Below are 138,122 nucleotides of genomic sequence, written 5' to 3' on the forward strand. Positions count from 1 at the left end.
TTAGGCATACTATATACTAGCTCTATCTACAAATCCAACATTCTGCTTGTAACTCATTTTGTATGTATGTACTTTTACCTAAATAAAGAATTATTATTATTATCAATGTCGTACCAAATGCCACAAAACTCCTGAAACCAATTCTGTTTGTTGATAACCCATTTCCTCAAATGCTAATCCACTTATCCTAAAGGACACAGTGAATAGTGAACTAAAAGAAGTCCATGTGTGACTGGCTACTAGGAAACTTACCCTAAACATTGAGAAAACGATTTACATATTGTTTGGAAACAAGTTCACTAATCAATTTGAAATAAGAATTAACAATACCCAAATTAGGAGCAGAGTAGCTGATAAATTCCTTGGTGTTCACATTGACAAACTGAATCACCCATGACTGGGGATCTACAACCCAAAATAACCTTCGACCCTTAATTACTCAACATAAATCGCCAATTAGAACAATATCAAGCTCCAATTCCAGACAGTATTCGGTACCCTTACTAAAATCGTTTAGTATGCTAAATATCAAGGCATGCACATTTTCTCAAGTGAATTCTCTATATCAATAAACCTTTGAACTTCGAAAATAATGTCAACCTCAAACGCTTTTTAGAAGGCCGTAACAGAATCCATGGGCACCACACCAGAAACAATTATCGATTTGATATTCCTAGAGTGAGACTCTGCCAAAGAAAGCATGCAAGCGATGCCTTGTTCACCCATTGGGTTATAAACCCGCGGAACCGCCTACCCGCCTAAGCCGTAAACACCAAAATAGCAGAAGGAAGAGTAATAATTACTAATTAATTATATTGTTATTATAATAATAAACTTATAATAATAATTGCTGTAATTAATAATTATTACTCTTCCTTCTGCTGGGTCATGAAGGAAGCGGGCCTCGGGTGAAAGAGGGCTGTGACGATCTCTGTCAGGAACCCGTAGGTGCGGGACCGGGACGTCCACCTCCTGGGACTCGTGTGGCCCAAGTTCAACTTCAGGAGGCTGGGGTCGTTCTTGTCCTTGCTGGGTTGGTTCTTCTCCGGCCCCGACCACGGCGGTCTCCGGGTCTGGCGTCCCTGTGTGCCTTCTTTCAGCAACTTCGAGGTCAACTCCGGAGCTGGACCTCCCTAGGGCAGTTCGTTGTTGCCCTCAACCTCGTTCTGACAGTTCCTGCGACGGCACTGGAACCAGTCATATTGGCGTTTGCCTTTCCATTGGAGACTTTCGGCGCCGTAGAGAGGGGGGGGCCTTCTCCACGGCGCCAAAACTTGCTGCATGGGTAACAGCTTCTCCCCGTATCAACCTACCCTGACTTTGCGCCCTGGAGAGGCCACTCCAGACCAACAGCCAGAGAGCAAATCCATAGTCTCCTCAGACTGATGGATGCCTACTATTGCGCCCTCACTTGGATTACTGTATCCAAAGGTGTAGAAGGATATCTTCAAAAGGATATAGCTGTTCTGGAGAAAGTGCAACACCGGGCAACCAAAATCATTACAGAACTAAGTCAACTCTCGAACTAGGAACGATTGAGGGCCACAGGCCACCGCTAACAACACTGCAAACGACAGGGCGGATCTTGGAATTAGACTGACGATGAAGATGAAGATGATTCATGAAGATGAAGCCTTCATTACACACAGAGATTACACTAACGTGATACATCAAATGAACAAATCCACAAGGGCCGTGACGAGGATTCGAACCTGCGTCCGGGAACATCCCAGACACTGCCTTAATCGACTGAACTACGACAGGGTAAAAGAGTTGAAACTAAAGTTCTACTGAACTTACTGGATCCCGTAGCCTCTCCGAGACACAAACCGCTTTTACACAACCCCCCCCCCTGTACCCGAGCTATGTCAATAGGCCGTTCTCCCTCGTCACGGCCCTTATGGATTTGTTCATGAAGCTTTCATCTTCAGCGACAATGAAAGTGTCGGCACGGGCATGAATAGCCCGTAAATGATGATTTGTTGTTATTGTTTTAGATTCAGCTACTGGGAACAAAAAAAATCCAAGTAGCACGGGCTATGGTGAGCCCGTAGTGGACTTACTTGGCACAGGAGCGGGGCTGTAACTTGAAGGATGATTCTGTTGTTGTTTCAGATTTAGCTGCTCAGGACGAAGTGTCTATGTAGCACGGGCTATGGTGAGCCCGTAAAAATGATGATTCGCTGTAAACGGCTTATATTACAAGCTTCTCCTCACCTTGCCATACTGACCAAAATCTAGCAGGTCGGGAAGATATATTAATTGTAATTAGTTGTACATTTGGGAAGATATATTAATTGTAATTAGTGGACCTAGGATTACTGTAGAACTTCTTGGAATGTTGAATCCTTAGAGACAGGTTATGTAGAATTAACAGGAACATCTAATTATCTCCGTGGAAGCTAATGAGAATATGGAGCATTGTCTGGGTCAAGAAATTGTTTGGATCAACATCCTCCAAATTTGTCTATATTTTAAAAGTGTACCAATTATATTAAGAATGGAGCAATTCTTAATATAATTGGTACACTTATAAAATATAGAAAAAATTGGAGGATGTTGATCCAGACAATTTCTTGATCCAGACAACAAGGAACAACGGGTTCCAGCTACACAAGCCACACTGTATTCACCTATTGTATTGTATTGTATTGTATTGTATTGTATTGCATTGTATTGTATTGTATGTATTGAATCGACTTGAGAATGGTCCAGGACGGACCGAAACGTCATCGTCCCTTCACCTTCTAGTGTGTGTGGCTTGGTCAACACTGTATTCACCTAGTTGTGCTTGAGGGGGGGTTGAGCTCTGCTCTTTCGGCCCGCCTCTCAACTGTCAATCAATCAATCTAGGACTGAGAATAGGAGATGATTTTTCACCCACAGGATTTTAAACCCATGGAACCGCCTACCCGCCGAAGCTGTAAATGCCAAAACTCTGTTAAATTTTAAAATCCAACTGGAAAAAATCATCAGGTCAAATGGGAGGGCCTTTGACAAGCTGCCGGCTTCCTGTCCTCGTCGAGTGGTCCTCAGGTAAATACATAGCTGTACACACAGAAATCACAATAGCGTGATATATCAAATGAACAAATCCTGTGACTAAGGCGCAGCTGGGAATTCCCGTGCGTAGGTTCGAACCCTTATCACAGCCCTTGTGGATCTGTTTATATAGTTGTAATGTAATTTCTCATTATCATAACCTTATGTACCTTTCCATTATTAAAATAATAATGTAAATTCAATATTTATCTTGTACACCTGTCACTACACATTTTTTGTTCATGATTGTTTTATATATTGCCTCGTATGGGCCAATAGGCCTTCTGCAGTTACCTTTGTTCTTATGTTCTTATTGTAAAAATTCAAAATCAAAATCCAAAAAAACTTAACTTAAAACTCTCAACAAATTTTGTGTTAGCTTGAAGCCTTGCCCGAAATGTTATGTGTGTTAGTGGGTTTGCAAGAATGTACGACCTAATCATCCAAATTTGTACTTTCACAAGCATTTTTACCATCTTGTATATATGTAAATAATATTAAATAAATATAAAAATGTTTAGCCTAAACTTGTAGGTTGACATCGCTTGAGTCTCCATTTTCTATGTTTAATGTGAGCTTGTTGGTTGAGATCCACTTTTGAACTTCCGTTTTCTATGTTAAGCATAGTCTAATTTTTTTGTTTAATATTGTCAAGCCTCCGTATCTTATATATATTATGTATCTTATGTATCTTCAAGTATATAAAAATCCTGCTGCCTTGTGTCCGTATCATCACGGTAGAAAATACCCGCGGGGGAAGAACCCAATAAATAAGCAATTAAAATACTACATTATACGTGAGGTCCTTAACATAATCTTTATTTATTTATCTATTTATATATTTATATACAAGAAGGTACGTTTATGAGAGTACAGACACTTGAAGCTTTACATTCTTGTAAAGTCACTATCACGCATTGCGTTTCGGGCAGATCCTTAATCTAACATATCATTTTAAGAAGGCAATTTCTAGCAAAATTAAGCAAATATTTACAGGTACATTGTAAGAAAGTATACAAAATACATTGTATAATAAATTTGACAGAAAAAAAGTAGGTACATTAAAGTAAATTTAAGGGTTATCCACAGTCATATTTTAGCATAATTTAAGGATTATTGCAAGATATAATGTAGCAGACTTTGTGTGTATAACATGATATAAGATAACAGCAATGATTACAATGGTAAAGTGGTATGGCATAGGTACATATTTTAGGGAATTGGGGTAGCACTAGATACAGTACGAATTTCAAGCACTAGATAGGAAACTATGAAGGTGAAATTAGGTACTTTTTGGTTTTATTTTTTAATAAGGCAAAAGTTTGACAGCTTTTCAATTCATTAGGGAGTGAGTTCCATAGACCAGTAGGTCCCTTTCAGAGACAATGGAATAAAATCAAATAAAAAAATGTATTAATAAATTGTAATGCATTTATAAATGATAAAGATTATATAACAAAAATACAGTACGTTAATTACACAACAGTCAATAATAGCATAGCAAATTGCCAACTAATCCATCTATTTAACAAGCTGGACTTGTGTAGCCTACATTTAACATTTGCATTGCTAATGTTGTAAATTATTGTTTAGGGGAAATGGTGGAGGGGGGGGGGGACAAGACGCCGGCTTCCTGTCCTCGTCGAGGCCACTAGAGTGTTAGTGGCCCTGAGGTAAATTCAGGAAAGTGGGACAGGAGTAGAAGGAAGTGTGTTTACAACACACACACTTGAAGACAACAAGCCTATCCCTCCCCCCCCCCCTTTCCCCTCCTGGTATACCCCGACCCACAGACTATCGAGTTCAATCCCCTACCTACCCGCCGGAGCCTCCGTAAGGTCGAGATTCTCCGTACACACCACCAGAAATGCTGACCTATATCTAATAATAGGGGGTGTATGATGCTCAGATGTTTTGGCTTGGGGCTCCAGCCACGTCACGTACACGCACGCATGTATGCACGCAAGCACGCACGTACACACGCACACACACACAGTATAGTAAGTAAGTAAGCCACTAAAGAGATGGAGAACCAGTATAGGACAGGGAGGCATATAGAGGGACACATGCACCATATTATGATGATGTTCAGATCACAGTTGCCAGTGTGATACATATCCCAGCAGAGATGGAAAACCTCAGAGATGAACTCGTAGCAATTATATTAAGGCGTAATATATTTGTTCTAAAATCGTATTACTTGCAATGCAGATAATTAGATGCCCCTCTTAACTCCTCTTAAGTTATCCCTGAGAACTCCACTTTCTATGACGTTTATACATTAATCCTGGGTCCACTAATTACCTAAGAATTCCTCTTTCCAAGAAGTTCTACATTAATCTTATATGAGCTAATTATCATTATTATCTCTTCCCAAATGCACAGGCATCAATCAGGCTAGCCAACAGGGAGCCTGAAAAGATGTTAGTCGAATTGGCAAAGTGAAAACTTTGTAATATAAGCCGTTGACAGCAGATTGTCATATATGTACTTGCTGACGGGCTATTCATGCCCATGCCACCTCTTGGGTAGCTTAATCTTCATCAGTCAATCAGATGGTCATTACGGGAGACATCTCCCGTCACGCAGGGTGCAGTCGCACCTCCACAGATCTCCAGTATCATCTATTGATACTGGTAATGGCTCAAAAGGGCCACCACTTACGGGTTATTCATGCCCGTGCCACCATTTGGGTGGCTTAATCTTCATCAATCAATCAATCGTACTCCAGAGGAAAACTAGAAGGGAACAGCTTACCCTGGAAGTGAAGGTTACCATAGGTAGGGAAAGCTTCATGTGATCATGTACACAATGCTAACTAGTCCATATACATTATGTGTGTGTGTGTGTGTGTGTGTGTGTGTGTGTGTGTGTGTGTGTGTGTGTGTGTGTGTGTGTGTGTGTGTGTGTGTGTGTGTGTGTGTGTGTGTGTGTGTGTGTGTGTGGAGGGGCCGAACATGCCCTATCATAATGACTCTGTCAACAACCGCACCCGTACCTTTCTGAGGCTATTTTGTACCCAGTGTTGATCAAAATATGTGCAAGCCGTAAACATCTTTTATTTCAGAGTTTGTCGTCAAGAATACATTTTACCAACTAATGAGATTGTGTCCCCGACAATAAATAATAAAATTCCCTCGCTTGAATTTCGTTATGTTAGGCTTCCATACTCCATATGATATGAGGCTTCGTTAATAGGTTTGTTAATAAAATAGCAATAACGAAGAGGGGTACACATGCTTCTCAGGTCTTAGATTCTACTCCTCATCAATATTTTACAATGATCAGATCGTGTGGTCGCCTCAGGGAACAATTTAACAACAGGCCAGGTAGGAATTATCTCTCACAGTATGGGCTCACTATACTGTGAGCCCCAGCGTTAATTATATTATTATTATCTTACTACTTCCTCTCTACGTTTCAGGTAAGATGCTCAGGTCATTAGTCTGTAAGTGAATATAAATATGGGAAACACAGTCAAGACTGTTGAAGGTATTTAAGGTCACGACTAAGGTACGGTGGGTGGTGGAGGGAGGAACCAAGCAAAAGAGCTTCATTGTTTCGCAAGAAGCTGGCTCTACCACACCTCGTGAGGCCCTCAACACCACACCTCGTGAGGCCCTCAACACCACACCTCGTGAGGCCCTCAACACCACACCTCGTGAGGCCCTCAACACCACACCTCGTGAGGCCCTCAACACCACACCTCGTGAGGCCCTCACCACCACACCTCGTGAGGCCCTCACCACGACACCTCGTGAGGTCCTCAACACCACCATGGCCTCCAAGCTGACGGCCGTCTTACTCCTCGGGGTGACCTACATGATCTGCTTCACCTCCTTCACCACCGTCTGCATGATTGAGGTATGGCGGGGCTTCCCAGAAGTTATTTAATACATAATACCATAGCAATGGAATTTGTTTTTGCCCATAGACTAACTGAAGTGGACAGACATGCTCCTGGGTATATTCACAAGGATATGATGGTGTAGGAAGGAGCACCGCTCCTGTGCCAGGTAAGTCCACTAAGGGCTCACCATAGCCCGTGCTACTTACCCCGCTCCTGTGCCAGGTAAGTTACGGGCTCACCATAGCCCGTGCTACTTAGAACTTGTTCCGAGTAGCTGAATCTATAACAAAATGCACTCTCCCCCGAAGTTACAGCCCCGCTCCTGTGCCAGGTAAGTCCACTACGGGCTCACCATAGCCCGTGCTATTGGAACTTTTTGTTCCCAGTAGCTGAATCTTAAACATACACTCTCCACCAAGATAATGTTATTAAAACAAGACTAAAACCAGTGAACTAAAACAGAAGCGAAAAAGAAACGGGGAAAAAGGAGGAAACCCCACCTCCATTCAAAACTATGACACAAATATCACAGTAACAAGGTTATCGCGAATAACCGAACTCAATTACGGGCTCACTATAGCCCATGCTTCATATACATTTCATTCTGAGTAGCTAAATCTAAAACAACAACAAGAACAGCTGTAGTCTTTATGGGGTTGCACGACATACATCATGCAGCCCCATAATTTTAATATCAACGCCTGTTCTTTGAATCCATTTAGAATCACTATTTCCACCCCATGTGTGTTCTAATGATTACTTAAAATTATCTGTTAGATTAAGGACCTGCCCGAAACGCTGCGCGTACTAGTGGCTTTACATGATTGTAAATACTATACTATGGGGGCCTCGTAGCCTGGTGGATAGCGCGCAGGACTCGTAATTCTGTGGCGCGGGTTCGATTCCCGCACGAGGCAGAAACAAATGGGCAAAGTTCTTTCACCCTAAATGCCCCTGTTACCTAGCAGTAAATAGGTACCTGGGAGTTAGTCAGCTGTCACGGGCTGCTTCCTGGGGGTGGAGGCCTGGTCGAGGACCGGGCCGCGGGGACACTAAAGCCCCGAAATCATCTCAAGATAACCTCAAGATAAGATGTATTCTCTCAAACCCAATGTACTTTATTTATATTTATATAAATAAATAAACAAATAAATAAATGATCTAACTGATTCCTTACACCCATTTACTGCTGAGTGAACAGAGGCTACAGTTAAGGATTGGTCAATCCTCCCTGGGGATACGAACCCAGACCAAAACGATTGGACAAGTGCTTTACCACTGCGCCATGGGATACACTGTGGAACCAACTTAGTTTAGTTCATTTATTATGCACCCCATACTCATTTTGTGGAACCAGCGTATGGCCAATTACCCTGTTGGATGACCATAGTAGATGAGCTTATAGCTAGCTCCTATATAATTCGTATATATATATAGTTTATATACTCTTTAATCCGTCATACATAAATAGATAGCCACATACTGGAGTGTATGCTCGCATACCTATGCGAGTTTAAAAAACATATGAGGTGCTGTATATTCCAGGTAACAGAGTTATTGTTCCGTATATAAGTAGCATTGTTATTTAAATACTAATTGGGTAAAGAAAATAGTTTGTAACTTGAAAATTGCTTGAAGGTATTCAAATGGTAGGATTTATTTTCCAGAAAATAATTTTTGATGGAGAAACTCGTGACGATTTAATTGTTTGTTATGGTTTCTAGGCTATGGCGGTGTTCGGTGTTCGTTGTTCACTTTTGACCGTGTATCACTCATAGTGTAGAAGTCTTCAGAGGAATTTGTATTTTGCTCGTATGTAAATAACTTTTCGAGAATGGTACAATATGTGAAAGTGCAAAGTATTGTTTATTTAACTGGAGCAGTCATGAAATCAGTCACTTCCTCTCGCCTGAGGATCCGCCCCCCATGGATGGTAGTCTGAATTCACTTCCATCCCAATTCTTTAGATTATTATATATTCAATCACAGGGAATATTACACGTATTGAAAGATAATTATATGAATTTCAGTGGAAAACGTATGACAGTAAAGTTCCTGATGTGGAGTGAAGGTCTGTGTTTGAATTAATAGGAACCAAAACGAAATAGGAAATAGGAAAATTAATAGGAACCAAAACTATGAGACCAGAAAATGTCACGTATTGGTGGTCATTGTCGTTAACTTATCTGTGTGACTGACCTAAGTGGCAATTAATGGCTGTACATGTATAGTTAAAATATTAGATATTAGATTCTGTTAGATTAAGGTCCTGCCCGAAACGCTGCGCGTACTAGTGGCTTTACAAGATTGTAAATACTATGCTATGTATTCTCACAAACCCAATGTACCTTCTTGTATATAAATAAATAAATAAATAAATATTCTCATAATAGGATGAGCTAGATTCTCAATCATTGCCACTTAAGCTTAATCATTTGGAAAATAATTATGGTATTTCCAATGAAATGTAAAATTAAAGGTTTTGTATATAAATAATGTCACTAGTCTATAGACCTTACTTTGAGGTTAGCTTGAGTTGGTTCCAAAATTAATGTCCCATTGGTCCAGATTCTGACCAGACCTCCTGATTGACTTTGACTTTGTGGTCAACCAAGCTGTTAGATGCCACCACATGCAGTCTTGAACTTGAATCCCAGGCAATTTTATCAGGTACTTTTTCAAAGAGTTTTATAAAGTTCTCATTGAACGTCAAAAGTGATTAGCTAGTTATCCTTCCTTATACACTATTTAGAGGTTGGGGTGTTGAAGTCCTGTGCCCTTAAGTACCATTCTTAGAGCACCAATTGCTCTCATACTTTTCAGTGAGGCTATTGTGCACATTCTGTCATAACTGTGATAATGGATTTTTGTAATTCTTGATGAATATGGAATTCCTGGAGGGTGGTCCTGGGGTGGTGTGCATTACATGCATAGATACAATACCTATTCTGATATTAATTAAAATACTGTATGTCAGTGAGTGAGATTTTGGCATGGTACAGTACAGTACAAAGGTTGTCCATATTGACTCTGGAGGATGTTCAGTCCTTAACCCTCAACATGCGATCATCATCATTTGTTGATCATTTCGGCCATTACAATTATTGTCATTTGGTTATTATCATTATTATTACCTGGTTTGTATATCAGTGATGTTAAGATATAATAACTTATTATTCATTATTACATTTATAAAATATAATAATGGAGTTAACAAAGACCCATGGATAAAAATCTGCAATCATTTTGTAATTGCTTACTATGTAGTGAGGTTTTTGCATATTAGTGGCCTGCAGGTTACTATCAAATCATGATTTGATTTTCCTTGCCCCAAGCTTGAATCCATACCTGGATGATATTTACACAGATTTATAGCAAAGTAATGGATTGCAAGATGCTTCCTTCAAGCTGTGCCAGGAACAGATTTACTTGCAGTAGGTGTTTGCTTGCTTTTCATCATTATTTTTGTAAAATATTTGTACAAAAATTTAATTATTCAAAACAAACACTGCATTGTTTAAATTGATAAGTGAAACAAGGAACATTAAAACATCCAAGAAGAATATATGGGATCTCTCCTCCTGTGCCAATGTGTCATCAACCTAGAGAGATGTATTAAGAGCAATAAACACTGGTTGGAGACCTGCACCAAAATCAGCCTGTTTTATTCTCAGGATTTAAAAAATAAAGTACAGTACATGTACTGTACCATACTGTACAGTATGTCCAAATAAAATGGAAATGGCACCAGTGAATACCAAACATATTGTGCTATCTTGCTTTTTAGTATCAGACTTTTTGCTTTCAGTACTTGTCAAGGAATGAACCACTAAACAGATTCTCAGAAACGGGGTTACTCCCATTTGGACATATGATCTTCTTTACCGAGAACAAATTAATCAGTAAGGGCCAATAACCAGACAGTTAATCACTCCCTTCTATAAGCTATGACAGATTGAGAATCTACTAAACAATTCAAATCAAGGCCCAGTATTTATCTTGGAAAATTTAAAGGTGTTAATAAACATTGCTCATACTATTCTTTTGGCATTAGCCTAGGCCTTATATTCTTGTAACACTAATTACATATACAAAAAGCATAGGTTCCATAGTTGATTACATTTGAATAGATATTTCTAAAAAGATTGTTTGAGTAATAAACATTGGCAATGCTGTATATACTGTTCTGTATCTATAAATTAATTTTGTTAGTCCTATGCTTTATTTGTGCTGTTTTGTTATCTAAGATAGAAAAAATATGAAATCTGAACATAAGTGTATAATATATCTAATTGCAATGAATATCGTGATGATTAATATAAAATTAAAATTCTATGTGACCAAACTCCTATTTGCCTAATAATAATTGGTTGAATAATATATTGTATACATTATGTATTTACAATATTTTATGATTACTGAGAAATAAACATAAATAAAATTAAATTTTTTATTTATGTTAAAGTTACAATACAGTTGAAATACAGAAAAGAATGTGTTTAAATTAAAGAAATTATAAATTTTGACATACAGTACTAAGAAAATTTAAGTTTGAAACAAAGAATGAGCTTTCGCAAAAGAAAAAGTATCACTGGAAACATGGAGAACATAGAGGATGGAAGACCATTGCTTGCTGATGAGGCAGACGGTGCACACAGTGAACATGGGATAGAGCACGCTCCAGAACATGCAAGTGTGGATCAGGATGTGGAATCTGATAAACATCCTCTTGCTGGGCAGCAGACCGCTCAGCAAGAGAACAAAGCCTTTTTAAGCATATTAACGATGGGACTGTCCTTCACGTTGATATTTACGGCCTTCAATACCAATGGAAATATTATGGTAAGTGAATAATGCTAAATAATGTTTATCATAATAATGCATGTAATAACATTATTGAGTAATGCATGTGTGATTTCTTTCATTTTTTATTTTTTTTATTATTATTTCAATGGCAGCATGTATTTCCATAACTGGCAGGTAGTTCAGGTAAGGCGTGAAGGTTAAAATTAAACATTTTGATCATATATTAAAGTAATAACATGTTAGCCTATCAAAGTCCATAATTTGGGTGTAATATAGTGGAAATACAGTACTGTATCTCCTTTTATGTTCACTTATTATTATATAGTTTAAAGAGATGTGACTGAAACAATGCAAGCCAAATAATAATTCAGCATTACAAAATAAACATACAGTATAGTTGTTTAAATGATTTACACCCGAAGAGTACAAGAGAGATCATCTTTTGGGAAATAATTATTAGTCTTAATAGCTCTGGAATGATGCATGGGTAAGCTGCTGATCAGGAATGAAATTATCTGACACATTTATGTGTAATGGCTTACACTTTTGTAGTATGAACTCTTGAATTAGATATATTGACTGAAAATAGAAAAGGTAGTACAGTACAGGTAAGTGCCGAGGATCTACATCCCCATGACCCGGTCTCTGACTTGGCCTCCTGGTTGATGGTCTGGTTAATTGGGCTGTTAAATGCAGCTATTCGTGCAGCCTGATGTATGAATCACAGCCTGGTTGATCCATTGAAGGTTTATCAAGTTCTCTTTTGAACACTGTGAGGCGGTCGGCTGGTTATGCTCCTTAATTGTAGAGGGAATTGTAGAGTTGATCAGTCTCCGTGGTGTAGTGGTAAGACACTCGCCTGGCGTTCCGCGAGCGCTTTGTCATGGGTTCGTATCCTGGCCGGGGAGGATTTACTGGGTGCAAATCCTTAACTGTAGCTTCTGTTTAACTCAACAGTAAAATGTGTACATGGTTGTAACAACGATTTTTCGCGGTGGGGATCGTATTCCAGGGACCTGCCCGAAACGCTACGCATACTAGTGGCTGTACAAGAATGTAAAAACTCTTGTATATATCAAAAAAAAAAAAAAAAAGTTAAGTGTTGAAAAATCTTGGGTGTTTACTGTTAGTAGGTAATTACAGCAAGTTAATTATGAGGAGAGAGCTGTAAGCCATTATGACTATACAGTACTGTATAGCACTTGGAAAGGATGTGAGGATTAGGGTTTGGGATAGGTTTGAGAGAAGGAATGGTGCCCAACCCTTTGTAGTTGGATGTTCGGGGAGTGATCACCCTGTCGACCCTAAATTGTTGTGCCATTGAAGTAATGGAAGCCCCTGAATTATATTATGAACAAATTATAAAACTATATGGATTCGGCATTGAACATTTCACATCAACCCACTTCGTGGAGGGGGCATGGGTAGCCGACCCCAGCCCCCCCCCTCATTAACTGCCCCATTACACAAGACCATCCTCCTGTTTAGTTAGTGCTTATAGTGACAATGTCGACCATCGTACACATATTGATGTAATGGACAATTAGAAAGTAGAATTTGGTGCTATTGAATTTGGACAAATTGGAAAAGGTTTTGTATTCGTGTTGCTAATAAAACCTAACCCAACCTAATCATTCCTGGCCTAATACATGCTATCTGAGGCTAATATAGTACATATGTGTACTATAATAGGTCTAGGAATATTTAAGTTTGGGTTTTAGCTTTATTTTTTTACTAATTATTTATTATGCAGTAGGATGAACAATGGTCTGCATAGTTACAAAAAGTACTATGTAAATAAGAGGATGGGTTGCATTAGGCCCACCATCACCCTGCAAACATTGGGTGAGGCTAGCCCTAAACATCTGGCTTGGGACAACCATGGACAGACAAACACGTACTGTACATTTTATTTTATAGATATAGGTATGTCCCAGGCTTCAATTATGAAGTTGTTAAATATGTTGTAATATTCATCAACATTGTAATCCTTCATCAGGTGATATGTTATTGGATCAATGCTACCTTCTTGAGGTTATCTTGAGATAATTTCGGGGCTTTAGTGTCCCCGCGGCCCGGTCCTCGACCAGGCCTCCACCCCCAGGAAGCTGCCCGTGACAGCTGACTAACACCCAGGTACCTATTTTACTGCTAGGTAACAGGGAGGTGTATCCTTTGAAGATCCTCAAGTTTGAGCAGTCCCCTTTCGAATGTTTCCTCGATCCACCATAGTCTGCCTTACGGAAATCTGTAACTCTTAGCAACATTTTCTCTCACACAACATTATCATAACACAAATGCTTGAACGATGCCAGACAAAGAACAAATCCACAAGAGCCGTGATGAGGGCAACATATTGAGTTACTCTTGTGGATTTGTTTATTTGATATATTACGCTATTTGTGATTTCTGTGTGTCCAGACAAAGAAGTTTCGGATGAGATAGTGGAGCGATCTACCCATAAATATATTGGGTGAAACAGACGCTTGTGGTATCGTTCCTTAAGGACACGTGCACCAAGATATCTACGCCACAGTTGCCACTGATGAGTGACTTCAAGCCCGCTTGATTTGACCTTGTGACTCCGTTAGGGAACAGGAATTATATTTAATCTTACTGGTACGAGTTGAAGGAGAGGGTGACGTCCTTGGGCGTGGTGTGCGCTGGAGGTCGTCGGGCCGGCCAGTAGGCTAGGCTGGAGACATGTGTGGAGCCATTGGTGTTCCAGCCACGGCTTGTGCTCCAGGTTAGTCCCATGACCTGGCGGGCGACCTGACCTCCCTTGCCAGGCTCTTTGTCTTGAATTACTTGAATTATTTACTGCTGGTTACACAAATATTGCACAATTAATATACTCAATACTTAATTTCTTATCTAATGCATTGTGGATTTATTCCCTGTGTATTATATACATCTGCCATGAGTGTTAACGGAATGGTGTGATGGAATTGTAATGCCTGGCAGCTTCCCGCCATTGTTAATTAAATATTCTAGAGTGAATTATTAAACTCGTGCATTTGTGAAGGTTTTGCTAATACAGTAGGTGTCATATTTGATCGATTTCGTGTTAAGAAAGTGAAGCTTACGTCGTTGCCATGTAAGTTGGTGGCGCGTGGTGTTGCACGTGAGGAAAGTGAGGTGAGATGAGAGGTGTTGCACGTGAGGAAAGTGAGGTGAGAGGAGAGGTGTTGCACGTGAGGAAAGTGAGATGAGAGGTGTTGCACGTGAGGAAAGTGAGGTGAGAGGTGTTGCACGTGAGGAAAGTGAGGTGAGAGGAGAGGTGTTGCAAGTGAGGAAAGTGAGGTGAGAGGAGAGGTGTTGCAAGTGAGGAAAGTGAGGTGAGAGGAGAGGTGTTGCAAGTGAGGAAAGTGAGGTGAGAGGAGAGGTGTTGCAAGTGAGGAAAGTGAGGTGAGAGGAGAGGTGTTGCAAGTGTGGAAAGTGAGGTGATAGGAGAGGTGTTGCACATGAGGAAAGTGAGATGAGAGGAGAGGCGTTGCAAGTGAGGTGAGAGGAGAGGTGTTGCAAGTGAGGAAAGTGAGGTGAGAGGAGAGGTGTTGCAAGTGAGGAAAGTGAGGGGAAATGAGAGGTGTTGCGCATGAGGAAAGTGAGATGAGAGGAAAAGTGTTGTACGTAAGGAAAGTGAGGTGAGAGGAGAAGTCTTGCACGTAAGGAAAGTGAGGTGAGAGGAGAAGTGTTGCACGTAAGGAAAGTGAGGTGAGAGGAGAAGTGTTGCACGTAAGGAAAGTGAGGTGAGAGGAGAAGTGTTGCACGTAAGAAAAGTGAGGTGAGAGGAGAAGTGTTGCACGTAAGGAAAGTGAGGTGAGAGGAGAAGTGTTGCACGTAAGAAAAGTGAGGTGAGAGGAGAAGTGTTGCACGTAAGAAAAGTGAGATGAGAGGACAGGTGTTGCACACGAGGAAAGTGGGAAATTGAGGTGAGAAAAAGTGAGAAAAGTTGCCCTGGCACTTTGCCGCGCGGCCCAGCTGGCTCGCTGGCAAGAGCTGGGAGTGTCTCGCCGGACGCCAGGGTAGACGGACGGTGCTGGTGCTCCAGCTCTCTCCCTTCACTGACTGCCTGTCTGCCGCACGTGGTGGTGGCGCCACACGACCCCTACACGTATGTTTACTTCACGTGGTGTGGTGTCACATGCTCCTCAAGTCCACTCTCGCTGCTCTCATGTCTTGATGTCTTATTGTATCTACATGTTGAGGTAACGCAATCATGCGAGTTTGTGTTAATTGCCCGAGACGCAATATGCGCGTTATATATATATATATATATATATATATATATATATATATATATATATATATATATATATATATATATATATATATATATATATATATATATATGTCTACCCTTGTGAGGACATTGGTAAGAGAAAAATGTAGCGGTGGTGAGATACCATTTTTGGACAATTTAAACTTACTGGTGAAGAGCAGATAAAATAACATTGAATATAATTTGATTAATTTTCGTCACATTGAACAGCTGATAGTCTGAGCGGTGTACGATTACAATTATAGCATGTATGAGGCATTGGGCACAATATTAAGGAGTAACGTTGAATTAATGTGGATTTAACGTCGGATGAACGTTTGATAGTGTGCTCATTGGCTAGCTTGTTGGTCAAGTGAATTAACTTTTGGGAAGTTATGTATCTTTCGTTATAAGCCTTAATGCGTATAATGCCAAGTATAATTGAACGTCACGCACACAGAAATCACAATAGCGTGATATATCAAATGAACAATTCCACACGGGCCGTGATGAGGGTTCGAACCTACGCACGGGATTTGTGGATTTGTTCATTTGAACGTTATATATTGTGTTTGTAAAGTAAGATAAGTTTATTTATACCTAACCCACACATCTGAAAAGGCAGAATTGACGTTTCGGTCCATCCTGGACCATTTTCAAGTCGACCGTCATCAAAACATGATGTTTGGGGGGATAGAAAAAAGTGTGTGTGGAGGTTGATAGGAGAGGGGGGGGGAGCAATGACCTTACACAGGACGTAAATACATACCTGCATATATACCGACGCAGTAAACAGGTGTAGGCTACACCTGTTCTCTCTCTCTCACACACACACACACACACAGCCTGGTGGATAGCGCGCAGGGCTCGTAATTCTGTGGCGCGGGTTCGATTCCCGCACGAGGCAGAAACAAATGGGCAAAGTTTCTTTCACCCTGAATGCCCCTGTTACCTAGCAGTAAAATAGGTACCTGGGAGTTAGTCAGCTGTCACGGGCTGCTTCCTGGGGTGTGTGTGTGTGTGTGTGTGTGGGAAAAAAAGTAGTTAGTAAAACAGTTGATTGACAGTTGAGAGGTGGGCCGAAAGAGCAAAGCTCAACCCCCGCAAACACAGCTAGGCGAATACACACACACACACACACATACACACACACACACACACACACACACACACACACACACACACACACACACACACACACACACACACAGCTGCTGCCAACCAGGGAGCCTGTGTATAATTTCTATCCATTTTCGTGTAGATGTAAAGAAGGAACTTCGGAGGCAGGCGATGAGTCACAATAACGTGGCTAAAGTCTGTTGACCAGACCACACACTAGAAGGTGAAGGGACGACGACGTTTCGGTCCGTCCTGGACCATTCTCAAGTCGATTTCAAGTCGATTCATTCTCTTGGTCCAGGACGGACCGAAACGTCGTCGTCCCTTCACCTTCTAGTGTGTTTTGTGGTCAAAGAACTTCGGGAGGGTGTGACAGTTCCCTCGCCCCGTCCTCGTATCCCAGATCCTTATCCTCATCCTAGTCCAACCACTTGGGGATTGGACTAGGATTGGACAAGGCCGCAAAAATGATGTATTAAATTATCCGAGTGTATCCTAACCAAAAAACCCACGAGTAGAAAACGGAAATTTTGCGATGGAACTGCAGTTGTTGGATTTATTATTTATCTATTCGTATGCAAGATAGATGGAATGGGGGGTTGAAAATGGGTTGTGGTGCCAGTGATAGGGGACCACCACAGTGATGGGGACCACCACAGTGATGGGGACCACCACAGTGATGGGGACCACCACAGTGATGGGGACCACCACAGTTATGGGGACCACCACAGTGATGGTAATGGTAGGCAGACCACAAGTGAAAGTTGAGCTGCCTGCAACCCGATGCTCTCGGCACTGCTTGATGAAAGTCATGTCAGTATGTGTGTGTCTGTATGTCTGTCTGTCTCTCAGTGATATGTGTGTGTGGGTGTAGGGGAAGGGTGGACCTTGACACGTGTGGGTGTAGGGGAAGGGAGGACCTTGACACGTGTGGGTGTAGGGGAAGGGTGGACCTTCACACGTGTGGGTGTAGGGAAGGGAGGACCTTGACACGTGTGGGTGTAGGGAAGGGAGGACCTTGACCCGTGTGGGTGTAGGGGAAGGGAGGACCTTGACACGTGTGGGTGTAGGGCAAGGGAGGACCTTGACACGTGTGGGTGTAGGGCAAGGGAGGACCTTGACACGTGTGGGTGTAGGGCAAGGGAGGACCTTGACACGTGTAGGTGTAGGGAAGGGTGGACCTTCACACGTGTGGGTGTAGGGAAGGGAGGACCTTCACACGTGTGGGTGCAGGGAAGGGAGGACCTTCACACGTGTGGGTGCAGGGAAGGGAGGACCTTCACACGTGTGGGTGCAGGGAAGGGAGGACCTTCACACGTGTGGGTGTAGGGAAGGGAGGACCTTCACACGTGTAGGTGTAGGGAAGGGAGGACCTTCACACGTGTGGGTGCAGGGAAGGGAGGACCTTCACACGTGTGGGTGCAGGGAAGGGAGGACCTTCACACGTGTAGGTGTAGGGAAGGGAGGACCTTCACACGTGTGGGTGTAGGGAAGGGAGGACCTTCACACATGTAGGTGTAGGGAAGGGAGGACCTTCACACGTGTGGGTGCAGGGAAGGGAGGACCTTCACACGTGTGGGTGCAGGGAAGGGAGGACCTTCACACGTGTAGGTGTAGGGAAGGGAGGACCTTCACACGTGTGGGTGCAGGGAAGGGAGGACCTTCACACGTGTGGGTGTAGGGAAGGGAGGACCTTCACACGTGTGGGTGTAGGGAAGGGTGGACCTTCACACGTGTGGGTGTAGGGGAAGGGAGGACCTTCACACGTGTGGGTGTAGGGAAGGGTGGACCTTCACACGTGTGGGTGTAGGGAAGGGAGGACCTTCACACGTGTGGGTGTAGGGAAGGGAGGACCTTCACACGTGTGGGTGTAGGGAAGGGAGGACCTTCACACGTGTGGGTGTAGGGAAGGGAGGACCTTCACACGTGTGGGTGTAGGGAAGGGAGGACCTTCACACGTGTGGGTGTAGGGAAGGGAGGACCTTCACACGTGTGGGTGTAGGGAAGGGAGGACCTTGACCCGTGTGGGTGTAGGGAAGGGAGGACCTTCACACGTGTGGGTGTAGGGAAGGGAGGACCTTCACACGTGTGGGTGTAGGGAAGGGAGGACCTTCACACGTGTGGGTGTAGGGAAGGGAGGACCTTCACACGTGTGGGTGTAGGGAAGGGAGGACCTTCACACGTGTGGGTGTAGGGAAGGGAGGACCTTGACCCGTGTGGGTGTAGGGAAGAGAGGACCTTCACACGTGTGGGTGTAGGGAAGGGAGGACCTTCACACGTGTGGGTGTAGGGAAGAGAGGACCTTCACACGTGTGGGTGTAGGGAAGGGAGGACCTTGACACGTGTGGGTGTAGGGCAAGGGAGGACCTTGACACGTGTGGGTGTAGGGAAGGGAGGACCTTGACACGTGTGGGTGTAGGGAAGGGAGGACCTTCACACGTGTGGGTGTAGGGAAGGGAGGACCTTCACACGTGTGGGTGTAGGGGAAGGGAGGACCTTCACACGTGTGGGTGTAGGGAAGGGAGGACCTTCACACGTGTGGGTGTAGGGAAGGGAGGACCTTCACACGTGTGGGTGTAGGGGAAGGGAGGACCTTCACACGTGTGGGTGTAGGGAAGGGAGGACCTTCACACGTGTGGGTGTAGGGGAAGGGAGGACCTTCACACGTGTGGGTGTAGGGAAGGGAGGACCTTCACACGTGTGGGTGTAGGGAAGGGAGGACCTTCACACGTGTGGGTGTAGGGGAAGGGAGGACCTTCACACGTGTGGGTGTAGGGGGAAGAAGTTGTATTACGTATGTCATCGCGTTGATGGCTTAGCGACGAGGAAATAATTGAGATAAAATAATAAAAATAATAATAAAATAATTAGTCACATTTCTAGTTAGAACACCGTGGAGGGCCAAGATTGGCACAGTGCCACGTGACCTGCCACGAAGGGGGGGGGGGGGAGGCAGACATACTGATTTACAGATGTAAATGAGCATGTATAGAGCAGCAATAGTAAAGACATACATCATTTTCTTGTATTTTCTTCCAGGCTTTTCTGAGGCCATTCCCCATCATTAGAGCCAAAGGAATGTTTATTAAGTCAAAAGTTAGCTAAAAAGTATCGAAGATCAAAGATTCATATAAATCGGCATATATTGAATTTTTAATTTATTTGTTTTAATATAAGATGCCGAACTATGTGCATGCAGAAGACGACCCAATCGCTATTTAACTGTTGTGAAAATAATTGTTAGTTTAGTGCACGAATAATAGCTTTCTTCAAGGAATGTCGGACCAACCGGGCTGTGGTGGATATGTGGGGCTGCAGGCCTCTCCAAGCAACAGCCTGGTGGACCAAACTCTCACACAAGTCAAGCCTGGCCTCGGGCTGGGCTTGGCGAGTAGAAGAACTCCCAGAACCCCATCAACCAGGTACAATCCAGGTAGTGGGGGGTGTGATACAGTGGATAAGGTTGGGGTCATTGAGAGGTGGTAGTTAGTGTGTGGCAACGGATGTGTCCCTGTCTCTGGGGCCCGTGAATGGCCTTCAGCTCCTGGGTTCGTTTCGTCTCTCTCACCAAGTGGCGTAGTCGTGGATAGGCCTACTACTTTTGATATTACGTATGGAGATTTCCGTGATTGTCTGTGTTCCACTTCATCACAATTCTAACTGTCTTCCTACAGTTTCCCCAATGTCAAGAAAACGGTAAATTAAAAGGGGCTCTCCTAACCTTCCAGAGGACCCAAAACAGAAAACGGGACAGTACGTCACTTTCGCGAGCCGCTTCTATAGGAGGACAGGTTGTAGGAGGAGGACCTACAACTCTGTGTAGGACAGGTTGTAGGAGGACAGGTTGCAGGAGGACAGGTTGTAAGAGAACATGTTGTTGGAGGACAGGTTGCAGGAGGACAGGTTACAGGAGGACAGGTTGCAGGAGGATAGGTTGCAAGAGGACAGGTTGCAGGAGGACAGGTTGTTGGAGGACAGGTTGCAGGAGGACAGGTTACAGGAGGACAGGTTGTAAGAGAACAGGTTGCATGAGGACAGGTTGCATGAGGACAGGTTACAGGAGGACAGGTTGCAGGAGGACAGGTTGCAAGAGGACAGGTTGCAGGAGAACAGGTTGTTGGAGGACAGGTTGCAGGAGGACAGGTTGCAGGAGAACAGGTTGTAAGAGAACAGGTTGTTGGAGGACAGGTTGCAGGAGGACAGGTTGTAAGAGAACAGGTTGCAGGAGGACAGGTTACAGGACAGGTTGCAGGAGGACAGGCTGCAGGAGGACAGGTTGCAGGAGGGCAGGTTACAGGACAGGCTGCAGGAGGACAGGCTGCAGGAGGACAGGTTACAGGACAGGCTGCAGGAGGACAGGTTACAGGACAGGTTATAGGAGGACCTTGCTCTTGTAGTACAACCATTTCTCGTAGCTCCTGGGCCCCAGCTCCTCGTCTGATTGTTGATTGGTTCTCCCTAGCTGTGTTGACCAGCATTCCGCTGCGTCTTTGTTTTCACGAGACGGGGAAATGTTGTGATAACAACTGAGAATTCGAGTAAATATTAATTGGGGTGTTGATGGATGGATGTAAGGGCGATTATAATGTTGTAACGTTGATGTTGTTATTTAGTGATGGTGCGTAAGTCTTGCATTTTCCTGCTGCTGTTACCAAATTAAACTAGTTCTCGTTTTTGCTAATTGACCAGAAATAATGAATACTCCTTAAAAAATATCAGTATTTGGAATATGTGTATATAGGCCTGCTTGGTTATTTGTAATGCCTGTAAGGTGATTTCTGGGGATATGTGGTTAGGTGTGGTTCTGGGGATATGTGGTTAGGTTCTGGGGATATGTGGTTAGGTGATAGTGGCGTCAGTTGGTATTTGTTCATCCGTGGAACAATAATTATATGTGTATATAGGCCTGCTTGGTTATTTGTAATGCCTGTAAGGTGATTTCTGGGGATATGTGGTTGAGTGACAGTTGCATCAGTTGGTATTTGTTCATCCGTGGAACAATTTTCAGCCGTATAATTTCCATGTCATTGGTCCCGCGACCTTTATCTGTGTGAGCGTCTGGTCTTGTACTCCAAGGACTCGTGTGTCCTTGTGGCAGGCGCAACCAGTCACTCCTCCTCCTAAGGTCTCCCAACGTCCTTCCTAAGGTCTTCACCATAGATAGAGCCCCGTAGGCTCAGGAACCTGTACACCAGTTGATTGACGGTTGAGAGGCGGGACCAAAGAGCCAGAGCTCAACCCCCGCAAGTACAAATAGGCTAGTACCATAGGCTACGTTTTCGTGATCTTTGCTGGTCAAGTAAGCAGAGGGGCGCTCCTTTCTGACCCAAGGTCTCAAACCTTATGCAGGCGATGAGTCACAATAACGTGACTGAAGTATGTTGACCAGACCACACACTAGAAGGTGAAGGGACGACGACGTTTCGGTCCGTCCTGGACCATTCTCAAGTCATTCTCAAGTCGACAATCTACTTGAGAATGGTCTAGGACGGATCGAAACGTTGTCGTCCCTTCACCTTCTAGTGTGTGGTCTGGTCAACATACGTCTAAAACCTTCTTGTATATCTAAATAAATAAAAAAAACAAATACAAAAATGATGGGAAGGAGTTGTGTATGCCTCAGCTGGTGGTGGCTATACAGCATCCACCAGCTCCCAGGACATCTCCCGTCAAGGCCTCCAGTCAATCTTCACACATTCTTGAAGAATATAATAAAGAACAAATCCACAGGAGCCTTGGCGAGGGTTCGAACCTATGTGCTGAGTGCTTGCATTGTTTCCCCATACTTCTCCTTCCCCCCCTCCCCCCCCCCGGTCCCATCCCAAGTCCTCCTGATCTCCATCGAATGATATATAGTCGTAATGGCTTGGCGCTTTCTCCTCATAGGGATTCTGTAGAAGGCAAGGGAACTATCAGAGGGCTTTGGGCATTGTCCCTAGTGGAATCCCAGGTTGCATTGCTTTTGACCATGTCGTGGCGTAGTGGTCTAGAACGTGTGCTTGGATTCGAACCCTCCTAAAGGCTCCTACGGATTTTCTCATTGATACATCACGCCAACGTGATCCCATTGCGCATGATAGGATGGTAATTGCATCAAAATGGACGTAATTACTTACTTTAAGAGAACGAGTTGAATCATGGGACCAGGTGATCAACCAGGTATCAACCAGGTATCAACCAGGTATTAACCAGGTATTAACCAGGTGGGGTAGTGAATAACAGGAAGTCAGGTGAGGGGGGTATAGGATAGGTGACCCTAGTTGAACACCCTCTTCCCCATTCCTGTCTCATGGGCTCACCATAGCCCGTGCTACTGAAACTGTAGCGCAGTATGGAGGTTACTGAACTGTCCTGGTACACATGTTACAGCTGACGTATGTACCACCTACTTTAGATGCAAATAGACCTCCTGCGTCATCCACTTCTGACTGATACATTATTGCTCATACATTAAGGTATGAGTTAAATTAAACCTCGGGTTTATTTAACATTAATACAACCATTAACTTGTTGAGGAGAGATTGTACACGGTGATGATTGTGGGGAGGAACGTCGGGGTATTGTTTCAGATGACTGCTTATTCTTGCTGATTGTTAACACAATACACCTAATTCGTGGATGACTGTACTCCACCAGGGCCCATATGACTGTACTCCACCAAGGGCCCATATGACTGTACTCCACCAGGGCCCATATGACTGTACTCCACCAGGGCCCATATGACTGTACTCCACCAGGGCCCATATGACTGTACTCCACCAAGGGCCCATATGACTGTACTCCACCAGGGCCCATATGACTGTACTCCACCAGGGGCCCATATGACTGTACTCCACCAGGGCCCATACGACTGTACTCCACCAGGGCCATATGACTGTACGCCACCAGGGCCCATATGACTGTACTCCACCAGGGCCCATATGACTATACGCCACCAGGGCCCATATGACTGTACTCCACCAGGGCCCATATGACTGTACTCCACCAGGGCCCATATGACTGTACTCCACCAGGGCCCATATGACTGTACTCCACCAGGGCCCATATGACTGTACTCCACCAGGGCCCATATGACTGTACTCCACCAGAGGCCCATATGACTGTACTCCACCAGGGCCCATATGACTGTACTCTACCAGGGCCCATATGACTGTACTCCACCAGGGCCCATATGACTGTACTCCACCAGGGCCCATATGACTGTACTCCACCAGGGCCCATATGACTGTACTCCACCAGGGCCCATATGACTGTACTCCACCAGGGGCCCATATGACTGTACGCCACCAGGGCCCATATGACTGTACTCCACCAGGGGCCCATATGACTGTACGCCACCAGGGCCCATATGACTGTACTCCACCAGGGCCCATATGACTGTACTCCACCAGGGGCCCATATGACTGTACTCCACCAGGGCCCATATGACTGTACTCCACAAGGGCCCATATGACTGTACTCCACCAGGGGCCCATATGACTGTACTCCACCAGGGCCCATATGACTGTACTCCACCAGGGGCCCATATGACTGTACTCCACCAGGGGCCCATATGACTGTACTCCACCAGGGCCCATATGACTGTACTCCACCAGGGCCCATATGACTGTACTCCACCAGGGCCCATATGACTGTACTCCACCAGGGCCCATATGACTGTACTCCACCAGGGGCCCATATGACTGTACTCCACCAGGGCCCATATGACTGTACTCCACCAGGGCCCATATGACTGTACTCCACCAGGGGCCCATATGACTGTACTCCACCAGGGCCCATATGACTGTACGCCACCAAGACCCATATGACTGTACTCCACCAGGGCCCATATGACTGTACTCCACCAGGGCCCATATGACTGTACTCCACCAGGGCCCATATGACTGTACTCCACCAGGGCCCATATGACTGTACTCCACCAGGGCCCATATGACTGTACTCCACCAGGGGCCCATATGACTGTACTCCACCAGGGCCCATATGACTGTACTCCACCAGGGCCCATATGACTGTACTCCACCAGGGGGCCTCTGGGGCATTTAGTAGGAAGTTGACTACATTAATATTACACTAGTACAGGGACTGTACCTTCCATTCTGCTGAGAGAAGGACACTACCTGCCCAACCCCTTCCATAAAGATATGTTGCGTCTGGCAAGGAAGCGGATGGGTGACCGGTGAAGGCTGAAGAACTGGTGAGGGAGACGGGCCCATCAGGGAAGGGGGGGCAGTGAAACGTTATTGCCTGAGCAAATCCGCAAGGGCCGTGATGAGGGTTCGAACCTGCATCAGGGATGATCCCAGACGCGCCTTAGTCTGGGCCATGGCTGGGGTCAGTCAGTCACTTCTTGTGGCCAGTACGACAAGAGCTGCGTAACGTGAGAGTTATTCCACGGTTATTCAAACCACCGGGATTCGAACCCGCTCACTTGGTACTTGGTTTGACTGGGTCGTGGCGAGGTGGTCTAGGGCGCTAGCCTGGGAGTAAGTACCAAGGGTTCGAATTCTCCTCAGAGCTCCTAATGATATTCTCATTAATCCATCACGTTAATGTGACTTCATTGTACATTATCATCACTGAAATGTCTCTTTCGTACACACCTCTATTTTGTACCCCAGGACGCAGCAAAGAAATTTGCCATTAATTTATCCATTTTGTGTGAGCAATATGGAGGAGCAGTATAGATGTCGTCCTCAAGTGTGACATACGGCCCTCGAAGGGTACGCTCCAGCATGCTCTCCTTCCATTCTCGCCATTCATGCTCGATAAATGCGTTTCGTAATTGCCTAACATTGGAAAAGCTGCCAGACCTTGGTTTTACTTCTGGTTGAATATCTGCTAACAAAAGGAGGGGCGAGTCATGCCTTCCAGCAAGTATAAAATTGAGGTGAACGGGCGAGGCGGCGGCCGTCATGAAGATAGGTGGCCTGGCTCTGTGCTAAGGTTGACTGCGAGCCACTTGAAATATCATCATTTTATATGAGGGGTCACTAAGATGCTGCTTGCCTGACCTATCTCTTGAGCCGCAGAGAGCGCGCACATCCGTATCTCACAATATTTACATTATTTTTATTGATCATATATACATTTTTAGATATAAACTTGTTATAAGAACAGTTGCAGACCTGTGACGCAAGATGGACCGTGCAACATCGCTCTAGCAAGCCGCATGAATACGTGATGTGTTTCTTCGTCAAACTCAGAAGCTCCGAGGCTCCCAGCTACCACCGACTGACCTGTAGTATGATAGCCACATGCTTTTCACTTTTGTTTGCCTTTAAACAGTGTTGGGTAGAGGACGGAGATGGTACTCGTGTGCTGCCACCAGCTACCATCTTTATTTGTCGTTACCCTTGTTCTTGGTCGGCATACGTGTGGCGTGTTCCGAGGACGGGGTCGAGGCAATGTTGTGATTGTGGCTCCCTGGCCTCCACTTTCTCCCTGGACGGTGTCCCCTGGAGGCCAGTCCCTCCCCGGACGGTGATCCCTGGAGGCCAGTCCCTCCCCGGACAGTGACCCCTAGAGGCCAGGCCCTCCCTGGACGGTGTCCCCTGGAGGCCAGTCCCTCCCCGGACGGTGATCCCTGGAGGCCAGGCCCTCCCTGGACGGTGACCCCTGGAGGCTAGTCCCTCCCCGGACAGTGACCCCTAGAGGCCAGGCCCTCCCTGGACGGTGTCCCCTGGAGGCCAGTCCCTCCCCGGACGGTGATCCCTGGAGGCCAGGCCCTCCCTGGACGGTGACCCCTGGAGGCCAGTCCCTCCCTGGACGGTGACCCCTGGAGGCCAGGCCCTCCCTGGACGGTGTCCCCTGGAGGCCAGGCCCTCCCTGGACGGTGACCCCTGGAGGCCAGTCCCTCCCTGGACGGTGTCCCCTGGAGGCCAGGCCCTCCCTGGACGGTGACCCCTGGAGGCCAGTCCCTCCCTGGACGGTGTCCCCTGGAGGCCAGGCCCTCCCTGGACGGTGTCCCCTGGAGGCCAGGCCCTCCCTGGACGGTGTCCCCTGGAGGCCAGGCCCTCCCCGGACGGTGTCCCCTGGAGGCCAGGCCCTCCCCGGACGGTGTCCCCTGGAGGCCAGGCCCTCCCTGGACGGTGTCCCCTGGAGGCCAGGCCCTCCCCGGACGGTGTCCCCTGGAGGCCAGGCCCTTCCCGGACGGTGTCCCCTGGAGGCCAGGCCCTCCCTGGACGGTGTCCCCTGGAGGCCAGTCCCTCCCTGGACGGTGACCCCTGGAGGCCAGGCCCTCCCTGGACGGTGTCCCCTGGAGGCCAGGCCCTCCCTGGACGGTGTCCCCTGGAGGCCAGGCCCTCCCTGGACGGTGACCCCTGGAGGCCAGGCCCTCCCTGGACGGTGACCCCTGGAGGCCAGGCCCTCCCTGGACGGTGACCCCTGGAGGCCAGGCCCTCCCTGGACGGTGACCCCTGGAGGCCAGGCCCTCCCCGGACGGTGTCCCCTGGAGGCCAGGCCCTCCCCGGACGGTGTCCCCTGGAGGCCAGGCCCTCCCTGGACAGTGACCCCTGGAGGCCAGGCCCTCCCTGGACGGTGACCCCTGGAGGCCAGGCCCTCCCTGGACGGTGACTCCTGGAGGCCAGGCCCTCCCTGGACGGTGACCCCTGGAGGCCAGGCCCTCCCTGGACGGTGTCCCCTGGAGGCCAGGCCCTCCCCGGACGGTGTCCCCTGGAGGCCAGTCAGGCATAGTAACCTTTGAGGTGGTTGATGGTTCAAACCCCCCGTGGCACTGCCCCTCTCGTGCCTGTCTCCCGGCGGAGACCAGGAGTGAAAGTCCCTGCTAAGCGGCATGGTGAGTCGCGCGTCATGTCGGCGCGCAGGGACGAAAGTGACGGCTGGTCTTAACTGTACATTGACCGGTTAGTTCGCTGCACTGCACGCTCTCTCGCCTTCCCTCTCGCTGTTTGTCTTTCTATCTCATCTGTTCCTCATGTTGACCAGACCACACACTAGAAGGGACGACGACGTTTCGGTCCGTCCTGGACCATTCTCAAGTCGAATGTGAATACTCATCGCCTCTTGTTTCTCATCTTTTTCCTCTCTTTGGAAGAGGAGCCCAACCACTTACGCTGGACGGTAGAGCGATAGTCTCGCTTCATGCAGGTCGGTGTTCAATTCCCGACCGTCTCAAAGTAGTTGGGCACCATTCCTTCCCTCCCTCCACCCCGGTCCCATCCCAAATCGTTATCCTGACCCCTTCCCAGTGCTAAATAATGGTAATGGCTTGGCGCTTTGCCCCCTGATAGTACCCTTCCCTGGTCTGTCTAAGGAGGAGAGCGAGTATAACTCCCTCAGGTGAGGACATTGCAACACTTCACTTTACAAACGGCTGAGCACATCTGTCTGACTTCTATCTTTATGTGTTCTGCTTGTTGTAAAGTCTTAAGTGGATGCCTTCCACTTAAGACTTAATCCTTAAGACTTCCACTTAAGATTCATCCTTCATGCCACCTACCCCCTTTTTGGTTGAGGGGGGGGGTGGCATAGGCGAGACGCCGCGAGGAAGCACATTACGGGTTATTCATGCCCGTGCCACCTCTTGGGTGGTTTAATCTTCATCAATCAACTAATCAAGAAGCACAGCGTCAGAAGCCCCGCTTGCTTGCTTCCAGAGCAGCGCTCACAGCGGTCCAGCTGTTGCGGATGTCTTAACTAAGGTGTTTACAGCCGTGCTGGCCTAGATATTGTGTGTGTGTGTGTGTGTGTGTGTGTGTGTGTGTGTGTGTGTGTGTGTGGGTGGGTGTGTGTGTGTGTGTGTGTGTGTGTGTGTGTGTGGGTGGGTGTGTGTGTGTGTGTGTGTGTGTGTGTGTGTGTGTGGGTGGGTGTGTGTGTGTGTGTGTGTGTGTGTGTGTGTGTGAGTGCGGGGGGTATTTTCTCAACTCACTATTTTAACATTCTGCGAATCTGGGGTGTTTTTGAGGTGTGTTTTGTTTTTATAGCTCGTGTAGGGATTTTTGGCTCCATATATATATATATATATATATATATATATATATATATATATATATATATATATATATATATATATATATATATATATAACTGAAAACTCACACCCCAGAAGTGACTCGAACCCATACTCCCAGGAGCAACGCAACTGGTATGTACAAGACGCCTTAATCCACTTGACCATCACGACCGGACATAACAACACAAGCCATTCAGGCTTGTTCGCATATATATATATATATATAATATATGTGTCGTACCTAGTAGCCAGAACGCACTTCTCTGCCTACTGTGCAAGGCCCGATTTGCCTAATAAGCCAAGTTTTCATGAATTAATTTTTTTTCGACGACCTAACCTACCTAACCTAACCTAACCTAACTTTTTCGGCTACCTAACCTAACCTAACCTATAAAGATAGATTAGGTTAGGTTAGGTAAGGTTGGTTAGGTTTGGTCATATATCTATGCTAATTTTAACTCCAATAAAAAAAATTGACCTCATACATAATGAAATGGGTAGCTTTATCATTTCATAAGAAAAAAATTTGAAAAAATATATTAATTCAGGAAAACTTGGTTTATTAGGCAAATCGAGCCTTGCATAGTAGGCTGAGAAGTGCGTTCTGGCTACTAGGTACGACATATATATATATATATATATATATATATATATATATATATATATATATATATATATATATATATATATATATATATATATAAAATATGGAGACACGTGTAGTAATTCATGTGGAAACTATTTTGGCGTGTTTATTGGCTGGTGAAGAAGGAGCAGTGCTTGACGTGTCACCCATGTAGGTCATGCAGAAAGGTTGAACACACCTTGAAAAGGAAGTCACGTGAAACTCATCTTGGGGGAGTTTTGGCCGCCCTGTGCGGTATAGAGACTGCTGTGGGCCACTTCTTGGGGGCTCACTTGTGCTGTAGAACACTGCTAATATACTTTAAACTATGTAACTAGTTTCACAAGATTCTCATTGGCTTAGTTAAATGATATTTTTTAGATGCGGGGGTTCGGTTCCTAAGGCCGTTATGTACTCACCTAGTTGTGCTTGCGGGGGGGTTGAGCTTTGGCTCTTTGGTCCCGCCTCGCCTCTGTTACAAAGGCCATAGAAGGTGCGACTGAGATGTAGGGAGCCAAAGACAATAGAGAGAGACAAGGCAGGTAAATAATGCAGGGTGGAAGGGGGTTCATTCAGAAGACAAGGGGGAGAGAGGTGGCTGGCACAGGGAGTGTGAGCAGGTTATATGAGCTTGCGACACCATGTCTGGCAGCCTGCCGGACGGGGGGCGGCGCCCACCAACACTTCTCACACACTAACGAGGAAGGGGAAGGTGGGGGTGGGGGGGGGAGGGAGGGAGGGGTAGAGGGGAAAGGACAACACGAAAAGTGGAGTGAAAAAACAGGACATTGAGAGCGGAAGGACGGATATAGAGGGGCAATAAGAGCAGATATGTAACGACTTAGCAATGTTTCTGTTTAGTTCAGGGCAGGTGATCTTTGAGAGATTGGGGGCAAGGTAGATAAACCCCGTCCACTGAAATAGGAATTAGTGTAACCCCCCTCCACACCCCCCCAGCCCCACATACAATTGGTTGAGAGCGGGACCAAAGAGCCAGAGCTCAACCCCCGCAAGCGCAGCTAGGTGAGTAAACACACCACCACCTCTCACATTATAGTAAAGAGAACTTGATAAACACTTCCAAAGGATACCTGATCAACTGAACTGTGGTTCATACCCGTGATTCTCATCCGAACTGTGAGTCCTGGGCTCACAGCCATCACCATAGCCTAAGGACACCCCCCTCCCCGTGTCCAACATGTCGACTACAGGTCCATTCTGCTGGATTCGAACCCGCCTGAGTTAGGAAAGGTGTGGGCACGCCCTGGCCGACCACCAGGTGGTACTGGGAGACTACGCGCGTTCCTCCCGCCAACTGACATTTCAGATACTGTTAGTCCGCACACCGGCCAGTCTTGTGTCGCGAAGGTTAAAGGTTGCGTTGAACTTTCTACGGCATTATCTGCATGACATGTGAGCTTTTTCTTCTTCTTTTTTCTTGGGAATAATGGCGTTTCTGAGACTGTAGGCGTTTCTGAGACTGTAGGCGTTTCTGAGACTGTAGGCGTTTCTGAGACTGTTGGCGAAGCCTGGCCTCGGGCTGGGCTTGGGGAGTATGAGAACACCCAGAACCCCATCAACCAGGAGTTTTCTAAGACGACTTGGACCTGCGGGCCGCTCCAAGCAACGGCCTCTTGGACCAAGCTCTCACAAGTCAAGCCTAGCCTCAGGCCGGGCAGCCGCTAAGGTTCTTAAAATGAACTGTTGAGTCGTTGCGTCCTCCTAAGTCTCCCAACGTCAAGAAATTGTCGTGCTAAAGTGCCCTTAGCCTTACCTACCAGAGGACCCAAAACAGAAAACGGGACAGTATGTCAATTTTCAGTCTTAGGTGGTGTATACGTCAAAATGCGACGTGGTATTAGGAGGACGGGTTTGTTTAGCTTGCTAATCTGCGAGGCACAAGAGGTCCGTTGGTCACAGCAACCTGTCCTCTTACAAAGAACGTCGCGAAAGTGACGAACTGCCCCATTTTCTGTTTTAGGTCCTCTGATAGGTTAGGATAAGAGCACTTTTAATAGACCTTTTTCTTGACATTGGGAAACCTTAGGAGGACGGTCTGATCACAAGTTATTCTCATCCACAATTATATATTTTACATATCATTATAGTTTGTAATTTGGAGTATATGTAATAACAATTATGTGTGACTACTGAGTATTAGATCACAGGAAAAAAGTGCCAAATGTGTTTACCTTTACCACATTGGGGTTTTTAAGAGAACAAAGGTTCTCTTTTTTTTTGTTCTCGAAGAACAAAATTTAACCAGTGTGATGCCAGACATCAACATGTCTGGGCTGTGCAACAACCGGGCTGTGGTGGGTATGTGGGCCGCTCCAAGCAACAGCCTGGTGGACCAAACTCTCTCAAGTCAAGCCTGGCCTTGGGCCGGGCTTGGGGAGTAGAAGAACTCTCAGAACCCCATCAAGCAGGTATCAACCAGGTATGTCCGTGGCTGTTGTATCTAACGAGATACAACAAAAATCATACAGTAGACTGGCCGGTGAGAAACCTCGCTCGCCTTGACCGTTCCAACCCCCCCCCCCTCATCATTATACAACAGACACAGCTGCATTATACAATCCTTAGGGGCTCATAGATGTAGAACACTTCCTCTGCGATCCTCATTACTATTATATAGACTCTAGAAGCCAATCTGAGATCTCGTATTACAGACACTTGGTACACAAACCCAATTTCAAGATTTAAAATTGAAAATATGACGGGGTCCCCCCTTCCCCTTCACCCTCTCGTCACATATTGACTCTCACCATCGTCACAGGGCAAACGGGCTCACCTTAGCCCGTGCTACTTGCAGGTTCTTGTTGCCAGTAGCTGAGTCCTTCACAGCAGCCCCGCCCACGTGGCCAAAGTGAACTATTTCGCCACATCTACACCATTCACCATTCCATTATTTTGTTTACAGGCTTCCTGAATGTCGCTTTTCTGTTGTTATTATTAGTAGTAGTAACAAAGGAGGAATGGGAAGGGGGTGGGGTTGTACTGGGGTTGTACTCTGGGGTTAATTGACGTCAGAGCTGTGAAGGTGAACAGGTGAAGGCAGTTAGGTCCATTTTCCACAACTCCCAAACCAGTACCTCATACCTGGTGTATAGATTGATTGATTGATAAAGATTAAGCCACCTAAAAGGTGGCACGGGCATGAATAGCCCGTAAGTGGTGGCCCTTTTGAGCCATTACCAGTATCAAGAGCTGATACTGGAGATCTGTGGAGGTGCGACTGCACCCTTCGTGACGGGAGATGTCTCCCGTCCCTGGTGTATAGCACAGGTATATTCCATATACTCCCCCCCCCCCACCCCTCTACTCATCATAAGTCAGGTACCTCCCTCCCTTATACCCTCCCCTACCTTCCTATACACTTCACTTAACTCATCCATTCCTCACTAGTTACTCAAGCTCTAATTACTGCCTCGCTGCCGGGCATGCTAAAGTAGGTTTGGTGCCAGGTCAAGCGTACAGTAACTACCAAGTTCAACCATCACTTGTTGCTGGTGTGTAAAGTGTGTCTCACTCACCAACATGTAGGCCAGATTAACGACCATTTGGCCTTGATGAGGACGGGCTGTTGGGGATGAGTAGATGATTAACGAATTCATCAACATTACCACTGTAACAATGACTCAAATGTATCAACAAACAGCATTTTTTTTTTTAATTGTGTCATCTGATTTGTGATGTTATCACAGGCTCGTCGAGGTTTTTTGCTTGGTTAAATGTGTGCGTGGATTGCCTTGGTAGATATGTTATCTGTGCTCAGCCATGATAAAAGTGATATCTGTAGATAGCCTGGCTAATTATGCTATCATAGTATTGAGTACAAGCGGCGTGGAGCCGTTGTGTTCGCTGGCTGGGTGCTTGTGGAGGGTTATCTTGGCCAGACTTGTGTTAAGGCTTGCCTTGCTCTTCCCTTTCAATGATTCCCAGGATCAACATCTCCGCGGCCCGGTCTCTGACCAGGCCCTCCTGGTTAATGGTCTGGTGAATCACAGCCTGGTTGGTCAGGTATCCATTGAGGGGTGTTTTATCAAGTTCTCTTTTGAATACTGTAAGAGGTCGGCTTCCTTTTGGGTAGAGGAGGAGCGGTGAAACGTTTTGGGCCTCTGATGTTGACACAGTTCTCTCTCAGTGTACCTATTGAACCTCTGCTTTTTAGTGGGGGTCTATTCTGCACATCCTGCCATGTCTCCTGGTGCTATGCGCTGCTATTTCTGGGTGCAGATTTGGAACCAATCCTAGTATTTTTCACGAGTGTAAATTATTATGTATCTCCCGCCTGCGTTCTAGGGAATACAGATTTAAAAATTGTAAGTGGACCCCAATAATCTACTCCACAAACCAGGTCCCGAGTAGATCCAGGACTCTATCGAGTAGAATCAGGACTTGGGGCCAGGCTTGGGGGAGTAGAACAACTCCCTGAAGCCCATCCCCAGGTACAATCCAGGGTGTCAAATGCTTAGGTAAATGCTATTTAGTTTTTGGAGTTAGAGAAGGGGAAATGGAAGGGGTATCATGTGGAAGTTGTAGTGAATATGGAAGGGAAAGGGTGAGAAAGATGTCAAAAATTGCGGAAGAGGAACGTCTGGATTGTGGGAAGGTGGTCTGGGACAGATAAATTGAAATGTGGAGGGGAGGGAAGGAAATTATCGGGGGGGAAGCGCCAAGCCATTACGACTATATAGCACTGGAAAAGGGTCAGGATTTAGGATGGGACGGGGGGAAGGAATGGTGCCCAACCACTTAAACGGTCGGGGATTGAACACCGACCTGCGTGAAGCGAGACGGTCGCTCTACCGACCATCCCAAGTGATTGGACAGTGTGGAGGGAAGCCTACTCAAATCTATAGACGAGCTCCGGGAGCTAAAGCCCAACCTTCATATAAATACAATTGTATGTTGAAAATCAATATTAAACACGTTGCAAATCACTCGTAAGATATTGTAAATCAACGCTGCACTATTGCTGCAAGGCAATTCTGCAAAAATAAATGCATTTATGTGGCACATTTCTCACTAGTAGGCCTATAAGGAGAGGGGAAAAACATTGAGAACAAGGAATAGGCATAACGGTTGGACGTACATTGGTATCTATCTATATATAGATAGTGATGGTTGCACTATCTATATATAGGACCCGGGATAGATTTTTGGGTTGCCTGTGAGCGATCCATCTCTAGTTATTAACCTTGAAATGTCTCTCGTAATAAATATTATACCATGTCTAGTTATAAATGCTGAGCCACATGTCTAGCTATAAATGCTGAGCCACATGTCTAGTTATAAATGCTGAGCCACATGTCTAGTTATAAATGCTGAGCCACATGTCTAGTTATAAATGCTGAGCCACATGTCTAGTTATAAATGCTGAGCCACATGTCTAGTTATAAATGCTGAGCCGCATGTCTAGTTATAAATGCTGAGCCGCATGTCTAGTTATAAATGCTGAGCCACATGTCTAGTTATAAATGCTGAGCCACATGTCTAGTTATAAATGCTGAGCCGCATGTCTAGTTATAAATGCAGAGCCACATGTCTAGTTATAAATGCTGAGCCACATGTCTAGTTATAAATGCTGAGCCGCATGTCTAGCTATAAATGCTGAGCCACATGTCTAGTTATAAATGCTGAGCCACATGTCTAGTTATAAATGCTGAGCCGCATGTCTAGTTATAAATGCTGAGCCGCATGTCTAGTTATAAATGCTGAGCCGCATGTCTAGTTATAAATGCTGAGCCGCATGTCTAGTTATAAATGCTGAGCCGCATGTCTAGTTATAAATGCTGAGCCGCATGTCTAGTTATAAATGCTGAGCCACATGTCTAGTTATAAATGTTTTTCCAGCAGAGGGATTGGCTGTGAAGCAGAGGGGGGTGGGGTGGGGGGGTAAGGGGCTGAAGTATTTGTAGTGGATGGTTAAATATACTTTGTAGTTTCGCAAGTGGAGTTCTCTTTCTCCCATGACGTGAGGTTGTGAGACAGGGGCGTCTTCTGGCCTGATGTGTGTGTGTGTGTTGTTGGTCCCACGTGATGTTGGGGGGTGGGGGAGGTTGTAAATAGGTTGAGACGTTGTGATTGGCTGAGAAGTGTGGGTGGAGGGAGGATGGGGAGCGGTGAGTGGATAGCGGGGAAGGTGTGGCTGCCGATGGAGCGCTGTGGTTGGTCGGGGAGTGAGTAGGTGTGTCGTGACGCAGGGGGTAGAGTGAGGCAAGAGAGGGAGGGGAGGGGGGATTGGGGTGGGGGGGGTGGGGGTGGGGGGGGGGGAGTTTAGAGGTCATTTAGGTTACATTAAAAAGCTTGTGTGGAGGCAGTTGCTTGTACTCGACGTGAATTATAACATGTCGCTCAAATAAATTTTTATTCTCACCTGACACTTAATCATCGTCGGCTGTGTGTGTGTGTGTGTGTGTGTGTGTGTGTGTGTGTGTGTGTGTGTGTGTGTGTGTGTGTGTGTGTGTGTGTGTGTGTGTATACTCACCTAGTTGTACTCACCTAGTTGTACTCACCTAGTTGTACTCACCTAGTTGTGCTTGCGGGGGTTGAGCTCTGGCTCTTTGGTCCCGCCTCTCAACTGTCAATCAACAGGTGTACAGGTTCCTGAGCCTATTGGGCTCTATCATATCTACACTTGAAACTGTGTATGGAGTCAGCCTCCACCACATCACTTCCTAATGCATTCCATTTGTCAACCACTCTGACACTAAAAAAGTTCTTTCTAATATCTCTGTGGCTCATTTGGGCACTCAGTTTCCACCTGTGTCCCCTAGTGCGTGTGCCCCTTGTGTTAAACAGCCTGTCTTTATCTACCCTGTCAATTCCCTTGAGTGGGTGTGTGTGTGTGTGTGTGTGTGTGTGTGTGTGTGTGTGTGTGTGTGTGTGTGTGTGTGTGTGTGTGTGTGTGTGTGTGCTCACCTAGTAATGCTTGCAACTGCTCTTCAAACTCCACCTTTTGACCATCATTAGTTCAATGCAGTGACTCATTTCCCTCGTTTTTTCTCATCTCTACATTTACAACCGTCTTGAAATGGCTTTGACAAGTGCCTCATTTAGTCCGTTGCACTTATTTACGACACTGAGACTGAAAACAAAATATTTCTGGCATCTCTGCACTTGTGCGCGCTACTTTCCTGCTGCCAACAGTTCAATTGCTGCTTTTATATTGTTGTGGTAAATTAGTTGGTTAGGTCTTGCCTGTGATTGGTTGATAATTCCCTGCTGCTGGTAGTGACGACAATATCCCTCACTAGTGTTATCCAGGTTATCTTGAGATGTTTTCAGCGCTTATTGTCCCCGCGGCCCGGTCCTCGAACAGGCCTCTTCTTTTGTTACACATCCCCAGGAAGCATGCCTTAGCAGCTGTCTAACTCACAGGTACCTATTTACTGCTAGGTGAACAGGGCGAAAGAAACTGTGCCCATGTGTTTCCGGCTCCGCCGGGGATCGAACCCGGAACCCTAGGACTACGAATCCCGAGCGCTGTCCACTCAGCCGTCAGGCCCACCAGAACATCCATGCTAGAGCTTTTTTTTAATCACTTCACAGTGTTGAAAGTAACCTATTGTATGAGGAAGCCTGTAAGTGTAATCGGTGAAGGGCTTCAGGGGTTGGGGGGGGAGGTTTCAGAGGCTGGGGTTTCAAGAGCTGCTAGTAAAGGTGTTGCACACACACACACACACACACACACACACACACACACACACACACACACACACACACACACACACACACATACACACACACACACACACACACACACACACACACACACATACACACACACACACACACACACACATACACACACATACATACACACACACACACACAAGCAAGCAAGCAAGCAGTTTCAAAGCGTTATACGACGAAGAGCACTGGGAAGACGGGACACCACGAGCGTAGCTCTCATCCTGTAACTACACTCAGGTAATTACTCACACACACTGTAGCCTTCGTCAGGTGTAGCTGTGTGCTACAAGACACTTGGGGGTGTTTCAGCCCCCAGCTGTTAAGATAAAGGAGTATAGAATTACACCTTTTTAGAATCGATTAAGGCAGCGTCTGGGATGCTCTCGGACGCAGGTTCGAATCCTCGTCACGACCCTTGTGGATTTGTTCAGAGGTGTAGAGCGCATGCCACCAAAGTTCATGACCCCAGCCCTAGATGGATGGTGAGTATAATTGACAGGTCCCAGAATACGAATCACGCGTCATCAAAACTGGGTTACCTGTCGCATTACTGAGCATGTAGCCAACACGGGATTAGCCAATCTTATTTTCAGCGGCGAATTCTTTTTAAAAATGTTTAGATAACGCAAGTAACAATTCCGCATTTTTTGTGTGTGATTTGTTTCCCATAAAATGTGCAGCAGTAACCCGGTGCTTTATCACGCTTTCATCATCCTTCATCTTTACGTCAGGCTGCGAGCAGCCGCGTCCAACAGCCTGGTTGATCAGTCTTAGCAACCAGCAACCAGGAGGCCTGGTCGACGACCGGGCCCCGGGGACGCTAAGCCCCGGAAGCACCTCAATGTAAGCTCCCCACGTTCGTGTTATAGATATCAGTTTCTATGTGATGTAAAAATATAGCCAGCTATATTAAGTTGTAATAATACTAATGCCGATTAACATTGAACAAATCCACAAGGGCCGTGACGAGGGTTCGAACCCACGTCCGAGAGGATCCCAGACGCGCCCTAATCGCTATTGTGATTTGTGTGTGTAATCCGATTAACATTTGCATTATTATATAATTATAATAATAAAGTAAAAATAATGAAACTATTTTGCCGTTCGCGTGCTCAAGGGGAGTTGCAAGATGTTCCTAGTCCTCATTGTTGACTTTTTTTTGTGGCTGGCGCCAAGTTTGAAGAGGTCGGGTCATGCCCCTCTGGCATAGTTCCAATGATGCAATACCATGTGATGCGCGCTTGGCAAGCCGGGGGGGTGTGCCATCTTTCGAGTTCAAACCGCATACGTGGCCCGTCTGGTGTGTGTGGTACAGTATATGAGACTTGCCGCGACAAAAGTCAGTGTTGGTTCCACACGTGGCCCGCCCAGACCAATAGTGTTCTTGCTCTCAAACACCCACCACGTCCTCTCGATTGTGTTAGGTTCACCGGAGCGCCTTCTACAGGAGGCATTACCTCGGGAACACCTTACCATCGAAGACATACTAACTCACAGAAGATTGATGAAGATTTACAACTGATTGAGGAAGATTAGGCCAGCCAAGAGGTGGCACAGGCATAGTGAATCACAGTTGAAGAACGTGTCTTACCAATAGGCTAAGATCAACCCTCCGTTTTGGCGGGAGATTGCTGGTTTGATTCAGGAGAGAGCAAATTGACCAGCCAAGTGAGTTTACCAATTATAGTGTTTGAAAAATTTAGGCCTTATCTTTCCTCATTGAATACCCTAGTCGGAAGTTTGTGATTAATGCTACTTTACGCAGATTACAGTGATTAGTAATAGCTAACAGAGTTCGTGAAGAGTTGTTGGTGATTAGGAAACAGCCGTGATACACTACACTACATTACACACAGAAATCACAATAGCGTGATGCATCAAATGAACAAATCCACAAGGGCCGTGATGAGGGTTCGAACCTACGTCAGAGAGGATCCCAGATCCGCCTTAATCGACTGAGCTACGACATGGACAAGAATTGCAACCGGGAAATCAACTTGACCTACCACGGATCATTAGCCGTGATAGTTTCAACACGTTTGGGATATACAGTATATCGTTCAAAATGCTGTATATATTCACACTAGCCAGCGCTTTATCCTAATGATTTCTTTAGTTTGTATATATTCTTTGTTTATGCCATGTTTCTATTTCAATAGACTTCTTTTAAGCGTGTCTCTTCTCGTTCTAAGCATTTAAGGAGAATGTAGCCTCAGTGTGCTCGATCTGGCTTTGTAAAAAAGCGAATTGTGATACTACAGATTTACTTTCTCGTCCTGATTTGATTTAGAAAGAATTTACGCCACTTGTGTAGTATCGTAACTACAACTAAATTAGCAGATATAAGTGAGGGTCTCATCGGCGTAAGATAAAGTTGTTTGATAACAGTCGGGTAACAACTTCTAACATTTCCAGACGTGAAGGCATTGGTAGATCTTATTCAGTACTGTACACGGTCGTCTTGGTGAGGAGGGGGCGTCTTCCCCCCCTCCCCCCGATGCCCCCTTAGTATCTGTGGTACCTACCCCCCACCCCCTCCTCCCAGTAAAGGTGAACAGCTTTAAAATTTGTCTATATATATGTATGAACATGTTGTACTGAACGGGGTGAGAATAGCTTGAGCTACCTCGTCCCTTTGTGTGTATTTATAACCCCAATAAACTTATTTCAATTCAATTTGAACAAATTTATTTGTTAAGGTTTCTTAGGGGGAACCAGAGATCTTTTCCGTGCGGCCTCAATCTCTATTCACGTTTTTAATTAAGATAATAAGATAATCGCCGAGAGATTTTCTTGGGTTTAATTTTTGTATTGATATGAACTTAAGTGTTTTGGTGCTGATTGTAGGGTTAATGTTCACTGCGAGGCTAAGTTGGGTTAGGTATGCTTCCTCTTAACTTGAAAATAGGAGATAGGCTACCGGGAAAATATTAACTTAAAAAATTACTGCGTATGGATTTTGTAATTATTTTCTTCAAGGGGAAACCCATATATTGTTTGGTATAACACGTTTTTGGTATTCTCAGCTATATGTGCAACGTATAGCACAGGTGTGTGTGTGTGTGTGTGTGTGATAGGGAGATAGATTACAGGCCCCTTCCCTCATATAATTCATGTGTACACGTGTGTACACATGAATACATATATATACACACACACGTCTCTGCTCTTCTGGATAGTTTGTGTGAGAGTAATATATACTGTTCACGTGAAATGTTTATAGCTCTTAATCGCAGCATGTTAATTGTGTTTACATAATGCTTTGATTTCAGTGTGTAAAAAGTTTCATGCGGGCATCGTGTGTTTATACAGATGTGTGTTGTTTATATTTGTTTACACAGTGTGTGTGTGTGCAGGTGTTGGCTTACGAAATAACGTGTGGCAATGCACCTGTGAAGAGGAATGTTTATAAGGAAGAAACATGTGTACAGCATTAGGCTACATTTGTACATTCTTATTTTTTTAGATTAAAAACCTATGACTTTTCTAGTATGTTATGCAGGTATATCTAAGTCTAACCTAACTAAACCAGCTAATGGTTTGGTCATAAGTAGGCCTCAGCTAACCTAGGCCTACCTGTCACCAAACCATTAATATATTTGAGAACCAGGCAATAGTGTGTTTTTGTAGTGTTGGCAACAGCGTGTAGAATGGGTTGAGAAAGTTGTAGATTAGTTGTAGTTTATTTTTTGTACCTAAAATGTTGAGTCTCGCATAGCGAGGATATAAGGGTTAAGCAAGTATAAGTGACTGGTTTATAATATACGCGAGAGAGGGCAAGACCTTGTGTTTACAGGTTCACGGTTGGTCCGTTGGCCTCCGTCACCAAGCAGGTCGTTCTCCTTGAAAGCCGCCATGTTGTTGTTGGGGTGGGGGGGGGGGCCAAGTCGCTACTGGTTATCAAAAATATAGAAAGTGTTTTTTTTATCTAGTTTACTACAGATAAGTAGCTCATTTTAGAAAGCAGTGGGGGTCCAGGTTCTGAACTTATGTTATGCCTCTGATAGCATTTCCATCACCGCCAGGCCTGACGGCTGAGTGGATAGTGCTCGGGATTCGTAGTCCTAAGGTTCCGGATTCGATCCCGGCGGAGGCGGAAACAAATGGGCAGAGTTTCATCCTTGATGCTTCTGTTCTCCTAGCAGTAAATAGGTACCTGGGTGTTAGACAGCTGCTACGGGTTGCTTCCTGGGGATGTGTAACAAAAAGGAGGCCTGGTTGAGGACCGGGCCGCGGGAACGCTAAGCCCCGAAATCATCTCAAGATAACCTCAAGAAAATAACCCACAGGATGGGTATGGGGGCCACTCATCCTGTGAGTGGACACACCGCCATAGTGACAGTATTGGGCAGCTCACATATCTTGTGAGTGGACACACCACCATAGCAGCATGTACAACACTCCCCAATAGAAAGAAAACCCGCTGGGTTGTTCATCCTGTCACTTGTACCCAGACACAGCTGGGACTTGCTTAACTGTCTCAAGTGAACAGCTTCTCAAACAAGAAGATTAACATTAGTCAACGCTTAAAATCTTTCGTTATCTCGCGGGTGCAAAATGGAGGAATCTTTTAATAGCAGTATCTATGTTTGACAAATGGTATTTTCCTAACTCAAACACTGTGGGGGGTTTATTATTCTACACATATTTATAATGTCTCTCAGGTGTTCACAGTCTCGTAGATAGTGGTCAAGGCGGTGTCCGTCACTCTCATCTCAGATTCTGCAACTCCGCTACTCAACTGTGGTTTCCATTGCAAATCTCCATGGATATTAAGTTGTTGTTTAAGATTCGCTACTTGGAACAAAAAAGTTCCAAGTAGCACGGGCTATGGTGAGCCCGTTGGGGACTTACCTGGCACAGGAGCGGGGGGGGGGGGGGTGATATTAAGTTTTTGCTAGGTTTTTGCAGGTATTGTGTGGAGCGAGTGTGTGTGGGGCCGGTGTAGAGGTGACGCAGGCCTGTAACCGGGCGCAGCGCCACGGTGACGCCGGGCCTCCCGCAGTGCTGGTAGTGGGCTCCGGCTCCGTCCCTCCCCTGGCAACTGTCTGTTGGTTGTCACCCCGGTGGTGGTGCTGGTGGTGGTGGTGGAGACCTCTCACTGTTGTGTGGTGGAGACCTCTTACTGTTGTGTGGTGGTTGTGGTGGAGACCTCTCACTGTTGTGTGGTGGTGGTGGTGGAGACCTCTCACTGTTGTGTGGTGGTGGTGGTGGAGACCTCTCACTGTTGTGTGGTGGTGGTGGTGGAGACCTCTCACTGTTGTGTGGTGGTGGTGGTGGAGACCTCTCACTGTTGTGTGGTGGTGGTGGTGGTGGTTGTGGTGGAGACCTCTCACTGTTGTGTGGTGGTGGTTGTTGCTGTGCATAATGATCGCAGTTTCTGTGATTTTTGCCACCGGAGGCGGCTAGTTTATTCAGCTCGTTGTAACGTCATTAAACTGATGTACTAAATTGCCCGAATCTGTTACCTTGCGTTAGTTTCGGGGCTCAACGTACCCGCGGCCCTGTCCCCGACCCGGTCCCCGTCCAGGCCTCCTGTTGTTGGACTGGTCAACTAGGCTGTTGGACGCGGCTGCTCGCAGCCTCACGTATGATCACGCCTAACCAATGACCCCACGAATTAAAAACGGGCAATTTTACGAGCAGCTATGGTTGTTAGTGCAGATTTGGAACCAGTCCATCCACCATTTCTGTGACCATGTTGTGAGGCAATTTGATATCCATCGCCCCACATTGTCTGTTATTCATTTGAACTTCATTTTATGGGCAAAGACTCCAGAGGTCACGTTGACTAAATGTCAATGCGGAGTGTGTATACAACATCTGCATTCATGTTTTCTTATGCATTTGTGTTGTTACAGTGGTGGAGGAGTCGTTGCGAAAGGCAGGATCTTAGGCTCTAAATCCATGTTGACCTGCAGGGTGTGTGTAGTTATTTTTGTTTGTATCAAGTTGAGTTAAGACACCTAATCACTCGCTTATAGAATTCAGCGTGTGACGTTAATGCAACTTATCAATATAATTTCTTATCGTGGCTTTACTACTGATCCTGATAAACTCGCCCCTCGGGGCAAAATTTTAATTTAATTTACTGAACCTGTAGCCTAGGTTCGTGTGTATGCACCTCCCTTGGGAAGATAGGCTAGGTCTGGCGTTTTAAGTACTTGCCTAGCTGTACTTACGGTGAAACGGACTCTTTGGTCGCGCCTTAATTGATTGGTCTCCAGTTTCTCAAGCCTATTGGACTGTCATCAGCTTTCTACATATGAGGCGCTGGCTTCCACCGCGTCACTTCTTAACGCATTGTATTTGTTCACTACTGTGACACAGCTGGAGAATTCGCGGAGTAGATAAACAAAATATCGAGAACTGGTGAGAAAACATGGCCAGTACCGAATGTTATCTTAAACTCTTGCAAGTTTGAGTGGGGAGATAATATGTAAGTAGTAACCCAAGATCAACTAGCTCACCAGAGAGCCAGCGAGACGCATGATCCACAAGTGAACTAATTACACACCACTTTGGGCCTCATCTTCACGAAGTGACAGATTAATGAAGAACGTCATTGTTTTCATGCAGTTTACTCGTATGGTAACCTCATTATAGTAGAAGTATATCCTAAACATAATCAACGGGAAGCTGGATAGTTAATCGATATAATTTAAACAATCTGGGCATTGACTCCTCACCCCCAGAAGGATTCGAACCCAGACAGCCAGGGGCTCCATGCACCTTAGCGTGTCTAGCACTTTCACCACTAGGCCACAACGACTTAAAAAGAATTGGAAGTCGTTAGACCCTTAACCCAATTCCCGCACTCGGTGACGTTGTTGTTTAAGATTCAGCTACTGGGGACAAATTTCCAAGTAGCACGGGCTAAGTCCGTAGTGGACTTACCTGGCACAGGAGCGGAGCTGTAACTGTTCTACTACTACTGACTCTCTGATCTTTTTGGCCACAGATACTTCATCATATGACCTCACATGTAGGGGCCACGTGAGTAACATGTTAGGCGGGGAACCTAGGTTCAGATTCACGAAAGCACTTTCGCAAACACTTACGAACCTGTCCATCTTTTCTCAATCTTTGGCGGATCTGTTTCCAATTATTAAACAGTTAATGAGCTCCGAAGCACCAGGAGGCTGTTTATAACAATAACAACAGTTGAATGGGAAGTTTTCATGCTCGTAAACAATTTAATAAATGTAACCAAAGCCGTCAAAGATTGAGGAAAGATGTACACGTTCGTAAGTGCTTGCGTAAGTGCTTTCGTGAATGTGGCCCCTAGGTTCTAGCACATAGTTCCCAGATGTGACGCACTAGGTTCTGGCGCCCTGGGTACGGAAGAACGGTGCCAAGGAGCGTGGGTTGAGTGGGGTAGGGGGGTGAGGACGAGCTGGCTATGTTAAGACTGCAAAAAGGTAGGTTGTCATCGTGGGTAAGGGGGTAGGGGGGTCACGAGACCGCCGTGGGTAATGGGTTAGTGGAGCGAAGGTCACTGATATGAGCATTGTCTCCTTGTTGTTCACTATGTACCCATCCGGTGTGTTTGCTGTAGCAACGACCTATTCTCCTATATGATGTGAGGTTACCTTGAGGTGTTTTCGGGGCTTAGCGTCCCCGCGGCCCGGTCGTCGACCAGGCTTGAGGGAAAAGGATAAAATGCAGGCGATGAGTCACAATAACGTGGCTAAAGTAATTTGACCAGACCACACACTAGAAGGTGAAGGGACGACGACGTTTCGGTCCGTCCTGGACCATTCTCAAGTCGATTGTGAATGGTCTCACAATCGACTTGAGAATGGTCCAGGACGGACCGAAACGTCGTCGTCCCTTCACCTTCTAGTGTGTGGTCTGGTCAAAAGGATAAAATATAACACTGCGAAGAGGGATTCTACATCAACAGGTGGTTGAAACCTCTGGGAGGTATTTGTAGCTTAGGCTAAATATACTCTCTATGGTGACGTTGTATGGACCAAATGTGTATGCTGCTCTATAGGCGGTAGAATGATCATATCTGTAGTGATTGTTGTCGATCTCGCTTAGCCTTAGGTGTGTGAAGTTGTATTGAAGCTTCCTATTTATCATTGTGTTCAAGTTGCTTGAAAAAACATATACATAATGTGACTGAGTTCATCATTGAGAACAAAGGGCTAGGCTTTGGCTAACTCTTCACATCGTTTGTTAATCTAAATTGCAATACGTAGGCTGCAATGATGCCCTAGGGCGTTTAAAGCAACAAGGAATGATTCTGGAATCACAATTAAAAGTGTCCGGTTTGAACACCTATGCGCTGTTGAGAAGCTTAACACACAAATGTGTTCAGAGGATGGAAGCGCAGTTCATTATGTGAGTTCACTAAACTCTCAGTTGACTAGAGCGTGACTGGGCAACCCGTCCTCACACTAGGCTGCTTAAAGCAGCGGCCCTCCTCCCCAGACGCATTCATCAATTTTAACATGCTGTGTGTTACAAATTTGTTTATTTTTATATATAAATTAATATTATTAATAATACAAATTCTATGTATTGTTAGGCATAGATTAGATTAGGTTAGTTGTTTAGGTTCTGTTGGCGACCCGTCCTCGACTCAAGGCCATTCCATCCAGCGGTCGACCCCACAGACGCATATATAAATTTGTACGTGCATTTAATTCAAAACGGGAATTTTCTCAAATATAAATTAATATTATAATATATTAGCATATTGTGCATATATAGGCATAGGTTAGGTTAAATGTTTAGGTTCTGTTGGCGATAATTTGTATTTGTAGTACGTGGGTGAAGCATTTACAGCGTTGTGGTTCGAACAAAATTCGTCAGTGAAGCACTTCAGAAGGCGAAGTACACTTCAGCACAGTGAAGCTGAACCTCACATCCCTGGAAAACAGAAGAGTAAGGGGAGACATGATAACCACCTACAAAATTCTCAGAGGAATTGACAGGGTGGACAAAGACAAACTCTTCAGCACGGGTGGAACACGAACAAGGGGACACAGGTGGAAACTTAGTGCCCAGATGAGCCACAGAGACGTTAGAAAGAATTTTTTCAGTGTCAGAGTAGTTAATAAATGGAATGCTTTAGGCAGTGATGTGGTGGAGGCTGACTCCATACACAGTTTCAAATGTAGATATGATAGAGCCCAGTTGGCTCAGGAATCTGTACACCAGTTGATTGACAGTTGAGAGGCGGGACCAAAGAGCCAAAGCTCAACCCCCGTAAGCACAATTAGGTGAGTACTTGTTCCGGAAGTGTTCGAACGAAATGAATAGTGTGTGTCGTGTGTAAACCGTTTTTCATTCATAAACAGGGGGTTTGGCGGGTGGATGGAATCACTTTTGGGTCTTTGTTTGGAGGACGGGCTGTTCACTGACGACTTTTGTTTGAACCACAACGCTATAAATGCTTCACCCACGTACTAAAATTACTGTATGTGAGCTCCACTCTGAAGGGAAGAGCCACGGTGTGACACCACCACACCATTTCCTACACCAGCAGCAGTCTTGTACATATACTTGGGGCGCCGAGATAACGAGGACAGTGAAATACCACACGAAAGTATATATATGTATAATACAGTATATAATACAATATATAAATGGAAAAAAAAATACGACTCTGGACACAAACAAATTTTCTAGTGTAGCCCAGGACACACACACACACACACACACACACACACACACACACACACACACACACACACACACACACACACACACACACACACACACACACTACTCAGGACTTGGTCTGGGTCACCAACTTTCTCAGGTTAGGTAAGGTGCGCGACTCAGTACTATCTAACTCCTGCGCCGGAATAACAAGTGATAAACGACAAGTGACGTCACACCCCTTGTGCATGACATATTTAAAACCAAATTTAATCTTATTTTGGCTGAAAACCATATGTGATCTTATTTGGGCTGGGTTGGGTAGCAAGGACATAGATTGGGAACATTTTCTCAGGTCATAGACCCTACTCGTTAGAGTCTATGTTCCAACGTAGGTTCGAACCCTGGTCACGGCTCTTGTGGATTTGTTCATTTACTCGTTAGGCTTGAGGGCTGACTTTGATCAATCTTGCTTATGCAAATAAGGCCATTATCAGTTAATGACCAAACTGCAAGTACAGCTTAGGCCTACCTTGAGGTGCTTCCTTGATCTGCTTCCGGGGCTTAGCGTCCCCGCGGCCCGGTCGTCGACTAGGCCTCCTCGTATGCTGAGTACAAACGTAAACTTGTTGTATATACACTCTGTATGGTGTGGTATAGCTTTCAGTGTAACAAAATAAAACATCATTTAGCATCATTCTGAGGTATAGTGTCGACGTATAGTGTCGACGTGCTGCGTTAGTGATCTCTTAGTCAATCACTAAATATGTTTTATTTATATCTTTTTTGGGGGGAGCTATAGGGTCTTTTTCTCGAATTGCTTCTCTGTTTTGTATCCTCATATATTTATTATTTTATTTATATATACAAGAGTTGTTACATTCTTGTACAGCCACTAGTACGCGTAGCGTTTCTGGCAGGTCCCTGGAATACGATCCCCGCCTCCGCGAAGAATCGTTTTAACAACCAAGTACACATTTTACTGTCGAGTTAAACAGAGGCTACAGTTAAGGATTTGCGCCCAGTAAATCCTCCCCGGCCAGGGGCCAGATTCACGAAGCAGTTACACAAGTACTTACGAACGTGTACATCTTTCCTCAATCTTTGACGGCTTTGGTTACATTTATTAAATAGTTTACAAGCATGACAACTTGCCAATCAACTGTTGTTATTGTTATAAACAGCCTCCTGGTGCTTCGGAGCTCATTAACTGTTTAATAATTGTAAACAAAGCCGCAAAAGATTGAGAAAAGATGTTTACGTTCGTAAGTGCTTGCGTAACTGCTTCGTGAATCTGGCCCCCTGGATACGAACCCAGGACAAGCGCACGCGGAACGCCAGGCGATCATATTACCTCTACCCCACGGACACTGCTTATTATTCATTTATTTCTGTGTTGCAATTGTCTGTGGTTCCTTATCGAGTTCTATGCTTTGGAGGCGATGAGTCACAATAACGTGGCTGAAAAAGGTTGACCAGACCACACACAGAAGGTGAAGGGACGACGACGTTTCGGTCCGTCCTGGACCATTCTCAAGTCGATTGTCTTGTCAAGTCGATTGACAATCGACTTGAGAATGGTCCAGGACGGACCGAAACGTCGTCGTCCCTTCACCTTCTAGTGTGTGCTCTGGTCAACATCTATGCTTTGGTATAGGGAATGGGGCGTACCCCAAGGGGATGCTCCCGCCCGTAAGGGATTTAATAGACTAATGAACTTATCTGGTGCGGCCAAACGCGGCCATTGTCGTTTGTAATGGGTAATCTAAGGAAAAGGGGCATGCCTCGGTGCGGGGAAGATGGAGGCTCGTGTGAGACACGTGTATCTTAGCGGAGGAACGGGTATGTGTCCGAATGAGACACGTGAATCTCGGGTGTGTGTCCGAATGAGACGCAGGGGTGGGGGGGGGGGAAGGGTGAGGATATGGCAAGGGTTAGGATATACTGTACATGTTTTTTCTACCACAGACGTGGCCAGATAGTTTACAATGCTAACCAGTATATATACATTTTCTTCAGCCCTCTAAGGACAGTGTTAGCGATCTGTTAAAAATGTAATTCAGTGATTTATTGATCAATCAACCACGGAAGGTGATTGTAGTGCTTTTAAAATGCTAAGCTAACGTGCAAACATAAATACACAAATTTACATCTGATATACCGTACAGGCATTCAGAATCCTCATGAACCGGTCCTGATGCCTGCTAGTGGGGTCCAGTTCATCCAGATCCTGTTCCACTGGACTCCGTCCTGAGCCCTTGCAAGCAGCCATATTTCTTGAGTACCCCCCGTCCTTCCGGCGCCATTTTTTTTTGTGTATAGATGAAGGACGAGTTGTATACAGGAGTATACTTCCTCCTGTGTGTGTGTGTTTGTGTGTGTGTGTGTGTATGTGTGTGTGTGTGTGTATAAACGTTATCTGTTTTTCTTTAGCAGGAAGCCTCGACTTTGTGTATTTCCTTCTCCATGTCGAGCATTAATATCCCTTATGCCTTATGGGTTTGAAGGTTATGTTGGCTTACAACGTTGCAAAATAATAATATAATCACAACGTTACCTGTACCGAGTTGTAGGAGACTCGAACCGGGGACCTCACCTGTGTGAAGCAGAAGCGCTTTCGACTGGGCTGTGAGTAGTCTTAAAAAGGAAATTGTATGTGTTTAGAGGTTGTTTATTTAAAGATTGTTTATGTCACATGACCCTTATCTATCGCGGCCTCATACTTGCTTCATGACTTATCTATCGCGGCCTCATACTAGGTTCATTGTATCGTTCATTGTATCAAGGTATCTGTGAATAAGGAATTTTTTTATCTATCATTGTATTCTAGTTTGTTGTGAAGGTGTGGTGATGAGAGATGTAAGGTAAAAGATGGTGCATCATACCTATTCAAAGTTGTTGGTTTAGATTTAAGTACTGGAAACAAAAAGTTGCAAATAGCACGGGCTAGGGTGATCCCGTAGTGGAGTAACCTGGCACAGGAGCGGGGCTGTAACTGGAAGTGTAGGTCATAGATAACACGGCTTACATATGTAGATATTAGTAACGCAGCTTACATATATATGTGCACATAGAGACACCTGACCATTAACGTGGGCTCGTGGGAAACTAACCCACACCAAGGTGGGCCGGGTTAGGTTCACGTGTTTTTAGTAGCCCGTATTTTGTATGTTGTGGCAACTATAGAGGGCAGGCTGGTGTGTGTGTGTGTGTGTACTCACCTATTTGTGCTTGCAGTATCGAGCATTGACTCTTGGATCCCGCCTTTCCAGCTATCGGTTGTTTACAGCAATGACTCCTGTCCCATTTCCCTATCATACCTAGTTTTAAAAGTATGAATAGTATTTGCTTCCACAACCTGTTCCCCAAGTGCATTCCATTTTTCCACTACTCTCACGCTAAAAGAAAACTTCCTAACATCTCTGTGACTCATCTGAGTTTCCAGTTTCCACCCATGTCCCCTCGTTCTGTTATTATTACGTGTGAACATTTCATCTATTTCCACTTTGTCAATTCCCCTGAGTATTTTATATGTCCCTATCATATCTCCTCTCTCCCTTCTTTTCTCTAGTGTCGTAAGGTTCAGTTCCTTCAGCCGCTCTTCATATCCCATCCTTCGTAACTCTGGGACAAGCCTCGTCGCAAACCTCTGAACCTTCTCCAGTTTCTTTGTGTTTCTTTAGGTGGGGGCTCCATGATGGCGCGGCATACTCTAAGACGGGTCTCACGTAGGCAGTGTAAAGCGCCCTAAAAGCCTCCTCATTTAGGTTTCTGAATGAAGTTCTAATTTTCGCCAGTGTAGAGTACGCTGCTGTCGTTATCCTATTTATATGTGCCTCGGGAGTTAGATTAGGTTTGTGTGTGTGTGTGTGTGTATGTGTGTGTGTGTGTGTGTGTGTGTGTGTGTGTGTGTGTGTGTGTGTGTGTGTGTGTGTGTGTGTGTTGGGGGGAGTAGAGGGTTGTCACTGAGGATGACTCTATAAAGATGAGGTTGTAAACTTGTTTATATATTACCACATACTAATGATAATTATGAATACTGATGAGACACACTCGCTATTGTTTTGTCGAATGTACATCAATTTGTATTTTTTTTTATCACATATACCAGTGTACTCGTCTCCTTTGATAAGTTTTTGAATTTGGTAAAACACTGAATTTTGTTCATATATATATATATATATATATATATATATATATATATATATATATATATATATATATATATATATATATATATATATATATATATGTTGTACCTAGTAGCCAGAACGTCGTACTCGGCCTGCTATGCAAGGCCCGATTTGCCTAATAAGCCAAGTTTTCCTGAATTAATATATTTTCTCTAATTTTTTTCTTATGAAATGATAAAGCTACCCATTTCATTATGTATGAGGTCAATTTTTTTTATTGGAGTTAAAATTAACGTAGATATATGACCGAACCTAACTAACCCTACCTAACCTAACCTATTCTTATAGGTTAGATTAGGTAGCCGAAAAAGTTAGGTTAGGTAGTCGAAAAACAATTAATTCATGAAAACTTGGCTTATTAGGCAAATCGGGCCTTGCATAGTATGCTGAGAAGTGCGTTCTGGCTACTAGGTACGACATATATATATATTATATATATATGTGTGTGTATGTACCGTGTATGACGCGTTCGTTCAATAAAACCTACAAAGATGTTAGTACAAGTATTTATTAAGTCGACGAAAACAAAGGTGTTAATTGGCAGGTGTATCATTAACAAGGTAATATAATTGAGTTAGCCTTCAATATTGCGACAGTGTTCAGTGTGGGGCGACTCTACAACCCAGTCCTCCTCATCACGGCGTCGCCGTGGGACGTACACTAGACGCATACAGAAGGCCTGGTCGGGGACCGGCCCGCGGGGACGTTGAACCCCGAAATCATCGCAAGATAAGGTACTATACCTAAGGCCAACGCATTTCGTACTAGAAAAGTGATAGCGGCTGGCGAAAGTGACTTATTGTCCCGTTTTCTGTTTTGGGTCCTCTGGTTAGGGTACGGACACTTTAGCAGGACAGTTTCTTGGTGCTTGACCCGCTCAGTGATTCAGGAAGGTGCTAGAAACATAAATAACGTCCTTGTTGATGCGACATATGAGCATGGCTATTTTCGCTGGGACGATTCAACACGCCACGGAGCTATCATAGGGTTAATATCGAGTAGCTATATAGGAGTCAATACATTTCCACGGGAGTGTTAGCGACTGCCTTGATGGTCAATGTTGACACTGGTGCTCGTAATCACCTCAAGTAGAGTCAAAAACAATAATATCTGTAGCTTGAGTGACCTCGTCTGAGACCTCCAGCGTGGCCTCCAGCTGACGGTAAACTGATTAAGTATTTGAAGGCTTCTCGTTATCCGGAGGAGTGATGGGTGTGGCGATGATGGGACCGCCATCACTGGCAGACTCTCACCTGTTAAACTCTTCCTCGGGAACGTCTTTTTAACGGTTGCCGGAACAACCGTGGACATCTTCAAGACAAAACTAGATCGTTTTCTTCAAGAAGTGCCGGACTAACCGGGGCTGTGGTGGATATGTGGGCTTGCGGGCCGCTCCAAGCTACAGCCTGTTGGAACAAGCTCGCACAAGTCAAGCCTGGCCTCGGGCCGGGCTTGAGGGAGTAGAACTCCCAGAACTCCATCAAGCAGGTACACAAAATGTAAGATGGTAATGAAAAACCTCATTAACAGAGACGTGACCCTGCACTAGCAAGATGGTTCACTTCACACACTACTGCAAGAGCAAGAAGACCGCTAACTTGCTTGTGAAGAGCTCGCCCGACGCCACACGAAATGTCTTGAAAGAGACGAATGTCGTCTGTCTTGATGTGTCCACTTAGAAACTGTCAACCCCCAACGATCTCAACTTATTGGCAAGACAACATCTCTCTCTCATGGCGCCTAACAATATACACACAATCAGACCATTACCTAAGATATCCTGACCAACAGCATCGAAATAATCGACAGATACAATGACAATTAAAGACAAAACATAGACAAAGCACTAGATATCAAACACACTTATCCAACTATCCAGTTGGATCTATCCCCCAAGCCAGTTTACTTTTAGATATCCCCGACCAAAGGCAGAATGTCCAGCTCAGGACGAATTGTCCATGTAGCACGGGCCCGTAATTGAATTCGGTTATTCGCAAAAAAAAAGTCTTGAGCTACGCAGACGACCTCGTCCTCGCAGCGTGTGAAGAACAGGGCCTCGAAGTGGCACAACACGTCCTCAATAGCATGACACAACAGTATTGAACTGTGACTCAGGGTCGGGTCATTATCAGAAGAGCGCGCCAAGAACTATGACATTGAATGGTATCCTTCAATGGTAGGTCAGAAAGCCTCTGCTTGGCAGGGTCCGACGCGTGAACACAACTCCCTAATTGGAACGTAGAATTGGTTTGCGTGGGAGACTACAAATGTCTAGTATGGTTTACAAGAATACCGGCCTCGTGCAAGCAGGCCGGTATTGTGGCCGATTAGGCACCGGCCTCGGCTTCCCTTTCAGGGCTCAACGTCCCCGCGGCCCGGTCCTCGACCAGGCCCCTTATCATCCGCCCTGGTGGTCTAAATGTCAAAAAAACAAAACTGTAGTTGATATGCCCAACACCAGACCTAATCAGCGAGGTGGGATGTCTGTGGTCAGATGGTCCACATACTGGCTTTGTTAGTTGGGTGTAATGGTTGTTATCTAGCATCCACTACCATGAGACTCTAGGCTATCTCCGTCAGTCGTGGTGCTCGCTGATAACACGTACCCGGGCCGTTATCTATGGTTTACACCCACAACCTGTTCCCTTCACCCACAACCCACACTCACGTGCAACACCTACACACACACCCACAACCTGGCCCACCCTGCCCCCCCCCACTACCCACCATATTTACAACTCTCACCCACTCACGGCCCACAACACATCCTCAAACACTCCACCCACATCGGCACCCATTATACCCACTCCCATGGAGTACATCCTAGGTCGAGCCCTGGCACCTGGCCGGGCTCGGGGAGTCGAAGAACTCGTGAAACCTTCTCCAGGTATACTCCAGGTATACTCATACCAGCCAACAACCCAATCCCCTGTTCCCACCAGAAACGCGTCGTTCGCATCCTGAACCCACCCACACAAACTATCCAGTGTGCTTGCAAGAATACAACAGTTTATACAGTTTTTTGTAAGACATGCCCCGCGGAGCTCGGAGATCCATTAGGCGATCATCTCCCGTCGAAAAATGTGTACTCGGGTTTTTTGTTTGTGTGTGTGGGGGGGGGGGGAGTCATGGTTTGTGTGTGCGCGCACTCACATAGTTGTACTCACCCACGCGCATGCGGGGATTGAGCTTCGGTTCTTTTGTCCCGCCTCGCAACTGTCAATCAACCGGTGTACAGGTTACCCCGTACTCTTCCAAGGCTGCTTGGTTTACTGCCACCTGTTCTAGTTCAGGGACTTTTCCTCGCTCTATTGTGAAGACCTGGAATCTCTTGAGTTCTTCACACACACACACACACACACACACACACACACACACACACACACACACACACACACACACACACACACACACACACACACACACACACACACACACCTACCTTGTCGTTCTCAGTGTACCTGACCTCACCCGTTCTCAATTTCATCACCTGGTTATCATGTGTGTGTATGTTGGAGATAACTGTTTTATCAGGATGGGGATGGGTGGGTAGAGGGGGGGGGGGTCGATGTAAACTTGAGAGTGATTGTGTCCCTGGGTTCACGCAGGTGGCGGTATGATGTACCGGAGCACGACAATGGGCAGTGGTCGTGTAGCCACGTAGGTGAGAGAGACGTTACCGTGCCGGCCGTGTCAGGTGACTGTGGTGATATTATCAGGTGAACGGCACCTCCGCGGCCCCTCACAGCCTCCTGGACATTTTGCGCCGTATTGCAACATTGCGCCGTATAGCAACATTGCGCCGTATTGCAACATTGTGCCGTATTGCAACATTGCGCCGTATAGCAACATTGCGCCATATTGCAACATTGCGCCGTATTGCAACATTGTGCCGTATTGCAACATTGCGCCGTATAGCAACATTGCGCCGTATTGCAACATTGCGCCGTATTGCAACATTGCGCCGTATAGCAACATTGCGCCGTATAGCAACATTGCGCCGTATTGCAACATTGCGCCGTATAGCAACATTGCGCCGTATAGCAACATTGCGCCGTATAGCAACATTGCGCCGTATTGCAACATTGCGCCGTATAGCAACATTGCGCCGTATAGCAACATTGCGCCGTATAGCAACATTGCGCCGTATAGCAACATTGCGCCGTATAGCAACATTGCGCCGTATAGCAACATTGCGCCGTATTGCGACATTGCGCCGTTGTAAATATATTACTAATGTGGTTTACTGTGGCTGGAACGGGGTTTGTGTGTGTTCGTTAACGTTGCGAAATGAGTAACCTGCCTTCAGCCAATTTTTAAAGTCATAGATGATTGTTCTAGACTTTTGTGATGGTGTTATATTTTACTTGTGAGTGCTTTGGAAGACCCTGGTGTTCCTTCACAGCTCTCCTTCATAACACACCATGTATAACTAGTGAATATGTTCACGTGTTCACCAATTGGCGTGTTCTGGTGTATAACACCTGAGGAGCAGGCTAGGCTTAGGCAGTAGAGCCAATACTGACGGCTCCTGGGGGAATGTATTCCTTGTGTAGACCCAAAAATGAATTGTACATTTCAATATTAAAACGAACCTAACTGTGAGGATCAAATGTCTTCAGTTGAGAGCGCGTTGTGAAACACATCTGTGTGTGAAACATTTATGTATGAAACTACACATATATGAAACGATATGACTTTAGAGCGCATCTACAGTCACACTCCGTGCGTAGGTTCGAATCCGCATCAAGCCCCTTGTGAATTTGTTAACACATCATTAGTATTTTTCCTTGTGTATTACCAAAAAAATTGATCTCAAGTTGCCCAAGAAACGATTCGATATTTATAAATATTTCGTAACGAAAATAGTAATTTGACATATTAGTTCAGTTACAACTTTATCTTTAAGTAATTGTAATAACCAATTTGGCCTGTTATACGTGTCAATCTAGGTAGCAGTGTGGCCGGTAATTGGGAATTACAGCAATAATGTAGTCTGTACTTGTAACTATGTTGCAGAAGCTTAGTCGGCTATTTTGCAATTGTAACAGCAGTTCATAAGTATTTTAAAGCTGAGCTTCGTGTATGTTTTAATAGTTAGTCCTTAACTCTGTATAGTGTTTGCATTCTCCCTTATTTATCTAGCCTTATGTTTTGCTTCCGACTAGGACAAACCAGGAGTTACCCACGTAGGGGATCACCGCGTACGTTTTAAAGTCTTCTGGTAGTGACTACCACCTATTGGAACCCTCCCTACTGCTCTACCACTAGCAGCAACTTTAACCACCTACTGCCGACACACCTACAAGACGTGCTAATCACCACCACCAGCTCTTCAACCACCATTAGCGTCACCTGAAGCCGTTCTCAGCCAGCAAGATGAAGGTGCCTATAGATCAGGCAACGATTAACGTGGGCATCCTGGGTCTGGCCTACATGTTCGTCTTCACCTCCTTCCAGACGCAGGGCAACATGCAGGTAAGCTCCAGTCATGGCCTGCTGCCTCACTATATGTAGCCTGTCTATAGTGGTCCGCTGCATCACTATGTAGCCTACTTACAATGGCCTGCTGCCTCACTAAATAGCGTACTTACAATTGCCTGCATCACTATTGTAGAGTACTTACAATGTCTCTAATATGATGGGACACTTAAGCTTAGTGGTAAGCATAGTAAGCTGTGTGTACGCAAGCAGTCAGTGCTTGTTACATGACTTAAAAAAAAGGGATATCTGGATTATCTGAGACGTGACTATAGTAAACAATGAAACGCTCTTCTACATTAGTATGACACACAGAAGACATCTCCCGGCACGAAGGGTGCAGTCGCACCTCCACAGATCTCCAGTATCAGCTCTTGATACTGGTAATGGCTCAAAAGGGCCACCACTTACGGGCTATTCATGCCCGTGCCACCTTTTGGATGGCTTAATCTTCATCAATCAATCAATCTAGTATGACAGACGATGCCGATGGCGCTTGGGGGGATCTTGTTCCCAGGGCCGCTCTCCCACACACGCTTATAGAAATTGAAATTGAAATAAGTTTATTGAGGTAAAATACACACAAAGGGATGAGGTAGCTCAAGCTATTCTCACCCCGTTCAGTATATCGTGTTAATACATACATAGACACACATCACAAGCAATAAACGTATTACCGAACATTCTGAGAGATAAACATATACATTTCACACGCTTATAGGTTCCCCCACAAACACACTCCCTATCTTTTATACATTCTCCATCTATCTCCCAGTCTCATCACCACACATCACCTCTCCGGAATAGTGTGGCATCCCCAGTGAGTCTGGGAGCCACTCCTGCCTTGGTTATCTGTGCTCTTCATTGATATCACACGCCCTTGTTTCAAGATGTCGATAGAATAATCAGCAAAACAAATCCATCTTCTCTCAAAAAAAATTTCTTCCCTGGTCTTCACTCAAGGTGACACTGTAAATTGCATCTTTCTCACCGAAAGATGGAAGAATTTTCCCCAAGACATTAACAGCTTTCTGGTGTTCAAGACATTAGGATTACCACTGCTACCTTATTCAATCTTGTGTTGTTGATATCCTCAAAATGCATCCGGAGTCTGCCAGTGCAGACCGCTTATCACATGCCTCTGTATGACTAACCATCCTGTGTGATGGGGATTTTTTAGCATCACCTAGTTAGCTTTTTTGACACACTGTACTCCACTTCATATAGTCTAGGGTAGCTGCACTAATGCAGATGTACCTCATATCTTAATAAAAAAAAAAAAAAAAAGACATTAGGAGAAGCTTTTGGTAAAAATTCCCGATGCTTGTTCTGACTTATCATGTAAGCCAAGTCAAGCAGCAACAATGGCTTCATAAGTCCAGCAACATATCTCGCCACTTGCTTGTATCGAAAAACAAGAATGGAAGGAATAGAAATGTTCTTAAACTGCAGTGTGTATATACGCGAAAGAAACTAAGAAAGTCGTATGGACACAGATTTGATATAGAGTACTCGGAGGGGGTCCATGGTGATCTTTCCCTCCATCCCTCTTCTTCCACATCCCCCATTCCTTTCCCCCCTCTTCACCCCTTTTTCCCTTCCCTTCCTCCTCTCTCCTTCCTGCCCCATCTCCCAAAGTCTCTTTCCGTTATTTCTTAACATTAAGCTATATAGTCGTAACTGCTTAGTGCTTTCTCCTGATAATTACCTCCCACCCTCTTTTCAATCTTCCCCGTCTCTTAAAAATGTAGTATTAAGAAGCACTGAAACAACTGTATAGGTCTCAGAAAATATATTATTACGATCACTAAAAACTTCAGGAGGAACACTCCAAACATTTCCTCACTTGACTATGAAAATCACACGGGGGAGGGGTGTCTCTAGAAATACTAACATATCTTCAAGCATCTATTACGGGCTCACCATACAGCAGTTCTGTGCTACTGGAACTTCTTGTTCTGAGCAGCGGAATCTAAAACAACAAGCTTCTATAACCTAGTCCGACCCCGACTAGCATGTTCGTCCTGTACCCAAGGGCATTTTCCCTGCATAGCTGGGCGAGTCTATCCCCTAAGAGTTTAGCCTCCGACTTTGGACAAACAGACACAAACTCATACACACATTCATTCTCTCTCTTATAAATATTGACTGTCCAAAATAAAAGCTAATTCAAACTTCTTTCTGCTTCACGGGTTAAGGGGTATATCAGAGAACGTGCAGCGCTCTTTCAAGTGTAATTAACGAATCATGAACAATGAACCGTTATCATATATGCCAGATACCGAGCGATTGTCTGATGCCATACTTTGATACCTTTAGATTGATTGATAAAGATTAAGCCACCCAAGAGGTGGCACGGGTATGAATAGCCCGTAAGTGGTACAATTTTTTGTTCAGTAATTGTTTTCAGTGTTCTGAGGTCACATTTAATCGTCAAATACCTTTAGTGCTGCACTGTTTACATATAGCCCCAATGGTAGGCCAGTTGTTTACAGGGAAACAATTCTATTGATCCATCTTCCCATCTCAAGCTTTAAGTCAAATGCCGACTTAAGTTGATTTGAACAAGCCAGTATTTGGCTTCCACGGGACAACTAACTGACGTCGTAAATCTTCCATACATTATAATAAACGTTTATTTAAAATGTAACAAAATATTATATTGTGGCTTTATGTGTAGTTTCTCGCCAAAGTTGGGAAAGATGTTCACAAGGTGAACGAATCACGTTTCGAGCTATAACTTCGAACATAGTCAAGTATTTGACTTAATAAGCAGCCCATCATCAACAAAGACCAAAGGCTCGTTGTTGATGAGGATGGGCTACTTATTCAACCTCTTCTTTTACAAAGAACGTCTCATCTTGTACGTATGCATTACATAAGGCCAAAAATTGTCGTACTAAAAAATAGAAGCGGCTCGCGAAATTGACATATTGTTCCATTTTCTATTTTGGGTCCTTTGGTAGGTTAGGATAAGGGCACTTTTAATTGACCGTTTTCTTGACGTTGGGAAACTTTAGGAGGACGGGCTGCTTTTTAAGCCTTCTGCCGAACTCTTCATGAATGAAAAACATTTACACTTGGCATACAACTGATGACATATGTACTTCTCAAAATGCTTCATCCAAGTACTGTACTGTACTTCAAATACCCAAAATTACCAACTGAACCTAACCTAACCTTGGTCTAACTATTTAATACATTCTAGTATGCATGTAAGAATATTAATTTATATTTAAGAAAATACTAATGTAGAATACGCAGCACGATAGTGTAACACCATAAAGGTCAAATATGTTACAATAGAATGGTTGAATGGGGGTTGGCCGCTGTGAGGACGACCCCTAGCCTGAGGACAGGCTGCAACAGGTCAACTGGTGACTTTTGTAGATTATACAGTAATTTGGTATTTGACCTGTACGTTAGTTATATGTTGTGAATCCAGCGGCCCTTTGTTTTGACGATGGGCTCCTGTCTCATTATACAGTAGTTTCAAAGCGTTATATGACAAAGAGTGCTGGGAAGACGAGACACCATGAGCGTAGCTCTCATCCTGTAACTACACTTAGGTAATTACAGTTATTTACTTTATTTTAATGTATGCTGTGTCGGTTGCATAGTTGTGTTTTTCTTCACTCACACTTTGGACAGAATTGGTTTGGCACATTTCCTTTCACCTAATGTCTCTGTTCACCTAGCAATAAAGAGGTACCCAGGAGTTAGGCAACTGTTGTGGGGTTGCATCCTGGAGAGGGTCAGTAGTTCGTCCTTAAGGAGGACCTCGATACCAGCCTAACAGATAAACATACACTGGCTGCCTGTCCCCTGAGAAAACGAATTACAATAAATATATATATATATATATATATATATATATATATATATATATATATATATATATATATATATATATATATATATATATATATATATATATATATATATATATATATTATTAAATATGACCGAAAAAGTAAGATTAATAATTCTAACACGAATTTTCTCAATCTTTCGTACATTACACTTCACTGTTGGAGGTAAATCAAAAATCACTTCTCCAAAATTCATTTTTATTTCTAGTCTGACGCGACACGGGCGCGTTTCGTAAAACTTATTACATTTTCAAAGACTTCACAAATACACAACTGATTAGAACGTATCTCTGATTTTATATCTACATTTGAGTGAGGTGGGAGGGGTGATGTGGCATTAACACAAGACAGAACAAGAGGGGATATTAATAGGGTATTAAAAGTATCAACACAAGACAGAACAGAAACAATGGGTATTGAATAGAAGTGTTTGTAGAAAGCCTATTGGTCCATATTTCGTGATGCTTCTATATTGGAGCGGAGTCTTGAGGTGGGTAGAATATAGTTGTGCAATAATTGGCTGTTGATTGCTGGTGTTGACTTCTTGATGTGTAGTGCCTCGCAAACGTCAAGCCGCCTGCTATCGCTGTATCTATCGATGATTTCTGTGTTGTTTACTAGGATTTCTCTGGCGATGGTTTGGTTATGGGAAGAGATTATATGTTCCTTAATGGAGCCCTGTTGCTTATGCATCGTTAAACGCCTAGAAAGAGATGTTGTTGTCTTGCCTATATACTGGGTTTTTTGGAGCTTACAGTCCCCAAGTGGGCATTTGAAGGCATAGACGACATTAGTCTCTTTTAAAGCGTTCTGTTTTGTGTCTGGAGAGTTTCTCATGAGTAGGCTGGCCGTTTTTCTGGTTTTATAGTAAATCGTCAGTTGTATCCTCTGATTTTTGTCTGTAGGGATAACGTTTCTATTAACAATATCTTCCAGGACCCTTTCCTCCGTTTTATGAGCTGTGGAAAAGAAGTTCCTGTAAAATAGTCTAATAGGGGGTATAGGTGTTGTGTTAGTTGTCTCTTCAGACAACTAACACAACACCTATACCCCCTATTAGACTATTTTACAGGAACTTCTTTTCCACAGCTCATAAAACGGAGGAAAGGGTCCTGAAAGATATTGTTAATAGAAACGTTATCCCTACAGACAAAAATCAGAGGATACAACTGACGATTTACTATAAAACCAGAAAAACGGCCAGCCTACTCATGAGAAACTCTCCAGACACAAAACAGAACGCTTTAAAAGAGACTAATGTCGTCTATGCCTTCAAATGCCCACTTGGGGACTGTAAGCTCCAAAAAACCCAGTATATAGGCAAGACAACAACATCTCTTTCTAGGCGTTTAACGATGCATAAGCAACAGGGCTCCATTAAGGAACATATAATCTCTTCCCATAACCAAACCATCGCCAGAGAAATCCTAGTAAACAACACAGAAATCATCGATAGATACAGCGATAGCAGGCGGCTTGACGTTTGCGAGGCACTACACATCAAGAAGTCAACACCAGCAATCAACAGCCAATTATTGCACAACTATATTCTACCCACCTCAAGACTCCGCTCCAATATAGAAGCATCAAGAAATATGGACCAATAGGCTTTCTACAAACACTTCTATTCAATACCCATTGTTTCTGTTCTGTCTTGTGTTGATACTTTTAATACCCTATTAATATCCCCTCTTGTTCTGTCTTGTGTTAATGCCACATCACCCCTCCCACCTCACTCAAATGTAGATATAAAATCAGAGATACGTTCTAATCAGTTGTGTATTTGTGAAGTCTTTGAAAATGTAATAAGTTTTACGAAACGCGCCCGTGTCGCGTCAGACTAGAAATAAAAATGAATTTTGGAGAAGTGATTTTTGATTTACCTCCAACAGTGAAGTGTAATGTACGAAAGATTGAGAAAATTCGTGTTAGAATTATTAATCTTACTTTTTCGGTCATATTTAATAATATATGTCTACAGGAAAGACTGCTACCAAAATATACTAATATATATATATATATATATATATATATATATATATATATATATATATATATATATATATATATATATATATATATATATATATTATATATATATATATATATATATATATATATATATATATATATATATATATATATATATATATATAATATAAATATAATATAATAATAATAATATATGGTGCACTATTGACCAGTATGGCCCATATGCTACATTTCCTTAAATCTTAGATTATACAACGGGTCTTAATTTGGAGGATTTTCAAGATACTCCTCGAAAAGCATGGTCTATTATTCAATATGGTGCGCTTTCCAGAGCGACTTGGAACAACTTAACACATCCAAGGTTCAGGTTCTTGAAACGTTGTACTTGGAGTTTAAGTACAGTACTTGGACCAGTTAAGTACTTGGAACTTAACAGGTTCCAAGTTAGTACACATTAACTCGTTGCACTTTCTAGTCATTTCATCTACATTTATTATTTAATAATTTTGTAAGCCAAATTTTATTCTTTAATAATTATGTAAATCAAATTTTATTTTGTTATAATTATGTAAACAAAAATTTTTCTTTATGTAAACAAATTTTTTTCTTTAATAATTATGTAAACAACATTGTATTCTTTAATAATTATGTAAACAAACTTTTATTCTTTAATAATTATGTAAACAAAATTTTATTCTTTAATAATTATGTAAACAAAATTTTATTCTTTAATAATTATGTCAACAAAATTTTATTCTTTAATAATTATGTAAACAAAATTTTATTCTTTAATAATTATGTAAACAAATTTGTATTCTTTAACAATTATGTAAACAAAATAAATCAAAATAAGAATGAAATGTTTAATAATTATTAAAAAAAAAGGAGATGGAAAGTCTAATAACAAGCCCCCAAATGATTATCAGGTTAAGTTGCATTAGTTTGATAGGTTAGGTTAAGTTCTTTGGTGCTCATTTTAACTGTATTTTGTTGTAATCACATATAATACAGAAATAATGAGGACCAAACCAAGCTATTTTGCTGAAATAAAGCAAATCTCATGGGGGGGGAGAGAAATCTCATCATCGAGGCTTTGGCCTAAACCTTTCTAGTTCTTCCTGTACGAAACTTGATATGGAGTTCTTCAACATCCATCCTTCCCATATACCATTGGCATCCACCCAATCTATTGATAGAATGTTGAATTTTCTCGGCCTGGATTAATTTCTGGTCTTCTCATTTAAGGATCTGATGTGAAAGGTTTTGATTCTCCTGACTCCTTACTATAGACAATTGGGTCAGTGAGCTTCATGCTCTTTTCCATCATACTGGTTGCCTTATTTTGTTTTTGTCCAGTTAGGGGGGAGGGGGCTCTTTTGTCAAATACCTTACTCATAATTTTTGTGTGAAAGTTTAACAGTTTTGTTTTGGGAAGGCCTCATCTTGGTTTATCTATCTGTCAGTATATCCTCTTCTTTATCCTGTTGCAGGCTTGCACTGTTATATGGTATGTTATGGTAATCAGTGTACCAAATGCAACATATTATAAAGAGTAGTGCTCAAAAAATCCTTGTTTACTCTGAATCGGTTGATTAGGCATTTAGTCATAATAATAATAATATTCATAGTCATAATAATAATAATAATAATGTTTATTCAGGTAAAAGTACATACATTCAAAATCAGTTACAAACAGAATGTTGGATTTCTAGATAGAGCTAGTACATAATATGCCTAAAGCCATTTTTGGCTTTAGGCATAATATATATTAAATAAATAATATTTATATATTAAATAAAATATGAATGATGCTTAGCATATGTTTTTCATATAGTTATGTAATACCTGTATTTGTTTCACTCTTTGCAGCAAGTTGTGATCAAGAGTATCAAAAGCGAGAACCCAAACTTCGAAGGCTCTGGGTACACATCGCTGGCAATTATTTATGCAGTTTTCGCCTTCTTCAACTGGTTATCTCCATCATGCCTCAGTTATCTTGGTCCCAAGCTCACGATGATCATCGGTGGCATTACTTACGCGTACGTTTATAAAAACACTTCCAGCTTTATTGTGTATTTCAGCGCTCATGTTTACCCATACAAGCAAAGCATTCTTTAAGGTGTGTGTAACTGCAGTAAGTTAATGTGTATTTCTGATCCTCACCTTGTCACAAACGGACATCTTGCAGTGACATCATCAGGAAGGTTTACTACATTTCTCTTTGAGTAACAATGTTAGTGCTGCTTGCAATCCTTATTATTTACAGTTACTGTACTGGAATTTTTATCTTAAGCCTAGCTGATGCAGTATTAAAAAAAATGTAAATCTGATGGAACATGCTAAGAGTAATACATTGTTACTCATTGGTAATTTCGTTTTAACAAAGACCGGCAGGTACTGTGTTAAAATTTCAATACATTCTCACATATTTGTTTAGGCATAAGCACTGTTTATGCCTAAATGCTTATGCCTTATGATTATGTCTTTCAATTAGACAAACCTCATGTTTTCATGGTTTGCAATTACAATATGTAGTTATTTACTCAAGTGAGTCATTTAAACTACTGTACAGTTGAACGCCAGTAATCCACATATCATGACCCCACGATCTTCTAAATAAAAGAACCAATGAGGGGCTGCTTAGTTGCTTATAAGATTCTGCATGCACAAATGCTCTTAGTTTTATTCATGCAATTGTTGGCATTTTATCAATTGATTAATAACACTGATCCCTCAAGTATGTCATAAACAAATCTAACTGCGACTAGTGTCAGCAGTTTGAAGACCCCCTGATACAACTAATATAGGCTGTATGTAGCACAGTTGGTATCGCTACATCCAGGGTGGTGGGTGGAACTGCAGTCCACCCTCGCTTTATTTCATAATTTACATTAAAGCTGTGCTGCATAAATGATTGCATCTTTGCCAGATCTAATAACTAATATAGATTGCATCTGAATGGGGAAATAATAGAATTAATTACTGTTGGTAAGAACATTGTACGAGTCATTTGTGCAGCTTATCCAGATTTGCTGTTAATAAACCACTACATATGCACTCCATTCACCTGGGCTGTAGGAGACTCGAACCACGGACCCCACGCGTGTGTGAGGCCGAAGCTCTATCGACTGAGCTATTGAGTAGTCCTAATAAGGACTACACTACATATACATTTATAGTGTATAAAGTATTGTCGATTTGTATAAATCAATATTATACAGTCGACCTTTGAACTGCACAAGTGATATGTTTTGTAAAGCATCACCAGACCGAAGTTAACTTTGTATTGGAAATTTAGGAATGTGTTCTACCTGTGTAAGCATTGTTAAATAATGAAGCTAGAAAACTAGGGAGGTGTCATGATGCAAGAATGTTTCCGAAAGATTGTAAAAATACAAAATAATTAGTTCAGTATTAGGAATCACAAGGTTAGGGCAGTAAATAGTGGGATGAAACTAAATTATTTAAATTGGTTCCAACCCATGTCTGTTGCTCCTACTTTTAAACACGAACTGGCTTAGCTGAATGGAACTTCTTGTCTGGAACATTTCCCATTGTGCTGGGGCACTTGATAGCAAGGATACATTCTACAGCAAAGGAGTTCGGCTTTAGCAGGGTTCGTCCCACCAACATTCTACTTTACATGTATTTGGATGTTGCACTTAAAACAATGATTTTTGTTTCATAAATTACAGATCTCATGCACTAACTAGTATATGGGCAAACCCAGCATTATACAGCTCTAATTTTCATTACCTGAGCATCTGTAGTAGACTTATTGTACAGTATACTGTAATTACAACAGTATACCAAGGCCAACTACAAGGCTAGCCTTGTAGTTGTGAGATGCCTCACAACTAGATGAACTACACATACTGTAGTTCTTGTTCTGCATAACATGTGTCTGTTAAAAAGGCTCTGACTTCATGACTCCTCATGATTATTTTACAGTTTACATACTTTATGGATTACATTTTTTGCATCATGGTATATTTGTACATTTCTGCACTTCATCATGTACAGTATTTGTGGGTGGAAAGTGGTGAGAGTAGTAATAATGTTGGTGTTTTAGCGAGTGATGTTGAAAAGCAGCATCTGAGTAACATGAAAAACACTTTCCTGGACTATCACATTCTGCTGCATCCAAAATAAGTTCTGTTGTCCTTTGAACAGGAAAACTAGAAGTAAATATTAACAGAATAATATCAATAGCATATGCAAAACAAGCAAACATAAGGATAACTTCCAGGAACCTAAGCAAGGAATCCTTCAAATTTCTGTACTCGGCATAGAGAAATAGGCTGCTGGGACGTTAAGCCCTGAAATCATCGCAAGGTAACTGCATGGCATATATTATGGCAGTTCTGGATCTTCTTGAGGTTATCTTGAGATGATTTCGGGGCTTTTTAGTGTCCCCGCGGCCCGGTCCTCGACCAGGCCTCCACCCCCAGGAAGCAGCCCGTGACAGCTGACTAACACCCAGGTACCTATTTTACTGCTAGGTAACAGGGGCATAGGGTGAAAGAAACTCTGTCCATTGTTTCTCGCCGGCGCCTGGGATCGAACCCAGGACCACAGGATCACAAGTCCAGTGTGCTGTCCGCTCAGCCGACCGGCTCCCGTTTGGAGGATGCAGTTTCAGCATGCAGCCCACACCTGATAAACTAAAAAAAAAAATATTGAGAAGGTCCAAAGATTTGCCTCAAGACACGTACCAATGATGAGTTATGAGGACAGGCTGAGAGAATTAATTCTAACATTAAGAAGAGATGATCAGAGGGTGACAATTGGCCCATTGAAAAATGACAGGTTAGGTAACTGATAATGTGTTGTGATTACAACCCGGACATTTGCGTCGTGAATACTGCTCTGAGTACAAAAGGTTCCTAGTACTGTACTTCAGCAGATCACTAGGAAACACTTCTTCCTACTTCTAGTATTGTGCCATCATATTAAGTGGGCTAAAAATTACCATTAGGGTAATTACCATAAAGTATTCTTTTGTACAGGTAATTCTACTCTTCAAGAGGTATTAACAAAAGTCAATTATCCATTTAGTCTTGGCCCTGTACCCTGTGAATACAATATAAATGTCTTTGTGTAATTACCGCACAGTACTATCCTGTAATGTAAAGCTTGTGGTAAAAAGAGTACATAATAATAATAATAATAATTTTTATTTAGGCAAAGGTACATACATAAAGAGATTTTACAAAGTTTGTTGGCTTTATAGATAAGAGCTAGTACATACAATGCCTAAAGCCACTATTACGCAAAGCGTTTCGGGCAGATATGACCTCTGTGAATACAATATCAATGCATATAAAAAAAAGTTATTATGAGGAGTAAGGCACTATTTGAGAGGAGACAGCTAGAAGGGAATATAGTATTATATTTGGATTATGTTTTGGAGTTCCCTTTTTCAGTGCAAATACCAACACTGAAATATATATCATACTCAATTTTGAAAAATATTATTGAGCCTTTACTATGTACTAAATTATAATTTTAAAGCTACGTTGCACTTCATCCACAGAATATTCATCGCTGGATTCCTATGGCCGCAAACAGTAATTCTATACTTAACATCTGTATTGGTGGGTGCCGGGGCTGCGTTAATCTGGACGGGTCAGGGAAATTATCTCACTCTCATGTCTACGCAGAAGACAATGTCTCGCAACTCTGGCATCTTCTGGGCCATGCTTCAAAGCAGGTAAGATGTTATATGGTTTGCCTTAAAGATAGTTTTATATAATACTGTCACCTTCTTCTATAGGCTTCTATTGTCACCTCCAAATAATTTTTGGATATACAGTACAGGTAATTCTTATTTATTATTTATTAATTTTTATACTATATTTTCATGTACATAACAACTTTTAATGTACAGTACATACTGTATTGTATTTCTTTTCTATTTGATGTATATAAATTTGGATAATTTTTATAGCTTTTATAATAAACATTAATAAATAATAATATCATCATTATTACCAAAAAGTAATCACAATGGCATGATATATCAGAGAAAAATCATTTGGAACAATGAAGTGACTTGAACCAGCGTGCTAGTGACTCCCAGACGCTTGCCTTAATCAAAACTTGGCCATGATACGACAAATGCTATTCAACCTGGAACTCTACTGAATCCACTAGGAAGCTCTAAGAGGTCCCAACTGGTACCACAACCAAGTTATTTGTGAATAGCTTGCCGACACTCTGGCCTGTGGGTAATGTGATTAGTGACTTCTTTGTGTTCTGAAGGAGGGGGTATCTGTGGAGAATACCATTACTCCACAGGTCAGTGTAGGCAGGCTATTCTGCTAGAAGCCCATATCTGCCAATTGTCATGGTAGGGCAGGACCTGAACTCTACAGAGCCCAAGCATCCATTGCACTACACAAGTCTACCTGGTAAAAAGTGGAATGGAGTGTACTGTATATTGAAAACTTAACCAATCCATGAACCTCAAATGAATGGGGAATATGCCAATGAATATTCTGGAGATCCAGAAAAATGAACCAAGATCAACTTAAAATCAACAAGTGGATCAAGAAGAGTGGTTGTCCAGAAGGTTAGGTAGGTGAAAGCATTGAGCGCTGATAAATCAACAATGAACCTCGATAACCATGCCTCTTGCCATCATCTCTCCCATCTTGTGGAGAGATGTAGAGGTCAGGGGTAGGAAGGTCTGTACTTTGTGGATAAATGAACCACTGCCCTTCCGGGGGCGGCCAAGAATTCCGAAACTGAACACGCGCGTGACAGAGGGTGAAGAGTATGGGCTTGAACCAAAACATCATCAATAATACAGTAGTTGGAAAGTCATTCCCACTTCTGCTATATCTTGGTTAAAATTTGCTTCCGGAGAAGGGAGAATTGAAATTATCAAGGAAGTAGTCTCCTGGAAATTGCACAGAACTGCACGTCTGCCGAAGACAAGCCATAGGAATATCCATCACCGAAACCCAGAGAATTGGAATGAATAACTTAGGCAGTTTTGTGGCAGCCACTGAAACAGAGCTAAAGGTTGACAAAGAGGCAACGTCAAAAGAAAGGTAATCATTATTCACTTGTGTGGTATATACAGCATTTCCTTAGCACATAAAAAGTGAAGGACATCTGGAAGACAAGATCTCAACCAAATCGAGTGGAAAACACAGAGACCCTAGACTAGGAGCTGCCAAGACTCCACATCTTAAGATAGGGCATGCTCAAAAGTCCAGTACCTTTCCAGAAAGAAAAAAAGAAAGACACTGAATACTGGATAAGCTCCAAGGCTGAAGGGCTGCCACCTGGGGACAGTTAGATGCATCACAATTAGAGTTCATACCCCATTCCACTGATCATTAACACATTATCTCTAGGCAAAAAAATTTCTTTAAGCAGTTGCTTGTTTTGATGCACTTGTGCTTTGTTGTTTTTTCTAAATTTTGAGTTGATCTTTGACCTCAGGCTTCCTTCACCTTGTAGAGACCAAGATTCTGGTCCTGGTTCCTTGTAGGTAAGGGGAGGGTCTCAGATATCTTGTGCATCTCCCCAAGACTTACCTTTTCCAGTGCTTAGTTTAGGAAGTTACTGAAGACTTGGAAAAAAATTACATTCAATGCTTGATTTTTAGATACATCTGTGAACGAATATTGAAACATAAAATTAAGATTAATTATATTTCCTTTCAGCATGTTGTTTGGCAACCTCTTTGTATTCTACCAGTTCATGGGTAAAACTATCATTGACCAGCACACACGGACAATCGTGTTTTCAGCACTGACTGTTGTTGGCCTCATAGGTATTGGCATTATGTGTACCTTGCCAAAACCTGGTGCAGATGGAAGTGGTCGTTCTGATGATAGTCTTGGCAGTCCTTTTGATGCCCTGAAAAAGTCTTTCAGTCTCTTCCGAACCAAAGACATGTTGCTTTTATCTGCAACATTTTTCTATACAGGTACAGTAAACGATTTTCACACTACTGTACAAGTAATTTAGCAATAACTATTACTTTGGAATGGAGTAGACGAATTTATAAAATACCTGTATAGTGACATTATTTTTTTATTAAAATACAGGTAGTAACATGTTCTACATTAAAAATAAAAGTAATTTAAATATCTGTATTCCTGACTACTAAGTATGGTTCATGAAAATGAACCATACTTAGTACAGTAGTTAGGAAAGTAAAAATTTTCACTTCATGAAAATACTGTAATGGTATTAGGCACCAGCTCGGTGCCTCCAAATTCCTAGTGTGTTCGGACACTATTCTCCAAAGACACATCACATTACTGTATTGTGATTTCTGTGTATAATACAGTACCTTCATATTACTAGAAGATAAACCTACAAGTGCAGAAGCATTTTTTTAAGTGAATTATATTTGTATCAAACAAACTTTGCTGTCTGTGGTACTATGGTAGGATTTAAGCAGAAGCTAAACAAGCTACAGTCTGAAGGGGCCTCTTAAAATCTTAAGATTTGTTTTTCATCTCTTTCAAAATCTTAGATTTTTTGTTTTCAATTTTATTATAATTTATATTAGTAATAATTTAACTTAATGAACCAATTATTAATTATATTCAATGATTAAAAACGTCATTATTTCCTGGGAACGAATTTCCAGTGTTATTTTCTTATTAATAAATATTTAGAAATTGCATAATAAAATTTATATTTCAAATGTTTTAAATGAGTAAGCCCTTCCTCTCATCTCGCAGATTTGCTATATATCTTGGCTTTATTCTCGGCAAGTTCAGTTGTTACACAGCCATATTCTCTTAACAATAGCCGCTGCAGCTTCTCAATTTAGTGCATCACCTTGTCTAACTCTGAGCCTGCATAATACCCAGTATTATCCTTTCAGAATCTTGTAGTATTTTGTATATGTTGGTAGGATTAATTATTGCATTCTCATGAAAATTAATATTAATTTCTAGATGAAGTTGTTAAAAGGCTTAACCAAGACTTTTATTTACATAGCCAAGAAGTTCTTATCTTAAATCTCTCGTACTTCTCTTTCACATCCTTCAAAATTATCAGCATTAGTATCATAACTGACATAATCATTACCAACTAAAATGGCGGGTTGAGGAAATATCAGTGGCCAGTGTTTTTTCCATGCATTCCTCACATTTGAACTTTGTATGTGAAGCACCACTGTCCACATTAATCACAATTTGTGATTGCATTACAATATTGCAACCTTAAAAGTGGAAATTCTGGGGCATGAGAATACAACTTCTGTAAATATGGTGCAAACACAAGTACAGTGATAATACACACACAATACACACTGACCTCAGTACTATTCATAGGGACTAGTGGTACTGTATTTAAGATATTAACTTTGAATCAAGAAAATATAATGATTTTAGAATCATTAGAATAGACAAAAGATTAGAATTAGAATAGAATTTGTTTGTAGAATAAACAAAATTCATATTATGTATACTAGTACATATATTAGTATAGTATATACATATATACAAGTGTATATTAGTACAGTAGTGGCTAAGTTGTAATATTGTAAGATGATGCCAACCATTATTGCTTTGAATTTCAGGAATTGAGTTGTCGTTCTTCAGCGGGGTCTACAGTGCTTGCTTAAGCTCAACCCTAAGATTTCCTGATCCCAAACGCCTTGTTGGACTTTCAGGAATGTTTATTGGTATTGGAGAGATATTAGGTAAGCGTAAAGCTCTGCCAAACTGCAGTCGGTCATTAAATGTTAATTTTCCAATTTCCATACGAAAATAGAAGCATTGATTTTAGTAAATAAAGAAAATTCTGAACAATTAGTAATTGGTGCTTGCAGCCGGGAATAATTTGAGACTTTTGGTAAACTTGAGACAAAAGATCTATAATTACAATTAAAATCATGGCATTTCAATTCCTATCCCAATAAATAATTCTTATTGCATCCAAGATGCTTATGCATTAGAATAAAAAATAAAGTTCTGCAAAACAGATATGGTATGTAAAAATAATTTAATACTCAAGAGAAGTTCTCTTGAGAACAAGAAATCTCAAGATACAGAAACCTCAATATATATTGGATAATATGAAATATTGGTAAAGAGTGTTAATATTTTCACAGGTGTGTGACAAGGCAAAGTTTAAATGTCTAGCACACAAAGTAGATAGACCACAGTAGTAGAGGATGTTAGAAATTATGACATTAAAACTTGTAATTATAATACATAATACATTAAGGGCATTAGAAGTGTTAATGGTAAACATATACAAAGCTTATGAGAGTACTGTGCAGCCCATCATATACTGTATGTACATAGTAGTGTAGTACATACAATGAGCCCCAAGGGAAGTATTCATGACCCGACACATCTCTCACTCAGTGCATCTATATTTGTATGCAAGGGATACATGTATACAAAACTTGGATTAACTAATTTAATGTCTGCATATGAATTGTACACCGGTCTCAACAAAAATGTGAATGAAAAGCACACTTCTACATAATATAGAAAGATATTAAGCTCTTGTACATGTTTTTAATGTAATTCTATACATGTCTATTTGTAGACATGTCCACCATGGGAAGAGGTTCATGAAAACATTCAGAAACTTTCAAAAAATAAAAATAAGCCTTATTAATCGACCAAACACTAATATTGCTTAGATAAAATAATGTATGAAGGAAATAACGTGTGGGACATTTAATACAAATATAGAGCCTAGGTCAAGGACCTGAATGGTAAAGTCTGTCACTCATAGGGCCACATAAGAGATGAAATATATCTGAAAATATCTATGATGTTTCACTATCAGTCATTCTGGGCTAGATTAGTTTATTTGCCATGACACACTACCTACCTTCCTAACCCTGCAGAGACAGGTTGAACAATTCCATGTGGTGCCATATGTTTGTTATCCTGAATGCCTTTGCATGATACTGTCATATGAACACCAGAGTGAATGACCAAGCGGATCCTCTCGGAAAGATGCTTTTTATACAACTTGGCCTGATTTTGGCAATTATTGGGCCAGTCAGGCTCAAACTCTGCCTACACATCACACTAGTCTGCCCCCACATTCAGTTTGCATATTATTTTTTACTGTGATAAACATTTTGTTAATTTGTTTTATCTAATTATTGTACACAGTATAGTGAATCTATTATCATAATTTTTTGTCTTCAGGTGGAGGAGTATTTGGCATCTTTGGTTCTAAAACCGTTAAGTATGGTCGTGACCCCATTGTGTTATTGGGATATCTGGTCCACATGCTCTGCTTCTTCCTCATATTCCTGAATTTGCCAACAATATCTCCTTTGAGCAATACAACAGACCCCTCATTTTTGTCACAAGGCCAGCCAAGGTACAGTATAATGCTTATACATTTGTCAATTAGAATTTGCAGCATTTTATGCAAAGTATAATGGATATATGTAAAGTATAAAAAATACATGTACAGTGTATATATATTTTTACAAGATGTAACAAAGTTTAGTAAATGTATATGGTTCTGAAATGTAGTTACTGCAACATTAAATATTTTTCCATTATGTGATTTTCACTATAAAGGGTCTGGTCTCTAAAGGTAATATCAAAATTATTTTATTTTTATTTTTTTGGAATGTATGATGGGCAGGTTAGAGTTTGCAGTAAGTAGATTGTAACATTATCCTTGCGTGTATGAGCACACCAGCTGTTTAGTAGGCCTGTGAAAATTGAGTGGCTTGGAAGTTTTGTAGGCTTGGTTGAGTCTTTGGTATCAGAGCCAACTCATGGGGAGCTATTTAGACCATCTAGAAAAGGGTGCTTCATTACAGTCAATGCTAGATTTTGTTTAGTATAAATCTAGGAATTTGAGGATTCTGGGAAGAATCCTCAAAATTTGAATCACAATTATCAGCATTTACCCAACTGATTACAGCCGTACAGTGTTAATAAAACAATCGGCAGTGTGATTCGTTTACAGATTTTTATTTTTTTGCTCAAATTGTTAATGTTTCCTAGAATTTCTTTATAACTTATTTCTCTTATCACCCATATATGATTCAAAACTAAGCTCGAGCAAGCTTTTAGGAGCTTATTTCCTACACATTCAAAACAAGTCTGTAATTGTTGCAACATTATATAATTGGTGGCAAATTTCTTAATGTTAAAAGCATCAGTTTGGCAGCAGGATGCTGCTTCTGGAAACTTTCCTTTTTAAGACTGCTCATAGCCCAGTCGATAGAGCTGCAGCCTCACACACATGTGGGGTCCACGGTCCAAGACCCATACAGCCCAGGTGAATGGAATATTTAATGTTCTATCCTGGTTTTTTATTTGTTTTGATATTCTAGATTTCTATGTTTCTAGGACTATGACTCACAGAGTCCCAAGCACTTATATAAGGAATTTCCCGATACATTCAGGAGCCACTCTTCAGCCAATATATGTATAAATGTATATATGTCCAAATGTGTGTATGGTTAGCTTTACAGGTTAACAAAGGCAGTCTGGAGAATTGTTGTCAATGGACTCATCCTCTTTTTACATACAGAAGATTTTATTATAAAAAATTAAATATAAATTCTGTAATTTGTAAGTTATATAAATTTTAAATGTATTTCCTTTATTCCATTTCAGTCAAGTGATTGCCATGTTGTGCAGTTTTATGCTGGGCTTTGGAGATGCTTGTTTCAACACCCAGATTTACTCCATTCTTGGTACCGTTTATCAAGATAATTCAGGACCTGCTTTTGCACTTTTCAAGTTCACTCAGTCCCTCTCAGCTGCTGCCTGCTTCTTTTACTCAAGTGTATTTGAGCTATATTGGCATCTTGCAATCTTAGTGGTGTTTGCAACAATCGGTACATTGACATTCTGTAGTGTTGAGTGGCGGGCACATCGTCGTCTCAGAGCTAAACCAGATACAGCGGCTTTTGACTAAGAGCCACATTTTGGCTCGCCTGTATATGTAAATTAGTTTTTTTTAATAAAGATGTATACATTAAGATTTTTAAGTTACTTTAAGTTCATCCAGATTTCTAAAATGGTAATTATATTTGATCTTTGTCAAGTTAGGTTCTAAGCTTGGCCTTCTTGTCCTACCAAGAAAGAACTCGTCCTATAATAGCAAAGAATAATTTAGAAACGTGTTAGCTTTAGACTTAAACTGTAGCTCACATTAATTTATCTGTTAAAAACTATATTTTATAGACATCACAATGCAAGGAAAAGGAGTGTGTTCCTCTTCACACCTAACCTCAGAGATCACCCTTTCTAGAACCCTGAAGGGCAATAATAAGAGAAAAGAGGGTGACGAGATCTGCCAAGTATAGAGGACACAAAAGTATTCGTTAACTTCAATTGGCTTTTGCACAGCAGTAAGAACATGTTTGATATATTTATTGCCAGCTTACGAAGGTGATAACCTAAATTACTCGGTTACAATTTGAAATAGCCTCAAGTTTAGTAATATTCCCCATTTCATATTTGAGCATTAGTATGTAAATTTGCATTTTCCTTAGATTTATGTACACTAATGGACTAACTCAAAGCCATATAAATAATGCAAGTTAATAACAATAAAATACATTCTACAGAAAACTGGAATAAACCCAGCTGGCACTTATGTAATATTTCACGCTCTGCTGTCCTTTGAGACCAATGATTGGCTAATGTAAGACTACTTGACTATGGGAGAGTCCTGTAATCTTATCTTTGAGATTAAGATAAACCTAACTTGCACATAAATAATCAGGATACTACAGACTATACACATGACAATTATGTAAATTAACCATTATAAAAGATTTCAATTTTGGGACCAGTTGTGTCAAACATTTACGGAACCTTACAAGATCTGATGATTTAGCCTGAATTCCACACATCAAAAAGTGAATGGTAATCTAAGGACACGTCCCAAATGATCCTTGCCAAATAAGGAGTCACAAAAAGTCTCATTCCATTGCAGCATATGCTCAACAGTGCTGTTTATTATCACTGCATAAGTTATATTTTGATTATCAAATACTTTATGTAACTTTTGCCAATCATATCACAAGCTGCATGATATCTGACCGTACAATACTGCTGTAGTCATAAAATAATAAGATATCCAGGTGATTTGTAGTAAACAAATAAATAATTCATTTAACTATTTATGTAATTGCACATTTCTGTGTTTTTTAATGACTTTTGTTTACAAAACTGTTAGGACAATTTTAAATGGGTAACTATTTTTTTTATATACTACTATAGTACCATACTTCTTGACATATTTACCCCTCATTGTAAGCCCTATAAAGATAATGCTAATATTTTATTCTGAACGCACATTCTAACTATGCAGGAGTTGATTTACAATACAAAAGTTTTGTGAGAAAGTGGTGTATCTGACACATTGTCTTGGTATGCTGCTAAGCCCAAACCACACTCATCTCTGGATTGCTCACCATTATATAATGCTTTATGCACCTTTTTACAATTACAATTTTGCATCATGGTACCTGAGGAGCATACATACTAGAGAGTCTTCTATCCAAATATCCTGCACTTTAGTATGTACTGTATTTGTGGTTGGAAGGTGATGGGAATATTTAATAATGATGTTCATGTAAAGGTTGAACCAAATAGTCCCAGGTTCAATTTCTGGGCAGGGCACATTATCATACACCTGATGCCTCTATTTACCTAGCAGTAAACAGGTACTCAGGAGTCAGGCAACTATTGTGGGGTTACATCCTGGGAAAGGTCTGTTGTTGACCCGGGGATCTCAATAAGCCCAACAAGCTTCGTCTCTTTTTTCCCCCTATACAATTTAAAGTTAATTTTCCTTCATGCAAAGTTTCACTTACACAAATTGCTGGATAACTTAAGTTGTGCTAAAAAAGTATCTAATCCAGGAAGCTTAATGCTCACTTAGGTAAGATATTGTTCGAGACCTGAACTACAGTCAAACTGACACAATCATTTTCAGGTTTATTCATTAATTTCATTTCAAGTAAGAATGTACTGCCTTCAAGCTTTTAATCTTTAGCACAAATTTTATAGTAAATAAAACTACTGTATTGTGCATGTGATTTTATCATGGTGGTTTAATATACAGTATCCAAATATTGGTGACTGTGCCTGTATACAGTGTCTATTTTTTGTATTTTAAGATTTTGTTAGAAAAATCATAAAATAAGTAAATTGGCTTTTTTTTAAGGGGGGAAATATTAAATAGCCTGCTGTAATTTGCATTTTCTAGGAATCGCCATTAATAATGATAAGATTATTACAGACGTGTGTCTAATTTATTGAACAGAGGCACTTGGGTAATAATTCATTTATAGTGTAAATAGAGGAGAGATACACAAAGGATTGGTGCCCTGTCATGGACTCTTTGTTGAACTGTTGTGGCCTTTATTAGGCTCTCATATTAGTTCATTTACAATCAGCCTGTCAGGTGAATTCTGAACTATAGATAAATATATTTTCTGGTGATCAATTTAAATATACTTCACCAATATTTATAATACTGTATTACTGCAAAATCTGTTAGTTGCATAAGGTTTCTGTTGTACAATTTTGTTGATTATATTTTTCAATTCATACTGTGTTTTATTAAGCTCTTCAAATGTCAACTGATAAAGAGCAAATTCAAAATTAATAGGAGAAAATATCACTGATAATACAGATAATACAACTTGAAAGCATCATTCACCCTAAGCATTTTCCATGTCAGTACAAAACTATTTTTACACAACTTGATAATGGTCCAGGATGGACTGAAATATTGTCAAGTCTATTTTCACATTTGTAGGATCAGTGTCTAATTTTAACCATGTTATTGTACTCGCCTAGTTATGCTGGCGGAGGTTGACCTCTGCCCTGCTCTGCTTTCGGCCCACCTCTCAACTGTCAATTAATCAACTACTATAACCCCCCCCCCCCATCGTGTGCATGTACATTTTTCCAAACAAACTGTACATAGTATGCAAATGCATTCAGTAGTACATGGACACCCCACCTCATTTGATCACTCAACGATGACACATTTGATATTCATTTTCAAATAGTTAGCAATATATCTTATTGTCTTTTGTAAAAAATACAATACAGTAAAGTTTCCACAGTATTGTAATTGTAAGAATTGGCCAAAGCTGAGCAAACACCAGAAGCATCAGAACTCTTGATGAGCCATATAGGACCTGATATGAATTACTCCATTCTATCGTGAATGTTGTGTACATTCAATTATAACCGATGCAATCTATATTCTCTTTGACAAGTGGAAACCAACATTAGGGAGGGAGAGAATCAATTAAGTACTCACCTAGTTGTGCTTCAAGGGGGTTGAGCTTTGGCTCCCCGGTCGTCAACAGTGCTAACTATTCAATGACGAGTGACACTATGAAATTAAGAATGGAGGTGCACAATACCATTACTACACTACACCTACTGCCTTTTTCAAAAGTGTGAGAGGTTACTTAGATGGGACTTGTGAATCTATGATCTCTTTACTTATTTTCTGATTACAGCTTCTAATTCTCAAAATTTAAAAATAACCTTCAACCAAATTTATTTTTATTTTAAACTTTCAAAAAACATACCTTATTTTGTTTATCTATACATCAATAATATGATAATTAAACCAATACAGTACACACCATTCAGAAACCTTTATTATTCTTGTCATTGTAGAGCCATTCAAAAAGCAAGAAGAAAATACTGTACTTGTAATGTATTGTAGTTGCCTGCTCTGAATATGGAAAAATGTACACAATACATGTAGAACCTTTATTCATCAACCATTTTTTCAATCTTCGCAAACTCTTCTTTGTAACTGCGTTTCACAGTTTTCTTCAGCTTGTATTTCCTCTGTAATCTGCAATGGGGTAGGTAAAGGTTATATTATTATAACTTATTTTATCTTATATATTTATCCTGTGTTTCTCAATCTTTGTACCCTTCAAATAATTCTGGGTCGTACTTTAGATAAAAAAACACAAAATTCATTTTCAACTGAAAGGGGAGAGAGAATTTCTGTCTTTGCACTTGATACTGGTTACATGAAAAAATTAAACACAAAAATGACTCAAAAATCCATTTGCATATAATTAGAATTAGCCTATTTATCACTATCTCTTGCAGAACCCCAAGGTAACTAGGGGTGCCACAGAACCCATGTTGAGGGTTGACACTGTCCTCTACAGTAAACTATTTTACATTACTTATACTGAACCATTTCCCAAGACTCCATCAACAGACCAATTGAGCATAAATATAACTTGACTGTTTCAATTCCATCTGTTATTTTCTTCTTCAATAATAAATTACATCAATGTTACTTGCATTTAAAGGTTAACTTTTAAAGAGACTGAATATAATATTATGTAAATTTTACATATTTTAGGACAAACTATAGCAAATCTCTCACGTTTACATATTACCATCACCACTAACTACAACGTGTCCAAATGTTTGGGCAATACAGGTATATGGATTCAGAGATTTTTTAATTCCAAGTTAATGAACACATCAGTCATCTCACCCTAATGAAATAACCTACTGCAATCCTATTATTCGAACAGTATCCAATTATGTGATTTTCAATAGTGCATCCTACTTCTTACTTTGTATCTGCAACTGACATCAAGTACAAAAACTAAATTTACAATACTGTACTTACTTGTGAGGAAGTCTGGGTTCAATCACGTTTCTACGCTGCAGGCTCTTAAAACGCTCCTCTATGAGATCCACAGCTGGAGCTGCCCGCCGCAGGCAGTCAGGCAGCTCATCTCCAAGGGTTACTGCTATGTCCTCCTCTTCAAACCTACCAAAACACATAGTATCCTTTGTTTTCTTTATGGACCCCACAATGAAATATAACATTCAGATAAAGAAACTGAAATTACAGTAGAAACATGAGCAAATTGGATTGCAGGTACCTTCACTGAAACATCCATACAAAATATTGTATGGGAATCTCACATCCATCCCCCAAAAATTATGAAAATCCCAATAAAAAATGTAGTTTCCAAATAAATTACTAATATAGTACTGTACTCTAACCCTTAAAATACAGTTATCATCCTGCACTGATACCAAGGAATCTGTATGTAACTCTGTATGTAACTGCAATCAACACTTATATGTTGATTGCAGTTACTATTGACCAGTCTCAATACAAATGATGTAAGTATCATTTTAATTCATCCATATGGATGCAATAGTTTTGTGTTTTTTTGTTTGCAGGGATATCCCGGCACAGGCCACTAAGTCTCTGGCGGGCTATTGTTTTCAATTGCTTACTATGCAATGTTATCAAGTACTAGTGGGCGGCAGGTTTGATGATGGCTTCAAGTTAAGGGTTAACACTCTCACGTATGATCAGGAGTGCACTGCAATATGCTTTATAGCACAATGACTACAAAATGACTTCATAGGAGCTACACTTCCCAATATCAGGAGCAGGCTTGGCTTTATGATCTCGTGCAGCTGTTGTCTGTTCAAAGTCATATAATGAGTAATGAAGATACGGATATTGACTCAATAATTCTTGCTATTTAGCTATTATGCCAATAGCAAAAGGAAGCTCAGCTGTATGATTATAAAACAGTTATACTGTGCACTAAGTATTATAAGTTTCAAGTCAATATAATAAAATATTCTCAAAATAATGGACATAATAAATCAAACAGCTCATGTTAGACAATACTTGTAGTAATGAAAGGTTAGCATTTTTACTTCTCTTATGCTCATATATAAGTGCTGTCTGCATCGCTTTAACATGATCTTGTTTCTTCCCTAATGATATCACACAAATTTGGTGCATTATATTTTTGATAAATTTCACCTTTCAACTTGCAGCTATACTTTTGGGTTCAAAGTTAAGCAATGTAAGTCAAGCCAAGACAATGAGGCATTATCAACATAGTGAACAGTTCCATTTAAATTATTATTTTTTAATCTGCCAGCACCATCTGACTGCTGGGGATTCTAAAGAAAATATTTGAACAAAAAGTGCATCAACTTGCCTTAGTCTACCAAGACGATGAGGCATTGATTTAAGCTGCTCTTTTCTGGCACTGCGACCAAGAATGCGTTTCTTTGTTAAATCTTCAGACTGGTCAATCTCCTTCTGGTATGTCTTCACCCTGAGAATAATGTGCAATTGCATTACAACACATTCCAGACATAACACACACTAAAACAAAAGCTTGAACATAAATAATGAAGCACAAAATGATTAATGATTCTTCACATTTCCAACATATTCTAGCATCAGTTATTTGGACTTTCTGAACCTTACAATGTGCAACTATGCTTCCAACTTTGAAAAAATAATACATTACACAAATTTATCCTTAAATTTCATCTAGTTGGAAAATGTTAATCTAATAACATTGTGTAGTTTTAATTTAGAAACAACAAAATAAATTGAGAACACATGAATTTATTTATATTTAATAATTATATATTATTCCTGTATGCACGCATGTCTGACAATTTAAAAATCAAAACCTGAGGAAATAGTTGTCATCCACTTTATTAATTGCTTATGGAACGTGTTGAATCAAAAATATACAAGACCTCATAACTATTCCAAAATTTCAACTTGCGTTAATCATTTACAAAATAGATAACTGTAAGCTGAAATTTCTGATAATGTTAGATCATAATTAGTTAAAGGTACTGAATATTACACCCCCAAAAAAAGCATGTACCCAGACGGCCTGGTCATGTGCAACGAACACAAGAGTTGCGAAGACAAAATATTCCTAAAATTTGAAGGCAGTAGAAGAGAAGGAAAACCCAAACAATGGAAACACTGAAATTCATTCAATGAATGAATGAAGCAGGGTCTGGGTACCCTACAAACACACAACGTAACAGTCCCCAAGATTCATTTGTTACAACTTGTAATACAGTTGTTTTGTATTATAATTGTGAAGATTATAATCTTGTTATAACATTTTATGATGTATTAGAACACTGTTACAACTAGCTATATTGGTTTGTTACAATTGTTAGGTGTTAGACCGTGTTCGAACGTCATAGTTTCGTTGTGTTTGGTGGGTATGACCCAAGCAAGAGAAGTGGAACAGTCATGGAACTGTTATTATATTATGTTACTGTTATTATAACAGCAAGAGAAGCTGGTCATGGAACAAGACTAGTTGGAAGTAATCTGTTAAGAAAGAGTGGACATTTAACATACAACTCGTAAAGAGCATTTGATCCCTTACAGAATGGTACAGTACTGCTATGGAAGTTTTACAGGAGTGCAGTGGTGGTGCTTCTTAGTGATGTTATTTAGTGTTTAAGGTATTGTGAATGGATGGATATAACTTTGAAAATCTTAAAATCCCTCTTCCCTATTTTACTCTCCTTTTATCTAAGGACAAATACTTTCATATCTCATAATGCTGAGAAAATGTGTAATGATGACAATGTTACATACAAAATATACTTCTTAGTCATATAATCCATAAAAAGTTTTACCTGAAAATATTACTGCTTCTAACACGTTGTTCCTTTTGTTGCAGTCTTTTTAATTTAGCAAGTTTTAGTTTCTGCTCCTTCCTTCGTTGTTTCTTAGTTTTCTTTTCGTTCTTTGGTTTGCTTGTCACAGTCAACTTTTCTTTATCAACCTGCAGTTAGTAAAAATGCATAATAAATGCTTAATATTTTCCAAAATAATTAAATAAAAATTCCAATAGAAATTACATGCATGACAATACTGTACAGCCAAAATATTCACAACAATCAGTTGATTATCCACTGTTTATTTCAAGAATTTTTCTACTCCTGCAGCTTGGTGCCCAACCACTTGGGCTGGATGATAGAGTGACGATCTTGCTTCATGCAGGTCGGTGTTCAATTCCCGACAGTCCAAGTGGCTGGGTACCGTTCCTTTCCCCCCCGTCCCATCCCAAATCCTAATTCTGATCCATCCAAAGTGCTATACAATTGTAATGGCTTGGTGTTTTTTCCTGATAATTCCCTCCCTCCTGCAGCTTGGGTTGTGCCAGACTTTCCTGGTAACTGTCTGGTATGTGAGGCTGTTTGATGGCTTAGCATGTAGGGCCATAATGCCACCACTACCAGGCTGTTGTCGTTGTTTTAGATTCAGCTACTCAGAATAAAAAGTTCCAAGTTGCATGGGCTACAGGCTATAGTGAGCCTGTAGTAGACTTACCTGGCACAGGATTGGGGCTGTAACTTGGGATCAGGGCTGATCAGATAAATTCAGTAGAAACTTGTGAAGTTTCCTCTTTATAACTTTCACTGTTGTTCCATCGACATTTTACATATGTTGGCAGGAGAAAGGAAAATCATTGTCCTCTAATGTTTACGCTGTTTTCTTAATTAATTGTACTGATGCCGCCCCGACTTTTCATCATATTTAATTTATATGCCCTACAACCTCTCTCCCTCTAGTGTTTTAATTGTATTGCGCACGTTTGGAATTTAACCTTCCACCATTTTCCATAGACATAAAATGAGATCTTTGTTGTCTCCATTACAAGGAATACAATACCAATACGAGAGCTTTCAGATGGTCCCAGTAGTTTAAGTGCTTCACAGATTCTATGCAGGCAATAAAGGATCTCATTATATTTTTAAGCTACGCAATCTTAACTGCTTTGAAAAAGGAAGTGAAACCGAACAACATTCCATGTAAGATAGCACCAGTCAAATAGAGTTTCAGCCTCACACACGCGTGGGGTCCATGGTTCAAGATTCCTACAGCCCAAGTGAATGGAATAGCATCAGTACTTTGAAGAGTACTGTACCATCATTGGTATGGCATTGGTCCCAATCACAAGATAGCCTTAGCCAGCTTACTCAATTGTGAACAAACCCGAACCCCACTGGGAAGATTGCCCTGGAGGCAGGAGTAAAGTGAGCTGGCCACTAGGCAAGAAAAACCCGGATATAACAGCTGATGTGAACTGAAACACAAGCATTGTTTATTAGATATTAATGCCAATGCGTCTTACCACCATCTCAACCTCCTCCTCTTCCTCTTCGCCTCCAGCCTTCGGAAGACCTTGCGACATTTCTTCAAGCCATGTTTCTGCTGTAGGAGCCTTGTCCACTGTGGGGAACATTCTGGTAGTTGCACGTTCTATACGCTCAATTTTCCTTAGCTGCGTCGCTTCCTGAGAAACTGCTTTCTGTAATAGCTTTTGATGGTCAATGTAGGAAGGGTTGTATGAAGTTCCTGTGAACAAAGTGCATTTGTTAATATTTCTCTCATTATATTTATTAAAGCAAATGCTAAAATTTATTTGTGTATATTAAAAAGTATTTTGCTACCAGAATTCAACAAAGAATGAACTTTTTAAATAAAAAAATACAGCACTGACTAAAAAAAAAAAAAACAAGTTTCTTTTAAAAGGGGTTATTCAGTAGCTTTTCTGAAGTACTGATCTTTCAACTTTCTAACTAGGTTCCTTAGATATTATGTACCTTTCTAACTAGGTACCTTAGTTATTAGATACCTTTCTAACTAGATACCTTAGTTATTAGGTACCATAGTTATTAGATACCTTTCTAACTAGATACCTTAGTTATTAGGTACCATAGTTATTAGATACCTTTCTAACTAGATACCTTAGTTATTAGGTACCTTTCTAACTAGGTACCTTTGATGAATCACTGTATCAATGAATGATGAAAACCTCATATGGGACAACAGGACTTCTACAGGTCCTTTAATATTATATTTAAACGACAAGTGGTTGACTTGGTACACTCATTACAAGCACATAGAGCTGTGTAAACCATATGGACATAATCACTATACATACCACGAAATTATAATGCAATTTTTTTCCATGACAATTACCGCACTGGTATAGTGACATCTGTGATGACAACTGCACTTGCATAGCAAGCAACCATGAAACGATAGCAGGACTTTTTCAGTAGTCTGGGGCAAGCTCCACTACACCCATATAGAGCTATTATACCGATATTAGCATCATTAGTAAAAAACAATACCTAAAATCTAAATCTAAAATCTAATGTATGATGATTCATACATTACAAGTTCACAGTATCTAAAATCAATGTATGATGATAGCCACATTACCTTGTGAATCATCATATCAAAATTTCCCGTTATTCATCTGAACACCTAAACTGGTTAATCAAGTTATACCAAACTCTAATCCTTCTGTTGCATTTGGAATTCTGTTGAACTTGAGTTCTGTTCAAGTAAAACATACATGTGCATTGACTGAACTATAAAGTATAACCATAAGCACTAACAATAATTTGAATATACTATACCTGCTTCTGGAAGCAACACAGGTTTAAGTTTAGACGGTTTAACATATCTATTCTTGGGGACCTTAACTGGTCGCAGTTTTCTCTGTGCTCTGTAGTAGAAAGATATATCCTTAATGAAAGACTCTTCAAGACCTTTCTTCTTGCATTCTTGGGTAACATCATCACCTGAAACACAAATCATGCATATTAACACAAAAAACAAGAACTCTTTAAAAGAATATTAGTAGTATAAAAACCACACTTGTGTATATGTGAAATTTATGTAAGGAATTTACACCAAGTCTTTTGCACTCTCCTGAGTGCTTTATCAAAGTCTGAATGTGTGATTAGGATGAGACATACATCTCAGCGTCTAATCACACAGGTTTTTATCCTATGTTATTATGCCTGCGAGAAGAAATTACCATTACTAAATATTGATAGTGTTACAGGAATTTACATATATAGATTTAGTCAAGTGATACAAATTTTTTTCAGCCAGTGGTTCACCAAACTCTGGTCAATTCAAATTCTGTTCAGGGCCTGACAGCTAAGTTGACAGCGCTTGGGATTCGTAGTCCTAAGGTTCCGAGTTCAATCCCCGGTGAAGGGGATTGAACTCGATTGATTGAAACTCGATTGATTGAGATGATTTCAGGGATTGAACCCTGAAATCATCTCAAGATAACTCAAGAAACACACATTACAGCATCAATCAGGTTGTGTCCTACACTTTCTTTACTAAAATTCCACTTTTTAAACGAATGATTCCTGTATTATCTTTACTGAACATAGACCACACTGAAGTTTTACATTAGTGTTCTATGTTGTTCTGTTCATGTTTCTACCAGAATTTCTCTTATTGCATTTATATTTTTGATGCATCAGTAAAACTACTGGCATCTACAGCTTAGCCTGTATCAGAATTTATTTTATTCCACTCTGCACACAAGGATGGCAAGTGTTTTATAAATGGCAGTTTACATCCATCAGACAAATCTGTCAGGTTTCTGAAACGCAGTGGTTTGCTTCATTGGTTTACAACTGAGGAGACCTCATTAAATTTCTGCAGTAAGACAAGTGGTTCAGTACATTTTCCTTCACCTGAAGCATCTATACACTAAGCAATAAATAGGTACCCAGTTGTTAGGCACTTAGTAACTGCAGATCTTCTTGTACAGTACTGTAACTGCAGATCTTCTTGTACAGTACTGTAACTGCTGATCTTCTTGTACAGTACTGTTACTGCAGATCTTCTTGTACAGTACTGTAGTGTAACTGCTGATCTTCTTGTACAGTACTGTAACTGCTGATCTTCTTGTACAGTACTGTAACTGCAATCTTCTTGTACAGTACTGTAGTGTAACTGCTGATCGTCTTGTACAGTACTGTAGTGTAACTGCTGATCATCTTGTACAGTACTGTAGTGTAACTGCTGATCTTCTTGTATAGTACTGTAGTGTAACTGCTGATCTTCTTGTACAGTACTGTAGTGTAACTGCTGATCTTCTTGTACAGTACTGTAGTGTAACTGCTGATCTTCTTGTACAGTACTGTAGTGTAACTGCTGATCTTCTTGTACAGTACTGTAGTGTAACTGCTGATCTTCTTGTACAGTACTGTAGTGTAACTGCTGATCATCTTGTACAGTACTGTAGTGTAACTGCTGATCATCTTGTACAGTACTATAGTGTAACTGCTGATCATCTTGTACAGTACTATAGTGTAACTGCTGATCTTTTTGTACAGTACTATAACTGCTGATCTTGTACAGTACTGTACTGTAACTACAGATCTTCACACTTTGCATACCAAAAATTACAAAAACTGCTGTAATTTACACAAAAAATCAATTTCTATATAAAAATACAGTATAAATAAAATTCCTACATATATTGCAACTTAAAATAGATTTTTCACTGCATTCCCCAATAAAGAAGGGAAAGTTCCTAGATGGAATAAGACATCAAAGACAAAAACAAACTGCAAATAGATAAATAAGAATTTACATTCTAAACAATCGTACCTCCTTCTGACCACAAATCCAAGGTGAACTTATTTTTTATTATAGACTTGGGTCTGTTAGAGGCCTCCTCTTTAGCCGCTTCAATTTGTTTCACGGCCTGTTTAAACTTCTTAGCTACTGTTGGACCTTTTGCTTCTAACTGCTGCTTTTTCTTCATTGCTATAGCTAATACTTCCCGTTTTGCTCTGAAATTAAACTTATGTCAATTAGTGTTTAGCTAAAATATTTACCCAACTTTAATACTGTATCTATATATTAATATATAAACTAAATAAAAATCGTTTCATTTAAATACAAATAAAGTACAGTATATATTAACATATTATTCTGAAATATTTAATAATAAAATTTTCTAACAAAATGAAGCCAACATTGCACTATAATTTACTAGTGTGTGCAACATTGAATTCTGATGCAATCAATACAACTTGATTACTTTCCAACACTAAATTTTCAAGTTTTACAACTACTGTCATACATACCTTGGCTTGCGGGGTGCCCTGGCTCCTTGTAAGCCATTAAGGAATTGGTGGGACTTCAAAGACTTTATTCGACGTTTCCCAGTACTTGGCTTCAACTCGACAATCTTTTTTCCAGAACCCCCCGAATCTCCGGGTACTTTATCCAGAGTGTATTCCAAGATGACATCTGAACATTTATTATAGACTACATTAAAAAGTGTTAAAATTAAATTAAAACTATATAATAATGCACAAATTTAATATTACTTGCCAAAAAAATGTTATAACTAAACAAAAAACCAAATTCAGTGAATTCAGTATATGCTTGATATAACAACTGATTTATTGAACTACAATACTGGAAATAGCAATAAGTTTTGAGACTATTACTTGGTTCCTGAAATGCCCTGCTTACTGCTCAGTTATAAACAATAGATGGCCGCTACTGAAAATACTGTACCGCAATCACCACTCTGTGTAACAAGTGTAGCGACTGACACTATTGGGGTTCGCTGTGGCAACAGCCAGTTTTAACACCAGTACAGTGCACATTGCATCCATTTTGGAAAATCAGTAATAACTCATTCGTACATTATTAAAAGTGATACTATTAATTTTCTATGCTTTATGAGCAAAATTTAAAGAGCAAACTCTTAATTTTAACCTATTACACAATGAATCTACCTACCAGTGGAACCTGATCATGCAAAATATACATCATCATCCCAAGTATTTCCCATGCAAACAGTCAAAAAAAAACATATTTTTCAAAGGTTTCATCATGACCATTACACAGCTTAAGTTAACCAAGCCTAATTGCCTTTCAAACCTTTTCCTCTGCTTCATGTTTTCTAAAAAAATATCATGAGATTTTTATTCCATTTAATATTTAGAAACATGGTCTCAACTATTTTCACAATAATAAAAGTTATTCTGGCACCTCGTCTGAGCCACCAAATGACCTTATCGCCAATGTGATTATTTCCAAAACATGCCCGTTGACTTTCCCACAGCCAAAACTCTTTATTTAGATCAAGATTTTCTTTATCATATTTAAGAAGATTTGGGCCAATATTAGGTCCTAACTGAACAAATCAAAATAAAAACTAGCCATATGATCTTTTATTCAAATCAGGCCCATCTACTTTTCCATTCCCAAAATCTAAATTCAGTTCAAATTTACTGTGGAATATCAGCTTGGTGGAGCAGACACCACATTCATTACAACAATAATCTGCTGCCCACCGTATGACCAAGATGACCCACAGTATGGCATGTAAAACACAATTAAATTTTCTTATCTAATTCTTAAGCGTGTTTGTTGCCATCGCTGATATAATGATGTTCCACAATAAATAGTTACTGGCATACTGTGATCACCATTGGGTAAAAGTAATGAACTGCAGCTATTGGCTATATTTCCCACAAATGACTCGATGCTACCAACAATTTACCACAATCGGTAATAACAATTATAAATAACAAGCAGAGCACAGCCCGACATCAATCCTTAAATTGAACATACAGTACAGTACACTGCATATGAGTACATAATGAGAAAATAAAATGCATTAGAGAAAATAAGCCTACCTTCATCTTTAATTCCCATTTCATCTTGAACTTCCCGGTCAGCAGCTTCATCTCCAACATCCAGGAACAGTAACTCATTGCTCGATTTTTCTTCCAGGGGACCTCTGCCAAATACAAAAATAATGAATTCAGCTACCAACACGCCATTGTATACCTTTAAATATGAGAAATAGAAAGACTATCAATATCAGAACTGGGAGTTAGACAGCTGCTACAGGCTGCTTCCTGGGGATGTGCAACAAAAAAAAAAAAAGAGGCCTGGTCAAAGACTGGGCTGCGGAGACACTAAGCCCCAGAATCATCTCGATAACCCTGGTCCCTTTGCATCTTTTCCCTTTGCCCTTTAGCAAATATAGGTCTTTCGTAGTTACTGTAAGCGCTATTTATATTAGTCCAATTGCCTCTTGAAAATGTCTACTTTTGTTCCAGCAATATTTCTCATACGGTACTGTACTAGTGGAATAAGGCTGAAGAACAATGGGCCTCTTATGTCCGGTGTTCTCTGAGTGTACCTAAGGTACCACTAATCTTCAATGGCACTATTTCCTACCTTTCACTCCAGTAAGCTACTTTTATTGTGCATATTTGAGAGCCAAATGATTATCTTCCATGTACATATTACATGATACCTCTCTCCTCTCCTCTCATCTCCATCTCATTTTAAATGAATTAAGATGGCCCAGTAATAGAGGTGTTTGATGCATCTTTTCAGCTGCTTTTCAACTCTTTCAACTTTTCAACTTTTTTTCAATGTGAGGATACAGTTGAAAAAATCAATAGGTATTGTAGCTAAGGTTTAAAAATAGTAGGATCTATTGTCATGATGACCCTGACTACTAATATTACCACAGAAGTGTAAATGACAATTTATATGATGTGGACGTGGATCACTAATTCCTCTGAGCTTCAGTAGTAGTCAGGGGAAGTTGACAACTTATTAAGACTACTCATGGCTGAGTGGATAGTGTGTCTGCCTCACATGTGTGGGGTCCAGGGTTCAAGTCTCCTAGAGCCCTGGTGAATGAAATTAGCATTTCTAGTACTGAAATAGGTCAATGCAAAGGTAGAAACAGCCTCCACACTATTGTTTTGGTCAAATCTTTAATTTGATCAGTCTGTTGAAATAACAGGGCAACAATACCTAGAAAACAACTACGATCATATTTTATTTAAGTTTCCAGGTCTGCCTGCTGCAGATTGCTTACATCCTTTGCAAATTGTGGTGCAGTTTGCTTAGTTCAACTCAAAATCAGGAATCCTGGGTTGGATTATCACAAAGAAATGATTGGGTGTGTTTCCTTTCACCTACTGCATCTGTTCACCTAATAAATTGCTACCCAGGAGTTAGGCAATTGTTGAGGGGGTTGCATCCTAAGGAAGAGTCAGTAGTTTGACCTTGGAGGGGGGCGGGCGGGGACCTCGATACAAGTATATAAATAAACAAGTAATTTATATACTTGTTTCAAAACCCAGTAATTATTAAATTATTTAATAAACGTCACCCACTAGTGGGAGCAAGGAGACTTGTGGACCTTAATGTCACCAACTTTAAGTCAAGTTTTATGTATCCATACCCGTATCTCTCCTCTCTCCTCTCTTCCTCTAATTTGTCCTCCACATCGGTTATATTTGTTCGTTTTCTCCATGCTTTCTTCTTGTTTTTATTGAAGCGTTTTCTCTTGGTGTTTGGAACAACCTGGTCGACCACCTCCACCATGCTGGCGTGTTTACTAGTGGCCAGTGGTGCCACACCCCGCTCGCCTCCCACCCTTACTCCAGCTTCCTCCTCCCTGATCTACTCATCTATGGCTCTGGCTCACAGTATTTAAATTCTAGCTCCTGGGCCCCAGTTATTTAAACCATTTTATAATTTATAAAACGACTTGTTGGTCACAATATAAATTAAAGCTTCGATAATCGACAATTTTATTTTCGCATGTATGTGTGTTGGTTATAATGAATAATATTAGATTATGTGTATATTATGTTTGGATAAATTTAATTATATTTATATATATATGTATAAAATATTTTTATTTTTTACCTATATGTGCTTGAACGCTAAGAAATTCGATTATAGAGAAAGACATATTTTATGTGGACTTTAAACTATATGAGGGGCTACAGAGCTAATGATACATACATTTTATTACAGTAACTGCGTTAGGTAATAATAACAAAAAATATAATAATATTATCATTTATATATATAACAAATATACACGATAAAAAATCGGAATGTGAAAAAGATCAGTGTCATAATTTTAAGCCAAAAAATCCATACATGAATGTTGGAATAAGAGTAAAAGAGTTCAATTCAATTTCTTTCTTTATTATGCACCCCATACCCATCCCGTGGGTGGTGGTGTAAAAGATTACAGAGGCACATAATCGGTTCAGGAACTGCTGAACCCTCTAGTTCGTTTAGCTAAGGATACTGGGATTTGTTTTTCTTGAAGCGTTAGTAATAAAACAACTCATATCATTATTAAGCAGCCTTATTTCGCTCTTGTTAGGCCCTCGTTCTATAGTATGTTCGTCTCAATGGTATAGAACCGGCTTAAATTCACTTACACGCATGGTTAGGTAGTCAAGGATAAAGTTAAGCCCTGGCAGTTAGACAATTCCCTCATTAAGTTAAATCAATACCAAAAGGTAACAAAATTGAGAATATTGGAGGAAAAATAACAAATAAATACAATACAGAGGTGATAATGATGACAGGCATAGACTATTGCATTATGGAGTCAGTATAGTTCCAGCAACAGTACATTAATGTCAGAGTGGAAATACAATGGAGTAATTTAGAAAAGCGACTGGAATATAACATAACATAGAGAATAATAGTATAATTTAAGTTTAATGGGACAAACAAAAATATACAATAAGATCATTAAGGACTTGAGTAAGCTCTGTCCAACCCATCCTCTAGTAGATAGTATTTTTTGTAATTATGTGCACCTTAGTATAAATATTGACGTATTAAGCAATTAGATAGTAGAACTTTGTACTATTCACTTTATAGTCCGGAAAAAAATTCAGCTGAAAACAAAACATAAATATTCCTCGGCCTAGTATAGTACTCATATGTACTATATGAGGCCTCAGATATCGTGAATTAGGCCTAGGAAGGTTATTAGGTTAGTTTAGTCTTTGCAACATTGACTTCAAGAAAATGAAGGAAGTATTCAATTGTATGGTGCTTCAACCCTGTATTCAACTCTGATTCAATGGTGTATTCAAATCCGGCGCGTCCCTATTCTGATTAATGTATCCAAGCATGGAGACCTCATCTGCAGAAAGACATATCTACTTTGCAGAAAATTCAACACCTGGCAACCAAAAATCCCTCCAGAATTAAGTCGACTCTCATACCAGGAACAGTTGAAAGTCCAGGACTAACAGCACTGCAAACCAGACATGATAGGGCTCATCTCATCGAACATTTTGAGGATACTGATTCACTTTGATACTGATACTGAGGATACTGATTCACTTTGCCCGAAACGCATTGCGTAATAGTGGCTTTAGGCATTGTATGTACTAGCTCTATCTATATATCAATCCATTAATGTAACATCACTTGTATGTATATACCTTACCTGAATAAACATATTTATTTATTATTTATTTAAAAAGTCAAGGACAAAAAGTTTTATACTTAATAAACCACAATGTAGGACAGAAAACAGGAGATACTTTTTTCATCCAGAGGGTTATAAATCCATGGAACCACCTACCCGCTGAAGTCGTAAATGCTAAAACATTGGTGAATTTCAAAATACAGCTTGATAAAATCATCAGGACAAATGGGGGAACCTATGAGAAGCCGCCGGCTTCCTGTCCTCGTTGAGGCCACTAGAGAGTAGTGGCCCTCAGGTAAATTGAGGTAAATATAGATAAATAAATAAAAAGGTATTGCCTGTGTCTGCAAATTGTAACATGTCAAAAGATGGCTGATACTGTAATTCATGCTATAATGTGTGGACGTTTGAAATGAAATATGCCAGTTCATTCATTCACAATTTGAACCTGCACATTCCTGGGATTAATTGTAAAATACATATAGTACATAATATATTAATGATTAATAAAAAAAGTAGCTTTCTCTTTGGTTGAAGGTACAATAATGTTAGGGAGCACCAATGATCCCTTCAAGGTCTTTAATGTTATGAATGACAGGAAGAAATGTCAGTGGTATGAGATAATGACAGCTGAAATAGTGCGTTTATTCTCCATGGATTTGTACCTTCTCTCCAGCTTCCATCTATGCCTAACCATCCTGTGAGATAGGAATATTAGATGAACTTATAGCTAGTTTTTTTTATCTACAATGTGTAATCTATCATATCATATAGAATAAGGTAGGAACACATTGCTGTGTATACCTAAGCTTGTAAATAATAATACAAAAAAACCTGCCCATCAACATGCCAAAGCCACATGCCGCGAGAGCATCTTTGTCCACTCCTCAAGATTTAAATCTAGTACTACCGAGAGGAAGGAATAAAAAACTTAAATTTGCATAGCTTTAAGGATCGTCTCGCTATACAAAGTATATTAAGCGAATTATATTTTGTTAAAAAAAGAGGAATAGGTGAAATCCAGCGGGAAGAGGCGCCGGTCGACAGTGTTTTGTCGCGGTAGTCGGTTTGTAAACAATAGAAGCACTAAGCTTCCCACGGCAGGGGAGTTTGGCTGTTATTTTTATCTCATTCGTCACACAAAATGTCGACAGGGCAGGACTCGAGAGGCAGTATGGGCCACGGAGGGTTCCACCGCTGGGTGAAGTAAGTGTGAGGGCGGGGGCGGCGACCGTGGCCAGGGAGGCGTCAGTAGCATCATTTGTGCGCGCCAAGCCACAGCGGCCATGGCACAGCTCCCTCACTACCTCACTCCCCCTCACGCCTCTCCTCGCCGCCTCTCACTTCCTCTCCACGCTTTACTAACACCATCTCCACTCATAATGAATAACTTGAGAGGTTTTCCTTCTTAAATAGCTAGGAATGATTAACTAATACCTTGCAGGGAGCGCCTAATTGGGGTTATATTAGACCGACTCTGGAGTTTCTTTCCCACTAACGAGCTCAGGGTAGCTCTGATTCAGGGGTTAATTAATGCTCATATTTTAATTAATTCATCAAGTAGTTAGCGTAGGTAGTCAGTTTACACCTAAAGATGAGGTAGTGGTCATCATAGTAAGGGAATTGTTGCGTGTTGCCTTCTGCACTGGTCCCAATACACTCTAGTTTGAAATTCAAACTTAATGTTACACAGATTGTTTATTCATATATTCTGTAAGGTTAAAATCTTAGCAATGTTGTGTTGCAATGCTAGTTTTGTTGTTTACTAACTCATGTACCTTGTATATACTTGTGTACTGGATATACATATTGGTATTAAGATACTGTATTGCTGAAATATTTGAATGATGGCAACATATTAAAGAAACTACAGAAGGCTTATTGGCCTATGCAAGATAGCTCATATATACTGTATGCATTATACAGTATATATGAGCTTAACTTAAAACGACCAAGAAATTACATGTCTGTTACATTTCCAGTAATTAATAATTTCATGTTCTATTTTGTGTGGATATGTTTCATTCCATGTCGGTATTCCCCCTTGTTATACCCTCTGATCCATTTTTATTAATAACATTTGTATAACTTAAATATGATAAGAATAACGAAAGAAGCAACTTTTGTTTATCAAACAATCTTATTACCTATTAAAATCAACATTATTTCTGCAATGTGGGCTTGTGTTTTAATTTAATTAATATTTAACTAGATCAAAATATTCAAGGGCACTTATCACTTAAATTAAAATACTGTATTGCACTGATTCCAAGTAAGTTATTTAGGAAATAAGCATTTACCCCCAGGTGTGTGACTGTCATAAAAGGGTCACTAAAAGAAAAAAAATATAGCAATAATAACTTCCTCTAAAATGTTGCATTTGCATCCATCATAGGTAATAACGAAAATTGAAAAAAAAATCTTGTTTCTCTCAGTTATGTGGATGTGTAGAGGAAGCCGGGTCATTGGGTACATGATCTTGAGGTGAAGCAATTTAGTGCCGCGATGTTTGTTGTTTCACTTTGCTGTACCTTATACAGTGTAGCTCAATTTAAGAACACACTGCTGACAAAGGCAGTGTTTGAGTACTGTGTATAGGCCTACAATGTAATATGTACACCAATATTGCAGACAAATCTGTTCCTGTTATAGCTCAAGGGATGTGATGTGTAACACAGTCCATTGCTGCTATTTTGTCTAGAAATAGATTCAAACACTGATAGGAAAGGACTAATTGTGATTTGACAATAATCACAGGCTACTGGTACACATTAACCTCATCGCTTAGTAAGCAATTAAAACAATAGCATAATAACTAAAATCAACATATGATGATAACCACATTTTCCTGTGGATCAATGTTTGAGGATAACTGCACTTGAATTAAAAAAATGTACACTGAAACAGTAGGCACATTGTCACCAGTTGTATTACACAGTAATCACTGTTTTGCAGTGTTTGCGAAATGCAGCCAAATGCATTGCGTGTCAAACAGTACCATGTACAGTATATAGATTTTGCAGCAACCTGTGGACCTGTATCCAATAGTGCCGTACCCCTTTGTCTTATGTCTCAGTTGGTCTGTAGCCAATATATCTGCAATCTTAAGGTTATTAAGTCTTATCTAGATATGTATATGCCAGGTATACTGTACTGTACTGTGAATTACAGTATATATTGAAACCTATTCCTACAATACTATCAAATACAAGTAGGCAATTCTGTGGCCATGATTTCAAACGATTTAAATATTTGCTATTGAATGTCACAATTTGTTTGTTTTGAGACTGGCATTTCAGCCTTACTTCATATAAGCACAATTTTGTTTAATAAAAAGCACATAATCGATCCAATTGAAGTTTACGTTAATAGGCCAATAGTACATTATATATCTTAAAAGCTTAATTTATTATAAAAAGCTTAATTCATTATAAAAGCTTAATTTATTTAATGTATAATCTACCACTTAGACTGGACGGAAGAGCGACGGTCTCGCTTCATACAGGTTGACGTTCAATCCCCGACCGTCCAAGTGGTTGGGCACCATTCCTGTACCCTTGTCCCAACCTTAATCCTTATCCTGACCCCTTCCAAGTGGTATATGGTCGTAAGGGCTTGGCACTTACCCCTATAGTTCCCATCCCCTACACTAATTGGTGAGATGATTGTTTTTATTAGGTTCACTGCTGTGATATTTGGATACATATCCTGTGTGATCATTGTGATATTTGGATACAGAATGATGTGTGATAACATTATCTGAGTTAATGTTATATATGTATTTGACACAAAAGCATTTATATAAGGCTAAAACAGTATTCACCTAGTTGTGTTTGCAGGGGTTGAGCTCTGGCTCTTTGGTCCTGCCTTCAACTGTCAATCAACTCAGCATTGTACACAGTGTGTACAATGCTTTGTGATATGCAATGCTATTTTGTGTATTAATGCATTAATGATGCATAAATTAATCAAATATTGTTCATTGGTTCCATATAAAAAGTTAGTGGAGAACGTTGTGGTTGGTACTATGATCACTTATTAGGTTTACATATGTTCTTTGAAAAATATAAGTGCTCTATTAGTACTTTATTAGATAAAATGGACACTGAAAAAGGAAACTGGCAACCTATAGGTCTGGTTATTTTAGTGAGCTTAAAATGCAATTTTCTCGGAAAGTAACTGGCTGTAAAGGGAGGGGGGGAGGGGGGATGGGTAGAAGGAAACTGGGCATTTAATTGTAAGTTCTTGATATAAGCAGACGATGAGTCACAATAACGTGCCTTAACATATAAAGACTAAACTACTCACCAGAAAATGAGGAGACGACGAAATTTCAACAACAATCGACTTGATAATGGTCCAGGATGGACCTTAACATCGTTGTCTCCTCATTTTCTGGTGTGTGGTTTAGTCTTGATGTAACGTAAACTGAACACTAAACATAGTAATCTAGGACTATTATACACTGCAGCATTGTAAATTTTAAAGAAAACTCGCCCTGGGAAAATATTACTGTACCTTGATAATATTAAATTGGAAATAACTTTAAAGAAAAACTAGAGAAGTGCTAAGGCACTTGACAACTTTTGTGACATTGAACCACTTAGAAGATGAGAACATTTACTTAAGTACTGAACATTTCAATACATATTCTTCACACTACTTTACACTTCTCTTTTAATTAGCATTATAACCTTGGATTAAACACTGATAATAATGTGAAGCTTGCAATGGATACCTCCACTTTAATTATATTATAGTTGCAGTACCTATAGAAATAATGAGATTAAAAAAATACGCTATATGCATATTAGCCCAATAGATCTCTATGAAACATTTTAGGAATCAAATAACTTTACGTTATTAGACTCATTAAATATTTAACCAGCAAAAAGAAATTTGATATACAGGTACATAAAGGTACAGTATATCTAAAAAAATATTCCTCCCCCTCCCTCCCCCCCCAAAAAAAAATTGGACATTGATGAAATTAACAGATATTAACATTGGGCAATGTATTTATATGATATATAACAAAATAGAGTATAATAACATACTTACTCGATATTATTTGTGTTGTTATGTATTACTCAGCAATGCTATAAAGGCACCAACTGCATATCCACTTTGTGGATACTTCTTACTACTATTCTTCTTTGTGCATTGGACAGGTGCTTGCATCTCTTTATTACTGCATTATCCATCAGTTCCAGTTAATAGGAACTGTTGAACAAATCCACAAGGGCTGTGACGAGGATTTGAACCCACGTCCGAGAGCATCCCAGACGCTGCCTTAATCGACTGAGCTACGACATGGTAAAAGAATTAAAACCAGAAGTTCTATTGAACTTACTTGCATCCTGCAGCCTCTCCGAGACACAAACCAGGATTTTACACAATTCCCCCCATGCACTCGAGCTATGTCAATAGGCCGTTCTACCTCCTCTACCTTGGGGGAATTGTGTAAAACCCTGGCTTGTGTTTCAGAGAGGCTGCAGGATCCAAGTAAGTTCAGTAGAACTTCTTTTTTCAATTCTTTTACTATGTCGTAGCTCAGTCAATTAAGGCAGCGTCTGGGATGCTCTCGGATGTAGGTTCGAATCCTCGTCACGGCCCTTGTGGATTTGTTCATTTGATGCATCACGCTATTGTGATCTGTGTGTGTAATAGGAACTGTTTTCTTTATCAATAAAATGTTTTTTAAAAAATTTGTCTAAAATCAATTTCTGAAAATATTTTGATGAAAGCTTCACGACACTGAAGCCAATAAGTTGGATATTTACTTAACATTTTTAAGTAATTTTTATGTAATTCAAATATTTTTCGCTTCCCTGCCCCTTTTGCTGAGCAGTTTAAGGATTAATATTGCTCTCATTGAATATTTGGTGAATTTTGTATGTGTGCACGCTACTTAAAGGGTTCGAGCTGCATGGATGCTATCAAGCGTAATCAAAGCAAAATTGCATGATTGGTTTTCATTTTAAGTTTGATGCACTTTAATTCTTTGTATAATACAGAACTACTGGTGATTTGCCTCGGCACAAACGTGCACAATTTTTGCATTAGACATAATAATGTTCTAGTTTCTACCCTGCTTGCAATGTGGATTGCATTAAATTGCACCTTACGACATCAGGGGTCTACTGACACTACAGTAATTGTACAGTGTAGCACATAGTCTATACCTTCAATAAGCTCTTGTGCTCTATTAAGTTAGGTAGAGATGTTTATCCGATGTGTCACAAGTCGGTTATAAGTAACCATTCTTTGTATTATTTCAGACTGTCGACAGATGACTTACCACTAATAAGACCTCCAAGACATCACATGCTTGCTCACATAACTGGAGGTTTAAGTAATCTTTATGAGGAAGTAAAGCAAACTAAGAAAGAAGGTATAGATGAGGTAATAATACCATACCACGATAGTGAAAAATATAAAGAAGATTCCAAAGTAGACGAAGAGGAAGCCGCTGCCGCAGAAACTAAGAACGGACATGCAGAAGATGAAGAATGTGCAGAAAATGCAGAAAATGAAGAAACTGAGAAAGTAACACCAGAAGAAAGTGCAAAAGAAGAAGACAATAGTTTAGTAGATAATTCTAAGAAAGATGATAGTGGTGAAGGAGAGAATGCAGAAGATAAAAAGGAAGAAAGTAGCCAAAATGAAAAGAAAGATGATGAGGGAGGAGGGGCTCCTATAAAGGAAGCTGAAGAGGAGGAAGAAGAAGGTAAGGAAAATGTTTCCAGAAGTGAAGAGGATGACTTAGATAATGAAGAAGAAGAAGAAGGTGAGAACTATTTTTGAAGATTCTAAATATAGGATGTTATATATGAAAATACACATGAAATATAAAACCCAGGTTGCAGACTGGTTTGATTAAGTTGTCCTTGCAACACCTGCCATGGGAGGTGTAAGATGGCTGCCATCTCTTTGTTTGAAGGTTTATTAGCAAACATGTATACTACAGTACTGCCATTTGGTGGTTTATATTGCCCTCTGTATTTTTGGTCTTGCATTCCTTTTCATATTTAATCCTATACTGTATATATTTTTTGTTCCACTTGTTCATGTTTGTGAGTTAACCCCTTCCTCGAACAAGAGGACCGGAGGAAAAATTCATATCTTTTTCTGAGTTACATGACAGGCTTGGTCTTTAGGACTATATCAGACGTGGTCGTCAAGACCGTGCCCACCTGGTCATCAGGACCATCCCCCACCTGGTCGTCAGGACCATCCCCCACCTGGTCGTCGGGACCACGCCCCCACCTGGTCGTCGGGACCACGCCCCCACCTGGTCGTCGGGACCACGCCCCCACCTGGTCGTCGGGACCACGCCCCCACCTGGTCGTCGGGACCACGCCCCACCTGGTCTTCGGGACCACACCCCACCTGGTCGTCATTATAGACCACACTGGTGGGGCAGCAGAAGGCTTAAGGCCAGTGCAGGATAATACATATACTGTGCCTGCAAATAATAAATATTCCCATCCTTTCTATGCAGTACGTTCTTGTCTGTGGCCATCTGCTCAAAATATTCGTCTTCCTGAAAGTTACAGTACAGTATATGGAAAGTTTTGCCAGATCATTAAATGTTGCTCATGAACTGGAATTGTGTTATACTTGTATCACGTTTTATGTTAACAAATTTATTTCAGAGGATGTATTATTTTCTCCATTTAAAAATAATATTAACATTATGTTTAAGCGTACAGCTGTAAAAAAAAAAAATTCATATACTGTACTAAAAAAATTGCTTCTTGTTTAGCCTCATTTTGAGTCAAGGAAGAAAATAAAATCGTCTTTGCGAAGATTAATCATGGAAATCTTGACACCCCCCCTGTTCTAAGGCTCGTCTTTACCTGTTGCTGTGGCTGGTGCTGAAGATCTGAGAGTCACGTGTTAAGCTCTATGCCCCCGACCTGCAGAAATATGCCAACCTTGCTCCTCCTCCTCCTCACTGCAATGTCTTCCTTCAAGATCTGGTACTGGGGCTTTGCAATTTTTTTCTTTTTTTTTTTCTTTTTTGACCTGCCATGTTGTGTGTTGTTTTATCTCGGGTGTCATCTGTGTGATGCCTCTTGTTTGCTGCACTCTTGGAGTCTCTCTGCTTCTTGCCATTTCCTAGGGTAAATACCTGTGTTTTCTTGGGTTCCATAGCTTTCCCACCATTGGGAGTTGGCTAATAGAGTAACCAAGAAAGCCATGATCATAAACAGGATGCCGAGTTGATGGAAACTGATTGATTGATGAAGATTATGCTACCCAAGAGGTGGCACTGGCATGAATAGCCCGCAAGTGGTGGAAATAGTCTTTCGTGTGTGAAATCCCGGTTCAGCCCTATACCTGCCCTTGGGTCCTATCTTCCCTGCGTGCTTGGGTGGACTGGGCCTCGTTCAAATTCAAATACTGTATTTTATTCATAAATGTCTGTTTTAGTGCATTTATAGTTGAGTTAGTTTAGATAAGTTTACAGTTAATTATTTACCTAAGAAATATAAAAAACACAATATGAATATCTGATGATGAGAATCCAATTTAAAGGACTAATACAAACTAATTATTCAATGAATTTATACAAAAAATGTTCACACGTCTTTTTCTTTTCTTTTTAACTTGTAATTGCTGACACCTGGTAGTAGTAGGGAGTAGGGGTAGGGTGGTAGGGAGTCGGTCGGCCGAGCGGACAGCACGTGGGACTTGTGATCCTGTGGTCCTGGGTTCGATCCCAGGCGCCGGCGAGAAACAATGGGCAGAGTTTCTTTCACCCTATGCCCCTGTTACCTAGCAGTAAATAGGTACCTGGGTGTTAGTCAGCTGTCACAGGCTGCTTCCTGGGGGTGGAGGCCTGGTCGAGGACCGGGCCGCGGGGACACTAAAAAAAAGCCCCGAAATCATCTCAAGATAACCTCAAGTAGTCGTCGTGGGTAGTTTTATAGTTACGCATTTTTGAGTGGTAACTGGTCAGCCTTGAGGTTCCAACGATTATTTCAAAGAGGATTGAGTGGTTTGATGTAGTTTTGGTGCTCTCTCTCTGATGTGGAGAGAGCATAGATAGGCTCCCCACTTGTCTACAGGACAACACTCATCTCAGTGGGGCTGAGAGCGAGCCAGAACCTGGCTACTCTGAAAGGAACCATATATTCAATTAAATTCTCTATCCTTTATATGTTTTTGTTCTGAATTTTATTACATGTATGCAATTCTGTATACTGTATCACAACAATCATTAAAAAAGGGAAGCCTAGGTCAGCTGGAAGTCAACAGTGCTAGGGTTACTTAGATAATTTGTTCAAGATTACACAATTTCCAGTGACCTTGTAAAAGGAGGCTTAAAATGTGCAAGAAACTTTAAGATGGAATGGAGGATTCATTTATTATAAAAGCTTCAGTGTTCATAGAGTCGATAGAGCTGCGGTCTCACACACATGGGGTCTAGATTCGAAACCCATGCAGCCCTGGTGAATGGAATTCGTTTATTATTTATATCTAATAAGAAATTAATTAGAGTACAGAATATTGTATATTAGCACGTAATATGTTTCAAGTTTAAAGGGCTAAGAATAACCCTGGGTTTGTGAATAACCCTGGATCAGTATATACATTGACACAATATCTTATTTCAAAATTTTAATACTGTATATAAAATAAGTTTTCTATTGGACAAATTAATTAAGGTATAAACATGTACTGTAATGAACTTGCATTTTGTAACCAAGTTAGTACTTATTACTGCACTTTAAATGGGAAGCCACCTGGTGACTCCCTGAAGTTATCTTGACGAGATAGCTCCATACTAAAAAGTTACATCAGTTTTGGAAGATGTTTGGCCTACCGAGAACCAGAGCCAGAACCTGTTTCACCCCCCCCCCCCCCCCTCTGCCTTCCCTTACCTCACAGAGACACAGGGAATGAGTGACAGTTTGCCACCCCCACTGGGAAAGCATCCAGAAAGTCAGTAATGCATTAGAGATAACTGGAGGAACATTTCGCATAAAATGCCTCAAAATCATCATATATATAGATGTTTCCATCTTATTGCGTTGTGCCTTGGGTGCTTCACATAGACTTGTTTCAGTACCTCCTGCAGAATTTGGACCTCCTTTCCCTGATGAACTGGCATCTTTTGAGTAAGAGTCTTGTCTCAGCTTATTGGCTGGAATTGGAAGCTCTGGGTTCTTCCTAGCGGGATGATAATCTCTTTTCCTTAGGGGCTTGGAAGCGGGTTTTGCCAAACCTGCACACTTGATTAGCAGAAGGTGAATTCTGCCTTTCAGGTGTTTCTGGGCGACACTTCTTTTGCTTATCTCGAGAACTGTCTGTTTGCTCCAGTGCTCCCATAATATTTAGGGAAGTGGCAGCTCCATGTGCAGCTGTCTGTGTTGTCTGGTGCCCTTACTGAGGAGAATACAGGGTGTGTTTGCACTTTATGGTGGTCTTGCATGTTTAGATACTCATGGACATGATCTATGAGCCATTACTATGAGAACATGGCATTACTGGGTTTTGCTCCAGGTGTGGAGGCCTTGAGGCCTGCTGTTCTGGCCTTGGCGGCCTTGCTCAAAATGCATGCCCTCTCCTTTGGGAGGTGGTGGTGGCCTGCATCCACATGTCTAGAGGTTGTGATACATTTGGGTTGGTCGCTTGCCCTTTCATCCACCTCTTTTTCACATCTCTTTCTCTGAGGTTGTCATTGCTCAGGTTTTGTCTGCAGCATCCTTCCCTTTCTACCCCATTAATCATTTGCTGCTTTCTTGCAGTCTTACCCTGACTTGGAAGCAACCTGGTAAGGTGGTGACCTCGCTTCTTGTTGGTCGAGGTAGGTCCTCATGTGAGTCTGATTCTCGGGCCCTTGCACTTTCTGACATAAGTTATCTTCTGAGGTTATCTTGAGATGATTTCGGGGCTTAGCGTCCCTGCGGCCCGGTCCTCGACCAGGCCTCCTTTTTGTTACTCACTTCCCGGGAAGCAGCCCGTAGCAGCTGTCTAATTCCCAGGTACCTATTTACTGCTAGGTAACAGGGGCATCAGGGTGAAAGAAACATTTTGCCCATTTGTCTCCGCCTCCACCGGGGATCGAACCTGGAACCTCAGGACTACGAATCTGAAGCACTGGCCACTTAGCTGTCAGGTGCCCAGGCGAGTTCCTCCTCAGCTCAACATTGCAACTATGCATCCTAGAAGGATGGTTCTTTTTTTGGTTCATTCCAATCTTTTTGTGGTTCACACCCTTGACACCACCATGGGGGGGGGGGTAATCTGGCTCATTTTGCCAGCTCCAGGTCCCATGTTTCATGAGCTTTTCAGGTTGTTTCCCTCAGCCTGTGGTGAAGTTGGTCGGTCTCTCTCCTGCTTTTGGAGTCGGATCTTACAGGTTAGGATTTTTTCCTGACACTGTATCAGGTCATTGAGGGTTGGTTAGACTCGTTCGTGGTTGGACGGATAAGTGTTCATATAACAGGTGTTCATATCATGAATCAAGTTATCACCAGTCAAACCTGGCCCCAGGCTGGGTTTGGGGAGTAAAAGAACTTTCAGAACCCACTCCAGGTATACGGTATACTCCAAGTATACTGTATTTTTAACCATCTTTTCCTGTATTGTGTTTTTCAAGTACCTCTCCACCTCATGAAAATGGGGTGTATGTGGTACAGCTGTTGATGATGTCCATCCATCATGTTTCTCTGTTGATATCTAGTTTCTTCTGCACTATTTAAAGCATTCTTCCTCATTTTTGTTATATATTTTAAGTCTAATTATTTGTTTCTTTGTTTGACAGAGACCACCCCATACACAGATGAAGAAGGAGAGTTTTCTCCGGAGAAAGAAATGCCACTTCTTGCGGGGCGATTTAAGTATACTCAGGTCCTGGCCAGAGGACAATCGGCCATAATCATCAAAGTCCTGGTAAGAGTGAGTGGTTGCATGAGAGGATGAAAATTAAAAGACCTTCCAAGTAAAGAGGTTGTGTCCTGGGATTAATTCAAATATCTTTAGTAGAATAACAGGATTAGTTTTCAGTGTTGCATCTTTTACAAACTTCCTCTTTTCAATTTGCTGTTTCCCGTCACAATCATGTATGTGGTGACCGTATTAAACAAAACAAAATTGTATTAGCTTGGACTCTCCTTGTAGATCTTGGTTTGAACACTTTCGCTGCCCCGGTGAGCGACCTGCCGTGCACCTCAAGATAGGCCAAGCGGTACACGCTAACTCTCCACCTTTCACAAATGTTTATACTCTTTTCATGTTTCTGACCTCAATTTTCGTGCTACGTCGTTTAATTTGGTATCAAATTGTTTGTAATAGAATGCTCTAAATGAATATGTGCATATAAGAACATATAAGTCTCACTTTCGTTTACGTACTTTAGACCTGTCGTGCACTGCAAGGTAGACCATGAGTTCACCACCACACAAAAATATTTATTCTCTTTTTCAGCTTTCTGACCTTAATTTTCATGCTGCTTCTTTCAATTTGGTATCAAAATGTTCGCAATAGAATGCTGTAAAGGGATATTTGCATATTAGAACATATAAGTCTCACTTTTTATACTTTCTACGAAAACTCAATAATTTTTCCCTCATATGTGTTTCTTTCACTGCTTTCATCATGGATTGGCTCTGTTCTTGATCAGAATCCATCTGGATGTCAATTTGTAGTGATTATTAAGCCAGTAACAACAAATACCTGAGATAAAATAACCAGAATGGGGGAAACTTTTTGACTCGAGGGGAGGCTGCGGCTGTCTCGAGCAAGGTCACGAGAAGAGTGAGCCTCCAGCGTGGGTGGGCGCCCACACGGCAGGGTCAGGATGCCACATGGGGTATACAGAGAATGGGCAGAAGTTGGTGCACATTTTAAAACAAGTCCCATAGTAGTTGGCAATAAATGGAATTTCTACAAATTTTTAAATTATTGACACCTGTTTGCGTCATCGGGCATACTCCGTATTATGGTTTTGTGACGCAATATGCGGCATCGGGCAGCGAAAGTGTTAAAAGTCAGTTAAGAGTCAAGGTTTACCAAAATTTGTCTGGCAAAGTTTTTATGGTTCAAATTAGAATATTTATCATGTAGGTAATGCACAGTAAGTGACTTTCTTCAAATTTATTGCTTTGTAAAGTTCACCATAAGACGTAAACTACCTATGCTCATTTAATTACAGGACACATTTCACAAAAGCCGACCACTGGCAATCAAGGTGCTGCATCGTGTTTATAAACCCATTGGATCTCAAGAGGCCGATATTCTGTTGGAACTACACCGAGCTGACCCCTGGTTGCACGTTCCTTTTGCTAGACTTCTGGTATGTTGCTGTAAATGTTTACTAATTAGTATTGTCAGTAAGTAAAAGTAGGTGATAGAGTTCTAATACTTCACCAAATAAATGTAATTTTAAAATTAATTATGGAAAATGTATGAAAAAACAGGGTTGCATTGGCAGAATAAAGAAATGTTAATAATTTGTTTAAAACTTAATGGTTAATAGAGTATAAAATTATGATATAAAATTGTAATACCTGTACAACCTATATTCCCAAGAGCAGAGGTGGGGGAACCTTTTCGAGAGCATGTGGTTAAATTGGCAATAATTTTCTGAAACATACTCTTGAGTGCCAATGGAGAATAATATGCCTGAAAGCATTCTTAAAGAACTTTGTTTAGATGACCAATAATTGTGTATGTATGACAGCTAAATAGTTATGTGTATTACGATTGGCATGCTTGCCATTGGTTCCCCACCTCCTTCCTAGAGTGGGAAAATACTAGATGAAAAATACTTTGAAAACTTGGAAAGTACTAGGACTGGTTCCAAATATGCACACAGAAATAACACCACATGAGAACAAGGGCTGGCACGATGTGTAAAATTGCTCCATTGAAAGGCAGAGGTGCAATAGGCTCACTGAGACAATTCAATCAACATCAAAGGCGCCAAGACTTCAATATTTGCCCTCGACACATATGGGGTATAACAGGCTGACCTCTTGCAATGTTCAAAAGAGAACTTAAAAAGCACCTTCAAATAATACCTGATCAACCAGGCTGTGAGCAGCTGCATTGAAGAGTCTGGTTGGTCAGAGACTGGGCCACAAAGATGTTGATCCTCAGAATCGTCGACAGGTGTATGACCCACCTCTTCCCCACTCTAGTGGGAGGCGTAGGGCAAATGAGTGGATGCTTGTTTCGAGAGATTCAATCACTTATTTACATTTTTGGGGAGTTCATTTGGCGGTTTTAAGACTTGGATCTCTTTGAACCCAGTAGTCATTATTGGTTCACTGACTTTACCGGTGAGATGGCAGATTGTCACCTGCTCCCTACACCTCTATGAAGCCAGGCTCTGACTCTGGTCCCCAGTAGGCCAAACAGACCTCCTTGACTCAACAGTCTAGAAGTTGGGAACCATCTCAGCAAAATAGCTTCAGGGAGCTGCAAAGGCCTCTTTTCTCACAGGAAAATAGTTTTCACAAACTCTTGTGTTTTTTCAAAATAAACTAAATACTATAAGTGAAGTATATTGTACAGTAGTGAGGGGCTAATTGTTGCCCAAGACCCAGAATTGACTATTTTTTTTTTTTAAATCTACAAGGTTTAATTTATGCTCAAAACATTTTCATTCTAATTATCAGTCAGGGTGAAGACAGCTCATCATATGTGTGTATGATTTTCCTGCTTGGAGTTTGAGTATATTATACAGTCTGTTTATTGCTGTATTACATCACTTTAAAAGCACCATGAATAATAGAGTTTGATTTGTGTTTCTTTGTTTTGCAGAATCAGTTTTTGTATGGTCCTCACTACTGCCTGGTGTTTGAGTACCTGAGCCCAACACCACTTTACACTCACTACGATCAGCGGGATATCAGAGAAGCTACAGCCCTGCCGCACATCCGTGACTTAACTGTCAAGCTCCTCACCGTCCTGGGTTTCCTCTATAAACAGAATGTCATTCATGCTGATCTTAAGCCAGAAAATATACTTTTAAGAAGTGGTAAGATTTGTGCGCTGTTGTTACGTTTTCTACCGTTTAACCCTTGCACTTAACACTTTCGCTCGGGGATGACGCAGCATTGCGTCATCCGTTTACTGGCGGTAATGCCGGGGATGACGCAGCATTGCGTCATCCACTTTAAAAATTCGCCAAAAATCAGGTTTTTATCCGATTTTTTGGGGACTGGTTTTAAAATGTGCGCCGATGTCTTCCCATTTTCTTTGTTGAGCCTCGTCGCCCTCAGGCTGCTTGGCACACGCCGTGGGCCCATTGTCTTTGCTCCACTGTTGTGACCAATGTCGCTTCCCCTCGCATCTCAAACGTGTGAACATTTCGGCTATTTTCCGTGGCTATATTTCTTACTGCGGCTTTAGAAACTATCTACGCTTACTCCACGATGGATAGTAATCATGAACAAGACCCTTCCAGGAAGAAAATTGCGAAAGAAAGGCTTGAAAAGGGTAGGAATTGGGAGTGTAGCAGGAAGGCCTCTGAGCACTCACTCACGGCTAACACGTGGCCCGTCTTCAACTCGTCGGCGGTTGGAGCGTGACCAGGTTTTTTTTTTTTATAGGCTAATGTTCCTCTAGAGAATTTTATTACGAACCCATTGAGACCAAAATGAAAGACCTAGGACAAAAATTGAGGTGACCAGAGTGAAAATAGTGAAAACATTTTATCCCGTTTGCACGCTCCCGGGTAACTCGTTCGCACTTTCTCTGTTTGCTGCGGGTAATTAGCCGAGCTTTTGGAGTTTATATGCATTTAGTGCTGTAGAGAATTTTATTGCGAACACAATGATACCAAATTTAATCTCGTAGAAGGAGAATTGAGGTGACAAAGTTGAAGAGAGTATACACTTTTCGGAATTAACGCGCGCTTCCGTGACACTCTGGGGCCCATATCGCCCTGTCGAGGGGTGGCGCGCGGGGTGAGCGAAAGTGTTAAGGTACTCAACCAGTGGTGAGCATGATGCCTTTTGGCAATCGGGGAGATATCGTAAGATTCTAAACTCCTACACATTCACAGGGTTCACATTTGCTTCCTCAGGCCTTCAGTAACTATTCCCCATCTTGGTACTAATACTAATCTAATAATACTAATCAATACTATTGTATTCCTCAATACTTTTTCAACATAAGGTATGCATCATTACAACCATATATATATATATACTGTATGTTGCATTAGATCTTGTCGATTTTGCCACCAACAAAAAATTCCAAATTCACCAAAAAAAATCCAAATGCTACTCCTACACCAGGAGTGTATGAGTTAGGGCGCACATCCCCCTGTAACACCAGATGTGTGAGAGTTGTTAAGGAACAGCCCCACATAACACCAGGTATGTGAGAGTTGTTAGGAAGCATAATATAACCAGGAATGTGTGAGTTATTTAGGAACACCCATGACACAAGGAGTGTGTGAGGTGTTGGGGAGCACATCCCCACACGACACCACAAGTATGTGAGTTGTTAGGGAGCACATCCCCAAATAATGCCAGAAATGTGCTCTACTTATCAATATATTTTTCCAGAGGAAGACTTGGCGTCACTGATGGTAGTGGACTTCGGCAATGCTCTACGGAATACAGATGAAGAACTCTCCCTGTATTATTCTGACTTTGAGCTGCAGACTCTACTCTACAGGGCACCTGAAGTTATTTTTGGAATGAAATTCAGTTTAGAGGTATTGTATTTATTGATTATATATAAATTAAATATTTGAGTTTTCAAATTTTTTGGGGTGAGCCCCTTGTTGGCTCCCTGAAGCTATCTTGCTGAGATTGCTCCAGGCTGGCGATCATTTTCTTTGCTTCCACCTTGCAGTCTGTTGGGTCTATGACATAGATGACTGGGGCTCCTGCAATGTATGCTTTTCCCTCTGTTCTGCAGGTTGCTGCTTCTGAAGCTTGCCAAGCAGCTTCCACCATGCGAGTTTGGTTTTTCTGTGTTCAGAGTTCACAGCTTGGTGCTTGTGTGGATGACCTGGAGTTGGCCCTTGTAGCTTTTCTGGTGTTTGGTGGACTACACCTGGGCTTCATCCTTGTCTCCTTTTCCTCTCCTGCTGGCTTTGCCCTTTGTTTGGTCTGTCAGCATTTTTTGCTTGGCTTTCTCTGAGGGGTGGTTACATACAGTTCTAAAGTGGAGGCAGTGAAGCTGTCTTTTCCCATTATGGTGTGCAGTGTTTTTGCCTTTGCAACTGATCTCTTGCTCAACTCCTCCTCCTTAGGTGTTCACAGTCTGTCCTGGACATTGGGCATGAACTGCGGCTCTTACCTCAGGGCCATCTTGGCTGGCTTGCAAGGGTTATCTTGAGGTTATCTTGAGATGATTTCGGGGCTGTTTAGTGTCCCCGCGGCCCGGTCCTCGACCAGGCCTCCACCCCCAGGAAGCAGCCCGTGACAGCTGACTAACACCCAGGTACCTATTTTACTGCTAGGTAACAGGGGCATAGGGTGAAAGAAACTCTGCCCATTGTTTCTCGCCGGCGCCTGGGATCGAACCCAGGACCACAGGATTACAAGTCCAGCGTGCTGTCCGCTCGGCCGACTGGCTCCCCTCCCCACTTCAGGGTGGGGCCTGAAATGGGTTCGTGGGAGCGCTTCTACCCTTCTTGGTTTTGTTCCTACTGTGGAAGGTCTTTTGCCCCAAGGATGCTTAAATAGAACCATTTTTTGGTTCTATTTACATTTTTTCTTGGTGGCTTCCTCCTCCCTTTCCCTGGATTTTGATCCTGTTTGCCATTTGACACTGGACATACTTTCAGCAGGTTTCATTCATCACTTCCGTGTTGGCACTGGCCTTGTTCAGGTTTGGCTCTGCTTTGGTTCATGGCTGTGATATGTAGTTCCCTATTCCTCTTGGCTTGCTGAACCCCCCTTCTTTTTGAGGGGAAGCCTGATAGGAGTCCTTCAACTCCGGCCTATTGTTTGTTACACCGCTGCAGCTTCTTGTAGTTGCTTGTTATGTCTGGAGTCCCCGTGTTATGGCAGTTCTCGGGGACCATCACCCACTTGGAGTTTCTTTTGTGTTTTGAAACTCGTGCAGCCTGTTGTGATGCTGTTTTGGGTTTGTGATTTTTTAATTGATCGTTCACCCTTTATTCACCTTATTTTTTTGCTTCCCTCTCCTGTGGCTGTTGTTGTTTTATGTTTCCTTGGCCACTACTGCTGCCTATTCCTTTTCTTGGCTGATGTTGTGTTTTTGAGCTCAAGCCCCTTGATTTTATAGGCGGTCTGTTTGGCTGTTGACTGGTTGGTCTCATGGCCACTTCCCCCATTCTGCTTGCTCCTGTTCTTTGCCTGTATGGTTTCCTGCTGGGCATGGTTTGACTGGGAGTTAAGATGTTTTTTCTGGTTCTGCCCATTTTGCCACTCCCCAATCCTGAGCCCACCTTTCGTTGGCTCTGGATTGGGAATCATGACTGGCACTTATTAGGCTGCCCAGGGTTGGTGTTTGGGTCCATTTCTAAGGGCACAAAATATGGTGCACAAGTTTGCAGCTGTGAGGCATGCAGCTTTCTCCTGGTTCTATTCTCCAGCTCTGCTCCAACTGCTCCTCTGTGGTTTGTTGCCTGAACCTTGGGGGATCACTTCCGTCCATTGCCCTATGGAGTTGGATGCTTCGTGTAGCTCACCTTCTGGATTCTCTGGGTTTGGTTCTCTGTACAGTTTACGTGTGGGGTGTGTCGACCATTCTCACGGATGGGGTTATCTGTTCCATTCCATGGAGTGAACCGTTGATGAACTGTCCTTATGTTGGTTTTGCAGACATTTGGTCGCCCTGGGGTGGACCTCATCACGTCAGAGTGGAACCGGTGCCTTCCCTCCTACATCACTCTATTCTCCGGTACATACCTACCAGTGATTACGGGAAATTGAGGTCTAGCTTTTTATGCCCTGCCTACTAGCTTTGTTGTACCCGTTGCATTAAAGCTTTACTATTCTAATAAAATATCTTTGTTGACACTTTCCTTAAAGTTATGAATGGAGGCGGCTTCCACAACTTCTTCTCTTAGTGCATTCCACTTGTTGACCACCCGTACAGGGTACGAGTATTTCCTTACATTCCTTTGACTCGTATTCTATTCCAGCTTCCAGTTGTGTCTTCTTGTCCTACTTTGTCTCAACTTAAAGAGGCTGTCCTTGTCCATTTTGTCTATTCCCCTCAGTATCTTGTATGTTGTTATCATATCTCTTTATTTCTTTTGTTCTCCAAGGTTGTGAGATTTTATTCCTTCAGCCTATCCTCATAACTTAATCCTCCAGTCACTGAGCCTTTGAGGTGGATGACTTTTGATTGGGCTAGTTGAGGTGTAGGTGTTTTTTCCTTTTATTCCTGGTTCAGTTGTTGCTCCAGGTTCTGTGATCACCCTCCAGAAGGATAGTCCTTGCAGCCCCTTGGTGGCTGGCCCAGGGTTAGTTTCCAGCATTTCTCACTCAGTGTCCAAACATGGACATTTTCCTGTGGCTCTACCTGCTTTAGTGGATCAGCCCGATGTATTTCACTGGCTTGATCTACTACTCTGCTCGTCATCATCTGGTATTATTGAAGTGGGTTCATCGTCACCTTGGTAGTCACCTTTGGTGTCAAGCAACTGTTGTAGACTAACCTGCCCATATTCTGTGTATATAAACAGTCAGGGACGTTATGCATGCCAGTCTTATGCCCTTGCCAATATTAAAATCCTCTCCTGTTTTCCCCTGCTCTCACACATACTCTTCTATTAATTTATGAGGACTTTACTGTTATTAATAAAATCCCTCCCATCTCATAGATCTTTAAAACCTCCCTCAATACTTCATGGACAATCCAGTCATACACTTTTTTCTAAATCCTTAAAGGCAGTATATAACTCTCCCTTACCGCTTGAAAATTTCCAACACCTATTCTCAATCAAATTCTGGTGTGTACAACCACCCCTCTCCTTCCTAAACGAACTATGTGCCTTCCATATCCTACATATGTTACCTCTCTTATTCTCTTAATATGCTCCCTTGCAAATATCATTCCTGAGGTACTAAGGGAAATAATCCATTTATAGTTCTCTCATTGTTCCCTATTGTCTTTTCCTTAGAGCGCCCACAATTGCCTTATTCCAATCATCTTGTACCTCACCCCCTGCCATGTATCTAGCATTATGTCCACCATATCACCCCAATGTATCAACACTTGCACAAAGAAATCACATTAACATGATGTATGAATGGAAAAATATGGAGGAGCAATGATTTAACACTTGCAGGTATACCAGAAGCCTTTTCCTTCTCTTGTTGTTCAAAAGCCGCTCCTCAGATGTCTTGTGTACCTCCCGGGATCAGAATTTTGTCTCTATTTGTCATTGTAATAGATATGGCAGAATAGTAAATACATGTATTCAACTGATCTATTTAATGGGTGCGTATTGGATAAAATTATACAGTTGACTTTGTGTTCATTCAACAGGTTGATATGTGGAGTTTAGGGTGCCTCCTTGCGGAGTGTTACCTAGGTGAACCACTTTTCATGGGCAAATCCAAGAAGGAAATTTTAAATAAGGTGAGATACTTAAATTTTCTCAATACATTTTATTATTGCATTTTTTTTTTTTTTAGAAAGGAGTATGTTAATTAAAGTGCTAGAGCTATTCAGTTACAATACAAAAAAATTTGCCCCAGGCCAGGCTACAATAGAACTAGAATAATCATCAACAGGTATATAATAATACAGTATTATTATTATCTTTTAAGTTATGAATGTTCAATATGACTTTTGTACTGTATTTAGTTAATTATTTGTGTTTAATATTTTTCTTTTTCTTTTAAACAGATCACTGCACTGTTAGGCCCATTTCCTCGGGAATTTAATGATGGGGAATATGCCGAGCAGTTTTCAGATTTTGTAGGTCGTCCCATGTCTCGATATCAGCGTTTGGAAAATCTCCGCAAGCGATTAAATGATTGTAAAGACTCAATGTTCCTCATGCTTGTAGAGAGACTTCTTACCTATTTACCAGGTTAGTACCTATCACTATTGTACACCATAAATATCTTTACTCTCAGATTTGTAGTACAGTATAGTTCAGTATAAAACAATTGTTTTTATAATTTGACTTATGATATAAGTGCCAGGGTTATTGAAAACAATTAAGCAGTCACTGCAGATGTGCTTTGATGATTAAGTTTATTTCAGAGTTGCATATAAGAGTCGGCCTTCACTGTCTGTGATGGATGAGTTCGAGGGAAACCTCTGTATGTGAGAGTTCACAAAGTGAACTTAAGCTTCTATAGTACATGAAAAGTAGGGTAGTAATGCATAGATGTCTCAAAGATTGTTATATGAATATTATTATTAAGTACTTCTGCCCCTTTCCCCAGCTACAAATATATTTAAAACATACTTGCAGTTTCACTAAGGATGTAGAAGAGAGCAGTAAGAAATACAGAACAGATAAAATTGCCAAAGATCTTTTGACCCATATAAGCAGTTACATGGATATATATACTGAGGTTGGATATATATATATATCCACTGGATATATATATATATATCCAACCTCAGCCACTCATATTTGTTTAACCTGTGCTTAAAACCATCCAATGATCTGACTTTTTAGATTATCTAGCAAATTTTTATATAAATCAATAACCCTCTTTCCAAATCAGTATGTACCCAGGTTTTTTTCCATATCTAAACTTTTATCATTTATATTTATTATTTTGTGTTATATTTAGCACAATTCATATTCCCACCATTCATCCATCTGTATACTGTGCTTCATTCATATCTCCCATTACTCTTCTTTGTTTTAAACAATGTAAAGCACAGAAATCCTGTGATGACATTACAACTCAAAAGCATTCATTTTTAGGTATTTATTACAATGTTAATGATTTCTTTTTTGTATGGTTTTTGCAATAATGATATTCAATGGTGTGTCATTTGAGAAATTTATGTAATAAAATACATAGAACATTGGAATGCTCAAATATTTTCATGTCACTAAAATGCACACAGTATTATATTTTTAGAAGAGTAAAACATACTTTAGAAGAGTAAAATGTTTCATTATTCATTGATACACTAACAAGGTTCTGACAGTCTGGTATTTTGTTAATATTCCAATTGATCATGTGTAGCTTTTAGCCATGTTTCCCAGCCTGGATTCTCTCCTTTGTCTTGGTAACTGCTGCCTCTCCTTTTCTCCGGCAAATCCAGAGTTTTTGTTGTCTGTAGTTTCTCGGGACTCTCCCAGCATTAAATATAGTGAAACACACTTTCTGGTAGAGGCCCATTCCCTGGAAACACAAACCGAAACTGTCTCTATTTTCCGCTTGTTACATCTTGTAATGAAGTTGTTACATCTTGGCTTAACGTGTTTATAACGTATTAGAACGTTGTTACAACTTGCTATATTGGTTGTTATAACTGGTTAGGAGGTGTTAAAACTTGTTCGAACGTTGTACCAACGTCGTAATTTCGGTATGTGTTTGGCGGGTTGGCTCCTGGATTCCCTCCTTTCGCTACAGGTTTGTTAGTTCTTCGGTAGGCTGTCATACGCTTCAGAAGTGATCAGGGAAGCCTGCTGTTGGCTGGGATGGTCCACTGATTGTGGCAATTAATATTAATGGGTTCGAGCTAATTTTGAGTAAATCAATTGTTCTGTTTGAATCGTTTACAGAGTTGTTTGGGGATGTCAAGGCTTCAATTTTTGTGAACCTTACAGTTATTTGTAAAGCTTTGCTGATTTTCTGAATATTATTCCTGATGGGGTGGGAAATTATCACTTGCTCCCTGTGCCTTTGTGAGGGGACTGGGTTCTGGCTTTGGTAAAGCTAAACCGAGCTCTCGCTACTGATGTGCCCTATCTCAGCGACATAGCTTCAGAGAGCCACTGGGGCTCTAGCAGAGAGGCATTTGATGACATTTTACTTTTAAGTTTATGTTGATGCAGCCAGGACTGTCAGGTATGGATCCTTGCTAGCTTGCTCAGGATTTTGATTCATAATATTTTTCTTTGGGATTTTTGAGAGATCCAATATATGGAGGTCCAGATACATGAGAAACACGTGTATTCGAAATGTCCGTACATTACTACACTTTATTAATATGGTATGTAAACAGGTAGTATTTTCCAATATGACAGTAATATGTTTGGTAATGGTGTATGTTTTGTTTTGCAGATCGACGGTTTACTCCTTTTGAAGCAGCGTGTCATCCATTTGTGGCCTGCTCTACTCCATTTTTATACCTCACACCCTCTCCAGGTATAAAGTGTTTAGTCTTTGGCAGCCTTGCTGAAACAATTGATAAGATTTAATTTGATTAAATATTCACCCTTTTATTTAGTGCAGTATATAGAGTATCTGTACTTGTATAATGTTTAACCCTTATTTTAAATTTACAAATCAGCCATATTTTCCATACTTTTACACTTGGGTATATAAATGCCATTTCTTGTTAATGGTACATCTAGCATGGTTGGCTTAGAATTTATACTTATTTACAGTACAGCAATTTAATATTTTAAGATAGAATTTAATTTACTATTTTGCTTTACAATTACATTGCCATAACAGTGTACATTAAAACATTAAATTGTATGTGTCTTACAATAAGACGTGTCTATCCAGTAAAGATCATTATTGATTGAATAAATCGTAGGTGATACGTGATAAAACTTCATCTTTTATTTATTAACACTTTTTATTATTTTGATAATGACAATTCTAATGTAATGAGATCAAAAGAATCATATTTTAATTCAGAAAATATTTCTCCCTACCAACAGGTTACATTAGGTACCCAACTGTATTACTAGATATGTCAACTTACCCATACCTCCCTGGGCTCCCTGATGATGACGACGAAGATTCCGCATCTGCCCACGGTCGGAAGAGACTAGCGTTGTTTTCTCGTTATAAGCGTACTACTCCATCAAATGCATCTGGCCAGTCTCTGAAACAAGGACAAAATGCTGGGCAGAAAGACAAGGACATGGCAAATCAAGGACCTAATGCTGGGTCTGGTCCTAATGCTGGTGGGCCTAATGCTGGGTCTGGGCATAATGCAGGGTCGGGGGCTCATGGTGGTAATCAGTGTGGCGCTGGGCAGGGAGGAAAGACTGCCACACGTTCTGACGTAAAAGAAACGCTCAAGTCAATGGGGCTAAGATGTGAAGATTTTACAATCAGTGTTTATTCCAGGGAACAAGCACACGCCATACTGAGGCGGCAGGGTGTGGAGGTCACACCAAATAACTTGCCACCGAGGGATAAAGTTATGCCATTCTCTGGAAAAGGAGGCTATAAAAATGCTAAATCATCTGAAATGCCAAAAATTAGCCATAATATGAGACCAGGCAATACAGTAAATAGTCGGAATGCTATTACACATTATGGTAGTGATAATGTAGATGATGATGATGACTGTGTCATTTTAGACCCGCCTGATATGCCCAAGTGTCCACCCAAGCTGCCACACCAATTTCAGTTAATGGGCACAACAGTACAAGTAAATCGTGGCGCTAAACGGCCAAGTAGGCCTATGGCCAATCAACCCCAAGCCAAGAGACCAAATGCCAGACCATCAATGTATTATCGTAAAGATCACGAGCAAGAATATGGAGCCGAGGCATCGGTTCAAGATACGTTGAAAAGACTCAAGAACTACAACATATCTATTACTTGTAGACGAAATGCATCAGGATTAAGACCGCAGGGTAGTATGGTGGACAGCGAATCTGATATGGAAAATGATAGTCACTTGGATTCTGATGACGATGGAGAAGATATGACTAAATATCTCGAGTGTCAGATAGGAGAAATTGAGGATATGCAAGAAGAGGAGATCTTTGAGGACGACCTGGATATTGACTGTGATGATAAAGATGATGTAGATTATAACCCTCGTGGAAAGAAGAGAAGGCAAAAGAACAAATCACCCCGTAAAGGCAAGAAATCTAGTGAATCTGGATCAATAGGAGGAGACAAAGGTAAAAGTGACTCGGGTGTAGATGAAATTCCAGAAATTGTTCCAAGTGTAGAAATGGGAGAGCTGAGTGACCATCCACCATCAAATAATTCTGAAAATGAATATGATCATGATCCTCTTGCAGATGAAAACTTTGAAAACCATAATGAATTGCAAAACATAATGGAGAATGCTGCCCAATTAGAGGAAGATGGCGAGGATAATCATGACACAAACGAAGAAAATAACATTGAAGAAAAAACAAGTGAAGATAATCCTGTGGAGGAAGACGAAACAGAAGAAAACATTGAAGAAAATAGAATTACAGAGGAGGATAATAAAGAAGATTCTGGAAATGTTTTAGGAGAATACATGGAAACGGAGGAGGCGCCATCTCCTGCTCCAAAAGAAAGCAGTGCTAATGAAGAAGAGGAGGAGATAGATGAAGAGTTAGAGAAAGAGCTGCTCGGTGGAGATGTAGGGGATGGAGAGGAAGGAGATATGGAAGACTTGTAAACATGTAAGTTTTCTCCCCATATTTGTTTTCATCTCTTCTTCTTGGGAGAGCATTAGGTACCAAATCTGAGTCATTAACAGGGATACAGAATATGGTCATATCTTAAATATCTGCCTTTCCCTTTATGGTGTTGATGAAATATATTCTAACATTTTCCACAGGTGCAGCATATTCAGAATCTTAATAGTCCAAATATATGAACAGAATTTTGAACAAGGAAGGATTTTTTTAGCTATTGGGTGGAATATTTTGTAATATTCTTTTGCAAAGTGGTGTAGATATCCAGCCTGTGAGATTTGGTTTGTATGTGAATTCCAGGAGCATTTCCTCATCAGTTTGAATTAAAGTAATTATAAAGTTTTGATATGAATGATAGTTTGGAATAGTTGTTTCAATGTAAAAATTGCAGCACCTGAGAGTACAAGGAATATGAAGAATTGGATTTGGCATGTGACTACTCCAGTGTTCATTATCCAAGATGTTTGGACAGACTTTGATTAGGGTCTTTCACTTTCTTGTTTTCAGCATTGGATCTCATCAGACCTGGAATACATATATAATTCTTGCAAGTTATGATAATATGAGATATTGCATAGCATGATGTGTGTTCAGTTATTCACAATTTTAACAATCTTAATATTGTATTTAAATCATTTTTTGTTATTTTGTGAAAGGTATGTAATTTTTTAGCAGTTTATTCACTGTGTGTGAAGATGTTATCAGACATCAATGAAAGAGAGGATATGGTGGTACATTTTGTAGAAAACAAAAAAGAGAAGTTAAAATTACCTGTATTTTTAATCCTTTGATTTATAGAATTTGGGAATAAGCATGAAGATTCATAATTTAATATACAAAGAGCCAATATCTCCATATTTCTGCATGCTGTGTGGAATTGACGAAGTTTGAAGAAGCTGATTCAGAATATACAAAATAACTAAAGGAGATCTTTTTTTTTCTGGGAAGGCCTTGTCAATAGCTGCCAGAGTTAGACACTGGTGCAGCTAAGAGTTAGTGAAATACACCAGACCTCTCAGACCCACCCTTGCATTAATTATTTAATGTGCCTGCTGTATGCCAGCACAAAAATCTAGCTTGATTTTAGTTTGGAGAAGTATGGGGATCACTGGTGCTACATAACACAGTTGTCTTCCTAGGTTGGCATGTTTTGACAATTAACATGCTTGAGAATCAGAAATCAACCCTAAAACTAAGGAAAAACACAAGAAACCATAAGCACAAAAAACCAAGCAGCTGCTTGAGGAAAATTAGGTACCCTGTGGTAATGAGGCAAATAATTGTTGCAGCAGGATAAACACTCAAATTCTGTTGTACCTGACTGCCACCACTTTGGAGACTAGGCCACCTGAGACTTAATGTATCTGACCCCTCACTCGCCTGGCTGGCCACAACATTGTGGGGCAAGAAACCTATTACAGGCACCTGCATAAGCTAGGTGGTGTTTGCTATCCCTAGAATATTAGTTCTGTCAGGAGCCATTGCTTTGTTATTATTTCCTTTCTCCTTCACAAGTATGGTTTATGTTACCCACATTGTATGTGCCCTAGCTTTCTTTTTTTTCTTTTTTGCTCTGGGCCAGAGTTCCCTTTCATTGTAGTCACCTTCCATTATCCTTGCCCCTAACTTGCTCTTTGGGGTTATAGTTCCTCCTCTATGAGGTGACCACTTTTGAGTCCTCACTTTTGGGTAGTTCCCAGGACTTGTTCTCCATTGTGTGGCCTGTTGTGGTTTTGGGCTTTGATCTCTGATCCTCAAGCTTATCTCTCCTCAGAGAGTGTAAAATTGTGGTCGTGACTTAAATTAATAAGTAAAGGTGTCTCTCAGAGGTCTAGCACATCTCCGTAACACTTGGCTGAATCGGCACTTAGCTCGAGAAAACTGCCGAGGTCTCTACCAGTAAACGGCATTTCATTTCATTCAAAATTTACATATTTAATTATTAATAGGCAGCATAAGTTATTATATATATATAATATATATATTTGTTATCAAATTTAAAATCCATTTGCCTATATCTTGTTTTGTTCTTTTTCTCTCCAGGAATTTGGGGATAGAAATACTGTTAGAAGATTTGGTCACTTCATGTGTAAGTTTCTTTTAATTTGAATTATCAAATGAACTTATTTTTTATAGTAATATTTTAATTGAAGATGTTAGCTATATTACTATAGTCCGCTGAGCCAACTGGGTCTCATTAAAAACACTGTTCACATGAGAACTAATTTGCAAGAGACTGATATAGAGGGTCATTAATAGTTATTAAGTATGTATAAAGTGTTAGCATTATATAACATCAGGTTAAAATTTAGAACATTTGTCATGTTAAATAGTTATAGTGGATATTCTTTTACACCAGAGTTATTAAAACCAGCCTCTTGCCAACTTCCTGTACATGTATTTGATGGAGATAATTTGAATATTGGATTTTTTTTTATTTATCCTTGTCATTAAAGTAATTACCTCCCAAGTATTGTATATATCTACTGTCTGTGCATTTTATGGGCAGTATTTAACACATATTCTAATAATGCAATTTTGTGTTAGCTGCTGCTTTTTCATTTGATTGCTCCGAGCTCAAATCTTAAATCAATTGCTTACTTTTCAGTTCCTTTTGACTCAAAATTATTTAATAGTGTGTCATTGGCATGTAGAGCAAATATGGGGTACTTGTAACTTTTTTTGGAAAATACAAATAAAATGATGAACAGATGTTGGAAGAAGGGAGATTAGTCTGGCGAAAGAAAGTTTAGAAAGAGAATATGGGATGAAGGGGTGACAGGAGGTAGAGGAAGATAGTGGAAAGAGTTTTAAAGGAGGACTAGCATGAATTAGATAAAAGTGTAAATAGATAGGAAGGATTGCCACCATCCACTCGGAATATTTATAAGACAAGGAATGGAACTCATCTCTTCAACAGTATTAATTGATGCTAATAAGTAATTGCAACCATTTAAAGCAGAAAGTTACGAAATCTTGAGTAAGTAATCTTCAGGGTGCTTTCCACTCTAGCTTTCATCAGTCAAGAAATGGATCAACAATCTTTGGTTATCAGATTTAGGATAATTAAAAATATTTTGAAGAGATTATTCATTTATTATGTACTGTATATTCATGATGGATAATTATATTTCATGACTTTACCATAATTGATACCAGTATTAATACCGAATCAGTCATTGTATAGGAAATTGAGAGCAACATGGCTGACTACTCCTAGAAAATTACACAACATATAATTTGGGGAAAACAGAATACATTGTTTTACAATTGAACTCATAGTCTTTTGAGTAAATTGGTTAGAAAGAGGGGGGGAAGTGTGTAGTTGACAGTCGGCCCAAACAGGCTGATAAAGAATGCCCTGCTCTCGCTAGATCTTTTGGTGGAGCGAAGAATCCTCTCTCTCAATGTATAACTCCTCGAGTATTTAAAAGGGAACCAGGAGATAACCTCGAGCTATCTTCCTACCACATCTAGACACCAGCTTGTTTGATGGAACAAACACAGCCAACCCCCTGCAATTATCAGCTTAGCATAAGGCAAGGTCACCTCGCGTGAAATTACCTCAAATGGTAAGGACCAACATACTGTGTGAACTGACTCAACTTGTACAGTATTAGTGAAATATTAAATAACCATTGATTGTGGTGCATACTTTTTATTATTATTATTTTCTACCACAGACGTGGCTGCACATTTACAATGCTAATCAGCATATATACATTTTCTTCTGTCCTCCATGGACAGGGTTCCATGGAGGACTGTTAAACATATAGTTCAGTGATTTATTGAATAATTTGTGGTAGATTGTTGATCTAGCCAACAAACAAATACACAAAATTATGTCATACATAAAGTGATTGAGGTGTCTTTTTACATAAGTGTCATTAATGTGCGATTACAAAGGTGAAATGCAATTTTGACTAACTTGCACGTGCTGTATACACACACATTTATATCTCTCCTACTTTGACAAGGTAAGATAGCTGCTATAGAAACTAGTGTGTTATTAAGCACTTAACCACTGAATGTGATTAAGATACTTTTACAAACTCAGGTTATAGTTATATCACATACATTGTATAACTGATGCATTACATAGTCAATCCAAAATCCAATACATCAAGTGTTCCAGTATTCATATAGTATTTACAGAGTTCAGCATACCTCGGCCCAAGAGCGCAAAAGTCAAGTCAATATGGGACATTCTACAATATAATGTTCAAGGTAGTGCATGTTTTCTCTTTCACAAAGTTGACACATTGTGTATTCAACATTTAGGTTTTGAGAAAGCTGCCAGATACATCTATATTCCAGTCGTATTAGTTTCATATGTGAATGTCTCCTCATGATATTTATCATAATGTTTAATGCTACAGCTTTCAGGTCTGTGTGTACCTGTTAGGTATTAAGATTTTCATTAGATATTTGTTTAAGAATTATCTTTGTCACTGCTAATGAAGCATCCATATAAATTTCTACTACTGGATATCTACAGGCTGTCGTTACAAGCATGTCAACAGTGTCATGCTGTGAGATGCCAACATGTGATGGAATCCATAGGAATTTAACTTCGTCTGTTTTCTTTAGTAGCTAAAACATTCATGTTGCATACTGCATGACCACACTCTTCACAAGTCACCCCTGCTTGCCACATATCCCCCCACAATTTGCTAATTGTAATTTTTGGGGGTTTGTATTCTACCATAGTATTTCATGCTGGAATTGTTAATAGTATTGTATACATAATGGAGCAAAAAGATACAAAATATATTGGAACATTTATGAACAGTGAAAGAAACCAGTGCAAGTGAGAGATTTGGTTCTGAGAAGCATTCCTACCCTCAAAGTCATACTAAATATATAGGTGGCTTTATTGAAGAGTTAGGCCATTAATAATATATCAATCATCATAGTATACAGAGTGAGGGTAAAAGTGTATTTTAGAGGGAGGGGGGGGGGTGTTTAGCAGGCACAGGAGACTGATGGTGACAGTGCATCACCAGAATGCACTTTGACCAAGGCTGATAATTACACTGTGCATGAATTTGAGGAAATTCACTTCTATTCCAACTTTTGGGGGATTGACCACTGATAACATTGTGTCTGAATTACTGTATATGCATTTATTGTAACATTTGGAATGACTTATCCAAACAGCAGCACAGATTTATTGTTGCTCATGAGCAACATTGAAATGTCTGGAAACTTTGCACACATGAGCAATACCATGTATAAACCATAATGATTGGTGTGTACATAATTATTGGGAGGTCTGTCCTCTGTGGCTGCCTGGTTAACTACAAGCCTCTCACCTAATGGAGATCAGAAGCAAAATCTGGTCTCCTTAGAGGCAAAGAGGTCATAGGATACTAGATCAACCCAAGCTAAGGTTAAAACCACCACCATGATAAAAATGTGGGGCACTGGACAGTTTCCCCCTAATACAAGCAACAACAGAGAATATGGCCTCGCCAAGCTTTGTACATACAAAGTGAAACCAACAGTGTTGCTGTTGGTATCGTTCCACCCACCAGAGGGGTTGCCTGTGAAAGGCTGCCCTTGGAGGTTGGTTTGGTGTCTGGGCTGGGGCGAGATGGTGAACAAGGTTTTGCACTTGTACTGTATTTTTGTCTATATCCAATATGAGAATAAGGAACAGCAATGGTGCAAGGACTGTACCTTGAGGTACAGAGCTTTAAACTGTGCTTGGACACTATTTGATTAACTGTTAATCTGTTCCGTTAGACAGGAAATTCTAAGTCTCCTGAGCTCATCAACTGTTTAATAATTGGAAACAAAGCCGCCAAAGATTGAGAAAAGATGTACAGGTTCGAGTGCTTTCGTGCTTTTTGGATTTGTTTCCATGAATCTAGTGACCTGACTCCTGATCACTCAAATACTCATTATTATGTTGGACGTTCGTGCAACTGGTCTACAATTCTTTGCTGTCCCTTGTGTAGAGGGGCTGTCTGCTGCTTTCAGCACATCTGGTATCTCCAGTGTCAAAGCTCTTCCTCCACACTATACTGAGTGCCTGTGCTACTGGCACTTTGCATTTCTTTATGAATATTGAATTCCAAGAGTCTGGAACCGGGACAGAGTGCATATTGTCAATTTCTTAACAAATCTGTTACTCTCGGATTGATATTACGTTATATTTACAGGTGTTTGGATATGAAGTTGTCCAGATCTTTCATGGAGTGGTTGAAAGATCATGCAGTTTATCGGAGTGCTAAACATAGAATTTTGCCAATTTCTTTGTCGTCCTCAGTATGAACCTTCACTAATACCAATGGTTCCAATACTGGCAGTTATTTTTGCTTTTGATTTAGCATGAAAAAATATTTTGGATTTTTCTTTTTCTTGAATTGCTTTCTGTTCCAGTTGCCTTTCTTCAGTCTGATACGAATGCTTCAATCTGTTCGATTTCTTCAATCTCCTTGTTTAAATTATTCCTTCTTTGTATGGAAAGTCGTGTCTGCTTAAGCATTTGTTTAGTTCTACCTTCCTTTGTAATGTCGTCTGCGTTCCCTTTTTACATCGAACCTTTCTGGCTTTCCTCAAAGGAACAAGAACAAAGGAGACTCATATGCTTCAGAAATGTTCTATTCCTTGTGTAGGATTTTTGTCTTAGAACATTTTCCCATCGATTGTTTGTAGTTCCCTGTTTATTCTCTCCCAGTCTATCGTTTTATTATTAAAATTATATTTATTGAATAACCCTTCTCACTTCTAACATTATTAATGTTAGTTTGCACTCCAATGAGCTTGTGGTCTGAGACCATAATGTGTCTGATTAGCTCATCATTGTTCGTGAATATCGGGTCCAGCATATTTTCGTTCCTAGTTGGTTCTGCAATCTGCTGACAGAATTTGTCACAGAATCTCAGTAGTTCTCCGACCCATGTAGAGGAGCAGAGAACGTGTAGAGGAAAATGAAAGTAGGAATCCTTATGCATTTTATTCTTCAGCTTCTATATTTGCGAGAAAGATTACATCACAAACATAATATTTAGAAATTTGAACTTTCAAGACTTAATTGTACACCAAGGACATAGAAAGATAGGATGCAATTTAAATACACTAGTTTTCTATTGAGCAAGATTGTTCAATAGAAATATGCAGTATGCACTGCTTTTCAAATTGTGTGCATACCATTAATATATTATATACGCAAGAATTCAGTTGAACTGTGGAACATCATCTCTTGGTAAATGAGCTGATCCAATGCAAATATACAAACTAGCTGCCTGTCCCCAAAATTGTCCATGCCATTTATAAATGCAAATTACTGAATCCACTACTTGTGAAAACCAAGGGATTTACAACATTTCATTGACAACCTTCACAAACCAATGGTCTCTTTAGTCATAGTGATATTCATCGTATTAAAAGTATTTACAGTACTAACATTTCGTATTAAAAGTATTTACAGTACTAACTAGTCAAAAAAGATTGAAATCGAATTAGTTTTCATTTAATGCATTTTTTTGGAAATCTGGAACTCGTGCCCCTTAATGTTATATTCAATACAATGGGCAATCTTTCAATAAATGCAAGACAGATCCTTGCCAAAATATATAGTGCAGTTTATATAGTAGTGTAATTTAAATTTATTGTCCATCCTCACATTTGTTAACTGGTTCCTCGCTGTTTCACCAAGTTTTTGGTTTACCCTACACATTTCCTGGAAGATCTTCAGGTTGAATATCCTTTTCCATAGTCTAGCCACAATCTGCAAGTGAATACTAATGAACAGCACTTCCCATTGCAAACCTTTTAATCACCACATCATGCACTTCAGAACCATGCATGATCGATCAACATTTACAAACCAATGGTCTGCTTTAGTCATGGTAATATTCATCCTGTTACAAGTAGTTATAGTACTGTACTTCATTACATTCTCAAGTTCATGCCTATTTCCTCAAGTTGTACTAAAAGTACTTACCAGCAACAATTAGCCTCAAAAAGAGTAGCATGGATGCCTCACCTGAAAAACACAAGCAAATATTTTTATAACCAGTGGCAACAATGGGTAAAGACCTTAATGCATCTTTAAATTCAGTATCTTCACTCTCCTCAAATAACTTAGGATGGGGAAAGAAGATTATGTCATCAGAAAAAATATTCAATGAGGGACAATGAATGGAAAAATATACAATGGCAAAAGGCAATACCAGTAATTGTAGTGTAATATTATATCTGGTTTGTTAGTGATCAACAGTTGATGGGAAAAATGCAGAAATGCAGGTTTAGCTTCATATACACAGTTACTTACCAATATGTATTTGTGTCATGAATTTTTGGAGACATTACAACTTAGCAATTCTTAAGTATTTCAAATAAGAAAAACTATGCATGGCACTTACAACTGAATGCTCCAGTATAAGCATGAATGAATGCCCAACATCAGCTACCTGAAATAAATTTAATATTTTAGGAAAAGATTATTGAAGTACATGCATGCAATAAATTAATATATTCAGTAAAATTTTGTCTTCAAACAACTCAGTTGAACTATGCAAAACATCATTTTAGTACAAAATAAAAACTAAGAAATTGGTCAAATTTAAAACTGCCTCAACTATAAAGTTAAGGGGGCATGAGTTCAGTTTTCTAAAAGTTGTTCAATATCAACCAATACTTTGACTAGTTGTGTATGAAAAGGGTTGCAATTGTTCCAAATTTCAGTACTGCAGCCTAAATAGAAAGGGAGATTTAATTTTTTTTTTCAACGAATATTACACATTTTCGAGTTCGAACCTTTCACCCTTTTCAGATTAATCATTCTACGACACTTTTCTGACACAATAGCATATAATAAAGGTTGTGTTGGAGGGGATTTTCCAAAACATCTTTAGTTTCCCTAATACAAATAGTCAAAGTTCCCCAAAAAATTATGTAAATATATCAGGTTTATTGCTATTTATAAAATCAATAAATGAACTTAAGAAAACATACGTCTAACAGATTTTAGAGACAAACTTTACATATAAGATGCAAGTTTCATGTAAATTGAATAAAATTCAAAGTTTGAAGTCATTTATGTTGCTTACAAAATAAATCTTTAAAATATTAGTCTAAGGTACTGCCATCTGTGGCCGAGATTGACGTCAACCAATTTCCTCCAAAATTGGCACCCTTACATGTAGGCTTTAGTGCAGTCAGGTGTACAAGTATCATGCAAATCGTTCGATAAACAAATAAAAATAAAATTGGGGGAAAAAATTAGCTTCTATTTTTTTTTAATATATGCTATTGTGATACACACACGATTTCAGTTGACACTTATTTGATAATAGTTTTTTGACCATTTTGGAAAATTTTTGACACCACCTTCAATATTTTTTTTCTCCCTTCCTATTTATGCTACGATGCAGAGATTTGGACCCTTTTCATATAAAACTAGTCAAAAAAGATTGAAATCAAATTAGTTTTCATTTAATGCATTTTTTTGGAAATCTGGAACTCATGCCCCTTAATGCTATATTCAATACAATGGGCAATCTTTCAATAAATGCAAGACAAATCCTTGTCAAGATATATAGTGCACATGTAATTTAAATTTATTGTCAATCCTCACATTTGTTAACTGGTTCCGTGCTGCTTCACCAAGTTTTTGGTTTACCCAATATTTCACACATTTGCTGGAAGATCTTCAGGTTGAATATCCTTTTCCATAGTCTAGCCACAATCTGCAAGTGAATACTAATGAACAGCACTTCCCATTGCAAACCTTTTAATTATCACATCAGGCACTTCAGAACCATGCATGATCGATCAACATTTACAAACCAATGGTCTGCTTTAGTCATGGTAATACTCATCCTATTACAAGTAGTTATAGTACTTCATTACATTCTCAAGTTCATGCCTATTTCCTCAAGTTGTACTAAAAGTACTTACCAGCAACAATTAGCCTCAAAAAAGAGTAGCATGGATGCCTCACCTGAAAAACACAAGCAAATATTATAACCAGTGGCAACAATGGGTAAAGACCTTAATGCATCTTTAAATTCAGTATCTTCACTCTCCTCAAATAACTTAGGATGGGGAAAGAAGATTATGTCATCAGAAAAAATATTCAATGAGGGACAATGAATGGAATAGCTTCTATTTTTTTTAATATGCTATTGTGACACACACACGATTTCAGTTGACACTTATTTGATAATAGTTTTTTGACCATTTTGGAAAATTTTTGACACCTACTTCAATATTTTTTTCTCCCTTCCTATTTATGCTACGATGCAGAGATTTGGACCCTTTTCATATAAAACTAGTCAAAAAAGATTGAAATCAAATTAGTTTTCATTTAATGCATTTTTTTGGAAATCTGGAACTCATGCCCCTTAATGCTATATTCAATACAATGGGCAATCTTTCAATAAATGCAAGACAAATCCTTGTCAAGATATATAGTGCACATGTAATTTAAATTTATTGTCAATCCTCACATTTGTTAACTGGTTCCGTGCTGCTTCACCAAGTTTTTGGTTTACCCAATATTTCACACATTTGCTGGAAGATCTTCAGGTTGAACATCCTTTTCCATAGTCTAGCCACAATCTGCAAGTGAATACTAATGAACAGCACTTCCCATTGCAAACCTTTTAATTATCACATCAGGCACTTCAGAACCATGCATGATCGATCAACATTTACAAACCAATGGTCTGCTTTAGTCATGGTAATACTCATCCTATTACAAGTAGTTATAGTACTTCATTACATTCTCAAGTTCATGCCTATTTCCTCAAGTTGTACTAAAAGTACTTACCAGCAACAATTAGCCTCAAAAAAAAAGAGTAGCATGGATGCCTCACCTGAAAAACACAAGCAAATATTATAACCAGTGGCAACAATGGGTAAAGACCTTAATGCATCTTTAAATTCAGTATCTTCACTCTCCTCAAATAACTTAGGATGGGGAAAGAAGATTATGTCATCAGAAAAAATATTCAATGAGGGACAATGAATGGAATAGCTTCTATTTTTTTTAATATGCTATTGTGATACACACACGATTTCAGTTGACACTTATTTGATAATAGTTTTTTGACCATTTTGGAAAATTTTTGACACCTACTTCAATATTTTTTTTCTCCCTTCCTATTTATGCTACGATGCAGAGATTTGGACCCTTTTCATATAAAACTAGTCAAAAAAAATTGAAATCAAATTAGTTTTCATTTAATGCATTTTTTTGGAAATCTGGAACTCATGCCCCTTAATGCTATATTCAATACAATGGGCAATCTTTCAATAAATGCAAGACAAATCCTTGCCAAGATATATAGTGCACATGTAATTTAAATTTATTGTCAATCCTCACATTTGTTAACTGGTTCCGTGCTGCTTCACCAAGTTTTTGGTTTACCCAATATTTCACACATTTGCTGGAAGATCTTCAGGTTGAACATCCTTTTCCATAGTCTAGCCACAATCTGCAAGTGAATACTAATGAACAGCACTTCCCATTGCAAACCTTTTAATTATCACATCAGGCACTTCAGAACCATGCATGATCAATCAACATTTACAAACCAATGGTCTGCTTTAGTCATGGTAATACTCATCCTGTTACAAGTAGTTATAGTACTTCATTACATTCTCAAGTTCATGCCTATTTCCTCAAGTTGTACTAAAAGTACTTACCAGCAACAATTAGCCTCAAAAAAAGAGTAGCATGGATGCCTCACCTGAAAAACACAAGCAAATATTATAACCAGTGGCAACAATGGGTAAAGACCTAAATGCATCTTTAAATTCAGTGTCTTCACTCTCCTCAAATAACTTAGGATGGGGAAAGAAGATTATGTCATCAGAAAAAATATTCAATGAGGGACAATAAATGGAAAAATATACAATGGCAAAAGGCAATACCAGTAATTGTAGTGTAATATTATATCTGGTTTGTTAGTGATCAACAGTTGATGGGAAAAATGCAGAAATGCAGGTTTAGCTTCATATACACAAAGTTACTTAACAAGTATGCATATTGGTTACATTGATAATCAGTTTCAAAGCAATATTGACATGGTAATTTATTCTTACCACATTTTATATTATCAAATTTAGAACAATCTTTAAAATTAATGAAATAACTTTAAAAACTACAACTATATTAGTAGTATAATATATATTATATAATATATACAACTATAAGCACATTACTCTCAGTCAACCATTCTCTTAACCTTGCTGATCAATCTCCACATTCAAAAAATATGTATTTGTGTCATTAATTTTTGGAGACATTACAACTTAGCAATTCTTAAGTATTTCAAATAAGAAAAACTATGCATGGCACTTACACTGAATGCTCCAGTATAAGCATGAATGAATGCCCAACATCAGCTACCTGAAATAAATTTAATATTTTAGGAAAAGATTATTGTAGTACATACATGCAATAAATTAATATATTCAGTAAAATTTTGTCTTCAAACAACTCAGTTGAACTATGCAAAACATCATTTTAGTACAAAATAAAAACTAAGAAATTGGTCAAATTTAAAACTGCCTCAACTATAAAGTTAAGGGGGCATGAGTTCAGTTTTCTAAAAGTTGTTCAATATCAACCAATACTTTGACTAGTTGTGTATGAAAAGGGTTGCAATTGTTCCAAATTTCAGTACTGCAGCCTAAATAGAAAGGGAGATTTAATTTTTTTTTTCAACGAATATTACACATTTTCGAGTTCAAACCTTTCACACTTTTCCGATTAATCATTCTATGACACTTTGCTGACACAATAGCATATAATAAAGGTTGTGTTGGAGGGGATTTTCCAAAACATCTTTAGTTTCCCTAATACAAATAGTCAAAGTTCCCCAAAAAATTATGTAAATATATCAGGTTTATTGCTATTTATAAAATCAATAAATGAACTTAAGAAAACATGCTTCTAACAGATTTTAGAGACAAACTTTACATATAAGATGCAAGTTTCATGTAAATTGAATAAAATTGAAAGTTTGAAGTCATTTATGTTGCTTACAAAATAAATCTTTAAAATATTAGTCTAAGGTACTGCCATCTGTGGCCGAGGTTGACGTCAACCAATTTCCTCCAAAATTGGCACCCTTACATGTAGGCTTTAGTGCAGTCAGGTGTACAAGTATCATGCAAATCGTTCGATAAACAAATAAGAAAAATAAAATTGTGGAAAAAAATTAGCTTCTATTTTTTGTAATATATGCTATTGTGATACACACACGATTTCAGTTGACACTTATTTGATAATAGTTTTTTGACCATTTTGGAAAATTTTTGACACCTACTTCAATATTTTTTTTCTCCCTTCCTATTTATGCTACGATGCAGAGACTTGGACCCTTTTCATATAAAACTAGTCAAAAAAGATTGAAATCAAATTAGTTTTCATTTAATGCATTTTTTTGGAAATCTGGAACTCATGCCCCTTAATGCTATATTCAATACAATGGGCAATCTTTCAATAAATGCAAGACAAATCCTTGCCAAGATATATAGTGCACATGTAATTTAAATTTATTGTCCATCCTCACATTTGTTAACTGGTTCCGTGCTGCTTCACCAAGTTTTTGGTTTACCCAATATTTCACACATTTGCTGGAAGATCTTCAGGTTGAATATCCTTTTCCATAGTCTAGCCACAATCTGCAAGTGAATACTAATGAACAGCACTTCCCATTGCAAACCTTTTAATTATCACATCAGGCACTTCAGAACCATGCATGATCGATCAACATTTACAAACCAATGGTCTGCTTTAGTCATGGTAATATTCATCCTGTTACAAGTAGGACAAGACAAGGACACTAAGATTGCTGCAAAAGTCAGAACAGTGTTAAAAAGGTACTTACCAACTACTATCAGCCATAATCATCTGAAACACCTCGTCTGAAAAAGAAAATCAAATCCTATATCCAGTGGCAACAACAGGTAAATGTATTATAATGTATTTTTAAATTCAGTATCTTCACTCTCCTCAAATAATTTAGGATGGGGAAAGAAGATTAATTCATCACAAATATATTAGTGTCTCCAGGAACCAGTATTAGTAATCCAGAATAATGAAAGGCACGACAAACGAAAACCATGATGAAGGATGGAGGTGGTTTGGCAAGTGTTAAATATATCAGCTGTCAGAAGAAGTGTGCAGGAATGAATACATTAGAAACATCTATTAAGACTCGCCTAGAGAATAGGTGAATTTCACCTTAATACACTATCATCAGTCTATTAAGACTGCTAAATCAGCAAATATTAATTTGCTAATCGGCAAATATTAAGACATTATATTTATAAATACACAATTTCCTGGCAATCCTTAATGCAAAATTTAACCGAATAAAAACTGAACTGTATATTGTACTTACAATTGTATGCTTCAGAATCAGTCGGGTTCTTTAACAGTAAACAAGCCACCTGAAATCATTTTCAGATATTTCAGCAAAAGATGATGGCAGCACAGCTTGCAATACAGTATAGGACTATAATCAGTAATATTGTATCTTCAAACAATTCAGTTGGAACTCTGCAAACATCATTTCTTTAATTTAAAAAAAAAAAAAGGACAGCAAAAGAAAGTGTACGAACATAGTAATTTAAATGTACTCTATATACTTGATAAAATTCATCACAAAATATTTAGTATTCTGCAAACATTACAATAATCAAGTAACCTATCAACACCCTAAGCCATAAATCCTTGCTAAGTACTAAAACTGTACATGCAATATTATGCGATTCCTTGTTGTGCGCAGCTTCAGAACACAAACATTTAAAAAGTACCCATTTAAGGTTAGGTAATCAGTCATAATGGCTAAGGTATTGCTGGCAGTGGGAGCCAATTACCATGAGTGAGTTTTTAAAATGTCTTACTTTCATTTGTCTAATTATGTTAGTAATAAGGATGATATAGAAATTATTAACATTTATATAGGTACAAAACTTTTATTGCTTTTTTGTTTTTAGGACAAACTGTATCTTACCTATGGTTGGGTTTGGGGGTTCCTTCCACATCCTGTAGTGGTATGAAGCTTTCCTGCTATTAGCTTGATCGACAAGGTTGTAGCCGAGTGACTAAGGCCAATAGCTATCAAAACCCAGGTGACCCAGCATGTCCTGTATCTCTTCATCTAATACCATTGAAAACTTTTGCTCATCCTCCAGTTCAGCCACAATCTGCAAAAGTGATTACAAGTAAATACAAATTGCTTAATGATAAACCCATGTAATTATCTCATTTCAGTGCCATGCATGATCAACATTCACAGACCAATGGCAACCGTCGTTCCATCATGCATAAATCTATTTTACGGCTTAGTATGGCATCCATGCTCTGGTAAATTCATTTGCAAATATTTTGACAGTTTACAGCTATAACTGAAAAACTAAAACTGCAAATTGAAAATAAATTTCTTGGACATCGCTGCCAAGGACACCAAGATTGGTGGAAGGTCAGAACAGTGTTAAAAGGTACTTACCATCAACTATCAGCCGTAATGACTAGCATGCACACCTCGTCTGAAAAAGAAAACCAAATCCTATATCCAGAGTCAACAACAGAAAAATGTACTAAGTATTTTTAAATTCAGTATCTTCACTCTCCTCAAATAATTTAGGATGGGGAAAGAAGATTAATTCATCACAAATATATTACTGTCTCCAGGAAGCAGTATTAGTATTCTAGAATAATGAAAGGCACAACAAACAAAAACCCTGAAGGTTATAGAGGTGGTTTGGAAAGTTAAATCTATCGGCTTAACTGAATAAAAACAGTATATCGTACTTACAATTTTATGCTGCAGAATTGCTGTCGGGTTCTTTAACAGGAAACAAGCCACCTGAAATCATTTTGAGGTTTCAGCAAAAGATTATGGCAGCACAGCTTGCAATACAGTATAGGACTATAATCAGTAAAATTGTATCTTCAAACAATTCAGTTGAACTATGCAAACATCATTTCTTTAATTTAAAAAAAAGTACTAATATAGTAATTTAAAAGTACTCTTTATGTGATAAAATTCTTCACTAAATATTTAGTATTCTGCAAACAGTACAATAATCAAGTAACCTATCAACACCCTAAGCCATAAATCCTTGCCAAATACTATAATGTACATGCAATTTTATGCGATTTTTTGTTGTGCGCTGCTTCAGAACACATTTAAAAAGTAGCCATTTAAGGTACGGTAATCAGTCATAATGGCTAAGCTATTGCTGGCAGTGTGATCCTTATTAACATGAATGTGTTTTTCAAAATTTGTTTCGCTTTCAATTATGTTGTCAAATTTATGTTGGTAATAAGGTTGATATAGTAATATGTTTATACAGGTACAAAACTTAAAATAGCTCTTTTGTTTTTAGGACAAACTATTTTACCTATGGCTGGGTTTGATGGCTATTTCCACATCCTGTACAGAGGTGAAGCTTTCCTGCTATCAACTTTATCAACCAGGTTGTACTTTTGAGTGACTAAGGCCAATAGCCATCAAAACTTAGGTGACCCAGCATATCCTGTACATCTTCAATACCATTGAAAACTTTTGCTCATCCTCCAGTTCAGCCAGAATCTGCAGTTATTACAAATCAACACAAATTGCTTAATTATAAACCATGTAATTATCTCTCATTTCAATGCCATGCTTGATCAACATTCACAAACCAATGGTCTGTTTTAGTCATTGTATTAGTCATCCTATACAAGTACTCGTAGCAACTCAATATGCAACAGTCGTTCCATCAGGCATAATGAATTTTACAGCTTTGTGTGGCATCTATACTCTGGTATTTGCAAACATTCTGACGAAGTTTATAGCTATAACTGAAGAACTAAAACTGCAAATTGAGAATTAATATTTTGGGCATCACTGACAAGGACACGAAGATTGCAGGAAGGTCAGAACAGTGTTAAAAGGTACTTACCATCAACTATCAGCCGTAATTGACTAGCATGGACACCATCTGAAAAAAAAAAAAAAAAAATCCTATATCCAGTGGCAACAACAGGTAATGTACTAATGTATTTTTAAATTCAGTATCTTCACTCTCCTCAAATAATTTAGGATGGGGAAAGAAGATTAATTCATCACAAATATTATTGTATTCAGGAAGCAGTATTAGTAATCCAGAATAATGAAAGACGCAACAAAAAAAAAGTAGGTTATAAAGGTGGTTTGGCAAAAGGTTATAGAGGTGGTGGGTAAATATATTAGCTGTCAGAAGAAAAGTGTGCAAGGATGAATACATTAGAAACAGTTTTTAAAACTACTCACGATATATAAGCGAATATTTGGACAAAATATTTATTTTTATTTACACAAATACAATATCCTGGCAAACCATAATGCAAGATTTAACTGAATAAAAACCGAACTATATATTGTACTTACAATTGTATGCTCCAGTATCACTGTTAGGTTCTTTAGCAGGAAACAAGCAATCTGAAATCATTTTCAAACAATTTATTAAGAGATTATAGCAGCAATACAGTGCAATACAGTGTAAAACTATAATCAGTAAAATTGTATCTTCAAACAATTCAGTTGAACTATGCAAACATCATTTCTTTAATTAAAAAAAAAAAGTACAGCAAAAGAAAATGTACGAATATAGGAATTTAAAAGTACCCATTTAAGGTTAGGTAATCAGTCATAATGGCTAAGATAATGCTGGCAATGTGATCTTTATTACCATCAATGTGTTTTTGTCTCACTTTCAATTATCTTGTCCAATTTATGTTGATTATAAGGTTGATATAGAAATTATTAACTTTTGTACCCATATGAACATTAAATTACTTTTGTTTTTAAGACAAACTATCTTACCTATGGCTGGGTTTGAGGGCTCCTTCCGCATCATGTACAGGGATGAAGCTTTCCTGCTATCAGCTTGATCGACAACGTTGTAGCTGTGAGCAACTAAGGCCAATAGCTATCAAAACCCAGGTGACCCAGCATGTCCTGTATCTCTTCATCTAATACCATTGAAAACTTTTGCTCATCCTCCAGTTCAGCCACAATCTGCAAGTGATTACAAGTAAATACAAATTGCTTAATGATAAACCCATGTAATTATCTCACATTTCAGTGCCATGCATGATCAACTATTAGTAATGATAAATATATTCTACACATCCCATCCTCTTAAAAAAATTACTTTCAGTAACCATTTCATTGAAAGTACCAATGTGACGTGATGGACCAACAGACGGGAGAATTTTGTTTTACTGAATTACCAAAACACTTATCAGCCTCACAAATACAAGCTAACCTCTCCCAGTAATCCTAGGCCTAATATAGTACAGGGTGTGCTATACTAAGCTTACAACTATTTAAGTTTGGTTTTTAGCTTATTTTTTCAGGACAAAATTCTATCTGCTGGTCCAACATCATTCACACACACTTTCAACCCAATAGTTACAAAAACTAACATTTCCAGAGGATAGGTCATCTATACACTTTCACACAATGGCCCGATATCTTATTGATACAGATAAGTTACTTAAATCATTATACAATGCTTTTTATCCACTCTCCTAAAAAAAAAATTGATATTACTGCATATAAAGAACACCCTCTTTGTAAATTAAAAAATGAAATCTTAAAGAAATATCTGGACTTGTACTTATTGATTGAAGCTTTGAGTCTACACATCCACCCTAAGGCATGCAAAATTTACATTAGCAGGCAGTGCGCTCCACTAGTGATGGCTAACCATCTTGCAATATTTAAACTCAATTCAACCTTAATGCAGGTGTTAACAAGAGAAAAAGCTTTGCATGGTACTTACAATTGTATGCTCCAATATTGTGTTTCCTTAATTTCAAACACAAACGACCTGTAAAGAAGGTAAAATATTCAAGCAAAAGATTATAGTAGCATTCACGTGATAAATAATTTACCATGTTCAGTAAACTATTATCTTCAAACAAGTCAGTTGAACTATGCGATATTATTTCTTAATATAAAGCAAACCTAAATAACTTTTGTAATTACCGTAAGGCCCCAAGCTAGGAAAACTTATTTTGCCCATTCACAAGATATGCAAAATGTCCTCAATATCACTCAGGAACACAAGAGCAAGACGAAGAAGCTAGCAATGTCAAGGCATCGTTTAACCAACAACGATCGAGGGACACGTGATATTAGGAAAGCAGGAAATTATTTTTATTCTAAAAATCAGGAGATTTCAAAAGTTGGACATAAGTGGAACAAGGCAAATAAAAAAAATA

The 138,122-nt window shown here is 40.3% G+C and overlaps 4 protein-coding genes and 1 long non-coding RNA gene across 19 annotated transcripts; 3 read left to right on the forward strand and 2 right to left on the reverse strand.

The window, feature by feature from the left end:
• Nucleotides 1-1,602: 1,602 nt before the first annotated feature.
• LOC138371562 (uncharacterized) lies at nucleotides 1,603-9,363 on the forward strand. The gene is made up of 3 exons (XM_069336446.1): nucleotides 1,603-1,662; nucleotides 6,520-6,906; nucleotides 9,286-9,363. Exons 1-3 carry the CDS (start codon nucleotides 1,603-1,605, stop codon nucleotides 9,361-9,363), a joined length of 525 nt encoding a protein of 174 aa, XP_069192547.1.
• On the forward strand, nucleotides 8,596-78,070 carry LOC123756134 (UNC93-like protein MFSD11). Of its 12 annotated transcripts, none has more exons than XM_045739173.2 (8): nucleotides 8,596-8,704; nucleotides 11,426-11,734; nucleotides 64,398-64,567; nucleotides 68,065-68,241; nucleotides 70,208-70,473; nucleotides 72,085-72,207; nucleotides 73,682-73,859; nucleotides 75,119-78,070. In XM_045739173.2, exons 2-8 carry the CDS (start codon nucleotides 11,456-11,458, stop codon nucleotides 75,420-75,422), a joined length of 1,497 nt encoding a protein of 498 aa, XP_045595129.1. In that variant the 5' UTR covers nucleotides 8,596-8,704; nucleotides 11,426-11,455; the 3' UTR covers nucleotides 75,423-78,070. The 12 variants fall into 12 exon arrangements, with proteins under 12 accessions (XP_045595129.1, XP_069192594.1, XP_069192593.1 ...); XM_069336493.1 differs by having other exon boundaries at nucleotides 8,596-8,634; nucleotides 11,358-11,734; XM_069336492.1 differs by having other exon boundaries at nucleotides 8,599-8,704; nucleotides 11,140-11,734.
• Nucleotides 78,071-79,120: 1,050 nt separating this feature from the next.
• LOC123756135 (ribosome biogenesis protein NOP53) lies at nucleotides 79,121-91,586 on the reverse strand. The gene is made up of 10 exons (XM_045739184.2): nucleotides 91,396-91,586; nucleotides 89,822-89,925; nucleotides 88,253-88,418; nucleotides 87,771-87,955; nucleotides 85,766-85,930; nucleotides 84,469-84,692; nucleotides 82,967-83,115; nucleotides 81,499-81,618; nucleotides 80,151-80,294; nucleotides 79,121-79,346 (listed from the first exon to the last, which is right to left on the reverse strand). Exons 1-10 carry the CDS (start codon nucleotides 91,536-91,538, stop codon nucleotides 79,259-79,261), a joined length of 1,488 nt encoding a protein of 495 aa, XP_045595140.2. The 5' UTR covers nucleotides 91,539-91,586; the 3' UTR covers nucleotides 79,121-79,258.
• Nucleotides 91,587-94,456: 2,870 nt separating this feature from the next.
• On the forward strand, nucleotides 94,457-121,316 carry LOC123756132 (serine/threonine-protein kinase minibrain). 3 transcript variants are annotated; one of them, XM_045739169.2, is made up of 11 exons: nucleotides 94,457-94,611; nucleotides 99,687-100,195; nucleotides 105,185-105,312; nucleotides 106,574-106,714; nucleotides 108,187-108,403; nucleotides 109,941-110,092; nucleotides 113,851-113,943; nucleotides 114,214-114,400; nucleotides 116,568-116,651; nucleotides 117,176-118,876; nucleotides 120,935-121,316. In XM_045739169.2, exons 1-10 carry the CDS (start codon nucleotides 94,550-94,552, stop codon nucleotides 118,870-118,872), a joined length of 3,270 nt encoding a protein of 1,089 aa, XP_045595125.1. In that variant the 5' UTR covers nucleotides 94,457-94,549; the 3' UTR covers nucleotides 118,873-118,876; nucleotides 120,935-121,316. The 3 variants fall into 3 exon arrangements, with proteins under 3 accessions (XP_045595125.1, XP_045595127.1, XP_045595126.1); XM_045739171.2 differs by having other exon boundaries at nucleotides 99,687-100,135; XM_045739170.2 differs by lacking the exon at nucleotides 120,935-121,316 and adding an exon at nucleotides 119,035-119,661.
• A 4,526-nt stretch (nucleotides 121,317-125,842) lies between these two features.
• On the reverse strand, nucleotides 125,843-132,695 carry LOC123756131 (uncharacterized). 2 transcript variants are annotated; one of them, XR_011230537.1, is made up of 11 exons: nucleotides 132,430-132,695; nucleotides 131,215-131,261; nucleotides 130,556-130,599; nucleotides 130,233-130,344; nucleotides 129,678-129,723; nucleotides 129,355-129,466; nucleotides 128,804-128,846; nucleotides 128,481-128,592; nucleotides 127,267-127,314; nucleotides 126,846-126,887; nucleotides 125,843-126,629 (listed from the first exon to the last, which is right to left on the reverse strand). It is a non-coding gene; the product is annotated as an uncharacterized lncRNA (long non-coding RNA). The 2 variants fall into 2 exon arrangements; XR_011230536.1 differs by lacking the exon at nucleotides 131,215-131,261 and having other exon boundaries at nucleotides 132,430-132,692.
• Between the last annotated feature and the right edge of the window lie 5,427 nt (nucleotides 132,696-138,122).

Source organism: Procambarus clarkii, chromosome 36, assembly GCF_040958095.1.
Source record: "Procambarus clarkii isolate CNS0578487 chromosome 36, FALCON_Pclarkii_2.0, whole genome shotgun sequence".
Classification (NCBI taxonomy): Eukaryota; Metazoa; Arthropoda; class Malacostraca; order Decapoda; family Cambaridae; genus Procambarus; species Procambarus clarkii.

Bases quoted from the DNA above. Each gene is read 5' to 3' on its own strand.
- LOC138371562 (XM_069336446.1), top strand. From the start codon at position 1,603: ATGAAGATGAAGATGATTCATGAAGATGAAGCCTTCATTACACACAGA. The intron at 1,663-6,519 runs GTGATACATCAA...TGGGAAACACAG, and splicing joins CACACAGAGATTACACTAAC to TCAAGACTGTTGAAGGTATT. The intron at 6,907-9,285 runs GTATGGCGGGGC...TTCTCATAATAG, and splicing joins CCACCGTCTGCATGATTGAG to GATGAGCTAGATTCTCAATC.
- LOC123756134 (XM_045739173.2), top strand. From the start codon at position 11,456: ATGAGCTTTCGCAAAAGAAAAAGTATCACTGGAAACATGGAGAACATA. The intron at 70,474-72,084 runs GTACAGTAAACG...TTTGAATTTCAG, and splicing joins TGCAACATTTTTCTATACAG to GAATTGAGTTGTCGTTCTTC. The intron at 73,860-75,118 runs GTACAGTATAAT...ATTCCATTTCAG, and splicing joins TTGTCACAAGGCCAGCCAAG to TCAAGTGATTGCCATGTTGT.
- LOC123756135 (XM_045739184.2), bottom strand. From the start codon at position 91,538: ATGGTGGAGGTGGTCGACCAGGTTGTTCCAAACACCAAGAGAAAACGC. The intron at 85,931-87,770 runs GTACGATTGTTT...TTTGTGTTTCAG, and splicing joins GGATTTGTGGTCAGAAGGAG to GTGATGATGTTACCCAAGAA. The intron at 79,347-80,150 runs GTAAGTACAGTA...ACCCCATTGCAG, and splicing joins GAACCCAGACTTCCTCACAA to ATTACAGAGGAAATACAAGC.
- LOC123756132 (XM_045739169.2), top strand. From the start codon at position 94,550: ATGTCGACAGGGCAGGACTCGAGAGGCAGTATGGGCCACGGAGGGTTC. The intron at 108,404-109,940 runs GTAAGATTTGTG...ATATTTTTCCAG, and splicing joins AAATATACTTTTAAGAAGTG to AGGAAGACTTGGCGTCACTG. The intron at 116,652-117,175 runs GTATAAAGTGTT...CCCTACCAACAG, and splicing joins ATACCTCACACCCTCTCCAG to GTTACATTAGGTACCCAACT.